The sequence below is a fragment of the Gigantopelta aegis genome, chromosome 6 (genome assembly GCF_016097555.1).
Source record: "Gigantopelta aegis isolate Gae_Host chromosome 6, Gae_host_genome, whole genome shotgun sequence".
Lineage (NCBI taxonomy): Eukaryota > Metazoa > Mollusca > Gastropoda > Neomphalida > Peltospiridae > Gigantopelta > Gigantopelta aegis.
Genome location: NC_054704.1, coordinates 77,966,502 through 78,110,680, shown reverse-complemented (window position 1 = coordinate 78,110,680; position 144,179 = coordinate 77,966,502). Strand labels below are relative to the sequence as shown.

General features: G+C 37.4%; 5 protein-coding genes and 1 long non-coding RNA gene across 8 annotated transcripts in view; 3 read left to right on the top strand and 3 right to left on the bottom strand.

Moving 5' to 3' along the window:
• Positions 1-17,022, top strand: part of LOC121374910 (hillarin-like) — a 76,823-nt gene extending 59,801 nt beyond the window's left edge. For both annotated transcript variants that reach the window (XM_041502043.1, XM_041502042.1), the window contains 6 exons: positions 2,562-2,792; positions 3,546-3,758; positions 8,676-8,758; positions 10,205-10,348; positions 12,983-13,138; positions 14,012-17,022. In XM_041502043.1, coding sequence (XP_041357977.1) covers positions 2,562-2,792; positions 3,546-3,758; positions 8,676-8,758; positions 10,205-10,348; positions 12,983-13,138; positions 14,012-15,539 — 2,355 coding nt within the window. In that variant the 3' untranslated portion in view covers positions 15,540-17,022. The remainder of the gene's footprint in view (positions 1-2,561; positions 2,793-3,545; positions 3,759-8,675; positions 8,759-10,204; positions 10,349-12,982; positions 13,139-14,011) is intronic.
• Positions 17,023-26,073: 9,051 nt separating this feature from the next.
• Positions 26,074-35,931, bottom strand: LOC121375026 (U6 snRNA-associated Sm-like protein LSm4). Its single transcript, XM_041502232.1, has 5 exons — positions 35,850-35,931; positions 31,344-31,385; positions 30,799-30,897; positions 29,286-29,460; positions 26,074-26,353 (listed from the first exon to the last, which is right to left on the bottom strand). The coding sequence occupies exons 1-5, from the start codon at positions 35,850-35,852 to the stop codon at positions 26,265-26,267; spliced, it is 408 nt and encodes a 135-aa protein (XP_041358166.1). The 5' UTR covers positions 35,853-35,931; the 3' UTR covers positions 26,074-26,264.
• Positions 35,932-36,128: 197 nt separating this feature from the next.
• LOC121376212 (prolyl 3-hydroxylase OGFOD1-like) lies at positions 36,129-60,631 on the top strand. The gene is made up of 13 exons (XM_041504028.1): positions 36,129-36,369; positions 39,600-39,751; positions 40,904-40,950; positions 42,220-42,320; positions 43,872-43,991; positions 45,923-46,014; positions 46,988-47,116; positions 48,458-48,571; positions 49,327-49,406; positions 50,173-50,375; positions 55,534-55,659; positions 56,780-56,838; positions 59,359-60,631. Exons 1-13 carry the CDS (start codon positions 36,207-36,209, stop codon positions 59,503-59,505), a joined length of 1,533 nt encoding a protein of 510 aa, XP_041359962.1. The 5' UTR covers positions 36,129-36,206; the 3' UTR covers positions 59,506-60,631.
• Positions 60,632-61,414: 783 nt separating this feature from the next.
• On the bottom strand, positions 61,415-83,650 carry LOC121376221 (transmembrane prolyl 4-hydroxylase-like). The gene is made up of 10 exons (XM_041504036.1): positions 83,477-83,650; positions 81,508-81,589; positions 78,230-78,387; positions 77,190-77,251; positions 75,423-75,457; positions 73,602-73,767; positions 65,771-65,825; positions 65,162-65,274; positions 64,198-64,288; positions 61,415-61,692 (listed from the first exon to the last, which is right to left on the bottom strand). Exons 1-10 carry the CDS (start codon positions 83,636-83,638, stop codon positions 61,435-61,437), a joined length of 1,182 nt encoding a protein of 393 aa, XP_041359970.1. The 5' UTR covers positions 83,639-83,650; the 3' UTR covers positions 61,415-61,434.
• A 5,007-nt stretch (positions 83,651-88,657) lies between these two features.
• On the bottom strand, positions 88,658-91,087 carry LOC121375423. The gene has a single exon (XM_041502867.1). The coding sequence runs from the start codon at positions 90,526-90,528 to the stop codon at positions 89,908-89,910; it is 621 nt and encodes a 206-aa protein (XP_041358801.1). The 5' UTR covers positions 90,529-91,087; the 3' UTR covers positions 88,658-89,907.
• A 6,844-nt stretch (positions 91,088-97,931) lies between these two features.
• On the top strand, positions 97,932-109,186 carry LOC121373936. Of its 2 annotated transcripts, XR_005958159.1 has the most exons (5): positions 97,932-98,076; positions 104,604-104,823; positions 106,543-106,703; positions 107,107-107,310; positions 107,709-109,186. It is a non-coding gene; the product is annotated as an uncharacterized LOC121373936 (long non-coding RNA). The 2 variants fall into 2 exon arrangements; XR_005958158.1 differs by lacking the exon at positions 106,543-106,703.
• The last annotated feature ends 34,993 nt before the right edge of the window (positions 109,187-144,179 follow it).

The window sequence follows — 144,179 nt, the reverse complement described above, 5'->3', positions numbered from 1 at the left end:
CTCAGTGGGTAGGTGTAAACCACTTGCACCGACCAGTGATCCATAACTGGTTCAACAAAGGCCATGGTTTGTGCTATCCTGCCTGTGGGAAGCGCAAATAAAAGATCCCTTGCTGCCTGTCGTAAAAAGAGTAGCCTATGTGGCGACAGCGGTTTTCCTCTAAAAACAGTGTCAGAATGACCATATGTTTGACGTCCAATAGCCGATGATAAGATAAAAAATCAATGTGCTCTAGCGGCGTCGTTAAATAAAATAAACTTTACTTTCATCGACCAACTGAAAATTACATTGTCAGTTGGTTAAACGTCGGTTACTATGTTGTATACATCAATTTAGCTCAATTATATTAGAACGATCAGAACTGGTTTAAAAATTAAAATTTAGAAATTAAAACACTGGATTATTATAAAGTATACTATATAATTTTATTATTTAGGTTATAGTTATTGAAAAATAGTCCAGTGTAGTGTCATTCTTGAAATTTATTATATATTTTAACCACAAACAGAACACCAATCATGCTATCTGTATATATGTTGTGGATTGCTCGTTCGGTTCTTTTGGCAAGGACATTCTTGGATGAACGTAGTCGATACATTCTCCCCTACATTTAGACGCATTTGGAGCCATGGAATCTAAGCTTGCAATGTAATGTACTTTTGAACATAACTTTATCTAAAATTCTTTGCCCCGTCCACGAGGTAAAGCCATGTAGCTGCCATCCCATCAAAGGGCAGGCAACTTGTAATAAACCCTTATTGTCCTGAAGATCTGTGAACGTGTATGAACTCAGAACCGACATGACAGAAGAGTTCGAGAAAAGGATTTCTTTATTCAACTGGTCGTAATTCATTATACTGCCACCATGCCAACATTACAACTTTTAAATGGTCTGTAGTTAATCCATTTGGTTGTGTCGGTGATAACTCCCAGTAGGTTTGGTTTTACAAATTTAATTATCATTTATTTAACCCTTTTTAGGGACAAATTAATTTTGTGTATTAGTTCAGAACCGACATGACAGAAGAGTTCGAAAAAAGGTGTTTTTTTTATTCAACTGGTCGTAATTCATTATACTGCCACCATGCCAACATTACAACTTTTAAATGGTCTGTAGTTAATCCATTTGGTTGTGTCTGTGATAACTCCCAGTAGATTTTAGGTTTTTTTTTACATATTTAATTGTCATGTTAGGGACAAATTAATCTTGTTATCAGGACATAACATGTTCCGTTATGCTGTTCAGTCGTTTGGTTTTATGGCTGCCAGAATACGTCAACATTTGGTCGAATGAATGAATGAATGTTTAACGACACCCCAGCACGAAAAATATATCGGCTATTGGGTGTCAAACTATGGTAATGCAAATAAATAAAGTGATGATCAACATCAATATAAAAATTCAAGATTTAAATAAAAACAGTGTAAAGAACTGTACAAAAATACAAATATCACAGATAGATACTGACTTTTACTCAAAATTTTTATTGTGCTGTATTGGCCATTCTCAAAGAGAATGTTACACCCCTGCACCACGGTGAGGTTACAGCACGCAAGGGACATTTGGTTGAAGTTAATAAGTATACAATCAAATTTCCAAATGATGTTCTGTCCCTATGATGATGTTCTGTCCCTATGTTTCATAAATGTATCGACGTTCTGCTATGCATTGATAATAATTTGTGATGAGTTTGGATTCAATACGGGACGAATCAGACTCCATGGTAAGGTCACGGTTATTTTAAAATGTGTTGACGATTCTGCTTCGTTTGAAACCTCTCGCGTAGGTTCTAGTTTTCATATTTGATATAAAATATTCACTATTTCTTTCAACTGTATACCCAAATACCTATACATGCAATACCAGGTACAGACAGAAATTTGGTAAGAAATGAAAATCCATATTACCTCAAAAATGTCTTATGGAATACAATACAGTTTGCTATTTTGAGTTTGGTGTACCCACATTTACTCTCTAAACTTAAAAAAAGCAGAAACCCACAATTATTTTCCAAAAAATATCAAACATTACATGAAATTATTTTGCCAAATTAAAATAAAATTCGCAATTGGAGAACTTTGAGAGTGTCAAAGCTAGCCCCAATTTAAGCAGATAGTTTTATTTCGCTTTATAAATGTAGGCAACATATTAAACCATTATTGCCCTGATGCATAATGACTTAGCTATTCTAGACGTTCCAGTATTTGGTAAATATTTGTCTCACAACTACATCTCACCAGCTAATATTGCAGGCAACCTCTAGTCGTTTAAGATTTCTTTAAGTTGGTCGTTGCCCGACATGAATATTCAAATGTGAAGTGAGTCTCTCTCTCTCTCTCTCTCTCTCTCTCTCTCTCTCTCTCTCTCTCTCTCTCTCTCTCTCTCTCTCTCTCTCTCTCACTGTGTGAGAGAGAAAAAAAAGAAAGAGAGAGATAAAACCACACGCAAGCACACCCACCCACAGTGATAGACAGATAGACAGATAGATAGATAGAGAGGTAGATAGATAGAGAGGTAATTCATACACACACATTTTGTTTTATCTTCTCTTTTTTCGCAGATGATGACCGTTCAGTTTGAAAATGAAAAGAAAGATCTCGAGCAGACGATGACTCTGAAACGAGAACGGAAAAAGAAGTCGATGACTGTTCGTCTGCGACAGAAGGAGCAGTCCGCCACGTCTGAATTGGTGACGAAGCAGAGTCGAGAGATGCTGAGACTTCTGGCCATCAAACAGCAAGAGCTGAAGCGAGAACTCGAGCGAGAACTCGAGAAGGAGCTCCAGATACAGGTGGGATGAACACAAGAATCGTTTACATTTAATTTAATTTCAACTTATTTCCGTGCTTATAATCCAGTTAAGGTTCAAGCACGCTGTCCTGGGCACACACGGTCTGTCCAGGACAGTGGGGTTAGTGTTAGTGGTTACAGAGCTCCCCGTGAAAAAAAAACATTGAGAGGAGTAATTAATTGCTTGCATCCCTAACTTAGTTTCTGTGCTAGTCTTGGGAGTGGCAGTCCTCCTAGATCGATGCAACAGGGATGCAACATCCTGTCACACATCTCCTATGGGAGTGGTGGTCCTAGGGACAAGCGGTCCTCCTAAGGACGATCACTTGGTGGTGGGGATCATGGAGGGAATCACGACTTTGCCTTTCGACTCTACCTTGTGCATAGATACGATTTCGATATTGGAATACGGTTTTGTCGTTCAGATTTGATTATGGGGAGCCATTTAAGATAATGCCGTATTGAGAATTGATATTTAATCCTTGTGTAGTACTATTTAAAACAAATTCACATTATATACTAAGAGGAGCTACAAATTACTCTCCTTGAACTAGTCTGGAGAATGATGGGTAATCAAATAATCTGATTTGCCACCCTCCCAAAGTATTAACTTCAAAATCACAATCGGATGTTATACCTTTACTACAGAAAGTATTAAACCGTTATTTGATATTTAATAGAAATGTTAGCGCTTGCTTCATACGATGGACTTATTTTTCTTCAGTTAATCAATAAACTTATTATTTTATCACAGAAAAATAAAGACAAAAGCAATGGTCAGCATGTTATCGAACCGAAGGAAAACGGAACAAATGAGCCCGAGACAGTTAAAATGGTAGAACTACTGGAAGTTCTGCAGGCCCCCGCTGTTGTTCAGCCACCGTCCCCGCATCCGCCATCTTGTCGCAAGAAAGATCTCTACCGAGATGCCAGCATCTTCAGTGACATAGACGACCAAGTTATCAAAGTACGTGTTAGTTTAGGTTCTAAAATATTTGCATTATCAGAGTACCATATGTGTTTGGTCTGTTGAATATGTGCATTAATTATTACTATGTGTTTATTTACAGTCTGTTAAATATTTGCATTAATTATTAGTATATATCTACAGTCTGTTGAATATTTGCATCAAGTATCAGTATAAATCTACAGTGTTGAATATATTGCATTAATTAGCAGTATATATGTATCTACAGTATGTTGAATGTGTGCATAAGTTATCAGTGTATAGTTATCTACAGTCTGTTGAATATTTGCTTTTATTAACAACGTATACATGTATTTAGAGTGTGTTGAATGATTGCATTAATTATGTATCGGTATGTGTGTCTGTGGAATAGTTATATTTATTATCAGAGTATAAAAAAGCATTAAGTCTTAAACCAATACCAAATCAATTATGAGTATGTATTTATCCTACAATCTGTGGGGTAGTCACATTTATTATCAGAATTTGAAGTCATATCAAAACACAACATTTTGTTTCTAAAAATCTCAGTATAAACGAAAACGTTTCTTAACATATTGTCATCAAATTCTAAAGAATAATCTTCCAATCTTGTCACAAAAAGAAAGACAACTAATGGAACAGCCAAGGTTAAGCAAATGCACACTCAGTTCTAACTTTAGTGTATGTACTGCATTGCCAGTAATAATTCAGGTAAAAATACTATACTCAACAACGAAAGTTTAGCAAATATTTTTATGACGTCTAAATTTGCCATGGTTGAATAAACTTAAAAGAAAACCAGGTCCTCATGTTGTGTTAAGGCAAAGGTTGATGAGTTTATATTTGTAAATGGTAAACATTTCAGATGTGAATACTAATTAATAAAAATAGGTTAATTTATAAATGTTATACCATTTCTTTTAACATTAGCTAAACTTTCGTTGTTAAGTATACATACCCCCCTGAAGTGAAGCTACGTAAATAACCTGTGGGCCATAGCCAGTTTACCTCGGTTATAATTGTATTTTGGTATTAAGAACAAACCGTATCCTTACGTTTTCTCCAAATGTTACGGAAAATCAACCTTCATTGATGGGAAATCCAGGTAAAACTGCCCACCTTGGCTGTTCAAGCAGTTTATCTTCACCCCTGTATTAAAATGAGTTTTAAAATATACAAATGGGATAGCAATTTGCTATAAAAAAAAAAAAAAAAAACCCAACCCCCCCCCCCAAAAAAAAAAAAAAAAAACACCCAAAAACCCCCCAACAACAACCAACCTTTTTTATTTACATGTTTTTGTTTTAAAATGCGTTAAAGGGACAGATCCTAGTTTTAACCTGTGAAAATTAACATTAAGTTTAGTTAATCTACAAACCTGTAACACATTTGGATAAATTTACAACTGAGTGAAACATGAGTCTTGTGACTTTGAAATGGTGATATACCCTCTAAAATAGACTACAACTTGACTCCATAACTGTTACCACTGACGCACGTGCGTTTTTTAAAATATGCGAAATGCATTTTGAGATATTAAAAATACCAGGATGACCAAAAACACTTCACTTGTATGGAAATATGTAGCCTAATCTAAACAATAAAATCTAAATAAAGTATGATTTCAGTTGTCAAAAAACGGCTCTAATAGTAAAAAATATGCCTTAGTGTTTAAAAAGTAGGGTATGTCCCTTTAAGGGAGTTGGTATGTGATGAAAACCTAATGATATTTTTACACCAGTTTTAACATTATTCATTATAAATACATGTCAATTCATCAGTTCCCTTCTGACGCAGACGGACTATAAATAAAGTTTGATGTTGTCAAACAAATCTCTTTTTTATCGACGGAACCCGTTAGTTCGTGATGTTACCATAGGACCAATGGACGGTGTAATCTCGGATGTATTTCATTTTAAATAAGGCCATAACGACTATAGTATTTTAACGGTGTTTGTTCGTACTAAATGTGCAAACTCCGAACACGTAAACTAGCGGCAGTTCATTTAAGGCGAGACGGCAACAAACGGCAGCTGTTTGTTCGCAGATACTCGAGTTAATAATTCACAAAGGAAAACGAAGCTCGTCTCTTTCTGTTTTAAAATTTAAACTCTTGTATAAATTAGCATGTATTCTTAGTCACATGTGCACACGTTTTGTAGAATCCCGGTTTAGCAATCTGGACAAATATTGTCCCTTTCTCCTTGCCAGTTCGGTGTTTTTTCCTTTCGCTTTGCAGCGTTAAACTGCATGACATTACATGTGGGTTTTTTTTTAATATGTATGCAGTTATGTAGGTATCAACGGTAGTGGGTGTTCGAGGCGATAGAGCAACTAACAATCTAATTAAAATTAGCTCCACGATTACATGTGCATCTAACAGCAGCCCGTTGGAGCTCATGTCCAGTTGACCTTTTATTCGACCAATCAAAACCTTACTTGAAAAATCATGCCAGTGATTTGAAAAGAATTTGAAAACATTCAGGATTATGCCGAGGGTATACGAAATGATTCGGGTGAATTACGAAGTATGCCGGAAACTAATTTCAATATAAAATTTTATATAAAATTCGTTTTAAGACGAAAAAAAACAACCCCGTGATGATACAGCCATAAACTCTGTATATACTAGTATACAATCCAGAGTTTATTACTACACTTTTCCACCTGTTTTTTTCAATGTTGATATAGACCAACAAGTTCGCCTATTGCATAAATAGTCTCGCCCGATATTTTTAGATTTTGTATACTTCCGAATAACGCTATAAAAGGCGAAGTGCAATTGGTTGATATTTAAATTGTTATTTATAGATGAAATGTCACCTGGACATGGGAGTCCACGCAATGCTGTTAGATCTACCAGTAGATCTCATTTTAATCAGATTGAGCAACTAACAAATCAGTCATTTTCTGAAACTTTTAATCATTTAAAGTTAGTTGGAAGTTTTCTTGCGGGTCGAGAGAAATTGCTGCCACACATTTCATTATTAAACATTTCTTGTGCGATGGTTGTTAAGTTCTTTTTCTTGACTTTCTCGCTATTCGTTGCTGCCCTACTGTCAATTTTCACATTAAGGGAACAAAATATATACCCTAGTAATATATGTATAATTTTGTTACAATTGCATCATGTAAACAGTCGGGTTTGGGGGGGGTTGGGTCGAATCCTCCTGCACAAGCAAAGTTTCTCCTTTTTCTCAATATATTTTCCGAGGGAGCATGACTCGGCCACAGTCTAACCCCCTACCCCCCCCCCACCCACCCCCCTCCCCCCACCCCCCCCCTCCACACACACACATATACACCGCTAAAATTCCTGCACACGTGCCTAGTCAGTATCAATACTAATAAATGGGTTGATGTAATATCATAAACGATTCCTGTGTATATATCGACAGTGCAAATACATAATGATTGATGTACAATTGCACTACTTGACTTTAAACAAATACATTAGCACGATAACAAATTGCACAATTGTCTTTTGATATATTAGCACTTTATGAATGACAGTAACTGACACTGGCTTTGGGAAATTAATTACTCGCGTAGTGTACAACCCAGATCAACATGTTTAATAACTTGCAATATTTAGAGAATACAGAGAGCGGATTTTATGTTATTAATATTGTTGATTATTGCAAATTGTGAAGCAAATGTCTTTTAATGAAAAAATGTAATAGGTTCTGTACGGGATGCCTGAAGCCTTTTGTCAATGATGTTTTTCATTTCACGAATATGTTTTTTTAACTATCCAGTATTGAATATGTGATATTTCTCGCTCCAGCCAGTGCACCACGACTGGTATATCAAAGGCCGTGGTATATGTTATCCTGTCTGTGGGATGGTGCATATAAAAGATCCCTTGCTGCTAATCGAAAAGAGTAACCAATGAACTGGCGACATCGGGTTTCCTATCTCTATATCTGTGTGGTCCCTAACCATATGTCCGACACCATATAACCGTAAATAAAATGAGTTGAGTGCGTCGTTAAATAAACATTTCCTTCTTGTGATGTTGTGGCATATTACAGAAGCACATGACTGCTGTTAGACTAGTTTATTTTTTTCATCAAAACGTATGTCTCAATAACTCTGTTATTGATTAATCAACGGTTGTTCAATGTCAATGTAATGGTTTAAAGTACGGTCATTTGATGTCTTAACATAAGGTTTAAACTACGGCCATTTAGCATCTTGACATAACGTTTAAACTACGGCCATTTGGCATCTTGACATAAGTTTTAAACTACAGCCATTTGGGGTCTTGACATAAGGTTTAAAGTACGGTCATTTGGAATCTTGACAAAAGGTTTAAAGTACGGTCATTTGGCATCTTGACATAAGGTTTAAACTACGGCCATTTAGCATCTTGACATAACGTTTAAACTACGGTCATTTGGAATCTTGATAAAAGGTTTAAAGTACGATCATTTGGCGTCTTGACATAAGGTTTAAAGGACGGTCATTTGGCGTCTTGACATAAGGTTTAAACTACGGTCATTTGGAGTTTTGACATAAGGTTTAAACTACGGCTATGTTGACGTCTTCGCGTAAAGTTCACGTAAAGTTTACTTTACGGCTGTTTGGGGTATAAAATAAGGTTTTAACTACGGCTATTGGCATATTGACATAAGGTTTAAACTACGGCTGTTATTCCGATAGGCTACTTGGTCTAGAAAGCCAGAAAAAGCCCATGTCGCTACCTACACTACTATCAAATAGCATCGCTTGATCTTTTATATGCACATTTCAACTGACAGAAATGCAGTTCAAAGCACATACCATGGGTTGTTGTTATATCAGTTTTGGAACACTAATTGGGACGGGAAAATCCATTGGGTCCAGCAAATGGGATGGCTCCCACCACCCATCGCACATCAGGTGAGAGTTGGTGTAATTATGATATTGTATTGGCGTTTTTTTTATTAACAGGTGGCAGAAAACGAACAGCTGACTTACACGGATCTAGTGAGACAGCTGACGGAAAACCTGGTGACCGACCTGGAAAAAGCCAGGTACATCATTAATACAGCATTGTAACATCCTACAGTCTGCTATAATATATATACCATTTTTATGTCGGAATATATTCTGATAAAAATGTAACACTATCTAGAGGGTCATGTGACTTGCTAGGTTTTAGGGAGTAGTCTCCCTTGACAAGTACCGTGTTTAAAAAATAATAATAATCATAGGTGGACCACGAACATTTCCATTTAGCCACCCACATGCATGAACACCGCCTAGTGTTGCTGTTATACAAGTGGCAATATACCATTTGCACAGTTGGTATCAGTACTACATGCAACAAGTAACTTCAAAACATGGGTTATTTAAATATTACAGATATCAACCTACTTGTAATCATCAAAGAAAGATTTCAAAATGCATAGGAGAATTCCAAAGTATTACTTTATGAGGAACTATTTTCTATGCCGGACTATATTAAGCCAAGACAACAAGTAACGGTGACAAATGGGCACTTTACAACTGGCCATCTTGGACACTATTGTTACTTAATATAGTACTAAACAGTCAAACAAGTACGATGTAGCTCTGTGTGGCTGGTAGTGTTCAGTTGTTACAGAGCGATATACCAGTGGTGCTTTTGTTTTGTTTTATTTTGAGGTGGGTTTTTTTTTTACGTGGTTTCTTTTTTTTTTTTTTTTTTTTGTGGTGGTGAGGGGGTCTTTTACAGTACAATATATACAGAATACTAAACGGTCATGCCTGTCATACCAATTTTATGAAATGAGTGAACAGGTTTGGTATTTGCATTAGCTCGTCAGATACTAACACTGTTCACGAGTTTCATAAAAATGGTATGACAGGCAAGCTAGTTTAGTATTTTATTTATTACTAACCAACTGCAAACAAGCCGCAACGCAGAAATAATCAGACGTCGAGACCTACTACATGCTATTTTTCTAGGAATTGGGTCAGCAAGTGATTTACGTCACGCTCACGTCACGCCAATATTAGACTAGTTAGATATCAAGTGATTGTTATGACATGAGCAATATGTTACACTGGTTTGTAATAAAGATAGATTATTGCACGAGCGGGAGTGCTATGCGGAATTTATGAAACGAGTTTGGGAATTTTTTTATTCCAAGAACAAGAACGATGGGTATAAAACAATTTCCAAACGAGTTTAATTAATTTCGTATGGTACTCCCACGAATGCTATAATTTATTTATCAACAAAGTGTGCTTTATAACACACACGTTAAATATGATTGTAATCGCTTCACAATCAATGTAAATAACATTCAGCGATGTCAATTACAGTAACGCGGAATGATGGCAGAAGTATGCTATAACAGTTTTCAGTGTATTATTATAGTCCATGCCATAAAGATAGAGTGGAAAAATTCATTTATGTAACCGTTTATTGTAGACTATATGGGTAATGAATCGATGTATGCCTGTTTTTATCCACCTGTTTTCTAATCGTACAGGGCGATATATCGGTGGATCACCGTGAAGGACCTGAACGTGATCGAGTTCGATGACGACATTGACGAGGACACGCCCATGGGTCTGCTGAGAGGCATCAAGTACGGCACGGAAACCTACCACGTGCTCTTCATGCGGCTGTGCAGGTAAACAAATAGAAAATTATGTCTTATGTTTTAGTCGTTTACGGGTCCAACTGTCTATCTGTCTGTCTGCCTGTCTGCCAGTGTCACATACGGGTTTCCGGACCTTTTGTTTTGGTAATGATTCAAGATATTGAGCTGAACGTTTTAGTATAGCTTTATCACATACTGTAGTTACAAATTAACAATTCTGTTTTATTTTACTCCACTACCTATCCAACAGGAGGGGACTATAGGTTTCGTCTCCGTCTGTCTGTCTGTCTGTCTGTCTGTCCGCCTGTTCCAAAATAGTTGTCTTTCTTCAAGATATTGACTGAACCTTTTTGTATAGCTTTTCCATATACAGTAGTTACAGATAACGTTTGACGTTTATTAGAATAGGCTCATTTTTGACGAGAGTTATGGCCCTAGACCTTAGGAGATACAAAATGTGTTGAGCCAAATAGGAGACATGTATTGCTTTAGCAGTGCTCGAAGAACACGGGCTGAATTTACAAAGCCGCTTTATGTCTTATACGCGTGTAACTACATACATTTACAATGCTTAAACACCGCTTTATGTCTTATACGCGTGTAACTACATACATTTACAATTCTTGAACACCTGCTTATGTCTTACACGCGTGTAACTGCATGCATTTACAATACTTAAACACCTGCTTATGTCTTACACGCGTGTAACTGCATGCATTTACAATACTTAAACACCTGCTTATGTCTTACACGCGTGTAACTACATATATTTACATGTATTTATAATACTTAAACACCTGTTTATGTCTTATACGCGTGTAACTACATGTATTTATAATATATACTACTCAAAAGAATTTAAGGGTCAAAAATTTATAACCAAATAAGTTTCAGAGTGTATTAGATTGATGATGTAAACAACACAATTTTTTTTATTTATTGTTCCATATTTACAAAAAACCACAAATAAACGTCACTGTATACAAGAAAGTCACATGACATGCTGTCAAAGTTGAAGGTTGTCAAACATGGATTTTACACATTAGAACATTCGTTTAATAGTGTGTGAATCCACCCCTGGCGCGAATACACTCGACACATCGTTGCCTCATGCTGTTGATCAGACGTCTGAAGAACTCTTGGGGAATGGCCTGCCACTCTGCCATAAGAAGTTGACCCAGATCATGAAGGTTGGCCGGAGGGGCACGGTTATCCCGAACTCTCCTGCCTAATTCGTCATAGGCGTTCTCTATTGGGGCCAAGTCAGGCGAATATGCTGGCCAATCCATCCTGGCGATACCTTGTTGTCTGAGAAAGTCCGTTACCACCCTGGCGCGGTGGGGTCTGGCATTGTCATCCTGCAGAACTGCCCCGCCGCCAATCTGCTGAAGGACCAACGGCTGGATAATCTCATTCAGACAGCGGATTCCATTCAGATTACCATCCACCACATAGAGGGGGGTCCTGTGGTGGATAGAGATGCCGCCCCACACCATGACGCTGCCACCACCGAACCGGTGACGTCGTCTAACGTTAACGTCAGCGAAGGCTCCCCAGGACGTCTGTAGACACGAACCCGACCGTCGTTGAACTGGAGACTAAACCTGGACTCATCAGTGAACATCACTCGACCCCACTGAACACGTTGCCACCGCAGATGAAGCGTGCACCAGTGACGTCTGGCCGTTCTGTGACGTGGTAGGAGTGGTGGTCGAACAGCCTGGCGACGGCAGCGTAGATTATTGGCTCTCAGACGATTGCGTATGGTTTGATCAGACACTCGAGTTCCAGTCGCAGTCCGCAGATTGTCACGTAATCGGCGTGCAGTGGTTGTGCGTTGACGTAGAGCCATATTGGTGATGTAGCGGTCCTCTCTATTTGTAGTGCTTCGGGGTCTTCCCGAACGTGGACGATTTCGAACAGAATTCGTTGCTTGGTACCGTTGCCACAGTCGGCCAACGACACTCTGACTGACACCAAGTCTCAGAGCAACATTTCTTTGCGTATTGCCATCCTGAAGCCAAGCAATAGCCCTTCCTCGATCTTCGATAGTCAGTTGAAGTCGTACCATTGTCGAATTTGGAGTGTGCACCGTACACGAACGCAAGCTCCAATTATACGGAAATTCAGCATTGGGAACATGGAATACACGTGCAAAGTGTGCAAATGAAGCGCTTTGTGAAAAAGCAAGTTATGGGCACTTAGCAGACCTTTCGCTTTCGCCCTAATTTACGTGCAAATGTAAGCATGTTTTCGCCATTAGAACTAGTCGACAGTGTCAATGACAGTGGATTTTAATTCATTTATGGGTTGCTTAGACCCACTTTCGTCAAAATGGAACAATACCATGCGTGACATTATGGTCTAGCTAATATAATTGACATTCAGAAAATAATGTCGAAAATATCGTCTGACCCTTAAATTCTTTTGAGTAGTATATACTTAAACACCTGTTTATGTCTTATACGCGTGTAACTACATGTATTTATAATACTTAAACAGCTGCGTTTAAGAAAAAGTGGCTTCGTAAATTCAGCCCTACATTTTCAGCTGTTATTATTGTGCAATATTCAATACTCATATTATTTAATTTATGAAGATAATTAATTTGTAAATCGGCATTGTTGTTATTCTATATTGTTATTCCCCATTGTTAATCCACAGTTACTGCGGTCTGCACTGTCTGGAGATCAAGGGACACTCTAAGAGTGTGGGGTACGAGCCGGGCATGAAGATAACGGACGACACCTTCCAGAACACGTGGAACTCGGTGCTCATCGACGGCGACTGGAGACTGATTCAGTGTAACTGGGGCGCCAGGTGTGTTTAGAATAACCATTCATTGACAGGTGTTATTGGGGTTGGATCTAGCTCAGTCAGTAGAGTACTTGTCCGAGTATTTAGGTCAAAAGGATCGAAACCCCTTGTTGGACCCATTATTTTATTGTTTTGTTTTTTTCCCCATGTCCAAACTAGTATGCCCCACGACTGGTATATCAAAGGCCATGGTATGTCTGTGGAAGAGTTCATATAAAAGATTCCTTGCTGCTAATGGAGCAATGTAGTGAGTTTCTTCTGAAGACTTGTGTATCACAGTATTTAAATGTTTGACATCCAGTAACTGATGATTAATAATCAATGTGCTCTAGTAATGTCGTTAAACAAAACAAACTTTAAATTTAACTTGATTGATTTTATATATGTTATGTATATAAAAACAAGAACTCGCGAATGTGTAAACCATGGAGGTGGGGTTTTTTGGGGGGGAGGGGTTTAGTGGGGGGGGGGGGGGGGGGGACTGCCATGGCTATTACAAATTTTAACACCAAAACCATAATACGTGATCAGGGCCGTATCTCTGCATAATGCAGTGTCAAATGGGCATTTGGCAAAATTGTGGTTGATACCATGAAGCTATCTAGTGCCTCTTCTATATGAGGACAGCTACATGAGGAGATCCTTTGCTGAAGACTCTATCACTCATGCACCGCCAAAAAGAGGACTGCTACTATGTCGAAATCACTTGGTATTATACATGTTTGTGTTAAATAATTCAGCATGGAATATAAACCACATTAATATTTGGATTACATTTTTAAAAATTGTTCAAAAGAATTGCTTAATTAGTAAAGGTAACAGCATGTCACAAAAATCAAATGCTTTTATGTTGAAAACATCTTCTTATCATTCCAGACACCTTGTTCTGAATAAGGATAAGGAAAAGGACAAACCTAAGAAGCGCGACCAGATCCGCTACCAGTACGACGAGCACTACTTCCTCACGGACCCTGACGAGTTCATTCAGGAGTTCTGGCCGCTGGAGAAGAGCTGGCAGCTGCTTGAAATCCCCATCACTCGGGACGAGTTCGAGGCTCTTCCGTTCGTGCGTTCCGTATTTTTCCACTACGGGATGCACTTCGACCAGAGCCGTCTGTCCGTGTTGCAGACTGACGACAAAGGAGGGGTGAAGATCAGCATCAAAATACCAGAACGTCTGGAAAACGACCTGGTCTTCTTCTACCAGCTCCGTTTTGCCGACAAGGACAGGAAACACGAAATGTCTTACAAAGGCGCTAGTCTGGAGAGATTTGTCTTCCAAACGATGGTAGAGAATATGGTGACGTTCAGCATCCACGTTCCTATGGCATCAGACTATTTCTTCGAGATATTCGCAAATAAGATCGACGAGTCAAATCGATGTCTCGAAGAGTCTAACGCTAACTTTGCTCCTTTTCGGTTGAAATGTGCCTGTAAGTTTAAGATAACATGCTCCAGCTTGATTGGAAAGATGCATCCTCTTCCCAATTGTGCAGCGGGAGAATGGGGCCCCAAAAAGGCTTTCAGACATTTCGGCCTCTCTGCAATTCCTCAGGAAGTAGTGCCTGGAGAAACGAACGATAACGTGGATACTGCCAAGGCGGGTATTCTTACTGTAGATGAGAAGTTTGAACTGAAGTTCAACATCCCTCGTCCACTGCAGTTTGTAGCCAAGCTGCGAATGACTCAGGTGGAAGATCATGTTCTGGATCCATTCGTGCATTTATCGGCCGATTCGAGAGTTTTGAAAATAGCTGTGAATTTACCGCAGCCGGGACAGTACGGCCTTGACCTCTTTGCCCGACCGAAGGGAGGATCTGATACCAATACCCTGTCGCATGCCTGCAAGTACTTAATCAACTGTGGCAAAGTTAGCGAGCCCGTAGACATTCCAAAAATCAACGTGTCAAGAAACAAATGGGGTCCGACAGCTTCCTTCGAAGAGTTTGGCCTGCGAATGGTGTCACACAAGGACCCGGTGATAAAGATCAACGATTCCAATCAGTGCACGGTGGAACTGAACGTACCTGAAAACGTAATCCTATCTTTCCAGTTCCTTCGTGAACCAAACGAGGACAATAAGGATTACGTGACTATGGTACGCGACGCCCACAGTTATAAGACGGTCAAATTCTTGGTGAATCTCACAAAACATGGCAACTACATGTTATCGCTTTACGCCAGAAAGGACAAGAGCGAAGATAAGGCTTCCCCTAATGTTTACAACTACATAATTCAGTATGCCCCAATGGAGACCAATGGAAACATTTCCAGTGGGAAGTCTGATAAACATTCTATTTTCAGAAAAGGGCTGTTTTCGAGGAAAGACAAGGATAAGCAAGTGGATAAAAATTGGGATAAATATTCTGATAAATCGTCAGATAAGTCTTCTGACAGTCGGTAACAATTCGTTATGGAAGCATTATATTTCTGTCTTTTGTCAGAATTAAAGTGTAAAGCATGGCTGCCCACTTTAAGGGTTGTTCTAGACATTTGAGATCTGTGAGAATCCATTGTTTTCAAATCGATCCATTTTTGTGGTATGTGGTGTTCTGACTGGAATACTGGTATCAAATATGACAAGCTGATATACTGATGTCACTAAAAGAGTACTGGTGCCTGTTTTCACCACTTCCATCGTTAATCTACTCCCGTTTTTAAATTTCAATCATAAACAAATTAATTTCTGTTGAATTTTGATCCATTTTCAACGCCGCCTTGTGAGTGCAACTAGAACAGCCCTTATTGAATTGCTTCTAATACAATTCGATTAACTTGTATATAATATTTATACAAATGGGCAAATAATCAAAATAATAATATTTTCACGCAATTGTAAGAGTTATTGGCATCAAACACACGGTGTAGGCCCTGTCCAAATCCGGTTGATGACTTTTGCCTTTGTGCCAATATCAGTGACTGCTTTGATTTGTATTATTGATTGTTTTTGTACACCTGAGCAATATATACATATCACATATTACACATATTTACTATACTAAGACAAAACAGTTAAGCAATTTGGTAAAGTGCTTAAGTAAAATAAAACTCGTGAGTCACGAGTCGTGACTTACAAAGAGATATCAGATAGTGGGTTTAATTGATGCATCATTTGTCAGTATAAATAACAGGATATTTATTATCAATACAAAATGTAATGCGTAACGGTCGCGTCATTTAATGTGGGTAAGTACAATGCAGAAGTACCAAATTGCTAAACGTTTTTCACTTAGTATATCTTTACACCTGAAAGTGATAATCGGGAATCGCCAAAATTATCTGGTAACACGGGTTTGTATTCTGTTAAATGTAGTCCGCTATGACGGACATCTTGTTTTGCGTTTTATTTGAAGGTTATTCCAGAAATGAATACATCAACGGGGCATGGCTGTAGATAGCTCTGGTGGTAATTGTGGATCCTAAATTTATATCCATTTGTGTCTGGTTTTGATACTTTTTTCTTTTGCATAGTCGTTGAGATTGGGGGGAGTTAAAGATATGTTACGCATATTTGTTACTGTATTAAAATGTGTTTGTGTGGTTTGCAAAATAGTTTAAATTATTTTTGGATATTGGGTACTAAATTGTTTTTACTTAAACACCCAATCCAACCTACCCCATCTCGTAATCATTTCTAGTACCGCCATAACAAAAACATACATATATAGTTTGTGATTGTTTATCAAAATTTGGAAATCTAAGTTTCGAACAAAGTATCTCATATTTCTATGTATTTTCCAACAAAGTATGTAATCTATTTATGTATTTAATTTGTTTATACTTCCTTCAAACTCTAGACTATCAAACTTTTACGCTTACCCCTATCGGTTTTTGTTTTCTTATGTTGTGTTTGGCCTATTCACGTGAGGGGGGGGGGGGGGGGGGGGGGGGGGGGGGGGGGGGGGGGGGGGGGGGGGGGGGGGGGGGGGGGGGGGGGGGGTCATGGGGGGGCATAAACCGTAAATATGCAGGACAATGTATGGTAATTAACTACGGAGCTGAAATCACACTGTTGTACTTCTACCAAGTGATTAGTCATGTCACCTCGGTAACTACCCAGTAGATACAGACTATGTAAAAGCTCTCGAGATCGGTTAATGCGGGAAGATAGTTAATGTGGTATGTGGTAAATGTAATTTATATCACTTTATTTGTCCATGATTATATTTAAACCACACCCAGCATTGTTTTGCACGTGTGAATTTTGTATAACTATGTTGTATTATTTGTGTTATGTATTCAGCTGATGAGTTATAAAACGCCATGCAAATGAAGAACTTGAACTTTAAACAAAAATTAATTTCCAGGTGTATAGTTAATGTGATTCCCGTATTGTTCCATCCATATAACCAATGTTAAATATCACATTCGTGCTGTACAGATATTTGTTCAGAAGGAAGTCATAGTTTGAAATAAGCAGGACCGCATATTTATGGCCTAAAATAAATCTAAGGCATTAAACATTATATTTGTTTCATACTTTCTGAAGGGGAAAACTGTCCCTAGACCTCTTCCTTTGCTAGACTCCGAGGAGCACAAGTTTTCTTTTTTAGGGAAAGGGAGGCGTTAGGGAACTATATCACATGAAAACGGGCCAAAACCAGAATGAATTTGAATTTGATAAACTTTAGTTTCACTATTACAGACGTTGGAAGCGAGAGCGATTGAGTGCTCGCTTGAGGTGCTTACGTTGCAGGATCGAACTACCTCGGTGGATCCATTAAGCTGATTGGTTTTTTTTTTCTCGTGTATGTGATTTCCTGGCTGTGGGAAAGTGCATATAAAAGATCTCTGGCTGCATTAGAAAAAAATGTAACGGGTTTTCTCTGATGACTGTGAGTCAGAATGTCCAAATGTTTGGCATCCAATAGCCGATGATTAATTAATCAATGTGCTCCAGTGGTGTCGTTAAACAAAACAAAACTTTGGAAGCGTGAGTTGATAGGTAGCACTGCCACCCACCCCCAAGCCTGAATATTAGGAATCTCCAGTGAACGTTTCTGTCCCAAGTCAGACCACTGACCATGCCAGAGATTGGACTTGAGATCGACGTACCCCAACCTCTTGTGAGATATGGGCACGTTAAAGAGAGTTCCCTGTCTAAGTCCAGTTGAAAGGAAAAGTAATATAACTAATTTACCCCCACTACTAGTTAGTGGTATCTTCCGACGCCTTTGACTATTAATTTTGTTGTAATTTCATTATGAAATTTGGTTTTAATATTTGTCTATCTTTGTTCCTATATTGGTCGGTTCATTGAGCTGCAGGAGTATAATAATGGTGGGATGTGCTGACTGGAACACGTACAAGGGACAATGTTAATAGGGTGAAGTTTACTACCAAAGGGACCCCTTCCCCACCACCCTACCCCCCCCCCCCCCCACCTATATTACGTTGTTTCCATTACTTGAAATATATTTCGTATATTAATATATTATTTATTTCAATACGACATTAATTATATTCAGTTTGAACTTATTTACTATTATAACATTCCATTATTTGTAATAATCGGTTTCATCCTACACTGAAATAAATTATATAATTGTATCATCGTAGTGTGTTCTAATTATTAATTATTATTATTATTATTTAGTTTTTTAATATTCTCATTGGCCCAGTTAAGTAGTTCGCAGCTGATTTATCAAATACCTAAAAATCGGAGTATTCGCCTACTGTGCAGAGGGCTGTTGAATCGACCGGTTGATCAGGGGCGAGGTGTAGCCCATTGGTAAAGAGCTCGCTTGATGCGCGGTTGGTTTAGGATCGATCCCCGTCGGTGGACCCATTGGGCTATTTCTCGTTCCGGCCAGTGCTCCACAACTGGTGTAACAAAGGCCGTGGTATGTAGGATTCTGTATGTGGGATGGTGCATATAAAAGATCCCTTGCTGCTAATCTAAAAGTGTAGCCCATGAAGTGGCGACAGCGGGTTTTCTGTCTAATATATATCTGTGTGGTCCTTAACCAGATGTCTGACGCCATATAACCGTAAATAAAATGTGATGTGTGCGTCGTTAAATAACACATTTCCTTCCTTCGATCGGTTGATCCGACAGTTTATAATCTAACCGGCGTACCATTACCGATATATCAAAGACCAGTCTATGGAAAAGTAAACACAAAACGTGCCTTGCTGGTAAAAGTAAAGTGGTCTATACATACTATACATCTAGAAAGTTAAAAGTTTAACGACACCACTAGAGCACATTGATTTATTAATCAACGGCTATTGGGTGTCAAACAGTTGGTAATTTTGACAAATAGTCTTAGAGAGAAAACATGCTACATTTTTTCCAATTTTATGTGCACCATTCACAGACAGGATAGTATATACCACGGCCTTTGATATACCAGTCGTGGTGCAATGACTGGAACGAGAAATAGCCAAATGGACACACAAAACATGCCTTGATGATAAAATGTAATGTAAGATGGCTTATATAACGGCAACAAATGTATTCTCGGATTTTCTAGACCAAATGTGGTCGGGACGTAGCCCAGAGGTAAAGTGCTCGCTTGATGCGCGATCGGTCTCGAATCGATCCCCGTCAGTGGGCCCATTTAGCTATTTCTCGATTCAGCCAGTGCACCACGACTGTTATATCAAAGGCCGCGTGGTATGTGCTATCCTGTCTGTGGGATGGTGTATATAAAAGACCCCTTGCTACTAGCGGAAAAGTGTAGCGTATTTCCTCTCCAAGACTCAATTATTTTAGCCGGTGATTAATAAATTAATGTGCTCTAGTGATGTTGTTAAACAAAACGACTTTTAACTTTTCTAGATCAAATGTCATAACTACTTTGTCCTGAATACTACAAGAAGCGAGACAACTTCCAGGGGCATAATGAACATTAACCGGCCTCCGTGGTGTCATGGTTAAGCCATCGGACATAAGGCTGGTACCTATTGGGTTCGCGCCCGGTACCGGCTCCGACCCAGAGCGAGTTTTAACGACTCGGTGGGTAGGTGTAAGACCACTACTCACTCTTCTCTCTCACTAACCACTGACTCGCTGTCCTGGACAGACATCGCAGACAGCTGAGGTGTGTGTGCCCAGGACAGCGTGCTTGAACCTTAACTGAATATAAGCACGAAAATAAGTTGAAATGAACATTCAACACATAGTGTACCATCAGCGCCAATAGATGAAGAAGTAGGAATGCTTTCATTTAACGACACATTTTGATTAGATATGACGTCTTACATATTTTTCTAGGACCACACAGATAACTAGAGATCAAAACCCACTGTCGCAATGGAATACCCTTTCCGATTAGCAGCATTAACACGCAGCATCCCACAGACAGGATAGTACATACCACGTTTGCAATCCTTCGTTGGAAGTTCTGTTATTTCTTCTTCTTTTTTTATTATGTGTGCCTGTCTTCTCATAACACGACTCGTTGACAGTGTGGGTGCCTCCCCCAATATATAACCCTGGCTACGCCAAAGCCTACGCACCCCACCTCCAACTTTTATCGGTTCCAATAAATAAACAAATAAACGAACAAATAATCAAACACTTACCTCAATTGGTATATCCATAATCCACTCAACATTAGAATAAAATAGAACAGCAGAGTAGTTGGATGTCGTTAGGTAGTGTCAGATACATGTACAGATATTTTATATTTATATATACACTTAAAATAAATATGCTTATAACTGTCAAAGCGATTCTGTTCGCACATTTCTGAAGCTAAACTATATTGAGTGGAATATACGTACGTAGTATCGCTTTGACATCAATAAGCATATTAATGAAAACGTCAAAGCATTGTGGCGTTTGTATGGTACCGTTCTCGGCAATTTTCGGAAAATATCGAAATAGCATTGGAATGCATACCTTACCCTGGATCCGTGCCTGACAGGGAATAACAATAACGTAGAACTGTGAACAGTAATAATACATTGTTTGTCACCGGCAGGAATGATGATCAAGGCTAAGTGTTAAAAATACATGTAGCCCAAACATTAGCCAAATTAGAGGGAGTGATAAAATATTATTTTTGTAATTCAATACGAAACCATTCCTATCATGTTATGCTTTCGAATACCTTCCCAAAAGCGCTATAAAACATGCGTTTAGCATCATTTTTTGACCCCTCCCAAGGTCAAATGTAAGTTTATTACAAATCGTAATTAGAAAATAGGTCATAAATGTATTAACATTTTGGCTTGGGGTTACAAAATAAAGCTATTATCAAATGTCATACCTCAATGGAAAGGTATTTTCAATCTGAACATAGTGACATTGGTTTCGTTTTGATATTTCATTATTTATCACGCCCTGTAGCCAAATGGGATTTTTATTAGCCATTATAAAAATGGGTTTAGACAAATTGTTTTACGCAGTACTGTTTAGAGTATTTATACATGGATATGAAAATGCATCTTTCTCTAACAAAATCGTATTCCCTGTTCAATATCAAAGACAGCAATGAGGATAAGGACAGTTAATATATTACTTATATTTTTCAGCTGTTGGAGCATGCACTCCAAAGTTGGAGGCCAGTGCCCCCTGCAACAACCCACCCCGCTTCTAAGGCCTATGACATTAAATCAACAAGTGTACAGAAATATAGGGGTGGATGGATGTTTATTGAGGGTGCTGGTTAGGGTTTTTTCCCACTTTCTTCTTGCCCAGAGACCTTGCAAATATGCATATACATGTACCTTTAAATTTGCATACCATTATTAACCAAGTTAATACACTAAATTAACACGTGTTTATGACATGGATATCATGGATAAGTTATAGGGTAAACGTGTATTATGACGTCAATTGGTGTTGCTATAGTACGTGTATAAGTCTACATGTTCATAATAATGTCAATTAGCTTAAATATCCAAAGGGTCCGAGGGTATTTTTGACATTTTAAAATATGCTCCCTCCATGCACTAATTAGGGGTAGGAAAAACTAAATGTCTGTAGTTCACTCAATATTCAAGATGGTATATATATATATATATATATATATATATATATATATATATATATATATATATATACACACACACACATATACACACACACACCCTCCACCTGCTCAGACATTCTGGGGTCGAATTCCCCCATCCACCTGCTCTGACATTTTCTTGTTTTCCAATATACAATTGTTATTGAATATACTTCACTGGGGAACATGACTCTATAATAATAAAACTTCGCCCGCTAGTCTAGACCCTCCCATGCTAAAATTCCTGGACACGCACCTGTATTGGTCAAACCATCTATGAATACACCTTCCAAAAAAAAAAAAATAATAATAATATAAAAAAATGTCAAATGGTCACTATATTCTAGCTACATTTTGGTCACATTTCACTAGAGCACATTGATTAATGTTTAACATTCAGTAACTTTATCTTCAGAAGAAATCCGCTATATTTTTCGATTAGCAGCGAGGGATCTTTTATATGCACTATAGTCGTGGGGCACTGGTTTATGACAAGAAAATGCAGAGTATGGTTCCATCAAGGAGATTCGATCCTTCTATCCATGCTCCTCAAGCGAGTGCTCTACTAACGTAGATAAATCCCCCCCCCCCCCAAAAGTGTGTGTTGTTTAACGACACCACTAGAACACATTGATTTATTAATCATAGGCTATTGGATGTCAAACATATGGTAATTCTGACTCATAGTCATCAGAGGAAACCCACTACATTTTTCCTAATGCAGTAAGGGATTTTTTATATGCACTTTCCTAGACAAAAAAGCACATACCATGGCCTTTGGCCAGTCGTGGTGCACTGGTTGCAATGAGAAAAAACCTAATCAGTTGAATGGATCCATTGAGGTGATTCGATCCTGCGACGCAAACACCTCAGGCAAGAACTCAACCGACTAAGCTAAATCCTATTATTGTTATTCCTTTTCGATGTGTAAAAGACACAACATTATCATGGTTTCAGTATAGAATAGTACACAGAAACTTAACTACTAATACATTTTTGTATATGATACATTACGTGGATTCTAATGCTTGCAACTTCTGCAAAGCTTCATGTGAAATGTTACATCTTTTCTTTGACTGTAACAAGGTTAACCACATTTGGGAATCAGTACAAGAATGGATATTGACTGAAACAGGAATTGACATTATTTTTAGTCAAGATATTATGTTTGGTGTGATCAATAACGAAAATAGTAACTTTGTAAATTGGTTGATTATCAACATTAAATATTATATCTACTGTATGAAAGTACAGAAAAAAATATTAAATATCAATGGAGTTAAAAACATTTTGCGAAACAAGTTTGAAATAGAAAGATTTATTTTATATAAGAATTGCAATTACGAAATTTTTAATCAACAATGGACACCATGGCTTAATCTCTTTGACTGAAACGTATTTCCTAACAATAGCTTGTTTCGAATTCTAGGTCTTTTTCGTTTCACGCTAGTATAGATTTACACCCCCCCCCCCCACCCATTTATTTATTTTGTTTTGTTTTGTTTTTTTCTTTATTTATTTATTTATTTATCAATTTATTGTTATGTGTTTTAACCATTATATCTTCTTTCTTCTTCTCCTATATTTCCCAGTCCTTTCCATTATATGCGTCATAGCAATTTGTTTTGTTTTTTACCAATCTTTAATTTATACAGAAACATTACAAATGCATTTATGTATCAAATTGTTATATATGACTATATAACATTATAATACAACAAATTAGATATATGTACTTGTATATAAATTATATTACTTTGATGTAAGACCATGAATTCAAGGCTCCCCAACCTTGACATGGTTAGAATGGACTGGGGAAAATAAATATTTAAAAAAAAGAAAAAAAAAAAAGAATCCTGCCCCCTAGCTAAACCATACCCATTGTGAGAGAAAGTTGATGTAGTGGCCCAACATTACCTCCTTAATGGGAAACATTAAAGGGACAGACCCTAGTTTTTAAACACTGCAGCATATTTTTCACCTAGACCCTAGTTTCAACACGTCAAAAATGGACACTAAGTTCAGTTACTTTACAATCCTGTAAAAAATATGGATAGAAAAAGAGTGAAACGAGTCTCTGACGTTGAAATACTCTTAACAATAGACTAAAGCGCGACTCCATAATCGTTACTTCTCAGACGCACGTGCGTTTTAAAAAATATGAAAAATGCATTTTGGGCATTAGAAACACCAGGATGACCAGAAACACCTCGGTTGTGTGGAAATGGATAATCTAAACAATACAATGTAAGTAATGTTTGATTTCAGTGATCATAAACGGCTCTAATAGTGAAAAATATGCCTTAGTGTTTAAAAACTAGGGTATGTCCCTTTAAATGTTAAAATTAATTTAAATATTAATTTCAGTATTAACATTTGCATACCAAATACACGTATTATAAACTATTATTTAAGCTATAGAACAGTACCAAATGTTTAGTAGAAAGCTATGTAAAATAAATAATGTGTAAACACATTTTTCATTTGCTGAGACTTTTTATTTTATTTTAATGTGTTAACAATACACATTACTCAAACAAATATTTATTTTATTTTAATGTGTTAACAATACACATTACTCAAACAAATATTTGATGTGCATATTATATGAAAAGAATTCATCTGACAAATGAAATCAGAACGTCGTAAATGCTCCCCCATCCCTACTCAGAAATGAGAATAGTTTTTACATGTAACACACGTAATAAAATGGTAAAATGGGTTTAACAAACCCAATATTTTAACAACTTGAACCATCTGTGTTAAAATAAGTGGAAAACAAAGAAGATGAGTAAATGAAAATGTATGATAAAATACACAATATAAACAATTTTAATGACAATGAAAACAAAAATTAATATGTTCAGTATTATAACCAGATATTTTCAAATGAAGCATAAAAAGAAATATATTTCAACATTTGTATCTAACCAAATGTTTTGAAATGTAATTCGAACAAATATTATATTTCAAATTTAATATTTTTAAAAAAAGGGTATTAATTAATAACATATAATATGAAAAAACAGAAGAAGTTAATTTCAATATTTGTATCTAACCAAATGTTTTGAAATATGGCATGAAAAATGAGACATTTCAACATTTGTATCTAACCAAATGTTTTGAAATATGGCATGAAAAATGAGACATTTCAACATTTGTATCTAACCAAATGTTTTGAAATGAAACATGAAAAATAATTAATTTCAATATTTGTATCTAACCAAATGATTTGAAATACAAGTTAAAAAGTAGAGAAAACCTTAGTGCACTTGCATACTTATCAAAACATGTCCATCATAATGTTTTGAACACATTCACAAATATTTTCAACATTTGTATCTAACCAAATGTTTTGAAATATGGCATGAAAAATGAGACATTTCAACATTTGTATCTAACCAAATGTTTTGAAATGAAACATGAAAAATAATTAATTTCAATATTTGTATCTAACCAAATGATTTGAAATACAAGTTAAAAAGTAGAGAAAACCTTAGTGCACTTGCATACTTATCAAAACATGTCCATCATAATGTTTTGAACACATTCACAAATATTTTCCACAAATGACACTGTCGTTTAGCCTTCCATATTTTACTAACAACCTGACTCACAGTCTCTAATAATATCACCATCTCTGCTAGTACCACAATCATGCTGACATAGCATTTCTAACAAGACCTATGCTTATAATATTTTATAAAAGTGCAATCTCTACACTTTGTCTGCATACTTTTTGTATCTATGTTATTGTAATGTTAGGGTAATTTTCACGATTTGTTTGGAAAAAATGTGGGGGAAATGTAATGGTAATTAAAGATAGGATAGTAATTTATTGTAGTTGTTAACAATGTGGTTCCGACTATCAACTACCAAAACCCATCCAAAATAGTATAAATAATTTTTAAAGTGGTCAGGACTGTGAGAGAGGTTTTTCTTTACAGCAGCAAGAAAATAGTTAAAGCCTGAAGAGCACTTTAAAATTTTATAAGCAGAAAACAAGGACTCCAGTCATTTTGCTTTTGAAGTCAATCAGTATGCAATCGGTCCGTCTTTCATATGTAGTTGTGCACCGACTTTCATGTTCAGCATATTTCCCTGACCACAGTTTCCAATGGCACATGGTGGCTTTAATCTGTGTTTTCAAACAGCGTTGTGTTGACTTAGTTGCCCCGTCCTTTTCCTGGCTTCTGTCCTCCCCTACCACCACCAGGTCCGCCACGACCTCCGCGACCTCCACCTTGAAACGCTCCTGAAATGTACAACACCATTAGTCAACCTTTCTCAAATTTTCACAATAGTTAGTTGACATCATTTTCCAGGACTAGCTTTGCCACTCGCCAATTGCGAATTAATTTTTTTTTAAAGCTAATTTTATCTTAATTTGGTGAAAAAATGTGTATAATAATTGATATTTTGTTGGAAAATAGCTATAGGTTTTACATTTTTGCAATTTCACGAAATTTTCTTATCCCCCAAAGCTAACCCTGTTTTCATATATAGTCTAATTTGACATCCATTTACAATTTTTACTAACCATTTAGAGTAAAAAATTAAATTGTTCAGTGCACTGGAAAACATGAAAGTTTGATCTACACGCTGACAATCTTTCTGTATCAGATCAGCACTCTAAATCAAGTAATTATTGTGGACATAAATATATGTAAAATGAATTCACAAAATTAGCTGACCAGTATGTTTTCACTTTAGTATTTCCTAATATCATATATTCCACCCTTTATTTAATACTTTACTGGAGTATAATACGATCCTCTCAGACTGTCAACTGTCACGACGAAGTTGGCCAACACAATGGTTGCACTGCAATTTCACCAACTCCTGACTTACGACGGGTGCACTCAGATTAACAACTAATGGATCATACGACTTTGTACTGGCATTTGGTAGTCTGAGCCATTACAAGTCCAAAAAAAGCACAATTGCCACAATGGTATGTGATGTTGTGTTTTACCAACAAACACAACATCACATACCACAAACGGAAAGATATCCACCAGTTACCCCTTATTAAATTGATATAAAGAGGGAACCTTACCCTAACTGATAATTAGATATTTTGCCCCACAGCATTTCGTATACCAGTCATGGCAGGCCTTTTAGAATTTTAATAAAAACCCACTAGCCATGGGATCAGTGATTTTAAAACTTTACTAGTCACGATTAAAAATTCACTAGCCATAGTTTAAGTGAATACAATTTTACTAATAGTAATAATCAGATATGTCACCTAAAGAGGGAGATAGAGCTTAAAAACCCTTAGATTTTGGGGGTGAGGAGGCAGGATATTCATATTTACAAAATAAGACTTAAATGCAGCATTTGACAATTTGGGTTTTTTCACTAGCCATTGGGCATGGATTTCTCACTCCAGCCAGTACACCACGACTGGTATATCAAAGGCTGTGGTATGTGCTATCCTGTCTATGGGATGGTGCATATAAAAGATCCCCTGCTGCTAATCGAAAAGAGTAGCCCATGAAGTGGCAGAGTATGACAAATATTTTGAAAAGTCACTAGCCACAGGGCTAGTGGGTTTGTGAAAACCACTAGCCCACCAAGATAAAGCACTAGCCCAAATTCCTGATCAATTATAACTGGATTTTTATACAATTTTTTGTAACATTACACATTTACAAGTATAACAGTAAAATAAAACAAACACTTAAATCATGTTGTAACTTTAAGTTTTTTGTCGTGTTGTACGTTTGGTTTGTTGTCAAGTGTGATCCATCGTCATTGTTCCGTTTTCGCTTTTGCCCTCCCCCGTGGAAAAATAATTGAGCAAACTCATGGTTGATATCTAAACCCACTATCAAAATAATTAAATTTAAATGAGGGTACGAAAGTGTGACACACGGTAATAGATGGTTCAGTGTATTTGGTAGTGGGTTATACATTTAGGGCCCTACTATTTATGTCGCCAGTAATGGTGATGCCAATTGCTCAAATACAGGGCATTATCCCGTGTCAGACCGATATCAAAAGAATATAACAGCGACATCTAATCTGTTGTTAACTGATGAACAAAAAAGGTATCATTTTGCATTGGCAGCTGTGACGCATTATCCAGACCGCTACACGTAATAGGCCAAGCAGAGTCATTGCATGTGCGGTTACCATTAAATTAAATTGTTTTCCTGATTGCCGATAACCACATGTCAGCGAAGTGTTAAATTAGAAAACAATAGGTAAATAAAACAAACACTGAAATTCAAAGCATGACCGGGGTTTACTTGATTGAGATTAACCTGTCGTCGTGATTGGTGATTTCCAAGTTCTTAGACTAAAACATATGTGCGAGATTAACTACAACGTGATGTGTCCAACCAATCAAAACATGCATGTCATTAGACTTATTTCCTGTGCCAGAAACTTGAAAGGGAAAAGTAAACAATGCATGCTGTAACTGTGGCGATGTAGAGATAGCATGTTACTGCAGTTTGCAGACCTAGTTCAAGTGGATTATTATATACTTGATTGCGTTGTTGATATTATTCGCTGACAAACGTCACAATCAAATTTATTAAACAAAGTTTTAGCCGAGAGAAAAACAAAAAAAACACAATCGAGTAATAAGGAGGGGGGAGGAAACCACTAGCCTGCAGGGCTATTGGTTTTTGCGTTTCTCACTAACCCGAACTTAAAAACCACTAGCCACGGGCGTCGGGCTAGCGGATTTGTTGAACTCTGGAAGTGGCGACAGCGGGTTTCCTCCCTCAATATCTTTGTGGTCCTTAACCATATGTCCTACCGTCAATAAAATGTGTTGAGTGAGTCGTTAAATAAACCACTTCCTTCCTTCCATCGGGCATGGCTAAAGTAGTTATTTACTAGCCCAACATTGAATACCACTAACCATGGGGGTGGGGCTACCATAATCTAGAAGCCCTGCATGGGTATACCAGTAAAGGAGAAAAATCCACACGGTCCACCAAGGAGAACTATTGCTATGATCGGACAACCAATCTCTCACTGATCTATATGTACCTCCTGCTCCCCTCCACCACCCTGCAAGAGAATTCTGACTGTACTTAAATATCTGTACAGAAGAGAACCTCTCTAAATCGGATACCTCCAAAAACCAGACTTTTTACTTGGTCCCAAGGGTATCCGGTTTAGAGGAGTTTCACTGTATAACACTAACAGTAAAATGGAGAACTGACCTCTTCCCCTGCCTCTCTGTCCTCCCCCACCACGCCCACGTGTGTCGCCTCGACCCTTGTTCTTCTGAATAGCCTCTTCTTTAACCATGTCGATCACCTCATCAGGAATTCGTAAATATTTAATGGTGCTGCCGCGAATATAACACTCTGGCATCCTCCAAAACCGATCACCATCCTACAGAAGAATAACATAAAAGCTCAAAGGTCATTTAGAAATAATAACATTTAAGGATCATCCTAGAAACACACTTTTGAATATGCCAATTTAAAGAAAATCTGGAATTTATTACGGTGAACCATTATAAGCCAAGTATTAATCAGCCAAAAAAAACCTAAACAAAAAACCTAACTTTTTTAATTATATACACATTCTGACAAATACACCAACATTGTAGGTCTCACTACTTAGAAGTCAGTATCTAATTCAAACTTAATAAATTATTAATAGGACAGCTATGAAAAACAAATAATTTGCTATATCAAAAAACTATTAAAGTGACAGACCCTAGTTTCTAAAAACATATGTTCGTCTAAGAAGAAACGGTTAACATATATGCCAATTTAACCTTCTTAATGCAGGCAAGATATCTCACCCGATGTCACGCCAGTCGACATACTGTACACTGTATACAGTGCATTCCCCAATTCATATTTCCCACGGTTTTGTACACAACATTCATCGGAAACGATTTAGTAACAGGAAATGGAAGACAAGTTAGCTTCCTGTTTATTTACATTTTGTTTTTTTCAATGGATTATACCTTGGAATTTTGAGTTGAAAAAGTGTTTTTTGGCAAGTATTTATGCTTGACAACAATGGCGACACGTCATGGTAATTTTCAGGGATTGATAGCTGATCATGACAACGGAAATCACCAAATATTGGGATATGAATCGTAGTTCGGGTTTTTTTAAAAATTCTGGTCAGAAAACCACTGTTATTGGAAATAATGGATATAAATACTGGATAGCTGGCCACAAATGCCCATAAGTAAACGTGACTTTTGGGGTTTTTTGCCAAATTTTAATCAACATCAACCGATCTAAAATATAAAAATAAGAAAAAAACACGAAAATAATACTTACCGATTCAAATATGAACTTTATTTTATGTATTTACAAAACATTTAAGTCAATATATGTGAGTAAAAATTATAACCATGGTTGTTGTCAAAAATTAACCCAGTAGTCTAAAGGTTAAAGAAGCTCTAGTTATAATTAGACAGTATATTTCTGTTTAAACATCATAGACTTTAGCGTCACTCTGTTATAACGGTATCCACATGTGAGTTGCAGGTTTGTAGATTAACTAAGTTAGTGTCCATTTTCACAGGCTGAAACTAGGATTAGCACCTTTAACACCTATTTTAGTTTTAGGTCAATCTTAAATAAAGTGTCTACAATAACCGTACTGAAAAAAATCATACCAACTCATTTTGATTCATAATATTTGTTCAGTTAATTGTAATGAAAACAGAAGCAGAAGTGTCAAAGGGACACAACTCAGTCTCACCCTCGAGGTACAGATGACTTCTCTCAAGTTGATATTCATCCAGTTGTCACAGTTGACAAGATGACCATTGTAGGTTTCACCATTTTTCAATTCAACAAGCTGCAAAAATATTGTGAAAATACAAATATCGGAGGGGGGAGAGGGATGTTAAGGGGAAATGCACACAATACATCTAATAAAGGAAGTACTTGAAATAACAAACCTCATTTTCTAACTACAGAAAACATTTTTTATTATGATACAATGTTAGCAATTTACATGCAGGTTGTGAAATTTTATTCAGAAATTAAAATATAACCATTCAAATTCATACTGAGAATTTATGTCATTTTCACAGCAATATTTCAAAAATTACTACAAATGTTTACTCATTTGTCAAAAAATTACATCTAAAGTATTTGAATCAATAATTTTATTCAACCAAGAGTTACAACATACACTAGTGTGTAATGAAAAATAGACTATACTTAGCAACTAAAAGTTGAATTGTCCTTATAGAATGCACATAATTGAAACAACCCATTTCATGAACAAAGACCTCTTACCATTGGATGGTTAACTGCTGTCCTCAACAATGATAAAGGAAGCTGAAAAAACAAACAATACAAGAACACATTATCAACTAAACATTTAAACATTAGTGGTACAAAATTTCTTTTCTTCCTTTTACTTTTTTGATTTTAGTAAAAAGTAAAGTTTGTTTTGTTTTTAAACAACACCATTAGAGGACATTTATTATATAATTGTCAGCTATTAGATATCAAATGTTTGATAATTCTGACAAGTAGTGATCACTTGAAAATTGAATACACTATTATTTTAGAAATAGAGTTGCGATCTCTAAAATTTGCATTGCGAAATTGAGACACAATTCTGAACAAAATGTCCCCGGATGTACAGCAATTTTGAACTTACCCATAGCAATTCTGAACTTACCCACAGCAATTTTGAATTTGCCCATAGCAATTTTAAGGCAGTAATTTTTGTAATGAACAAACACAAAATTAAAAACCAAAAATGATCCCTTCAACCGACTGCATAGCAGCAAAAAACTATTATCAGTAAAGCTCCTGATCGACCCGACCTTAGACAAGTCATACTGTAGCTATGGTAAACAACAACATTACATTACAATTACTAAATGTCCACATTTTGTTACAATACTACCACTACCATAGCCAGAGTATTCTGATAAGAGAGCTAGGCGGACATTTGGACAATTATCAATGCTCTTTAACCGTCAAGAGACCAATCTATATAAATTGAATGCAATTGCTGCCTACCAAACGGTAGTCAAAGATTCCCACTCTAATACAACAACAATCCTATATTTGACATCAAAAACCTTTACACTGATAATTTTTGAGTTCCTTGATTAAACAAATTTCACATATTAATCACTAACACACACACTACTGGGAAAAAACCGACAAGATCCCCTTCAATAATGTTCTAGTTAAATACATAGTTGCTGATGTGTTTCTTTATGTCATGTATGTATTTTTAAATCAAGGTAATGTACAGGAAAGAAATACAGAATATAGATTAAAGAGATATAGTACAGGAAAGAAATACAGAATATAGATTAAAGAGATATAGTACAGGAAAGAAATACAGAATATAGATTAAAGAGATATAGTACAGGAAAGAAATACAGATTTGAGTAGAGAGGTAATGTACAGGAAAGAGTAGTCACTTCTACTTTTTCAATTCTAGATTAGAGCCCGATATAGTACAGGAAAGAGAGAAATAATACAGAAAAAAACAAAAGATTACAAATATTGGGGAAAGAGTTTATAAGTTATAGTGGACACCACGTGACACAAAATCAAACAACACCACATATTTCACCACAGTTGCATAACAACGACAGTTGGTATTTTGTCACAGTATCAAAACTCAATTCAGGAACAACTCTTGTCTTTTCTACAAAAATACATTATTATTGGAACTGGCGCCAATGAGATCACATGCTTCTCTTGGTATTGTGACATTTTCACAGAAACTGAAGTGAAATGGCTTTCGAGACATTTCGGCCCCACTACACATTCGGCCCGTTTCGGCCCTAGACGTTTCAGCCCATAACCCTAGTTGTTTCGGCCACGGTTATTGTTGTTTTATTAAATCAAATTATTCAGTCACTTGTGTTTTGTTATTAAATTTTATCGTAAGTACTGTAATTTCTTTCTCTCGTTCTTTTTCTTTCTCTCTTTTTGTTATTATTATTTTTAACTGAACATAATATCTGAGTGTTAAAGAATAAATAAGAGCCAACCAACCAAAACTGTATTTAGCTATGATAATCCCGCTATTAGCATAACATTCATAAGAAGAGGCCACATCATCAGTGGTGTTCAAAGCACTGTTAGGAGTTGCATGTGTAAGAAATTAGGTACGATCACAAAGAATGTTTTCCCTTCGGAGCACTCACTCAGGATTTGAAGTCGGTATCGGGATTAAAAATCCCATGCCTCGACTGGGATCTGAACCCTGTACCTACCAGTATGGAGACCGATGGCTTAACCACTGCACCACCAAGGCCAGTAGGTAAATTGAAAGTAGCATCATTAAGACATGAATGTTATTCAACAAATTAATGTTACAAATTTGTATTTTATTTATATTAAAGGGACACACCCTAGTTATGGCTATTTATTAACCATTACGGCGTTGTTTTTCGCTATTAAACCCCATTTTTCACAAATAAAACTGCACTTTACTTACATTTTATTATTTAGAATACACATTTCCATTCACCTGAAGTGCTTTTTGGTAATCCTGATGTTTGTAAAACCACGAAATGCATTTTTTCACAAGACGTGCTGTCGAGAAAAAAACGTTAAGCAAGCGAGGTCCAATCTATTTTTAAGAGGAAATCTTCCTGTGTAAACGTCACAGATGTTGGTATACCACGTGACCGTTATCATTTTGGTTCGGTTTGTTTTCTCGTGCACGGTTCGCGCAATCAACATCCGATTTGTTGTTGTTCATTTGTGAGATTTTTCTTCACAGTTCGTGAACATATTCAGTAACAATAAAGTTCAGACAAGTAAGTGTCTCAATACAAAATGTTACAAACCCTTAAAACCAATAATTTTGCTAAGTCTTACGATATCTGGAGAGGGGATACAGCCAGGACAGAACAACTGGAACATGTCCAGGAGAGGTGAAAAGAACGCACCCCAAGTCTGTGCGCACTCTGTGAAATTTGTCGTGACGTAGGCATTGTTGTGCTTCGAGTGACATCTACCGGTGACATCAGAATACTAACTTTCAAAATTATTTCAAGCAACTGGGACATGCCACATGGGGATTCCCATGGTATTTATTGATATAAAACCTGCTTTTTCACTCAATTTGATAAAAAAGTGATCTAAGTGTGTTACAGGTTTGTAGATTAACCAAATTATAATTTATTTTTGCTGGATGGAATTAGGGTGTGCGGCTTTAATATTATTACCGGTGTATCACTGTATGTGACCATCTAAAGTGTTACTATACCAATTACAGCATGTATCTGTATACACGAACACTAGATCGCCGTATATTGCATTAGGGGCCGAAACGTCTGAGGCCCAACATGTACTGGGGCCGAAACGTCCTGACACCAGTGAAATGCATGCAAAACCTGCCAAAAAATATCATTAATGGTGACCGTGGACCGTGGTGTGCAACCACCAGTGACTTTCCAGACAGTTCGTCCACTGGACAATTCGTCCACTCACCTCGGACAGTTCGTCCACTCGACTGCATTTTTTTCAAACATATTAATAGTTATTTCTTTGACATTGTAATCGTTTCTTAACATTATTTTGTGGTATACTATAACCAAAAAAGTAAAATAGAGTTAGAATTCAACATTACTATCCAGTTTTTATTAACCGTTTGTATTCATTATCATGCGGATGATTCGTCCACTCGCTCGTACACGATGTGGTAAATAGGTAATGCAAGCCTCCGCGTCGCAAGACTTTATTACCCCTCCGTCCATACACCCCTGAACGTGCTGTAACCTCACCGTGGTGCAGGGGTGTAAAATTCTCTTTGAGAATGGCCAATACAGCACACATTAAAATTTTGAGTAAGTCAGTATCTATCTGTGATATTTGTATTTTTGCACAATTCTTTACAGTGTTTTTATTTAAATCTTAAATTTTTATATTGATGTTGATCATCACCTTATTTGTTTGCATTGTCATAGTTTGACACCCAATAGCCGATGTATGTTTCGTGCTGGGGTGTCGTTAAACATTCATTCATTCCGTCCATACAGGTAGTTAGCGGTGCCGCTTTGAAATAAGGCGTGTTGTTTTAGACGCTACTGGATCCAACTTGGTGAAACAAGCTTAAGCAGTAATGAGCCTGCATTGCTAATTACTTCACGATATCACAATAGAGTACACCTGTACACTTAATTGGTAAAGCAAACAGAAACCAAACAAGTTGAAAGGGAAGGGCTAAAGATTATCTTTACTGGGCATATTGTACTAAAAACATCCTACGACATGTAGCGTGAAAGGCGTACATTACAGAAACAAATAATAACCGAATAAATAGAAACACCAAATAATTATGTCTGCAGAGCATTGTTACAAAAACATCTACCAAGCGTAATCTAATGCAATATAATTTATTTTCACCTTTGTAAATTTATGACACAGCAAAAAAAAATACGGGGTAAAATATATCTAATAATTTATTTAGGCCCTACGTACATGTAGTACACATTATTTAGGCCGTGGACGAAATGTACTGGGGAAATAAAAACCCAGTGGACGAATCGTCCGGAACTGATTTTGTGTAGTGGACGAATCGTCTCGAGTTCCTCAGTGGACGAATTTTGGAAAGTGTACCGCCCGTTCCCCCCATTAGTTATCGATCTAAAGAGGGATTTTTTGATGGGGTATATATAGAAAAGTGGGGAATGGGGCCCTAACCCTAACTCTAACCCTAACCCTAAACTATTATAAATGATGGGGGGAACGGGTGGAGCTCTTGCCTATATAACCTCCACACTATACTACAAAATATCAATGTACGCTAGTTCATACCATCTTGTGTTTTTGTATTTTCAAAACGCGTTTGTAAATCGAAAGAACGAATCAGACCGGAAGTCCCAAAAATCTAAATGCCGAAGTCGTTATATATTAAAGTAAAAGCATTATAACTATTTTATACACATTTAAATGTTTAGAACTTTTACATTAGATCAGTTAATCAATTTAACTTGCAAATGTAATATATTACATACTGTTAGCAAACTAAATATTACGTCATCGTTATTCCCGTAAACACGATTGTCAATTTCCGTCAACAAAACAACGTGTTTGATTAAAATAAGGAGATAATCCGCCTAATGTTTTAAAACGGACGAAACTGCTACACGGATACTGTACAACGTTAATACAATGAGTGCTAAACGAGAACACCCTCCTGATAAAGTTAATTCTAAAATCAAACTTAAAAAGAATGATAATAATAATATAATTGTACAAATGGCAGACGTATTGCATACAAATGTGAAAGAAAAACTTAAAAAGGCATTTGTGCAAAAAAATACATATTTGGAAGGTATGATTAAATCATTAATTCATAATGAACATACTAACTAATTCATACCACTGGGTAGCAAGATTCAAGCTGTAATATAACAATAATCCTATCATATGTTTCATGCTAAATGCCATTACAATTTACATTGAATGTAGCCCGAGTACTCTGACTGTAAGAGAGCTAGACGGACATTTGGACATAAACACGCTCTCATTACAGTCAGAGACCAACCTATGTCTTTTTTTGGCAATTCCTGACTACCAAACGGTAGGCAACGAGTCCCGCTCTAATACCACAACAATCCTATGTTTGACGTCAAATACCTTTACATCAATCATTTTCGAGTTAAGTGATACAAAAAAATCCACATATTAATCACTAATACACTTACTACAGAAAGAAACCCGGCAGCACCCACATTCAGCTACGCTTCGTGACACTCCGTCGCAACAATTGCAAAGCTCGGCGATCTATTTCGAGACGTAGACCACGTGATCGCGCACTGGGCGATTCCGCCTTGTGCAGCAGTTACAGGGGCCGTCTCATATCAAGCGAAGTTACAACATGGAAGAGTTGGCTAATGCCGTTTTGGATGAATTTGGATTTCATTACGTCATTAAACCAAAACAATTACACATTATTGATTCCATTTTGAATTTGAAGGATACATTTGGGGTGTTATCGACAGGATACGGCAAAAGTATGTGCTACGTACTGCCTCCTCTTATGAGATGACTCCTGTAACTGCTGCACAAGGCGGAATCGCCAGTCTCGAAATAGATCGCCGAGCTTTGCAATTGTTGCGACGGAGTGTCACGAAGCGTAGCTGAATGTGGGTGCTGTCGGGTTTCTTTCTGTAGTAAGTGTATTAGTGATTAATATGTGGATTTTTTTGTATCACTTAACTCGAAAATGATTGATGTAAAGGTATTTGACGTCAAACATAGGATTGTTGTGGTATTAGAGCGGGACTCGTTGCCTACCGTTTGGTAGTCAGGAATTGCCAAAAAAAAGACATAGGTTGGTCTCTGACTGTAATGAGAGCGTGTTTATGTCCAAATGTCCGTCTAGCTCTCTTACAGTCAGAGTACTCGGGCTACATTCAATGATTATCATTCAGTAACAAATATTTCACATACTAAGCACTGATACACACACTAAAGGAAGAAACTGTAGTAAATTGAATTAGTTACTATTAGTATATACATGTATAGAAAGTAAAAAGTAAAGTTTGTTTTATTTAACAACGCCACTAGAGCACATTGATTAAAATTTAACTTATCATCGGTTATTGGACGTCAAACATATGGTCATTCTGACACTGTTTTATAGAGGAAACCCGCTGTCGCCACATAGGCTACATAGGTTTTATTTAACAATGCACTTGATACATTTTATTTATGGTTATATATGGCGTCAGACATATGGTTAAGGGCCACACAGATTTTGAGAGGAAACCCACTGTCGCCACTACATGGGCCACTCTTTCCAATTAGCAGCAAGGGATGTTTTATTTGCGCTTCCCATAGGCAGGATAGCACAAACCATGGCCTTTGTTGAACCAGTTATGGATCACTGGTTGGTGCAAGTGGTTTACACCTACCCATTGAGTCTTGTGGAGCACTCACTCAGGGTTTGGAGTCGGTATCTGGATTAAAAATCCCATGCCTCGACTGGGATCCAAACCCAGTACCTACCAGCCTGTAGACCGATGGCCTAACCACGACGCCACCAAGGCCGGTATACATGTCTAGAGTCTCGTTAATATGAATTGTTAACTTAGTGCAGAGTTTGTTACAAGTGATCTTCCTTGAGTAATGACAGAATTGTGATGCAGCCAGACGAGATTGATGGTGATAAAGATAATTGTTCAGATGTTACTTTTGGTAATGTGGTTATTTGTCATAACTGATGTTCCCAATTACAAAAGAAACCGTCAGCACCTCTTTCAATAATGTTTCGGTGATATACGTAGGTACTGACAAGTTTCTTCCTGTAGTACCATGAAACATCAAACATACGATTATTGTTGCATTAGAGCTGGAATCTTTACCTATCCTGTAGACAGTAATTCTGTGTTTTCGCTAGATAGAGTTATCTCTGGCTGAGAGAATGATCTTAACCATCCAAATGTCTTTCTAACTTTCGAATGGCGGAGTATGGTACTCGGGCTAGTGTATTTCTTACTGCTGTCAATGGGTTGTTTGTTTGAAAGCCAGTATGGCAATAAGACCTATAGGAAGTATACCTGAACATTATATTTATATTTTAGTTAAAGTCTGTGACATCAAACAACATTTGAACCAATCATGATGACATTATATTACTAATGAAGGCAACTTTTGGACTCTTATTTACTAAACACTGAATTAAAATTTTATTTTAGAAGTGTTACAGAATAAATATATTTTGCTGCATGTCTTAATTATATATGTAAAATCAGTAAACAAAAATAAAACATGCACTTCAATTCTTTGATCAAAGACCATCGATTCCAAAGTAGTTGGAGACTATTTTTATCCTTTTTTATGCCATTTCAATTGGGTAAATGACCTAATTTATAAAATATAAAAATTTCAAACTTTTGATTTGAACAATAAAATAGTAAAATATTATAAATTTTAAGTGATGGTGTAGCAGAATTATTTTAAAGTTTTATTATTATTATTTAAAGATGAAGGAGGGGACTATAGGTGTCATCTCTGTCCTTCTGTCTATCTTTGCCAAATCCGAGGCCTGACTACCTCTGTCCCTACATCTTTCAAATATATATATTCTATTTCAACACATTTGTAGATTGATTCTCAAATTTTTACCCATCAGTGTGTGATTTTGATTTAAAAAATGTAAGCGTCATAAGGTCTCCCTGTTTGCAAACCTTTAGAGCCTGCCACCAACCCAGCAAGCCATGCCATGCATGTCCAGTAGAACAAAAGATATGCTAAATGTTTTGCATGAAAAATCAATGTAATTTGTACAAATAATTTCTATTAGCCATGTGGACTCGTATGCTAGCCAATCTAGAGAGTCCTATATGATTTTTGCGAGCCTCAGGCTCCCAGACTCTCCTCAAAATTGCACACTGCCCATGTTATTAAATTGAAAATATTGTTATAACTTGCATGCAATTGTTGCAGTTCATATCATTCTAAAAATATCTTGTAGTTAAAGAAAACAAAATTGTCAGCAATAATTTAATTTTGGAGGAAATATATATTAATTTGTTTACTTTAAATTTATACTTTCAGATAAATGTGGTCCAGTCCTTTCACAAGAACCATTCTGTCACATTACTATACCACAGTTTATACAAGATGTCCACTTCTTGAAGCAGTTAGAAGGAGAACTGTCCAGTCTTTCATATGTAGAGAAAAATAACGATCTGTATAAATTTCATCAGGTGTGATTTTGCTGTGTCTGGATTTTTTTGTTTTTTAATTTTCTATTATGTATTATTTTAGAAATTGATTGGTTATCCAAATGTCTTTTAGTATTTAATATTTGACTCATTGTTTGAGGAACATAGGCATATGGGCTCCCATTATTGTAGGGGGGCAGGCTGGCTTTCACCGAATTGAAAAATTATTTCCGAAAAGGGTGGATAACTACATTTATTCATATTAGCATTACTACCAAATAGTTATATAGGGTTGCAAATGAATGACAACATATTTTTACATGGATTACAATTAATTTTGAGGCTAGAATGATGGGAATACACGATAAAAAGGTCGCGAGTTAGCACATTTTGCCCGAATATCTGTTTAATTTTTGCCTGAATTTGAGGTTTTGCTCGTACGCTTATGTTAAGGAAAAGGTTTCTTTGCCAACATCTAAACCATAGCTATGCGGTGTCTTACTTAGTACAATACTTGATCTAGAATGTGAGAGAATAGTCCCAAGGAATTGTTTATATACATGCATAGTAATAGTAGTTATTTACTAGCCTAACATTGAATATCACTAGCCACGGGAATGGACCTGCCAAAGATTACTGCGACAAGTAGCAGTAAGGGATCTTTTAAGTGTACACTTTTTCATAAATATGATAACACATATATCATGTTAGTGATATACATATCAATGTGGCACTAATACTTCACAAATATCTGATGCAGTGCTATTCTTCCTATGTTTTCACAGGGCTAGTTCTGGGTCAGCAGAAAATTTTGCTCTATTATCTACTAAATTTTAAAAATTGCAGAAACAGAGTTATTTTCTCACAAAATATCAATTCTTTTACCGGTATGAAATTATTTTGCCAAAGTAGAATAAAATTTTCCATTTGTTTTTGAAATTCGCAATTGGCGAATTTGGCGAGTGACAGAGCTAGGCCTGTTCCAGGGATGGTGAATGATGGTATCTGTGTATTATCCTATGGTAGTTGTACTGTTTAATATTTGCTAGTAAAATAAAATTGGTATATTATTGCATGGATACGCTACCCTGACCATACATTTACAGCATTTTTCCATTTTGTTATAATTATTATAATAATTAGTATTATTAGTAAGATCTTTAAACTTTATGCATTCTCTTTCTTTTTTGACAGAGCTGTGATTTGAAAAATATTAACTTACCACACATAAAAGCACTGAAGTGAGTATTTTTTATTAATTTTTATGAATGTTTTACTAAACATCATGGTATTTTTGTTGTTGCTGTGATATACGTGACATACAATAACAAATGATCATTCTATCTTTATTTCTCACCTGAGGTGCTTGTGTCACTGGATCGAACCACAGTGCATCACAACTGGTCAAAGGTGGTTTTATGTGCTTTCCTGTCTGTGGGAAAGTGCATATGAAAGATCCCTTGCTGCTAATGGCAAAATGTAGCGGGTTTTCACTGATGACTACAAGTCAGAATTACCAAATCTTTGACATCCAGTAGCTGATGATTAATTAATTCATGTGCTCTAGTGGTGTTCTTAAACAAAACAAACATTAAACGTTCTATCTTTATTTCTTTTTCTGAGCTTATAGTATTTATGTAAAATGTGTTTTTATCTTATTATACAGCTTTTAATTATGGGTGATGTGTAAGATACTGAATGTAAACTAATAAAAACCATAAACAAAGACAGGCAGTGTCAAATATTTAATTTTTTTTACAGCTTTTGTTTACACTTAAATTACATACATGTACTCATTACTCTACAGCGTCTTGGTTAAATAATCAATAGCACATCCATTGTACTTTTCATTTCATCCTGACATTTGTAATCTCATGGTCCATTCCTTGACGTGGGGAGGTAGCTTGCATGTCTCAATGACTCTATGCCAGCTGGAGCATCAGCTCCTGGTAGGGTCATCCAAGCTGGACTGGTCAAAGGGTAGATACTAGACTAACATGGACTGGACAGACAGGACGTGAGTCAAGAAAGACAACTGTCTAGGAGAAGCAAACTCCAAAATCAAAACTGGCCTGGAGAGACTCAGAATCCTAGTAAGGAAACTCCAAACTCAAACCAAGTCCACTGAAGTCAGAGTAAAGAAGCTATGTGGAAAGTGAAAGAAAATGTCTGTCCATACACCAAGCTCTATGATGATGATCATGATGTTTGTAATAGCTCAAAATCATGAAAATGCATTTTATATCAACCAGAAAATGTATGTACCTAAAGACCAAGAGACATTATAGGGCTAGCTTTGTGAATTTTAAGAATTTTATTTTAATTTGGCGAAAACATTTCATGTTATAATTGTTGCAATAATTTGTTGCAAAATAACTGGATTTTAATTTTTTTTAAAGATATATAATTTGCCTAAATTGTTTGCTCGCCCCGAGAAACAGCCCTGCATTACTTTACTTTTATGAAAATGCCCAGTTTCTAATAATGATAACCATGTTTCCTGATTTCAGTGAATTGCTCCAGGGTGAGTTTCACAGCTGGCTATCGGACGTCACCGGGATTCCTCTCTCAGAGAATGTTAATATCTTCTGTTCCAAGTACAAGTATACAGGTATCGTACTGCTTGTCACTCATTTAGAAATCTCCTTTCAAGGGACTGGCCTGGGTTTTCCGCCATCGTTAAGAAGTTTTCAAGTAACATAAACAGAGCTTTTTTAACTACAAAGATGACATATTAAACACATTTTCTTGTTGAAATACGAAGTGTATATTGCATGAATGAATATCTAATGACACTCCAGCACAAAAATATTCATCGGCTGTGTGTCAGACGAAGGTAAGTGTACGAATAGGATTGGTGTATATTTGGTGTGTTTCTGATTATCCTAGTTTTTATGGTAGCTCAATCTTCATTGTATTTCGTAACAAACATCTTTCCATATGTATGAAAGAACGTACATCAATGTTATTCTGTTCATTACACCGTAATTCACACCTTATGACACCGACGGAGCAAATTAGGAACAAACATGCATCCGATGTTTGAAAACACCTCTTCACAACATCATTACACAATCACAGATACCGCAACAAGTTGGCAGTACACACACAGCCAACAGTGTCACATGAGGTCTGAGTTACCTTTATCGGCTAAATTTGTAGATCATCTGATGTGTATTGCTTTTGAAAATAAGCCTTTAGTCATTCAATTAAAGGATTAACTTCAGTATTTTGTATACGAAGTAGGTACCAATTATAGATATCTTGAACCAAGGAATGAGTAGACTGACAGTGAATGCATCTTGATTAATATACAGTCAAACCTGTCTTAAGCGGTCACACAAGGGAATAAATAAAAATGGCTGCTTGAGACAGGTGGCCACTGAGTACAGGTTGCCACATATATGGTCTTTAAAACATTTGTTGACTATAAATCAACTTTTCACATATCGTCTCCTTCAGAAATAATGTAAATGGAATGTATTAAATTAATCATTCTCAACAAGTTTGTTTTCTTTTTCCATTTAATTATTTAATTCCTACTTCATGCGGTGTATTGTCATAGTACGTGAATCTACAAATGTTAAGCGTAGCTTGCCTAGAGGCAGTTAGATGCCTTCCAGAGTCATACTTTTTTAATTGATACACAGTATAGATGTTGAGACTGAATGGGTACTAGTATTCCTGAAGGTGTAAAGATTGGTTATTTGCTGCACCTTATCGCTGTTGTTAAAATATCCCTTTTATATATCAGTAAACATTTACTGTGGCCGCTTAATACAGGTATTTTAGCGATTTGGGATCCGATTTAGGTGGCCGCTGGCTGCATAGAAAGGTGACTGCTTATTACAGGTTCATTTACATTATAAATCGTTTGGGGGGGGGGGGGGGAGTGGCCACTCAAGGCAGGTGACCGCTGGTTTCAGGTGGCTGCTAGGACAGGTTTGACTGTAGTTAATAATTTATTTTTAAAACATATTTATATGTACATGTATTTGTTATTTTTCATAATACTTACAAAATATTAATTATTTAAATGCTATTAAGTCTTCAGTTAGCTGTGAGCACCGGAAAGTGCATTTGAATATTTATTGGATAGAAGCATGAAACTAAATGGAACAAATGAAATGCATTGTTTGGTATAATTTGTGTTGTTTTATAGATGTGTTGCTATGTCATGATGATGAGCTAGAAAGCAGGAGGATAGCCTACATTCTGTACCTCGTCCCTGATAGCTGGAGTTCGGCTGATGGGGGAACTCTAGATCTCTTTGACACGGATGGTCAGAATATATCTTTTTATATACTACAGGGCATATCTCTGAACCATTGTGCATTTCTTTCTTTAATAATGGACTGCAAGAGCTGGACAAAAAATAGAGATTATAACAAGATAGAAAACTGAATAGCCAGGATACAATAGAAGAAGATTCTAGCCAATGTGTTGGTTTTTGGGACATTTGGTTCAGTCCATTGTTAAAGGAGGAATTGCACAAAAGTTAAAGGATAACATTTAAGTTATCTTACATTTTTTAGACAGCATTTCCTCGGTTTCTATCCAATTTAATCAATCGGATATCAGCATTTCGATTGTCTTAATCATGAAAACACATCAAAAAGCCATCTTAATAACAAGTCACGTAACCAAAATTACTTCGACACAACTGGCTAGAAATCATCGCCAAGAGCTGTATGAATGACATCAAAATAACTGGCACAAACATGCAATGACGCCTGCCCTAACCCGTATCAAGTAATGAACCTATGAAATGCTGTCTAAATCGGTTATTTCTGAAGAAACGTCTTTATGCCTTCTAACCTATACATATTGGTTCTTGGTTTGTCAAATATTTGAGAAAGTCACTAGTCCTTTCAAGACATTTTGGCTAGATAAAACAATCCACTAATCAAGTCCATGGAATAGTACAAAGTTCAATGAAAATGGAAATCCAGGGCCCATGGTTTTAAAGCTATCTTAGCGCTACGGAATCGTAAAACCATTGTAAGCTATGGCATCACTATGGCATGTGCGATAGTGATGTCATAGCTTACAATAGTTTTACGATTTCATAGCACTAAACCGGCCTCGTTGGCGTCGTGGTAGGCCATCGGTCTACAGGCTGGTAGGTACTGGGTTCGGATCCCAGTCGAGGCATGGGATTTTAATCCAGATACCAACTCCAAACCCTGAGTGAGTGCTCCGCAAGGCTCAATGGGTAGGTGTAAACCACTTGCACCACCAGTGATCCATAACTGGTTCAACAAAGGCCATGGTTTGTGCTATCCTGCCTGTGGGAAGTGCAAATAAAAGATCCCTTGCTGCTAATCGGAAGAGTAGCCCATGTAGTGGCGACAGCGGGTTTCCTCTCAAAATCTATGTGGTCCTTAACCATATGTCTGACGCCATATAACCGTAAAATAATGTGTTGAGTGCTAGTTAAATAAAACATGTCTTTCTTTCTTTCATAGCACTAAGATCACTTCGAAAATATGGGCCCTGGAATATGCAAATGTTACTTTCTAAGCCTGGAATAGGATTGAATTTTTAGTTAGATCAGTGATAGTTATGGAAAATGAAAGTTATTGATAATTAATTTTTTCCATATAAATTTTTTTTTGGAAAGATTGCTGCTTTATGTCAATGCACTGTAATATAATTTGATGATAATGATAATGACAGAATAATCCTTGAAAGTCTTTATTAAAAAGGTAATGAAAAATGCCATTAAAAAGTCATGGAAGGTCATGGAATTTTGTTGATGACGCAGTGTATGAACCCTTTCGTAGATTTGGTAAAACAAAGTTTACAAATACATGTAAGTGGATCAGCCAACAGAAAGAGTTACATACTGCTTTCACATCTATCAACAAATTTAAGAACAAAGTGAAAATATAATAAATCTATGCATAAAATATGAATTTATGATTCTACCTGTTTAATCCTTGAATTTTAGAATTTGATAGTACATGTATAAGTAATAATATATAATTGTCATAGTATTACAGATAAAAAGACTGTATACTATTAAATTGTTGGAGGCTTTTGTTGTTGTTGGGGTTGGGTTTTTTTTTGGAGGGGGGGTTTATTGACAACCTGGTATCATTAATGGTTTTGTTTGGCATTATCATTCATCTTTTGAATAAGTAAAAAATATCTCTTATTTGTTTGAATTAATTGAAGAATTAATTTCTTGTTTTGTGTGAAATGTTTCAGAGAATGGCCAGCCTCGTAACATAGTGAAGTCTATTTGTCCACAAAGAAACTGTCTAGCTTTGTTTGAGGTGACGGAAAAATCCTTCCATCAGGTAGATAACTAACTGAAAATACATGTATGTTCAAGTTTCCTAATAACTACTCAAAGTTATAAACCAGGTTTGTAGAGCTTTCGACATAGCGTGAATTACACAGCTACGGCACAATGGTTTCAGTATTTCTTAATTTATATCGGTGTGTACTACTATGATATTAAAGGGACATTCCTGAGTTTGCTGCACTACTATGGTTTCATATTTCTTAAAGGGGTGTGTACATTCATTCCTGAGTTTGCTGCACTTTTTAAGTTGTTATCGACTAACAGAGACTTTTTAACGATTGTAATTATATATCTAATATATTTTTCTGTATAAAATATTAGTGGCTGCAGAATTAAACATGTTTCTGATTGTTTTAATATTTGTACTAGGTTAAATTTCATTTTATTTCCTAAAATATTTTTTTTTCGTACATACGAAATTATTTGAAGACAAAATCCAGTTTGGGCTTCTTTCAAATATTAAGATGACCAGAAACACATTGAATATACAGACACTGATATTCTAAACAAGAAAATATATTTAATATGTAAGTTTAATCATAGAAATATTTTACTAGTCGAAAACATCTTACAATGCAGCAAACTCAGGAATGTCCCTTTAATATAACAATGTTTGAAACCTTATTGTAAATATATATAATTGTATAATATTCATTTGAGAAAATTAATGTCACAACATGTTTGAGATTTTAGATTAACTTGAATCACCTTTTAATTGAAACATTTGTATGATCTGTTAATAACATGTATTAGAATCATTAAGAGAATGGTTTTAGATCCAGAATAGGTTGAACATAAAGAGAGAAGTTTAAATTAAATGAAGAAATTGGTGTACGTCTTTTCAATTATTACAAGAAATGAATTTTTATTACAAAAAATTAAAAATATAACATTTTTGGTGTTTGTTTTTTAATAAATATTTTATGGACGTAAATAATCAGAATTTTAAATCATACCTCTTGCAGGTAGCAGAAGTTTTATCGAGATACAAGACTCGACTTTCCATCACAGGGTGGTACCATGGTCCTCCAATATCCCGACCTCCACCGTTCATTGAGCCAGCTGCCTCCCTGACTCCATGTGTATCGTTAGAGGTAGAATTCATACAATAATTGAACCTGATAGTGCTGTATGTTGGTGGGAGTATTAACTACTAAACTGCTTTACATACTGTATGAAGCTACATTGTGAACCCATACATACATACATATATACATACATGCATGCATACATGTTAGTGATTTCCCTAGAAATTTGGCAAGGCATGGTAGACCAAACACTTTTGGGGCATTTTCACCATTTTCGGGGCACTTGTTTTTCATTAAAAATACACCAAAATTAATTGAAATAAACATTAATGTAATTTATGTGCTTGCTTTAATAAATGAATGGCAAAAGATATAAAAGGCATATTTTATTAATTAATAATACCTTTTTGGGTGTTTTATAAAGGCAATTTTAGAATTAATTTGTGAAAAAGGCTTGTTTAATCTCAGGGCAGCATGGTGCTGATTACGGCAAGATGGTGCTAGACTATTGAGGCATGGTGCTGCACCATGCTAAAACAAACTAGGGAAAACACTACATGTGATGTAAGAGTGTAAATCAGTTCTGTGGTTTAATACCTTCATGAACATCAAAAATGATCCTTTTCAATTCTTGTAATTCAAAGTGTATAACTATACTATTTCATCAATATAACAAACTCTTTCTGCAATTGTTTTTTTCTTTATTTGTAGAAAAAATACAACACAGAATAAAGGGAATCCCCATTCTGCAGTCCAGCTTTTTCCATTAGAGGCTAAATAAGGGAATACTCATTTTCTTGCATACATTATTCCAAATATCTTCTTTTTTTTAAATGTCAGCATGTTATTTCAGTAAACAATTAATAGTATTAATAACAGCATTAACAAATAAACAGTTATTTTAAATAATAAAGAAAACAGCTGGTGTTTTCATGTTACATGATACACATTTTTTCATTTCCCTCTACCGGCCCAACCCAGAGTGGTGGCACAGCTCAGTGGAACATTTACAATGTCTACAGTTTTCCTCTCAGTCATCTACCAGTGAGGGGCGGGATTTAGCTCAGTCGGTTGAGTGCTTGCCGGAGGTGCTTGCATCACAGGATCGAACCACTTCAGTGGATCCGTTCAACTGAATGGGGTTTTTCTCATTTCAACTAGTGCACCACAACTGGTCAAAGGCCGTGGTATGTGCTTTCCTGTCTGTGTCAAAGTGCATATAAAAGATCCCTTGCTGTATTAAGAAAATGTAGTGGGTTTCCTCTGTTGACTATGAGTCAGAATTACCAAATGTTTGACATCCAATAGCCAATGATTAATTAATCAATGTGCTCCAGTGGTGTCGTTAAACAAAACAAACTTTAACTTTCTACCAGTGAACCAAGAATATGTGGGGTTGTTTTTTAGGAAAGTGAACTTTATGCATGGATAAATCCTGTGTATCTAAATCCTGAAACCCAGGTGGAAATCCGGGAAACATTTGAATCAGATTCTGAAATACAGCTTCAAGACTTTTTACAGGTATTTCTTACTGGTTGAATAATTCATACGGTACTAGTTTGTTGAAAGATTCATAGTCATATTGGTTGAGAAAATTCAGTCATACTGGTTTATAATTTTCATAGTGATATTGTTTAAAAGATTCCTAATCATTGATTGAAAGATTCAAAGTTATATTGGTTGAAAAAGATTCAAAGATTCTGTTATTGCTTAACAGGATTTGCTGTATACATTTACTGTTGTAATAAGAAGTTGAATTTAGAAATGATTTTTTTGTAGCAATACAGATTGAATTTAAATTAATATTTTTTTTAGGATTATATACTTTACAAATATTTAAAGAATATATCATGTAGTATAAAATTATATACTGTCTCTAAGATAATCATATTAATGGTATGAAGCAATTATTAGCAAACGGAGCAGGATGTAGCCCAGTGGTAAAGCGCTCACTTAATGCGTGGTCAGTTTGGGATCAATCCCCGTCGGGGCCCATTGGGCTCTTTTTCGTTCCGGCCAGTGAGACACGATTGGTATATCAAAGGTCGTGGTATGTACTACCCTGTCTGTGGGATGGTGCATATAAAAGATCCCTTGCTGCTAATCGAAAAGAGTAGCCCATGAAGTGGCGACAGCGGGTTTTCTCTCTCAATATCTGTGTGGTCCTTAACCATATGTCTGATGCCATATAACCGTAAATAAAATGTGTTGAGTGTGTCGTTAAATAAAATATTTCCTTCCTTCATTAGCAAAAAATTAATGTTTGTCTTTTGCAGTCAAAGAAATATTCTGAATTGTTGCTGGCTTTACGTTCACAAAATGTTGAATGGAACTCAAGAGGACCAGCTCATAAAAGGTAACATTACATTCAATGAACTCAGGGTTTCTGCCAGAGGGTAAAACAGGTATGGCACCATACCCACATTTATTTGTAGATTTTTTTTAAAAGTTAACCTTTTGACAAAACTAATTTACTCTTATCATTACTGTATGATTTTCTTAACCCTAACCCTAAATGTAACCCATTTTCGTTTTGGTGGAGCTCCCCCACCCCCCACCCCCGATACCCCCTTACCCAAACATATCTTTCTGGCAGAAAAACTAAAACTATATAAATGTGTTTGTATTTTTGTGGGCTCAGTTTAATCATTCAAATCAAAATTCATCTTAGGTCTAGGCTAGTAGATTCTGAACTGTTTTCAAAGTATTTAATGTTGTGTAATTGTCATTAAATCTTACCTATTTTTACAATTTATGGTTTAGTTACATCTAGTTGATAGCATTACAATTACCTGGTATCTGAGAAACGTTGGGTTTTTTTTTACACATAAATGTATCAAATTTATTTTTAAAAATTGATAACTTACCTAATTATATTCACTAGTCAGTATTTGACTGATTAAAATGTGGTCTACGTGTAAAAACTATGTGCCAAATTTACGAAGCCTGTTTTTCTTAAACACAGGTGTTTAAGCATTGTAAAAGTATGTAGTTATATGTGTGTTAACTTAATAATGGCTTTGTAAATTCAGGCCCTTCTTTTCATCTTTATCATCATGATTTTATCCATAAATAACTTTTGTTGCTAAATTGTTTCCAATCAGTGCTTGTGTTGCTTACAGAAACTACTGTACATGTGACACGACCAACCAGCCAACCATAGTGCAGGACTGTGTGAGATTCTTCCAATCAGATGCCATGTTTCTGATCCTGTCCAATCTCACTGGACTCAAGTTGCATGAACTGGCATCTGTTTCAGATTCTGACTCAGACCAGGATGGTGAAAGCTCCAGTGCTAGAGGCGAGGACTGTTCCACAAATAAATGTATGTACACTGAGGTGACCTTTTTCTTAATAGAATCTATCACCGTTGTGAGGTATAGATACGGCAATTCCAACCCGAGGGACAAATGGTTTTTTGTTTTACAAAAACATTTTGTCCTGAGGGTTGGAATTGCCTTATCTATACCTCATAAGGATGATTGATTCTTTTTCTTGCCCATTTAATTACAGTAACAAAACATTAATTTTGTAAACTATGTACGGTTTGTTTATTGTTGAACGATTCGTAAACATTTCACCTAAATTCCGAACCAAATTGTTAACAACTACAAAACATTACTCTCCTACCTTTAATTACCGTTACATTTAACCCAAATTTTGTCCACACACAAGTTGTGAAAAAACCATTACAGTGACACAGCTTTCACATATGAGACTGTAACGATGTCGCCAGTATCGACTTTGCTGAGATAGCATAGGGCAAAATACATTCAGTTTTCAGCCGTCTGCCATTTTGCTTTTTTTATGGAATATTCTTCAAGAGGGGTGAAAGTCTCCAAAGTATGTGACATAATTAATATAAAATCAATGATCTTTAGTGGTATATTTAAACAAACAAAAAATAATTTAAAAAATGAAATATGGCGTCATCACGTTTGCTTTTATATCATAACATGTTATGATGTTGCTAGATTAAATCATATCCTTTCACCCCTCTTGGAGAATATTCCATAAAAAGTCAAAATGGCAGCCGGCACAAAATTACATGCTTTTTGCCCTATGCGATCTCAGCGAAGTCGATATTGGTGACATGGTCATCATCTAGTATGTGGAATCTGTGTCATTGCAATGGTTTTTCCTAGATTTCTGTCTGGACAAAATGTGAGTAAAATCTAACGAAAAAGAAAGGTAGAAGAGCAATTTTTGGTAGTTGTTAACATTTTGGTTCAGACTTTACAAACAATGAAACTCATTTAAGCTGAATAACCCTGTCCAGTGGGCAAGAATAACCTTTGTAATACCTTTGAAATTATTATCTACATGTACAGTATATTAAAGGAGACCGGACACCAAAAGACATGTAGTGTGTAATGGATTAAGTTAGCGTCAAAGACCACATTACTCTAACGCCTGGCTCGCTGCGAGGCACCGGTCAGCTGCGCGTCTTAGGTTTGGGGTAAAAACAGAAGTGGGCGGGATTATGCATAGATCTGAACGAAAGCGAGGCAATACGTCATCGGTGAGAGTTAGCAAGCAATACCGGTACACGTGTTGATTCTTTGGTTGTGCCTTTTAGTCGTTTTTTTCTTTTTTTTGTCTCCAGGTTTATCGGAAATTTAATTTACAACATAATTAGTGTTATTATATACTGTCGACGTAATTATATATTGTTAACTGCGCAGTGTTTAACTGCAACAGTAACAGCAATGCATCCCAAGAAACGGCCAACATCATGGTTTCGATTTCCAAAAAAACACGAAAGTTGTTTTAAAACATGGACGCATTATTGTCATCGAATGGGCTTTACACCAACTAAATACAGCAGGTTATGGTACATTTACCATGTGAAAATTAAAACAAGTATGTACTTAAAATATACATTAAATAAAGGTATTGCAATTTGTTCACATACGAATATTTAAACTTCACATTTATTTACCTATAATTTACAAATTAATTTTCACCGACAGCCCATAACGACTCCATACTAACGTCTCTTGATCTAGTTGGTTTGTTAACCTCATAATAAAACACCTTCAAAACGTGAATTATTACGTTAGTTAACAATGTTTATCGTCAGTTCAGTATATTGTCATTAAAATTAAAATGCTAACACTTTGGCAGGAACAATATATGTACTCTGGCCAGAAGGAATGATAGTTAAATAATTTTAAAGCTAGTGTCGATTATTAAAGCATAATAAAATTGTACTTTTTAATGCTTTCTGTATGTCATATTAAAAATACTCTACACCAAATAATTATTTTAATACCTACCCTGGGTTTCTGCCAGAGGGTGCGGAGGGTAAACTTATATGTATGTACTAAAAAATATCAGAAATTAATGTGTATATATATATATATATATATATATAATGTTTGATTTTTTCGATAGATTATAGTAACATAATTGCTGTTTAAAATTAATAAAAGTGCATGAAATAAAATGTTCAATAAAAAACAACATTTCAAACCTATAACCACCCAATGTACTCCTTTGAATATATTTAGTTTTTACAGGCCCGTAGGAACAACTTGGGGGGGGGGCACTGACAGACTGGGTATAAACTCTACATCAGATTTTGGTTACAATGGCAAAAATTAATGATAAAGAAAAGCTCACAAGTGGGGGGCACCCCTCCACCCCCAGTTCCTACGGGCCTGTTTTATTACGTACCCTCAAATTATTTTCTGGCAGAAAACCTGGTACCTTTTTGAAACAATTGGTCGTCTAATTTTCGACTGTTACCATAAAATAATATAATTAATCACTTTTGGCATCTAGGAATTTAAAGCAAAATTAACAATAGTTAACACATGGAATAAGCATCATATATTATTTTGTTTTACCTGTAATATATTTGACCTGTAATATATTTTCATCAGGATTTCCTTCTTCCTCCATGAATGATTAAAGAAAATAACACTGGATATATTGTAATTATTTTTATTTTATTCCAATATATAACAAATGTGTTTTATGTCAGTATGTGGAGCAAACTACCTGAAACAGTTGGTTTGAAATCATGATTACAAAATCCTAAAGATAAAAGGAAGTGTGTGTGGGGGGGGGGGGGGGGGGGGGGGGGGGGGGGGGGGGGGGGAAATACAGTCTCTAGTGAGGGATACAAACTAGATTTTTTATCTTTATATCATCTTTATTTATGCAAAGTAGTGAAAATTTAAAACATACATTTTCTTCCTAGAGTGTGATGGAGAACAAGCCCCTAGGCCCACCCCTCCCCAGTTCCTACGGGCCTGTTGTATTTTATATTAATAAATGCCAAAACTACATAATAATATTGTCGATAAGACATATTAGTTGTAAAGTGATTGTCAGTATGTGGCAACAGTATATTTTCCAACATTTCTGTGTTTCTGTACCCGGCTGTGGACAGTTTCGGCAGACTGGTAACACATTTTCTTAATAATTAAAAATACACGGTTTAACCAAACACATTAAAACTTGGAGGGTAACTAGTTAAGAGAACAAAGTTTTATGTTAATTTTATTATATCTTGCTTTGGTGAGGAGGGGACGCTTTTTGCAAATTTGCGAAATCGGCCTCTGGAATATCCACTGACGTGTCATATTTACATCTATGCTGAACAAGATTTATGATGAAATATTATTACATTTTGTGTGCTTTTCTTCTAATTAGGTCCATTTGCTTCAGTTTACATTAAAAATGTCATAAAAAATCATGTTTTAAAAAATGCTTGTATGCTAGTCTATGACCGTGTGGCGTCTTCGTCGGCAGTTGATTCATCCAAATTTTCATCTAAGACAACATTTCCAGGATTAGGGACAAAGTCTCTGATAAGTGGTTCAAACTGATATGGTTTGATGCCATTAGCACAAGCTGGACACAATTCTTCGTCACTCGAATCGCTAAGTTTGTCCATGCTGCTTGGTAGTTTCTTCAGTTTTCCTCTCATCGATGACGTCATGGGTCTAGCTCATCAATTGTCGACAGTTTCCGGCAAACATCGGAGATCGGCGAAAAAAAACAACCCAACCAAGACTGGCACGCTCAACTTAGTCAATAAGGGGAGCGCGGTAGTTGCGTGTTGTGGTTTATGACGGCAAACAATTCATTACACCGTATATATGATTTGGTGTCCGGTCTCCTTTAACACAACCAATTCAGATGATAATTTAACATCCGTCCCATCATTGTATAAAAATGTTTAGTTTTTTTGTAAATAATTCCAGTTTGGTTTGAGGTAAGAAGAAAAGTAAAAGTGTTTTGGAAATAACAAAAAAATACTATTTTTGTGTGTAGTTTACAAATCAATCGGCTCTGAAATAAATAACTTGTAGTAAATTATTTCATAGTATGAAAAAAAGGCGTTCCTGTGGGATGGACTATAGTCACATATTACAGTGACAGACTCCAGTTTTTAAACACTGTAGCATATTTTTTACTATTAGAGCCATTTTGGACAACTAAAATTAAACATGATGTAGATTTTATTATTTAGATTATCCATTTCCAAAATTCCAAAGTACAGTTTTTGGGACATTCTGGTATTTCAAATACAACAAAATGCATTTTTCATTTTTTTTGTAGATGCACATACCCGGTACCTCTAGTCTATTTTTTAATGGCATTTCTGTGTTTCACTGTCACAGAATCTTGTTTCACTCTTTTATTACTTTATCCAATGATCCCCGCTGGTGGGCCCATTAAAATATATCTCGTTCTAGCTAGTGCACCATGACTGGTATTAATCAAAGGCCATGGTATGTGCTATCCTGTCAATGGGATGGTGCATATGTGTTTCTGGTCATCAAGATATTTCTAGTCACTAAAACTGCATTTTATAGGAAACAGGGTCCATGATTTTAACATCCAGTCAGGGTTTAAACATTTTATCCTGGAACCGAATTCACTAAACATCATTACTTCAAGTTTAGAAGTTCACGGGCGTAGGAAGATGCCAAAAGGTGTGTGTGGGAGCACACACACATATATATATACATGTATATATATATAAATACATGTATAAATATATAAAAACCATCGCTACTGCCCACCACCACACCCTTACTTCCTACACCAGTGAAGTTGTATGTTTACCAGAAAAAAAAATTGAGTTCGGTCTTGTTATTCATAAAGAAAACAACAATAATAATATGGATAATAAAGAAATTATTACACTCGGGTGTGAGTTGTACTGATTTTTACGAAACTCGTGTCAGGATTCATACAAAAATCCTGACACTTGTTTCGTAAAATCACACAAGCTCATATAATAATCTCTATGTATGCCAGTATCCAACATCTGGATTTGGGTATGACAAATTCATAAGGGATATGCATATATACTCTAATTCACTTGGGTTTTTTTTTGCTGTTGTTATCATCCAAAATGCACCCACTTTTGTATCAGGATGTATTTAGTCCTAGCTGACTGTGTAATATCAAATTAGGCTGATTCACCTTTCAACAATAACAAACTTAATGTATATTTTCAGCTGACACCCCAAGGTGCGGTAGTGAGGTTAGACAGTGGTCCCATGGAAACTACACATTGGTTCACGACACAGACCGAGACATCTCACAGGTGGCGCTAGATACTGTACTCAGTATCGGGTGTAAAGGTGAGAAGAATACACTAGAGACCATAGTACATTGTTATAGTTTTAATTTCTTCAGATTTATATATACCAGCCTCAGTGGTACAGTGATCAAGTCATCAGATTTGAAACTGGTAGGCACTGGGTTCATATCTCAGTACCAGCTACCACCCAGAGTGAGGTTAACAACTGAATGGATAAGGTGTAAGGCTACCAGAGCCAGTTTAAGGATCCGCGGGGCCTGTAGCACAAATAACAGTAGGTCCCCCTTCCTAGGATATATATTTTGCCACCCCCTCGGGGAGAGGGGGAAAAATTACCTGGGGAAAATAAATGTACACATCACCGCGAGGCCCCCTGAAGCGTGGGGCCCATAGCATGTGCTACATGTGCTATTAGGATCAGCCGGTGTAACAGCCCAAAATATACCCCCCCCCCCCCCCAAACTATACCCAGGGTTAAAGTGGGCTAGCCTGTTTTATACCCCTAACCCTAATCCTAACCCTCATTTTTTTTATTACTAACCTGTATACAAACTACATAAATAAATAAATAAATAAATAATAATAATAATAATAAAGGCTTTAAAACAAAAGCAACTATTGCTTTCATAAAACAGGTATATTCTGGGCTAGCCTGTTTTATACCCCAGGGTATATTCTGGGCTAGTCCAGTTTATACCCCAGGTATAGTTTGGTGGGGGGTATATTTTGGGCTATTACACCGGCTCTGAAGGTCACTACACTGACTCTGTAACTAACGACTGACAACAAACCAGTAGCCTACCAACAAACCAGTAGCCTACCAACAAACCAGTAGCCTACCAACTGTACTGGACAGACAGCCAAGATAGTTGTGGTGTGTACCCAAGACAGTATGCTTGAACCTTAATAGGATATAAGCACAAAAGTAAGCATAAATGAATGAATTCACATTTATGATATTGTTCTTTTCAGTATTGTTGACTGATTATTTATAGTTTGCATTTACTGTTTTTAATATTTTGTATATATATTTAACCTTATTTATTCTTGTTGACTCCTAATTTTGAATTCCAAGAGTCAAAGTAATTCACAAATCAGTTCTCTGACAATTGCAAACTGTGTATGATTTTATTAGCAACCATTTTTTGTGATACTTTCAGACTGGCAGCCCAATTACGGTGGATTTACGTCTTACATTGCCAAAGAAGAAGATGAAGAGGTACACCCATAATAACTAACCTACCTCACAGACAGAATAATAAAAATGTTAAATGTTTGAAAATATTTACATTTAATTTGTCACAAAAAATACTTCAATTAACTAGAGCCATAGTCATCATATCCCAGGTGCATTGGAACAATATCAGGAGGTGGGGGGCAAACTATAGTGGTGGGTACAAGCAATATTTTTATCTTTCATTTCTACAGAGTACCATACTCTATCAAGCAATATTTTTATCTTTCATTTATATAGAGTTCGGTACTCCATCAAGCAATATTTTTGTCTTTCATTTCTATAAAGTACAGTACTCTATCAAGCAATATTTTTATCTTTCATTTCTATAAAGTACCGTACTCTGTCAAGCAATATTTTTATCTTTCATTTCTATAGAGTACGGTACTCTGTCAAGCAATATTTTTATCTTTCATTTCTATAGAGTATGGTACTCTGTCAAGCAATATTTTTCTTTCATTTCTATAGAGTATGGTACTCTGTCAAGCAATATTTTTCTATATAAAAATGAATGATAAAAATATTGCTTGTGCCCTCCACTATAGGTTGTTTCTCCCCAAACCCCAACTCCAGATATTGTTCCAATGGTAGGACAAAAAAATACATTCCTTTTTTTTCCCTCAAGTGGGTGAGGAGGACACAGGCTATGCCCCCGGTTCCTACAGGCTTGTATCCAACTTGTCAATATTTCGGTGTATAAACTGAATTTATAATTACATAGCCATAAATTGAAAGACAATAACTACATTACAAAATACAAATATCTAGCTCATGTTACATGGGCTGTGCAATGAATGAATGAATGAATGTTTAACAACACCCCAGAATGATGTTACATGGGCAGATGGAGGATTTTCTATGGAGGAGGTGCAACATTTCAGAAAGGGTGCCTACAATGTTCAGGGAGGTGTTGCCACTTTTAAAAATAGTTAAAGTTTGTTTTATTAATGACACAACTAGAGCACTTTGATTTATTAATCATCGGCTATTGGATGTTGTACAATTGATAATTTTGACATATAGTCTTAGAAAGGAAACTCACTACATTTTTTCCATTAGTAGCAAGGGATCTTTTATATGCACTATCTCACAGACAGGATAATACATACCACAGCCTTTGATATACCAATTGTGGTGTACTGGCTGGAATGAGAAATAACCCAGTGGGCTCACCAACAGGGATCGATTCCAGACCGACCAAGCAATCATTAGTAGAAAGCACTATTTTATATGCACCATCCCACAGACAGGATAACACATACCACAGCTTTTGATATACCAGTTGTGGTGCACTTGTTGGAATGAGAAATAATCCAATAGGCCCACATTTTAAAAGGGCACTCACCATATTCAAAAGTACATTAACAGGCGTTATAATAACTTTTGAAGTGTTCCCCAGAAAGAGGAAGCACACTTAGATTCTTTGACCCAAGTAACATCTCAGATGAGCATTCCACCAACTGAGCAAGACTATAAGACTCCATCATATGCGGTCATGTGAGATAGAAAAAGTACACCCCAGGTGGTAAAATGTTTAACCCATGGTTGAAATTTTCACCACTGAGGGTGTACTTTTTCTATCCCACACGGCCGCATATGATGGAGTCTTTTTCTCTCATTCATTTGGTAAATAAACCATTATTTTACATGAACAGAAAAAGATGGCTGAACAAGTAACTTTTTTATTGAACCATTTTATTATAAATAAACTACACTATCGTATTTTCTGTGTTTGTTTCATGTGTTAAATAAAATTTAACACTACAAATTAACTAGATATCTTTTATAATGAAGGTTTTAATAACCAAATATTAATTTAAAACTGTGTCTAATGACCTTATGTCACCATCTCACATTAATATGACGTCATACATGTATATTACCAACGACGTCATGTTAAACGTAAGAGCGTGATATCCCATGTAAGATAGAAATGTCTTACATAGCTTTCTTTCATGGGGTAGCTCTGTTCCGTATACCTGAGCCTCAGGCTGAGGATGAGAGAACTGCCTTTCTATATATATATAGTCTTATACACCTGTAATGAAACATTTTTGTGTGTAATTTATGATTCTGGGATTAGACGAGTTGTGGGGGGATCATTTGTTCCTGGTCAGTTTGTCAGGAACTGTACTGGGGGAGGCCGAGATAGGGGTTTTATTTGGTGATAGGTTTTGGGGTTTTTCTTGTTAGGGATATTTTTGGCGGTAGAAGGCCCCATGGCCACCACCAACCCCACCCTCCAGCCCACCGTTTTATCTTTCCATTCAGGACACCTGAAAGTCGATCCCCTATCCCCTATGTAAAAAGGTAATCTATGTCTGTATGTAATGTCAATGTTACACATGTATTTGACCGACAGAGCCTTTTTAACAACTAAAATAAATAAATAAAATAACTAAATTAAATACATGTTCTTGTTTAAAATATCACCCTCACACCACTGTCTGTATGTACAATGTGTTTCTTATGGTAATGTTTGCCTAATATCTGTTGTACTTTCAGCTCTTGACCGTGTATCCGGTGGAGAACTCTCTGGCTCTCGTCTACAGAGACGTCAGTACACTGCGCTTTGTGAAACACATCAACCACTCTTCCGTGGATGCAGATTGCAAAAACATTTATGATATCGCTACAGTGTATTACGAGTGAATGCCTGAGACACATAGTTCCTGTCAGGCATCTACAGAGACGTCTGTACACTGCGCTTTGTGAAACACATCAACCACTCTTCCGTGGATGCAGATTGCAAAAACTTTTATGATATCGCTACAGTGTATTACGAGTGAATGCCTGAGACACATAGTTCCTGTCAGGCATCTACAGAGACGTCTGTACACTGCGCTTTGTGAAACACATCAACCACTCTTCCATGGACGCAGATTGCAAAAACTTTTATGATATCGCTACAGTGTATTACGAGTGAATGCCTGAGACACATAGTTCCTGTCAGGCATCTACAGAGACGTCAGTACACTGCGCTTTGTGAAACACATCAACCACTCTTCCGTGGACGCAGATTGCAAAAACTTTTATGATATCGCTACAGTGTAGTACGAGTGAATGCCTGAGACACATAGTTCCTGTCAGGCATCTACAGAGACGTCTGTACACTGCGCTTTGTGAAACACAGCAACCACTCTTCTATGAACGCAGATTGCAAAAGCTTTTATATCGCTACAGTGTATTACGAGTGAATGCCTGTGACACATAGCTCCTATGATGGGTGTCGGTTGTGTGTGCAGGAATTGATGCAGGGTGGGTCTAGACTTGAGTGTGTGAAGTTTCTAGTGGGAGGTCGAGCGCTGCTGCCCCCCCCCCCCCCCCCATAAAAAAAAATATACATTGAAAAAAAGAAGAGAAAATTTGCTTCAAGTTGGCAGGTATCAACCCTCAGAACTAACCTCCCAGCCAACATGTTTGCCTGTTGAGAGTAGAGGACGTCTTGAAAGGAAGGGAATGGGAAAACATGTTTGTTTATCTCTTGCATAGTGAGATATCCCTTGGCATGTTGTTAATTTAATTACATTATGGACATGATGGTACACTGAGCCTTATTCTTAGTATGTCTGTCCATTACATTATTCCAGCATAGACATGAAAATATTAATGATACTACAGCAGCAGAGAGGTGGACACACAGCAAAATGGTACGTTTGAAAAAAAGTTGTTTTGTTTAACAACAACACTAGAGCACATTGATTTATTAATCATCGACTATTGGATATCAATCATTTGGTAGTTTTTACATATAGTCTTAGAGAGGAAACCTGCTACATTTTTCCATTAGTAGCAAGGGATCTTTTCTATGCACTATCCCACAGATAAAATAACACATATCATGGCTTTTGATATACCAGTCATGGTGCACTGGATTGAACGAAAAAAAATAGCCCAATGGGCCCTCCGATAGGGATCGATCCTAGACTGACCGTGCATCAAGCGAGCACTTTACCACTGGTCCTGAACTACATCCTGGCCTGTGTGACTTTTGAAATGACTGTAAAGTGTCCAGGGACCATGTTCACAAAACATCACAATCCTAGTTTTGCATGTAACAGTAAATCTACGACTAAACCACAATTCATATATAATTACTACCAACAGTGGAACTAATATAGCTTGAAATATACATATGTCGTTTTCTTAAAATAGACGACAGCCACATGTAAATGTTTGACAGGTTTAACTGCTGGTCTGAAACGTGTACTTATGTTTTGTGAAGTTGACTCCAGACCCCAATTTCACAATACATCGTAAGCCTAGTTTTATATAAATGTATGGCAAAACCACAATTCTTATTACTTTTATAGTACAACAAATATAGTTAGAAATACACATAATTGATTTCTTTTCGTCCTTAATATGCTCCATCTTCCATAATGATGTAATTTTCTGCATGAAATAGATGTCAAACACATGCTTGGTAAAACTGCTAGTCTTAGACATAAACTTACAATGTTTTGTATAATTGGCCCCAGACTTTTAGTAACTAGGTGGGGGGTGGGAAGGGATGCTGACATTGTTCAAGAAACTATGATTTAAAACAACAGCAAAGTAATATTGTCATTAAAATGTATTTCAAATGAACTTTTCCATTCGTTTTATATCTTCATCTTTATTATCGGTGACTTTTATCCAGAAATTCCCAATCCACTTTTTGCCTTTCTTGACGGGGCAGCCGCCATGAATACTGTATTGGTCTAGCTGACCGAGCCATTGTGTGGTGTTGTCTATGAAGTGGTTGTACCAAATAACAGCCTTTCCCTTCGCTGGCAACACTTTCAGTTTGGCCTCGTCACATTTTTGGAACAGATTTCTCTTGTCCAGTTTCACCTCCTGCAAAGCATAATTTTTAAATGTAACAAATAAAATCAAACCTATTTTAAGCAGCAACCAAAAATAAAAGTATTTTTGAAACAGATTTTTCTTATCCACTTTTACATCCTGTAACATATAATTTTTTAAAGTATCATAAAATCAAATCTGTTTTAAGCAGCATTCTAGTGGATGTATTCTCAGAATAGATCGGTGTGGGATCGGTTCCCATTTTCTATGGTAGATGTCTCCAGTGTAACAACGGTATTCTCATTAGGCGATTAGTTGCACTACCCTGTCTGCATGCGATTTGTGGGCCCTACTAAAAAAATAGCCCATGAAGTGGTAACAGCGGGTTTCCTCTCTTGAGTATCTGTGTGGTCCTTAACCATAATTATGTCTGATGCCATATAACAGTAAATAAAATGTGTTGAATGTGTCATTAAATAAATCATTTCTTTCTTTAGGTAATTTTTAAGCAGCATTTTAAGGGTGTATTAAAAATGTGATTTCTTAAAACCGATGGCTCAATTTAACTCTGTTCATTTAATAGTAGTGACTCTGTAAAGCAGTGTTCTTATTAAATTAGTCCACTGACTTTATCGCATGCGATTTGGAAGTATACTAAAAACAGAATGTTACACTAAAGTCGTTCTGATTTAGGCGTTCTCAGGTACGGTTTGATCGCATGAGACAAGTTGTGACTAATCGATAATGAGAACATTAATATAGGTAATTTATTAACAGATTTGTGCGTATAGCTATGTGATCTCTTAACGCAGGTGGCTGTTTAATACAGAAAGGTAAGATAGTCCTGTAAGACACTGTCTTCTTAATAAATATCCATTTATACATTATATACTCTTCAAAAAAGTAGGGGAACTCTAATAAGAATTTACAATTGCCAAAATTGTAAGGTATATTAGCTGTGGGGAATGGTTATATGATTAATTAAGCAAACATTACAACCGATAATTCAGTATTACAGTAGGTTTTATGACCACCAAAGATCTTGAAGTTGACAGGTTTTTAATCAGTAAATCGCAAATTCAAAAATAAAAATGACTAAAAACAAAGCAATAACAACTGTATGATCAACAGAATGAAAATGATTGACAGAAATAATGTTCCACGGTGATTAATTGACCTTCCTGGAAATTGTCAAAATCGAGAATGACATCCCACGCACGTGTACGGGCAACTGCATGATGCACGTGCAAACTATAGAATGTGTTTCGGTGTGTTCATAAACAGACCTGAACATTCTTTACTAGGATGTCTGTTATCAAAACGTATGTTCGGACTAATAGTTGATATTAACATTAATATTTGAGTTTCCCCTACTTTTTTGAAGAGTATATTAGGGAGTATATTAATGTGGCCACTTATACCAGGTGGCTGTTAATCACAGGTCAGTTTGTATAATATTTGACTTTGGGAACATTATAAGGTAGTCTCTTAAGACAGGTGGCTGCTTAATATAAGTTGGTTTATATACTAGATTTGGGGGAATATTTAGGTGGTCATGTAAGACAGGTGGCTGCTTAATACAGGTCAGTTTGAATAATACATGTACTGGTATATTACTATGGAGAATGGTAAATTGATATTTTAAAGCAGGGGATTACTTAATGCAGTGCAGTTTGGATAATACACATAGAGGTAAATGATTTGTGACGAGTAATTTGCATTTTATGACAAGTGACTGCTTGACAGAGGTGGATGCTTGAGCAGGTTTGACTTAAACTCATTTTGCATTTTAGTCTCATTTTAAATATGGTACACTTGAATCCGTATTTCCAGTTTAAGGTATTACCAGCACAGAGGTCAACATTGATATTAAATATGTGACTGTGCATACTCAGCTGAAATATCTAGAATTTGTAATAGGGGGAGAGCCTTAACATAATTGTAATGCAGTGCAGTAATGTAATGTAGGTTGATGGCATTGACAAACAAAACTTATTTGGTTGCAGTTTTTTTAAAGGTATGTAAGGTGTAATCTTGGTATTTCAAAGAAAAGCCAGGCATGTATTTGGGGGCAAAAAAAACCCTTCTCCATGAATTTTCTTCTTTTTCAAAAAATATTTTTTCTAGACTTGACCTCCACCCCAACCTCAAATCTTTGCACACCACACAGTCTGCATAAATTCCAGCACGTGCCTAAAAACATACAGGTAATAAATATTTTTGGTGGGAACCGACATTAATGCAGTTGTAACATAATACCTTTAATCACCAAATACAAGCATAAATTTAATTATGGTAATTGGTCAAAAAGAGGTCAGTGGACCCATTGGGCTATATCTCATTCCAGCCAGTGCACCACGACTGGTATATCAAAAGCTGTGGTATGTGCTATTCTGTCTGTGGGATGGTGCATATAAAAGATCTCTTGCTACTAATAGGGGAAAATGTAGCAGGTAACTTAAAAAAAGATGGGGTGTGATGGGGCAGCCACCTGGGCCCCACACTAAATGCAATCAGGCCTGCTCAGCATATTGCCAAGACAATCATTCAACTTACAGTGGCATTAAACATTTCATCATCTGCGACTGGAAACGCTGTTTCTCCCCCTTCCTGTACATCATTAAGATAAAACAGAATGGTCATGTACCTAGAAACAGAAAAACAAACTGGAATAAATATATACAAGAAATCTTGAATCCTAAAGGAAGTACATCCTTTTAAAACATTGTGCTGAAAATTCTAAATAAGAGGGACATTACAAAGGCTACGAGTCTGAACATTTGAAATAATAGTGAATTTACAAAGGCCCTTGAGCCAAACATTAAAAGAGTTATTAAATTTGTATTTACCTTTTTCAAACTGGGTTATAAGCCTTATCAGTGTCTTATATCTTAATATCTAAATGCTTCTTACTGAGCATGGTGAATGATATATAATATCACAGTTTCATAACTGTGTTACTATATCATAGAATTTTAGTTGCATTTGTTTCAAATTTTGGTATTTTTTCAGTACCATACGTTCATAAAATACAGGTACTTAGGGTGGGGATAAAACATTATTTTTTGAGTGCAATGTTAGACTGTCCAGGAAAAATGTAGACAAAAGTTTCTGTCCGATTCATATTTGAACTCCTCAGTGGCAGATCCAGAAAATCCATTTAGTGGGGGGCCCCAATGACATGCCAAGGGAACTTTGGGGGAGGTTTGGAGGGGGTGGGGGATGAAAATTAATATATAATAAAATTATAACTGTCGCAAAATTTAGGGGGGGGGGGGGGGGGGGTATGTATTGCCAAACTAGATTGGTCATTGCACATACAATGTATTTTGTATTTAAAATATTCAATTCTGTACTCTAAAACAAAATCTCTTATGGGGGTTTTGGGTGGAAGTGTTTGTTTTGTTTTTTGTTTAATATTCAGAATTTCAGTTTTAACATATAATCAAATGAAACTGATAAAATTAACACCAAGCTGAATTTACAAGTTAGTTTTGACTATGAAAATGAATAGCCTGACCTGCATATTCGACAGTTCCTTTTGTCAAACCGTACACAGCATGGGTATTTTGAATCCACAGGAGTCGAGTCGTAGTGCGCATTGTAATGACCATCAATGCCATACTGTACAACCTACAATAATAAAAATTGCACTCATAATGAACAAATTGGTTTTATGCAAATTCAGGATTTGAAAACCTTTTGATTTGGGTAATCATTATATTTCAAACAAGGATTAAAAATATATATTGTACAATATAATAAATGTGATGTTATCATGTTATTATTTGGCATGTGTGTGTGTGTGTGTTTAATGTTTTAATGAGTGGCACTGATATTTTTTATTTATTGTTGTTTTGTTTTTTGGGGTGGGTGGGTGCGTACTTTCTGGAACAATCCAATGACTAGAAACTCTTACATAATCACAACAAAAGCTATATGTCTGAATATATTTGTGGTACTGTTTATTTCAACCATATACATATACTTATACAAAAATGTCATTTAACAGGAGAAACTGTCTCCTGCACAGGTGAAAGGAGATTTGATCAAATACCGGGAGACTCCCACGGAATCCGGGAGGGTTGACAGGTCTGTCATATAGATGCAAACTGTTTGGAAAACTTGCCTGAAAATCACTCAATTTAACTAGTTCTATTGGTAGAGCAACAATTTCGGACACTCTGAAATGGAAACAAGAATATGTGCGAGTTTTAACTTTATAAATATGAATTGTACACTTATAATACACATGCAATATGTTGCAATATTTAAAACATATTTTACCAATGTTTGGCCATCTCAGTTTTAGAATGATATAAAAGCTGAATTAATGACCGATTATCAAAAAGCCTAACAAAGATCTCCCAAATAATCTGCAACCTACTTTCAGTATCAATAATTTTAAAAATATATTTACTACCACTACCATCCTCCATCCCCCTACCCTGTCCAGTATTCTTTCTACATTTTAAAGAGAGAAAGAATGTATGGCGGTATAGATTCAGAGGTGGATCCAGAAAATTCATTGGGGGTGGGGGGTGGGGGTGGCAATGACATGAGGCGGAATGCCAAGGGAACTTTGGGGGAGGTTTGAAAGGGGATCATTAAAAATGAAAATTAATATATAATAAAATTATAATACATCCCCCCCCCCCCCCCCCCCAATCCGCCTCTGAGATTCCACCATATTATATGAACAATGTATTCTAAACTGTTAACAAAATAAACCTTTTGAACACAAACCAATAGTTTGGAATATGACAAGATCTGAATAAATCACAATTAAATTTGGCCTCAAGAGTATTTGGCCACTTCTGATAACGCTAAATAAACAATCATTAGGTAACACAAAAGCAGGACTGGAATTAGAAAGCATTGTTGCAGCCAGCCATGATCAATAATTTGGATTATGCAATATTTAGAAGACCTATAGGCAGACCTGTCAACCTTTAGTCAAGAGAAAGCAGGAGATGTGTGTTGAAAAAGCAGGAGATTTTGTCAAAAAGCAGGAGATTTTTTAAATTCACACAATTTAACCCAAAATCGCAAGATTTAAAAAAAACATTATTACAATAAGTTATATGAATACTATATAATGTCATATATACTTCTTAACCTTAGATCTTGGCATTAAAAGAAAAAAAATTAAAAACATTTTTTTTTTTTTTTTTAAAGTTTAAATATTATTATGATTTAATACATATTTAAAAAAATAATAATATTTTATCCAAAAATGTTAAGAACATGAACAAGAAATAAAAAATTTAATTAGTACATTTACGGTATTACACTTACAGCCTTACAGGTTGCGTTACATTATCATTTGTGGTTAGTGTACCTAAGTACATGTACCAAAGACAAATTTATATAAATTAAAATTCAGTTTTACTATAATGAGGAACGGTGGCGTGGTACTTATTTAAAATCATTATAATGATGCAATAAATATTGTATTTTCATTAATCGTAAGTAAATCCTCATTACGGACATCGTGTGAAATATACCGGAATTATACCCATTTCCGTGAGTAACTTTATGTCATGTCAAACACAACATTTTTACAAAAATTATTTCTTGAAGAGTACCCTTATAACCAACTGCACAAAAACATACAAAATTAACTGACACAAGCATGTTGGTCTTTTCGTTGTCTTGCTGTGACATGTGATTTTAACATGCCAGCGTGTGTATCGCTGTCAACTCGGGACGGCAAAATATATGTATTCCAGTGGGAAGACATTTTACAATTCAGAGGTGTCACAGAACTAAATGGTTTGTTTTTATGCAACACTGAATTAGCGGCAACACGCTTCGTAGCCATTACGATGACAACAAACATTATAATAACACGTCATTTTATAAACTCCATGTGCTTTTTTAACAATATAAATAGGCTATCCCACAATTCTCACTTCGGCAAAGGTTAAACAGTCGGGACAATTCGGCCTGTTACATTCTCAGAAAACGAAAGTAGTCGACATTTTCCGAATGAGAAAAAAAAGGTAGAGTTACTTCCCTTATGTTATTTTGACAAAAGAGGATCGATATTTTTTTTATGCTTACAAAAATGTTATTTAAAAGGAGAAACTGTCTCCCGCACAGGTGAAAGGAGATTTGATCAAATACCGGGAGACTCCCGCGGAATCCAGGAGGGTTGACAGGTCTGGCCTTATAGGAGGTGCACACCAGCAATGCCACTAAATAGACCTGTTTAACATTCCACTGCGCATGTGCCCGTTGCGGGGTAACTCGAGGACGCAAACCGCGAACTCACGCGAGATCTCGCAAAAATAGACCTTTGGACAAGTTGGGGGGGGGGGGGGGATAGACAATGGGAAACCACGCAATAAGATTAATTATTCTATCAGTAGGGAACCCGAAAATTCTGTCGACATCCAACAAGACTTATTGGAGACATTTGTGAATTTATTGCTTATCACGAAATAAAAAATATTTTGTTGTTAACGCCCGACAAACGATCGGTTCGAATTCGTACACAATAAATATCGGATATGGGCTGAAATAATATTAATGTGTGCGCGCGTGTATGTATGCAGATATTTATTGTATTTAACATAATTTAAATATTTATATTTTGTACCTGCTTTAGCATTATACAGATAAATACATTCAGGATTCTTGTCGGGATTTCTTTTCACCAAGTTATTTAAAATTTTGTTCGGTATTTGGAATAAAATTATATGATACATATGAAAGTTGAGCTATGGTATATAAAACATTAGAATCAGGCCCGTAGGGACGATATCTGGATTTGGAGGAGGGGAGGGGGCACGATCTGTAGTGGAGGGACACAGTCTAGTTGGGGGGGGGGGGGCAAAAGCCATATTTTAAACCGGGTTTATAAAAGTGGGGCTATAGTCCCCCCTCCGACTTCTTGGTTGCTACCGACCAGAAAATGGTCAGAAATGTAACTGTATTGTATATACAGCTATTTAAATTCGAAGCAAGATTATTTAACCTAAGAAAGATTAAGTTTTATTTATTACAGATTAAACTAGCCGACAGCTTGATAATATAGCTACAAACTCAGAATGGTCTCTTTATTATAAACTCATGAGGGTTTATTATGAGCAGTCATAAGGTACTTCGTTTGAATGTTTGAAGCAAACATATTAAGTACCATGTCAGGCCCGTAGCCAGGAGAGATCGGGGGATCGGACGATCCCCCCCCCCCCCCCCCCCCCAAGTAGGATTGAGAGTTCCGCTCCAATGGAAAAAAAATTGGATTTTACATATAAAAAGTCCTTGTCGCCAAATCACCGGGATAACTAACAAGAAGGACTGTCTGAGGTTCCATTTACTGAAAGTTCCATCCTCCTCAATGGGCCCGTTTGATTATTTCTCGTCCCAACTAATGATCCATCAAAGGACGTCGTGTATGCTATCCTGTCTGTGGGGTGTGAGAAGTATGCCATGTATCATTTATTATAAATACATTAGTACGACTGAAAACAAAGGGAGGCGGTCATCGGAGAATACTCAGACACCACTCACCTGACGGGACCTTGGTCGGACCAACATTGGCGCACAATTCCCAATGGTCAAGGGAAATACCAGATCCAACTTGGATCTGACGAAACCATCGACCACTTATTTGTGACTGCGTATCAGGACGGTCTCTACAGGCAAGGCTACCTGACCCGAGAGATGCCCAACGCCACGATACAACGCATACTAATGATCGTACTCCGGGGTATCTGCAAGGGAGCCGTCAGAAGAAACCATAAGCTGTTTGTTGCGGCCCTTCTCCACTTTAAGCCTGGAGAGATCATCAACTCGCCATGAGTCCTGCTGCGCCAGCCTTAACTAGGACAGGTAACAATCTCCTTTTTGGGCTAGTTGGACTTTAAATGTTTTCGATCGAGTTTAAAATTCTTATGTTTATTTTTTTTATAAATAGTCTGACGCATTTTACTTTGGCGCCCGATCAATTGCTCAAAATCACCCTAAAAACTTTTCGGCCGAGCAGTCTTAACCATTTTGGGGTTTAATTTTAGAGTCCAGACATGTTTTTGGATGCAGTTACTCTTTGTAGACTTAGGTTTTTGACAGGCTTCACCGAGGAATTGAAACTTAGCCAATCAGAGCACGGCTCCCACTCGGTGTTACTTGAGGTCTGCTAAGTGTTTGCTAGTCGGTCCGCGCTAGCGTTTGACCTTACTAAATGGCTTTTTTCCAAATTCTGCCCACTTCAAACTCAATTCCCCCCCCCCCCCCCCCCCCCCTCCGGAGTTGGTCACTGGCGAAGTCAGAGGCTAAATCCGAAGTGGGTGTGCCGTAACCCTTGTGGATAGGGGCACGTTAATAGAGTTGCCCGTTGCCCGTTTCTTGTCGTGGCTCCGTGACCAGGCTCCGTGACCATTTTACATGCATACCACAACTTAATGCAACTTATTAAACGTATATTTCGCAACAAAAGTTTGTGTATTATTCTCGAGTGTTACACGGCGTCATCTCATTCTTTGGCAAGGGTTTATATATATATATATATATATATATATATATATATCTATATATATATATATATATATATATACCCCCTCCCCCCCCCCCCCCCCCCCCTCCCGTCTACGGCTCCGCGCTATCGGCGCTCGCGTTTGATGAGTTCCGTTTACATGAAATCCCCCCCTCCCCCACCGCTAATCATACTGGCTACGGGCATGAAGTTGTATACACTATTCATAAGTTAGACCAAACGTCAAATTAGGATCGTATCGGGTTGCATAGATCTACTACTCTGTAAAAGTTGCTGCACTTTATGTTATGTATAATCATGTACGTTATAAAAACGTGTGATACTTGCATACAATATCGATATATAGGACTTCTCCCTATACTTGTAAATGTGTATCAAAGTGCTGATGGTATCGCTAACGATCTCGACCAATGTTCTCAGGTACAAAATACAAAATAGTAACCAAACACTATTGTACATACAGATATATGTTTACTTCAAAATTATCTTCATGTAAAGAAGAAGATGTCATCTTCTAAATTCTTCAAAACAAACAACGCAAACAGCATGTCAACTTTTACTTCCGCGTTTACATGTGATGTGAAACTTTGAGCCGCGTTTAAAGCCGGCGCACACGAGCAATAAAAAACGCAGCGACGTGCGTTAAAAATCGCAGTCCGGCAAAGATCGGATGAACGCAGTAAAAACGCACCGTGTGCGACTACCCTGCGTTGCGTTTTTTAACGCTGCGATGCATTTTCAGAAATCAAACATGTTTGGTATTGAACGGATGAACGCAGACAGATCCGATTGAAAACGCACCGTGTGCGCCAATCTGCGTCTGCGTTGCTTTGAGATTTTTTTAGATGAACCAATCGTCTGTCGAAACCTTTCAAAATGGCGTCATCCACCGACACAATGGACTCCAGAAAACGAACACATGTTGATAGAGCTCTACCAGGAGAGAACGTGCCTGTACCAGGTTAATTCAGAGTATAGTGGCAGAGTTTTAAAGTTGCTGCGGCAATGGGGCAAATTGCCGAAAAATTACAAATGACTGGTATATGTAATGTTCGTACAGTAAGCCTTATTTGACGTAAATAAAGTCAACGACATGTGTAGCACCATTTTTTTTTTTGGCATCGCAGTTTATTTTCAATGTAATGTTTGCTGCCATTCTGTGCATGCCACATGATTACACACGTCACATGATGTTAAATATATATATATATATATATATATATATAATATATATATATATATATAGAAATCCCTGACCCATCGCTGGTAAACGCCAACGCGACGTATGTAGGCGCACACGAGCGGCATGCGTTTTTAGACGGACTGCGATTTTTAACGCATGTCGCTGCGTTTTTTAACGCTCGTCTGCGCCGGCCTTTACTCGGTTTCTGACGTCATGCTAAGTTGTAGGTTTTCGCATGTGACGGTTCATATATGTTTTAAAGTCGCACGCCCTAGTTTCAGCCCGCGAAAATTAATTCTAATTTTGTTTAATCTACAAAACTGTAACACACTTAGATCACGTTTTTATAAATAGAGTGAAAAAGCAGGTTTTATATCGATAAATACCATGGGAATCCCCGTCACCCAATTACTTGAAATAATTTAGAAAGTTAGTATTCTGATGTCACCGGTAGATGTCGCTCGAAGCACAGAAATGCCTATGTCACGACAAATTTCCCAGAGTGCACACAGAATTGGGGTGCGTTCCTTTCACCTCTCCTGGGCATGTTCCAACTGTTCTGTCCTCTCCAGATATCGTAAGACTTATTGGTTTTAAGGGTTTGTAACGTTTTGTATTGATATACTTACTTGTCTTTACTTTATTGTTAATGAAAATGTTCACGAACTGTGAAAAAACCTCACAAATGAACTACCAGCAAACGACAACAAATCGGATGTTGATTGCGCGAACCGTGCACGGGAAAACAAACCGTACCAAAATGATAACGGTAACGGGAAGATCCCCTCTAAAAATAGATTAGACCTTGTCTGCTCAACGGTTTTTTCTCCGACGCGCGTGCGTTTTTAAGAAATACGAAAAATGCATTTTGTGGTATTACAAACACCAGGATTACCAGGATTATTAAAAACCACTTCAGGTGAATGGAAATGTATATTCTAAATAATAAAATGTAAGTAAAGTGCAAGTTTATTTGTGAGAAAATGGGTTTAATAGCGAAAAACAACGGCGTAATTGTTAACAACTAGGGCGTGTCCCTTTAAAACTTCGTAAATATCAGATATTATTTCAAGTGAAGTTGTATGTATCTGATATAAATGATAGTGAAAATAAAATAAAATAAAATAATAAATAAAATAAGATAAATAAATAAGTAAATAAATAAATACATAAATAAATAATTTGTGGATACACATGATTAGTAGTTGTACGACTCTTTTTTTTTTTTTTAATGAAGCGACAAGGGGAAAATAGAGCTGTGATAAAGGTCTGTGTGAGTTTAGGGGTTTTGTTGGTTTTTTAGGGGGAAGGGGAGACATATTTTATTAAATTTTAAATACTGATACATGTGGAGAATTAAACATCACTGGAAATCCGCGTGAGTATTTAACTATAATTCTAATTGTTAAAAGTAAAAAAACACATTCCACTAAAGTTAATTTTATTGTATGAATCTTTTAATTTTACATTGTTAAAATACCCTTGACAGGTGGCTCCAGAGACTTCGTCTAATTTAATGTTTCACTGCTTTTGGTCTTAAACCATTCCGATGTAAACTTTAGTAGACCGTTTTTCGCTGCCATTTTAACATCTTGTACGAAATATATACGTTAGTCGCTAGAGATTCACAGCTCCTACGAAGCTACTCACGACGCTCGTGACAACTGTCGATCATGCCCCCAATTTGTATATAGCCTTGATACCGTCCAATTCGGCAAGGGACGGTACTCTTCGCGCACATGCGCAATGGGAATGTGAAAGAGGTCTATTGCAGAGATGGTTTTCAATAGGATTTCCGAGTATGAATGATTGTTTAACGACAAAAAAAACACAAAACAAGGCTTTTGGGTGTCCGACAAAGGTATATGAACATAAACTGTTAAACATACCACTACGGGCCGAATTTACGAAGCCTTTTTTTCTTAAATACAGGTGTTTTAGCACCTAACTGTAGGCCTAACTGTATGTAATATGCGGGTAAGACATAAACAGGTTTGTAAATTCGGCCCTACATGTATATTAAATATTAAACAACACCTATATAAAATGGGGAAATGTATGTATAAATATCACCGATACCGATTAAATTGCGACAGTTCTTTTTTTATTTATTTATTTAATTTTTTTACGTTGGAGAATCACGAGTAATCCCTTCAGGAAAGTTTGTGGCCTTGGGCCACATGTCATTAAGGGCTCCCTAAATGGATTTTCTGGATCCGCCACTGCTATATACACACACCATATGGAACCACAGAAATGAAACGTTTTGTATTGTACCTTTTCTGGATACGTTCGAAGACCGAATCCGTTGAATTGTCTGGGTAAAGCCAAACTTGGTTGCTGAGTCGTGCATGTTTCTCTGGTTGGTTCTGCACGAATGATCGCACGTAGCGTTGTAGATCTGACGGTTTTAGTTTATTCAACTCGTTTGGTGTGATAAAACCTATATTTGAAATAGTACGTGAAAATTGTTAGATAAATTCAAACTCATTTTAAACATTGTCAAATATGTGATAAAAATTTGTTTTCAAATATTTAAGACCTAAAACTATAACATCAGCTTAAAATCTACACATGCCTTGATGATTAGTTTCCATTACATGATTGTTGGACACAATCAAAATGTGTCAAAGTTTGGTTTCTAGAATATCTGACAAACTAAAATATTTTGCTACAGTGAATCTTTCATATGTAGAATCCCCTCATTCACCCATTGACTTAAATATTGCCCTCGTATTTCTACTTTTATATTACAGTTTATATCTTCGAAGTTACAATTTATTTTAAATCATATTAAAAGTTGCTCTTGGAACGTGATAATTAAAGGCATACTGTCACGGATTTAAGAACCTTATTTCTCTAAAAAAAAATGGATAATAAATAAAAATTACATTAATTTTTGAAAACCAAATCTAGCTATCACATTGCTTTATAGCCCGGTCTCACCGGGCTTAAGTCGTGTTCACGATGGGTTTTCGTTAAAAATACGCTGCGTTCAAGTTGAGATTTCGACAAAACCTTACCCTATCGCAGACTATTCTGCGTTAGGAAGCAATCACTCTGCGAACAGTCTGCGACCTGCAACCGATCGGGGAAAAAATATAAAAATTGGGGGAAAATGAATTTTCTAGTCTGCGTCTTATCTGCTAACAGTCTGCAAATAGTCTGCTATAAGCTTAGAATCATTTGCGTTCTCTCTGCAAACAGACGCAGATTTTTACCACAATTTTGTATATAAGGGTCTTCCTCATAATTTTTCCTATCAGTTGTTCATAAAATTTCTAGGAGAAGCATCAAATGTTGGTTACTATAGTAGTATACAAACATTCATAGAACTGTGATTTGTCTGACTGGCCATGATTGGATTTATGTAGAATATATGTGGACTTGGAGTAACTAGTAGTACTTTATACTAGGAATGGATTTATAGTGAACTATGTTTTTAAAGTGGTGCATATAGTTTATTCGCCGATCAAACGCAGACTGTTCTGAGACTTTCCGCAGACTAGTCTGCGAATGGCAATTTAACGCAGACTAGTCTGCGAGTGGTAGGGGGTCGGTCGGTAGGCGGTGTATCTCAGATTAATCTGCGTCCTATCTACGTGGTCGATCCGATATTTTTGTCGCAAAGAGGAAATGCTGCATACAGCAAATCCTGCTTGCGTTAAAAAAATCGTAGAATGGATTGTACACCGATCTATTCCTACTTAATCCTCGTTGCGTCCAAGTTGCGAACAGCCAAAAAAGACATCGGCAACCCATCGTGAACACGACTTAAGCCCGGTGAGACCGGGCTATTAATTGAACGATGATGGAGTGAAATCCATGTCAATATCTCTTGGCAATTTTAGTTTTTGAATTATGGACCATTGCCATAATTCAATTATTTTTACAAAATATCATTAATAAGTGAAGTATGGTGGTTACGTAGATGTTTGAATAAAGTACATTTAGGGGAAAATCAAATATATCTTTGTTTAGGTAATACTTTGTTACGCCATTTAATAGGTCAGTGGTCTGTGACAATATGCCTTTAATGTCAAAGCATACACAAGTCAAACTAGATGGAAATTTAAATAGGGGTTTTTTTTTTTTTACCATCGTTATTGGCATCCAGTCCAGTTTCTGCATACCTGCAAGTATAGAGTTTCAGGTTCAGTTTTAAGAATTAAAAACATGCCGGATAAGGAACTGGATTAGTGGAATACACCAAATTAACAACAGTACATTTTTAAACTGTTCCCAAAACACTGTCATCAACATATTTTGTTGTTAGGCATTATTCAGTATTTCACTGGATACACTACACATCACTACATATCAGTCAAACCATAGTGCTATAGAGATTTCATACGATATGTTATTTCATCTCCAAGTAAAATGACCTTGTAAAACCTTTCCAAACGTATTGAACTTAAGGCAGGTTTCTGTTAGTGATATTATGATTGGTCGAATACACGAAAGGTTATTTCGACAAGGAAAACGTGTACTTTGTTGAGATTTATTAAATGTCACAAAGTTATCTTGACAGGGAGAACAGTTTAGGCTACATACGTTGCTGAGATATATTAATTGTGGGAAAAAAATGTTGGTTTTTTTCATTTAACGACGCACTCAACACATTTTATTTACGGTTATATGGTGTCGGACATATGGTTAAGGACCACACATATATTGAGGGAGGAAACCCGCTGTCCCCACTTCATGGGCTACTCTTTTCGATTAGCAGCAAGGGTCTTTTATATGCACCATCCCACAGACAGGATAACACATACCACGGCCTTTGATGTACCAGTTTTGGTGCACTGGCTGGATCGATAAATAGCGTAATGGGCCCACTGACGGGGGTCGATCCCAAACCGACCACGCATCAAGCGAACGCTTTACCACTGGGCTATGTCTCGCCCCCTATTAATAAAGGCGTGGACAGTCAATTTTAATTTCAGTCAGACTACACCATGTATCTATATTTGGTCTTGTAGCATCACTGTTTTACATTCCACTGTCTATTCAGCTGTAAGATCGGCCTCCGTGGTGTCGTGGTTAAGCCATCGGCTGGTAGGTACTAGGTTCGCAGCCCGGTACCAGCTCCTACACCAGAGCGAGTTTTAACTACTCAGTGGGTAGGTGTAAGACCAATACACCCTCATCTTTCTCACTAACCACTAACCCACTGTTCTGGACAGACAGCCCAGATAGCTGAGGTGTGTGCCCAGGACAGCGTGCTTGAACCTTAATTGGATATAAGCACGAAAATAAGTTGAAATGAACTGAATCAGCTGTAAGTGACAAAGTAGCAGTATGGGGATAGCCTAATTATCAAACCGTACTCCATAACCTTGTGACACCCATAGTAACACATCTGCAGCATGGCTGGAGCATGTGATTCGGTGGCGCAGTGATTAAGCCATCGGACTACAGGCTGGTAGGTGCAGGATTCGCAGCCCGGAACCAGCTCCAACCCAGAGCGAGTTCTTAAGGGCTCAGTGGGTAGGTGTAAGGCCACTACACCCTCTTCTCCCTCACTAACAACTAACCCACTGTCCTGAACAGACAGCCTGAATAGCTGAGTTGTGTGTCCAGGACAGCGTGCTTGAACTTCAATTGGATATAAGCACGAAAATAAGTTGAAATGAAATGTGATTCAGAAGATGCCAGCAGCTGGAGGCGCCAGTTATAAATTACGTGGACAATTTTCCAAAACTCGCCTCAGGCGTTACCTCTACCTCGATCTCTAACAGTTCAGTTTTTATCTGGAGTGTCTAGTCAAGCAGAGGCTCGCGGTATTTAGATATTGGTAAACAGTACATGAACAAACTGATAAGTTGTTTCCGCACTTTAAAAAAAAAAAGTACATTAACTTACATCTCTAAAATATCTTCGTCGTGTGGGTAAACGTCAAATGCTTCTTCTATGGTAACCCGCATCTATAATTCCAGTAAAGAAGTATACTTATAAGAGCATCAGATTATCGTAATATAAACTAGGAAAAAGAAATAGCTAGCAAGGTGTGTACGAGATAAAAAAATATATATGACAGTGTTTAAAACTGCCCCTGAGACTCCTTAACCCAGTGACACGCACAGTAGCACATTAGCAGCATATTTTCAACGAACTGGAGGCGCCAAATAAGTATTATTTGCCTGTCAACGGGTAGAGTGGAAGGATGCATTATCTTCACACACACACACACACACACACACACGCACGCACGCACGCACGCGCGCACACGCACACACACACACACACACCACGCCTGCTTCCGAGGTATATATGGAGGGGAGAGCTAGAGTCGGCCGCTGGGAACTCCCATCAAATAAATAATATATCAGCTCCGATTTACAACCACTGACGCTCGGCCTAATGTTTCATATATACAGGCAACATGCATTGGTACCGTGAACCATTTGATAATCGTGCGTGAACAGACATCTTTTTTGCCACTTAATTAGCAATCCTCTAACTCATAATAAGCCCTTTGTGCTCCACACGCACGTGCACAAGGAGAGAGACGCGCGCACATGCACACACACACACACACACATACACATACACGCACATGCATGTGCAGTTACAACGCTTACGTCCAATTCAAAATTGTTTCAGAATTATTAGTGTCTTCCTAATAACACGACAACAGATCTTCGAAGTAGGCCACACATTTAGACATATACTTTTATTTCATGGCGGGGGAGGGAGAGAGGGTAATTAATCAAAAGCCATGATAATAATGTGTTGTTTTTTGACTAGAAAAATTAATATAAAATATAATTTGCTGGTATCAGGAGAGAGTAGCGGTAGACTTTTAGTTCTTGTGCTGATTAAATAATCTGACAGGGTAGGCCTATCACTAAACAAACATTCCTTTCTTTTTTAATAACCGTAAATAAATAAAAGGAATATACTTCAGGCACGGAGAGTTTTCGATCTCCATCCAGATCTAGAATGTTGAAGTTTGTGTTTTCTGTCTTTTCTTTTAGCGTTTGGCTGGGCTCCAGTCCTATGTCGTGGGCCAAAGAACGGAAATGGTTGCATTCCTCTTCTGACAAGAAGTTGGGCAATTCTGTCAAAATGTATTGTAAATGTATATCAATGTAATATATAGGGTCACACCCATCCCATTTTGTCATTTAAATAAAAAAAAATTCGCCTGTTCAGGCTTCATCGGGAAATCTGTCAACAAGAATATTTTTTTATAAAAATTAAAAATAAAAAAAATTAAAAATACGCACATAAAACCATTAAAGTTAAAGTTGTAACTAAAATAATAAATAATCTACTTAAGTATATATAAGAAACGGACCTACAAATAAAGTTCAGATTAAATAATGAAGTTGGCTCAACAAATAATGATATTTATAGATTTAAATTTGATAAAATTACCACTCTAAAAAACAGCCATCAAGCCATCGAGGAGTGAGTAAAGCTCAACTAAAAACTGCAGAACAAACATTAAACATTAATACATATGCATATACATATACACATACATTAAATTAAATTTTAAAAAAATTCTTTCTTTTTTGGACCAAATGCCCACTCTAAAACACGTCAATAATTAACTAATGTGCAATAGCCTCCTATCTTTTGTTTTGGATAGACACAAACATATTGAATCTCCCTTCCCCCATTTAAAATGTACTGCAATCTAAATCTAAGCACTTGCAACCAGTGGAGAGCGCACCTGCCTAATTACGTGTTTCAAGACCTCACCAAGACGCCGTAGATACTGAACTCTCCTGCCAACCCTCCTACCCTCCTGTAAGTATGGACTCAATCAGACTTTAAACTTTTTGGCCGTCATTTCGAAAACGTTTGTTGTTTTGTTTTGCTTTGTTTTTGTTTTTTTGTTGGGTTTTGTTTCTTTTGTAAATAGTCTGATACCCTTTATTTTTGGCAGTCCGTCTAAATTGCTCAAATCACCTTCAAACTTTGAATGAGCAGTCTAATTTTTTGTTTGGCCTTAATTTTGACCGGTCATTGTTATTCTCAACTTATCTAAAAAAAATCCAAATTCCGCCTACCTCAAACTGACCTCTACCACACCACCTTCTGCCCCGGAATTGGACACTGTCGATGTCAGAGGCTAAGTCCGGGATGGGCGTGCGTGAACCTATTTTTGGACATGGGGCACGTAAAAAGAGTTCCCATACCATACAAACTTCACCATGTTACCAGAAGAGAGAGAGAGAGAGAGAGAGAGAGAGAGAGAGAGAGAGAGAGAGAGAGAGAGAGAGAGAGAGAGAGAGAGAGAGAGAGAAGCGGTTTTCAAAGAGAATCGAAACTCTTTGCCATGTATGACGAGTGTAAGACGTATCTGATACCCAAGGCAGAGTACTACAAGATGATGAGCGACTTGAAGATGACGTCAGAGGATACACATACAAAGTTAAGACACACTTATTACTCACTCTAAAAATTTGAAATATTGGTGTGTGGAGATGTTGAGAATTATATATATATATATATATATATAGTCGGTAACGTGTGATATTATAGGGAAAGTGCAAGCTAGTCACACCAAGTTTGTTTGAAACATATTTTATTGCATATAATATACAAAAGGATTGGGCACAAGTTATCCAACTTATGAGGCCCTCTCCTAATCACAAATATTATAACATTATAGGCGACTACTATTACTACAAATATTTGAAACGAAGCAAATACACAACACATCAAGCAAGACAAATTAACAGTGCAGATGAAGTGAAACTGGAAGAAAGACTACAATAAATATTCAGAACAAAGTTAATACATAGAATATCAAGCAAAATAGGTTTGTAGTGTGGATAAAGTGCTAAAGAAAAGAAAAATGGGTAAACTAAAGTAGTTTATCTTTCTAATCAGACGGCGCGGCTTTGACGTGGGATAGTCGATAAGTTCAGCACATTTTGATATACTTTTATCGAGCCATAATTTATTTATCTAATCATTTATTAAACCATATTTTATATATTGAAGCTTTCTGTTAAATAATACTAATTAATTCTTGATTATAATAATTGTTCTACTGATAGGATATAACAAAAATTGATATAACATTTCTTACATAAAGGCGTGTGGGAATATTTAACGGGGGTAGAGGCGGGACATAAATATTTAAATAAACAGGGCTGTAAATCTTAACCCCCCTTAATTTTATTTCTGTCCCGATCGATACAACAGACATTTTCATGGCTAGCTACCCCCTCCCCAATTTCTCTTTTGCTTTTGCCCGAAATTTATTGCAGTACCACCACCCCCCCCCCCCCCCCCCCCCCCCCTCCCCCCCGTGTGAAGTATGTATGGCAAACAGAGAGTAATAGGTTAAAAATGTATATAGTCTATATTGATTTTATCCCGTGACGGTATAAGCATAGGGAAATCCGAGAGACTTGTTTAACCAAACATATCAATGTTTCCAAATATAATGTTTGTTATATAAGTATTAGGTAATAGTAATGGAGAATTATTGACCATGTATTATTATATCTAAAATGTATGATTTAGATTTTATATTTTGTTTCCCACTCTTAAAGGCATATAGCCACAACAACCCCCCCCCCGTGACGTGACTATAGAAATAACCCACCTTTTCTTCCATCTCAGAAATAATCAAGGTAACTTTTATTTATAACCCTTGGTAGACCTGGAGTTGCGAACAGATTTGTAAACTTGCCCGTGGGAATATGTCTTTAAGATTTGGAATCATGGAATTTACCACTGGTCTGTCATCTTGTGTAAACCTGAATTACATCCCCAACCAGCATTATAATTGGGAATAATTATTGTTTAAACCACTTGTTCAGCGGAATCCGCCATTCCGTGATTTGTCCTGAACAGGATAAAGTCAATAATATATCTGTAATAATTGTTTTTATCCTGCAGGTCAACATAAAAAGTGATGGAATACGTTCGAGCTAAACAAGCAAGCGTTTTGCAGTATGACATACAAAAAGCCAGAGTCGAATAGATGATGGTGCTTATAATTATGTCGGCACAAAAGTAACTTGTTTTAAGCCAATTTCAAAAGGAATCATACGCGCGCGCACACACGTACACAAACACACACACACACATACACACTGACACGAACAGAAAGACCCACAGAAACAACAAAAGCAAAAAAAAAAAAAAAAAAAAAAAAAATCCAATTCATTTGTGCGCCCGTGTGTAGGCTGTTCAGAATTAAAATGCTTACCAAATATCAAAGGCTTTAAGCTGAGAGTTTTCAGCTCTAACTCGGTTCCATCAGTTAAGACTACTTCCTTTATACTTCCTACCTAAAGATAATTTTAGCCTTCCTAATTATTAGGGAAATAAAATTCTATAAACCAACATAAATACATTTACGCTAAACCGATGTATAAAAAACGAAGAAAAAAAAGAAGACAAGTATTTGTTTCTTTACTAACGTACAAGAGTCAATACCAGCTACTTCGTAACCTAAATACATGTAGTAAATATTCTTCATAGAATCGCTCCTTACAGCTACGACGTGTTCGAGGTGTGGGCGGCATGTGGCTGCTACACTGTATGTCGATGGCATATTGTATGTGGATGGCATATTGTATGTGAACCGGCCTCGGTGGCGTCGTGGTTAGGCCATCGGTCTACAGGCTGGTAGGTACTGGGTTCGGATCCCAGTCGAGGCATAGGATTTTTAATCCAGATACCGACTCCAAACCCTGAGTGAGTGTTCCGCAAGGCTCAATGGGTAGGTGTAAACCACTTGCACCGACCAGTGATCCATAACTGGTTCAACAAAAGCCATGGTTTGTGCTATCCTGCCTGTGGGAAGCGCAAATAAAAGATCCTTTGCTGCCTGTCGTAAAAGAGTAGCCTATGTGGCGACAGCGGGTTTCCTCAACAACAAAAAAACAGTGTCAGAATGACCATACGTTTGACGTCCAATAGCCGATGATAAGATAAAAAATCAATGTGTTCTAGTGGCGTCGTTAAATAAAACAAACTGTACAATATATATATGTATATGTATGTATGTTGTATCTGGATGATATATTGCATGTGGTTGTTGATTGTACCTACTATTTGGATGGGGAATTAATATACTACATATGTATTTGAAGGACAAATAAACTTGTCTTTAAGAGATGTTTGCAGGTGGTCGTTATGAGCAGATGTCCTTTACACACAGGTTGGAATACATGCAATTATGTACAGATCAACGTCCTTTTTACTGGATGGCCTTATTTATAAAAGGATATTTGTGTAGCCTGCTTGCTCCTCCTGTCCCAGATCCAGCAACTGGCGAAGTCAGATATTACATTCTGGGTTGGCATGCCCGATCCTTCACTGGATATGAGTTCACTGACCTGACCAGCATATTAGACTGAATAGAACAGGGCCGTATATAGATTAAAATGACTGGGTTTGGGGAGGGTGTGTATAGTAAAAAGGAATCAGGTCATATTAACATCGTTCTTCTTCAGCTAGACACAAATAGCACTTTTAAATTAAAACGGACACTTTTTCGTATTTTTCCTGGGAGCAATTGCCCCTGCTTTACCCTGCAGAACATGTAACAAATTGTGACCATGATATGATCAGAATATGTAACAAAAGTTCACCATGGTGTTATCAAAACATAACAGAAGTTGTTTTGTCTGTTGTTTTTGTTTTGTGTTGTTTGTTTTCCCTCACTGCAGTTTAACTAAAGATGCCATGGTGAATCAATACTTAATAATTCAGAAGCATATCTCATTAACAACTGCAGTGACATTGGAAGTTGAGCTTGAATACATACTTATGATCCCATGAATATTTTATTCAACAAAAATCGATTTAGTTGTGTGGCCAAGGTGATTGTGGGATCCATATGTAACGGCACCGCCGAGAGCATATGGCCTTGTCCCTCCCCAGTTTTCATACATATTGACCACCCACCCCAGGCGCGGATGCAGGATTTCTGAAGGTGGGTGGGGGAGGCGTCAAAATGTGATGACTGATCTCTCCTCTTACACCGAACAGTTCATATAATCACGGTTCCCCTTAAAGGTTATGGTCGGGTGGGGGGGGGGGGGCGGACGCCTGGATCCCCCCCCCCCGGATCCGCTACTGCATCCTACTTCCACCTCTGAATATACTATTGATGTTTATTTAACATAGTCTGAGGTATACGAAAGCAAACCCAAGAAGAAACAACTTACAAATGAAGATTCCAAACGTGTGAGTTTGTAGGTTGTTTTGTGACAGGAAATTCCATTCTCGTCTTTATAACAAGCGTTGTCCTGGATGTCGTCTGCTATAGAATAGTGAATTGTATAACAACATACGCACAACAGTACGCCGATACTTATCCGGCCTGTCATATTCCGACTGCTCCGTTATCGTTAAGCAGGGTCAATATCACGTGGTTTCTGATAGTGATAATGGGAATCGTCGATATATAGTGATTAAACTATTTGAGCTAGGATTGGTAGGTACCGGGTTCGCATACCAGTGTTAATTTTAACGCTATACTACAGTGGGGAGGTGGAAAAAATATATAATACTACACTCGTTTTTGCTAGATATCATTTTTACGAAACTAGTGATCATCCCATGTTAGTATCTAACCAAACGAAAGTGAGGTCAGATACCATTGGAAGTTCACGAGTTTCGTAAAAATGTTATCTACTAGACAAATGTGGTATTTTATTTATTACCCAACATCAAATGTTAAATTTGACAATTACTTCCAACAAAATATGCGAATGAACACATCTAACAACCAGTCACTTGCCGAAATGACGTCATTTTACAACTAATACGCACTTGGTGGTGCTTACGAAATTTGTACGACACACCCAGGTTTTCACCATGTGGGTTATAATAAAATAAATACTACACTTGTGTTCACTAGATACCATTTTTACGAAAGTCGTTCGGTCATATACTAACATGGGAAGTTCAAGTATAGTATTCTGTATATACCGACTTCACTCTTCGTGGGCATACAGAAGCGGGGAAAGAAAAATGATCTTTCCCTAAAGGCCACCGCAGACCTTTGCAAAAAGGTGCAATTTTTGTTGCATGCAACACAAATCGTACGTCGTTGCATCGTGTGCGCTGGCCTGCGATGCAATTTTTGTTGCATGCAACTGAAATTGCTCCGATCAAACATGTTTGATTTTATTGCATGTAATTGCATCTAATTGCTCGCTGTCGCAAACGTGTGCGCCTTCAATGCAACAAAACGTTGACGCAATAATTTAAACTGCCAATGAACGGATAGATAGTGATCACATGACTCAAAATGGCAGCCTCCAGCAGCATGTGATCTACAGAAACAGAGGATGAATTAGTTGTGATGTGGCAGACAATGCCATGTCTTTTTCACACAGTATCCCCTGAATATAGCAACAATGCTGAACAATGCAGAAATTGAATCTGCGCTTGGAATACTGGTCACCGACCAGTGATCCATAACTGGTTCAACAAAGGCCATGGTTTGTGCTATCCTGCCTGTGGGAAGCGCAAATAAAAGATCCCTTGCTGCCTGTCGTAAAAAGAGTAGCCTATGTGGCGACAGCGGGTTTCCTCTAAAAACAGTGTCAGAATGACCATATGTTTGACGTCCAATAGCCGATGATAAGATAACAAATCAATGTGCTCTAGCGGCGTCGTTAAATAAAACAAACTTTACATTTAATATAATAGCCTCTGCCGCTAAAATGAACCACCGGCATCGGTAGCGTCGTGGTTAGGCCATCGGTCTACAGGCTGGTAGGTACTGGGTTCGGATCCCAGTCGAGGCATGGAATTTTTAATCCAGATACCGACTCCAAACCCTGAGTGAGCGCTCCGCAAGTCTTAATGGGTAGGTGTAAACCACTTGCACCGACCAGTGATCCATAACTGGTTCAACAAAGGCCATGGTTTGTGCTATCCTGCCTGTGGGAAGCGCAAATAAAAGATCCCTTGCTGCTAATCGGAAAGAGTAGCCCATGTAGTGGCGACAGCGGGTTTCCTCTCCAAATCTGTGTGGTCCTTAACCACATGTCTGACGCCATATAACTGTAAATAAAATGTGTTGAGTGCGTCGTTAAATAAAACATTTCTTTCTTTCTTTTTTCTAAAATGAACCGGCTTACGTAATTAAAACGAAATAGAAAAACCTTTGTTTTCTTTTTTCTTTTTATTTGGCCAATATGATTATTGTAGGCCCAAATATACTAACTTAATAAATAGGCAACTGTTCGAGTCGAAATTCCAGTCTCCAATATTCTGCTGGTCTGATCGTCATAATTGTAATTTTTCTAGGCATTTTTCAAAGAGACTGTCTAAGTAGGCGCGGATGCAGGATTTCTGAAAGGAGGGGGGGGGGAGGGGTTCAAATGTAATGACTTATCTCTCCTTTAACACAGAACAGTTAATATAATCACGTTTCCCCTTAACGTTTATGGCTGGTTTTCAAAGGGGGGGGGGTCCGGACCCCTGCCCCCCCCCCCCCCCATTGGATCCGCTGATTACCATTTGTGTTATACCATTTAGTGGCGCGTAATTATCGGGTTTTACTAATAAGTAAGCAAACATCACAAAGATAACAGAACACAGTAGATATATGTAAATAGCATTAATACCATTTTATTCAACAACTGATGTTTATCATCATATTACATTCCATCAAGTTAACACTGTTTACTCATACTGGATGACCCCCTATGTGTATTGGCGGTTCAGTCCCGTATTTTCTTTCTGGTCAGTACCGTTTTGCCATCCAATTGAAGTACAGTATACTACCGTGACCATTTGGCCATGTAAATTAGCAGTCTATGTTGGTTTCCTGTAATGGCCAGTGGTAAATATGAGTAAATCATAGGTGGGTTTTTTTTTATATATCCCAGTCGTTAAGCACTGGAAATATAGATCTACATCATTCGAGTTCCCAGACTATGGGGGCGTGGCGTAGCCCAGTGGTATAGCGTTCGCCTGAGGCGCAGTCGGTATGAGATCGATCCCCGTCGGTGGGCCCACTGGGCTATTTCTCGTTCCAGTCAATGCACCATGATCGGCTGTTTAACATGTAACGACCGTAGCTGTTAAATACAAAATAAATATTTAAGAATATAAAAAAATATATATTAAAAAAAAATTCAGTCAGACAGTGGTCAGTAGTTCACGTAATAAAAAAAAAAAAAATCGAAAATGCAGTCCTCGGAATTCACAATGCCAATCATTCGTTGAAAATTTAATTTAAAACGGCATATGTATGATATTCGGTATTTATTAATTTTGTAGCTGTAGCAAAATGCTGAACATGTTCCCTGCTAAGATGTATTGATATAGATGAATTGTAACAACTTCAGACTGTATATAAATAACATACATGTAGCCGGTTATTGCCTTAAAATGCAGTCTTTACCATTCTTATCTTCGCTTGCCAAAGCGGCTAAACCATGTAGTTATTATTTATGCATTACATGCACTTACAAAAATACATCAAATGTTAGCTTAATTACTAAAATAGCACATTATATAACATTGCAATATTCATAATGTATTTATATAAGCAGAATAAGCTACCGTATAATTCGGGTATGTAATGATACAAATGAGTAGAATAAATATTATAATGTCATATTATAATCAAAACATGTTTCATGGAACGTTCAACATTTATATTGCACTTTAACACATGTTATGAAATGACAAACGAAATGTTTTTAATGTGCACAGACATAGGCCTATATTATAATAGCAATCCTGAGAGGAAAAAAACAATTAAAGTCGCAGTCACTAGTTTCTGTGAAAATGGACATGTTTGGTTAGGTAATCTAACAACCTGCAACACATTTGGATGAAGTTACAACAGAGTGAAACAAGAGTCTGTGACGTTGAAACGGGGAAAATATCCTTTAAAATTTACTAGAGCTCGTCTCCGTAGCCGTTACTTCTCAGACGTAAAAATATGAAAAATGGATTTCGTGGTATGAAAAACACCAGGATGACAAAACAAAAAACAAAAAAGCCACGAAAATGTATAATCACAACTATAAAATTTAAGTAATGTCTGATTTTAGTTATAAAAAACTGCACTAATAGTGAAAATACACAGTGGTGTTTAAAAATGGGTTATAGCTAAAACGGAACCGTGCCAAAACGGCACCAAGCCAAAACGGAACCAAATTGGACAAAACGGAACCTGCGTTGGCTAAAACGGCACCAAAATTTATGGCTAAAACGGAACCTACTATGGCTAAAACGGCACCATAATTGAATTTTATTTTGAAGAATAGTAAATAAGACAAAAAACCCCAACAAAACAACTTAACTCAAATGAAAAGTTATTTATTAAAAGAAAAAATAAATGTTTTTGTGTCACTTCTAATAGTTGCACAAACAATCTTCAGGTCAGGTAAATTTATTTACGTGCTTCAATCAGATAACTGGCACGCTCCCACCCATTGGGAGCCGCCTCTGACAAGAGCCAGACGCCAATCTTGCTGAGGAGAGCTCTTGTGAACTTTTATTCAAAGTCAAAGTATGTACAAAGAGTGAAGTGTACCAATGTAAAAAAAAAATCAAAAGGAATTCAGACATAGAGGGAGGAGGGGAAATTGGGTGCACTTGACGCTCTTAATTTACGTATTTACATCACGTTATAATCTATATAATACATAATATTAGTAGTAACATTACATAAACAGTGTGGCCAGGCTACGTCATCAAAATGGAAAGACTTCCGAATTCACCCCCCCCCCCCCCCCCCCCCCCCCCCCCCCCCCCCCCCCCCCCCCCCCCAACCCCTATTCATCGCTCTGAACCCTAACCCTAATCCTGAAATGAAAAATAAGATAAGTTATATATATTTATATATGGTCACGTTTTAGCCATGATAGGTTCCGTTTTCGCCAACAAAAATGGTTCCGTTTTCGCCAAAGAAAATGGTTCCGTTTTGGCACGGTTCCGTTTTAGCCTGTACCCTTTAAAAATTAGGGTATGTCACTTTAAGTACTACGCCAAGGTCTTTCCACCTGCAAACTAAGTGAAATCTCTTAATAAATTGGCAAAGCTCTCGACGTAATACTAATAAACAAATGTACAGTAGTGCAGTAATATATTATATCGCCTCTCTCGTCACACGACCTTGGCGGCTGACGTACGCATGTCCATGTGACTGCTGGTGTTACTTTATTAAAGGCATACTGTCACGGATTTAAGGACCTGATTTCTCTAAAAATGGATAATAAATAAAAATTACATTAATTGTTAGAAACCAAATCTAGCTATCGCATCACCTTAACTGAACCATGATGGAACGAAATCCATGTCAACCCTCTCGGCAATTTTAGTTTTTGAATTATGGACCATTGCCATAATTCAATTATTTTTACAAAATATCATTAATAAATGGAGTATGGTGGTTATGAAGATGGTTGAATAAAGTACATTTAGGTACAAATCAAATTATTTTTGTTCAGGTAATACTTTGTTAGACCATTAAATAGGTCCCTGGTCTGTGACAATATGTCTTTAATGGTGAATTTCTGTATGTGGTCTAGCTGAGCGAGCACATTGCTTCTAAAAATACTACAGTGATAAATTAGATTTTTTAAAACTTAATGTAGAAGTCTATACCAGTGCACGTTTTTGTCTTCAAAAACATAGACATATCTTATTACAGGGTTGTGGGTTTTGATGCCAATTGACCCATTGTGTACATAGAGATTATTATACAAGCTTACAAGTGTGTCGTACTGATTTTTCGAAATTAGTGTGCAGGTAATTTTGGGGAGTTTAAAAAGCACCGTACAAACAAATATGCACTGTAAGTGGCCGAGGGGTGGGGGAAGGCATCAAACGTATTTGACAATGTATTATAAACATAAATATAGTTAGCTGGCTCTTAAACGTAAACTAATATGTATGTAATGTTAACTAGATAGCCTTTAAGGCTTACACGCCATCTCGATGTTCCATTCATAAAGGAATGTGTTCCAACCCAATTCACAACAGTCAGTTCAGTATAAAATTCACAGACCATATCGGGAATTATTACTGTTTTACACATGATTAAATTGTTTGTTGCTCGATTTTTTTTTCTTTTAAAAAAGACATACCCACTCTCCCCATCCTCACCCCCCCCCCCCCAAAAAAAAAAAAACCAACAAAAAACCCAACAAACAAACAAACAAAAAACAGTCACACTTTCTTCCTTCAGGCTTGTACGCCTGTTAATCTGCTGATACAAAATGTCGCAGTCAGCATACTAAAGTACACGAATTATTGTTTATATTTACCACTTTTCCAACATGTTCACTAACAACAATTACATGCACACGCCATGTTGCCTATGTGGGTGGGGATTATAAGCAAGTCATTTTGGAACACATTTAGCTGGAATTTAAATATCACATCAAATTGTTCACTCCATGAATCATCTGTTTTCGTATATCTCTGTCGTGCTCTCTGTTTCTTTCATTCTCTGTTTCTCTGTCTGCCAGTCTCCTCTTTTCCCTCTCTCTTCCCATCCATCCATCTCTCTCTCTCTCTCTCTCTCTCTCTCTCTCTCTCTCTCTCTCTCTCTCTCTCTCTCTCTCTCTCTCTCTCTCTCTCTCTCTCTCTCTCTCTCTCTCTCTCTCTCTCTCCCCCCATATTAATTCACTTGTAAAAACACTTGACTGTCAGTGAGGCTCAGTAATCCCATATCTGTCGTCTGCTGTTGTTGCTCCACCTGTTGTTCGCTGTTATCGAGTTCAGCTGAGAAAATAATATTTTCCAAAAGATCATTACGTTTATCTACAGCACCATCGGACAGTTCTCGCTGACTGAGCCGATCTTGTTCTCTCCGTAACTGGCGTTGTTTCTTATGCCACAGGTTCTTCTTCAGTTCGAACAGAAACGAGCCGTGACCGGTGGTATTTCCAAATGCAATCACCACAACGACTTGATCCTCCGGTTTGTGGGCGACGAAAACGCGGTCCCTCATCGGACTGACGCCCACGACGGTGTTGTCGTTCCCCTGAAACAGCGTGTAGAAATTGTTATCAATATGCAGTCTAGTGATGCTGCCAGCGGGGTCCAAAAGACTCTTGATGACCGCCGTTCCCTCCAACTCGGACAAACTCAACCCTTCGGTTATAGCTAGAGGCTTACCGTCGCAGTTCAAAACGGCGACTTTTTCAATCTTGTGGGTTGTCGCCAGCATATGCGATACAAAATCTGTCCAAGACATGTCTGGTATTCGTCTAAATACAGGACTTTCTGGAACAGGCATCAAAGGAATGGCAAGACGTACGAACACTAATTTTCCTGGGCGAAACAAAACACGTCCACAGTTTACTCCTTGTATGATCAGTCACAGTGCACACAGACACAAATGCACCTTTAAATCTGAATAGCTTCAACGTTCGTGTTTACCAGTGGGACAACAATTTCCTTCGAGTATTACTTGCCGTAATGCATACATGTAGGCTACACAACGCTGTTGACACCCTCTCTGACAGTGTATCTAACGAACACCAAACAACAAACGCTCCGGGCGTAACTTCAGCACAATTGTTAAAAAAGCCATTCTCGAAAGAGTGTACTTAACAGTACGAAGCTGAAACAAATTATGTAGACTGCGACGTTGGCATCTTTATTCTACTCCGCTTTGTTACGTATTATTACGTACATACATTCATAGCTGTACCATCAACCCCTGTGGCATGTAACATGGAGTAGGCAACAACGAGAACACGTAATTTAAGAGTTCAGCTGCCAGCGTACACGCTCTGCGTCAAAAAATAAATCGCGCCAGTAAATTCCTTTTGTCGCTTTGTAAACAAGTAGGTAAACGCGTACCCTAGGTCAACCATGCAGTGTGTGTAGTCACCCGTACCAGGGGCGGGGTTTAGCTCAGTCTGTTGAGTGCTCGCTTGAGGTGCTTGCGTCGCAGGACCGAACCATCTCGGTGGATCTATTCAGCTGACTGGGTTTCTCCTCGTTCCAACCAGTGCACCACAACTGGACAAAGGCCGTGGTATGTGCTTTCCTGTATGTGGGAAAGTGCATATAAAAGATCCCTTGCTGCATTAGCAAAAATAAATGTAGCTAGTTTTCTCTGTTGACTACGAGTCATAATTACCACGTGTTTGACATCCAATAGCCTATGATTAATTAATCAATGTGCTCTAGTGGTATCGTTAAACAAAACAAACTTCACCCGTACCACACCGTCTAAACTACGCCGGTAAAACAAAGAACTGAAGAAAACCTCAAAAGGTATCGTAGCAAGTCTGCAAAATTGCAGGCGATTCGGTCCCATAGGTTCGAGTCCCAGCAACGGCATGGGCAATTTGTTAGGCCAGAAAGGATTTAATTATCCCCTGCGCCAATGCGTTAATATCTATGTATGTAACAGTCAACCTCGACATACATACAATATATAGATATTTACACACCAATACATACATACAGTGTGCGTGTGTGTGTGTGTGTGTGTGTGTGTGTGTGTGTGTGTGTGTGTGTGTGTGTGTGTGTGTGTTGGGAACGCAAACTGGTGCCAAAGGTTCTAGTCCCAGCAACGGCATGAGAGACAATTTATATATACTATATATACTAGTATACATATTTTGTGGAGAAAAACAACAACAATAAAACCACTGCGTAAAATGAAAAACAAATGGGATTTCAAACTCAACAAATACATTGGATGCATCAAGTTTACGTGGGTTTTTTTGTTTTGTTTTTTATTAAAAACACCCTGAAAAATCAAGTTAATAATAATTATTTCTGCAGACCTTTCCCGTGTAGGTGAGCGGGGCAGTTTTCAACGTTATTTTAGACAATTATTTTGAATGTATGGCAAGCAATTGGGAAGCAATTATCTGACTGTATTACAAATAGTTTTAATGAACTTATTGACACAATACATTTTTGGAAAAGGGGCCGCCATCTTGCTCACATCAACTTAAGCAAATGTTATCTTATATTTTCATGAAGTTTGCACTCCAGAGGTTAATTTCAGCCATAGTGACAAATGTTATAAATCCGGCACCGGTACACTTCACTTTTGGGGGCCTCTGCTGCAGAATTAATAGCCCAAAAGGAAACAATACATAGGGGACTGCTAAATACATATACACTTACACTATACACAAAGATAATTTTACATCATTAATTAAAGCCTAGATGTAAATTATATATATGGCGTTTAGAATTTCCGATCTCAAAAGCGATGAAAGATTAATTATTTATGCCAACTTACTTAACCACTTTTCTTGTTTCATGGTTTTACTAAGTAATGTTGTCATGCCAGCGTACTTGATCTTGCTACTTTTGCTTTGTTAACATTAATCTGGGTATTTGTTCATATAGTGTATATATATATATACTGATGGTAAAAAATAAAATAAAGGAACACCATAGGCGTCGAACGATGTCGAAAACTGGGGGAGGGGCAAACAAACACCCATATACATATACATGTATATACATATTTTATTTTACACTATATACAATGTATGCCGTCGAGGGTCTTAACAAAATATAAATGTCATATACATATTCTATATTTGCAGGTTAGTTATTAATTAATTATTTCATAACATTATTTGGCTAAATCCTACATTTTTTCCCCGGGATTATTGGAATATTTTTATTATTTTATAAATTAAAAGATGGGTAATCTTAAAAACACGTGGACGTCTATTGTACCAGGTACCAACTGTTGAATGCATTTTGTTCTTAGGTCATTGTATTGTAAACACTAAAGGACATACATATGACATACAAATTCGTTGTAAACAAAATAAAACAACATTTTATACAACAATAATCATATTAACAATATAACAATACTTGAAACTAAAAAAGCCACTCCTATCGAGAGTTACGTATTATTAAATTATTGAATAAATAAATATAATTAGAACTCATCTCCTAATTCAGTGCTGTTGCAGTGTAAATATTTCATGTGATATTTCAGTATTTCTATATTTACCATAATCTATTAATAATTTATAGGCACAGATGATGAATGTACAGCGGAGGGGTTTTTTTTTTGGTGATAAACCAGTCACTTAAAATTCGTTTAACAAGTGTTTATAAACATACATACCATTTTTATTCTAATGTAATGCATCACATACAACCTTTAAACATACCACATATTATTGTTGTCACCAACATATCTCGTGACAGTATTAGTAATGCAGTTAGCAGTTAATGGAAATCGCTATGGTTATATTACAGTCTCTGGATTAATTCCAAGTTTAAAAAAAGAACACCGAAATCAAGATGCCGGCCATTTTGAACTTGTCGGGTTGAAGATGACAATTTATTAATTGCACAACTGTATGTATGTATGTATGCCCACAAAAAACTGTCACGTCAAATGTCGGAAATTAACGTGCTTATATCAAATGAATGTTCAAGCACGCTTGTTGTGGACACAATGTCCGACTTATGCCAGGCATTGTACCCAAAACAAGAAGGGGGCACAACTGATTCCATAAAGATGTTTTATGGTTTCCGTTCTGTTGTATCCACATTTACTGGAATGAGATTCCTCTTCGATGTCTGCAAAGAAGACGGAAATGGAGGCTATTCGGGTGATGTCCGGTGCACGCTGAAACACGAATGCCATTTCCACAACTGTTTTGTTCATCTCCAGATACTATTCCAGAAGAACCAGATGGCTCTGCCAAGTGTCAGTAGTTGTCCAAGTTGATGCTGAATGGCTGTAACAAGTGGTCGGACATATTCATGTTTCACGTCTTCGACTTCGTTGTTATGTACAACAGTTTTCCCTTCGTTATCCGTGTATGTAATGTCCACATTGTCGGACTCGGGGTCTGAACAATCACTTTATTTGCATGACCCGTTAGGTTGATATGTAACTTGGCATTTTGTTCTAGTTTTGGAACAGTTATAATAACCGTCTTGCCGGAACCAGAAATGTAGTGTATGTAATTGTTAACACAGACATGTTCTCCAACACAAATATTGCTGTTTTGTATGTTACCCCCAGCTATTACGGCATCGCAACAATTTGCTACACTCATAGAAGTTGGCATTTTGGTGAATCTTACGTTGGAATGATCGTATTGCTCTTTTCAAACCTTGGTCTGTATAATGCATTCGATGACAAAATGGCTGTCGGGAAAATCCAAATAATGTAAAAATAAGTTAGTATTTATAGCTGAAGGTAATACTGTATACTAACTTCTAAACGTATTTTCACTGTAAAGTGGTAAGGTCTTATTTTGTTATAATTCTGTTGGTTAAAATCACAGGCATTCGGGTGAGGTGTAGGACCGTGTGAGTGGGATTTTGTTTTTCAATTGAGGGTGGGCGTGGGGCAATGTATGTGTAATACAATATACATGTATATTGAATATACTATGAAGAAGTTCGTGGGTGAGGGCATTTTGCTTGTTGCTATGGAACGAAATACAAAAAGTCATTTGCCATAATACAAATCAGATACTCATCAAAACACGGCGTTTTATTTGGAATGATGGGTGCTCGGTTTAGAGGGGTTTGTAGTAATAATATGACCCTGCTGAAAAACCAGTAGCACTAAAACCCTCCACAGAGAGAGAGAGAGAGAGAGAGAGAGAGAGAGAGAGAGAGAGAGAGAGAGAGAGAGAGAGAGAGAGAGAGAGAGAGAGAGAGAGAGAGAGAGAGACAGAGAGAGAGAGAGAGGATATATATATACTTAACTCCAAAAGAAACGCGAATACGTAGATTGGAGGTTTTGAGTGCACTCATTGAAATACGTCCCAAAGTTCTTAAAATAATCGTTTCTATGAAAAACTTAAACAATTCGTAAAGATGAGATTTCATGTTATTGACATGTTAAAAATCGAGGTCGCATTGTCATTTGAAATGTCAAGGCCATGGCGCTTCTTCAATGGCGTCACATGCCACTCAAACATGTCCACTAATAGCGGGTGTGTCCGCCATTGCTGGCCATGACCGCCGCACACCTCCTACCCATGGAGAGGAAGAGGTTCCTGATGAAGGCCCTGGGCACGTTGTTGTAGGTGTCCACGACGGCCTGGCGGAGCTGCTGCTGTGTCACCACGGGAGCAGGGCGTTGGTTCATCATGCGCTGAACCTCGTCTCACAAGTGCTCGATGGGGTTCAGATCCGGGCTTAAAGCTGGCCAGTCCATTGTGATGATGTTGTGCTGTGCCAGGAATGCCTGGGTGGCCCGTGCCGTGTGTGGCCTGGCGTTGTCGTGCTGGTAAACCATCTGACGGTGACCCGCGAAAAAAGGCACCACCACAGGCGTGAGCACTTCGTCGATGTAGCGCTGTGCTGTGACGCCCCTGCCGCGTCCTCGGCCGTTGTTGTCGAAGATGACAGGTTGTACACGACGTCCCCAGGATATGGCACCCCACAGCATGACGGAAGGCCCTCCCCAACGGTCCCTCTCCATAACACACACGCATCTGTGAAGCGCTCACCTCGACGCCTCCACACCCTCATACGACCGTCGGCCCTATCTAAGCAGTAGCGGCTTTCGTCGGAGAACGACGATGTTCTGCCACTGTCGGTTCCGCCACTGTCGATGCAGAACAGCCCAGTTGTGTCGTGCAAGGCGGTGTCGCTGTGTGAGACGTTGTCCAATGTACGGTCGACGACAGTTCAGATGGATGGCGATCAGACGACGTCGTACCGTGGTGTAGGAAACGGGGCGGTTGTGGGTTCCCACTGTCTGCCGGGCTGTTGTGGTGGCTGGTACGAACCGATCACGCATGTGAGTTCGGACGATGTAACGGTCCTGGCGCTGTGACGTCACTCTGGGACGGCCGCTACGTGGACGGTCGACGACGTTGTTGTTCTGTAGAAATCGGTCTATGAGACGGTAGATTGTCGAGACATGGACACCGAAAGCACGTGCAACCTGCCTGGCATCCATTCCGGCCTCCAAATTCCCCAAAGCTCTATGTCTGGAATCAGCGTTAAGTCGTGGCATCGTTGTATCGCTACTCGTAAAATGAGTTGAACATTGCTGTCTGGCGTTTCTTTTATACCCAGGCCTGGTAGTGTTTCACGTGCAATTCGCATCTTTCATGATCCACCCGTTTTGCATTCCAGATCGATTTTGGTCGTCAATTTCAGCACGTGCGTGACGTCACACTGTACTCGTTTTTTTCATGCGTTATGTGGAATTGGATACGCTGACAAGATGGCTATTGGTCAACCTAATCGATTTGTACATAGTTTATTCAAATGTGGGTTTTTTAATATTTTAAAATTTTCGCGTTTCTTTTGGAGTTAAGTATATATATATATATATATTTTTTTTTTTTTTTTTTTTTTTTTTAAGCAAAAAATATGTAAATAGTCCTACTTATAATGATACTTATCTCATATTGTTTTGGCTTTGATTTTAAATGTGATAGTCGACTGGTCAGTCGGGTCGTTTATAAAGTACATAGCACCAAATCAATATCCATAGTCGACAATATTAACATATGTAGCTAAAGCTGCTAGACATTTATATGCAACGTTTCGATCAGCATACAACCCCTCATACTTAAAATAAATCAGAAAAAGTGGTTCAGCCACATGTGCATGCATTTTAGCAGGGTGTCTAGACTATGGCGTGTGAAATATATAGAGAGGTCGAGTCAAGCTTCCTCAGAAAATATATTGAACAAAATATTGCTCGAGCAGGGAGGGGTTTCGATCCCCGAAACCCTCCCCGTGCATACGCGCCTGGTGTTAAGTTGTTAGTTTAGAACTAACCGAAAACCCTTTTTGACTATCCTCATTTCGCATAAAAATTAGCATCCACTTTTTAGTTAAAATGGACAGCGCACATTCAAACACACTAGTTAATGGTAGATTAGGGCCAACTTTGATTACTTAGTAGTTAGTTCAAATTAAATTATAGGAATTTAGACCTACAGTCAAGATGAAACAACAGTTTGTGACAAGTCATGTCATGTATCTCACCAATGGGGCAGGTCGTCACCCCGAATTGTGTAACCATTTGTGTGATGAGCGATTGATCCACGTCGGTGGACTCATTGGTCTCCAGCCACGGTGCTCCACAACTGGAACAAGTGACGATTATATAATTTATAATTAAACGAAAATAAATAATTATCTTTAAACCCACAGAAGGTGTTCTCATTGGGATTTAGATAGTTTTTACTCAAGATAAATTCTGAATTAATTTGACGATAATGTCTTTGCGTTAAGTCCAACCTGTCTATAACGGCCACTCATGGGTCATCAATTGACTTTATAAGTCAGTTCAAAATGTATGCAGACCTGGCCCCAAGATTATAATTACACAATTAAATTATTGTTCTCTGAAGCTACAAAAATGTGTTTCAACCCACTTTGTTTTTGCTAATACGGCAATAATCACAAACAGTAACAGCGGATTCAAGGGGTGGGGACCACGATTCAAGTTGACTTTTAATTCACTTAATTGCTTCATATCAAGAATGTTTTGACATAGTAAAACGATTATTCGAGCTCACCCCCGCCAATCTTATTTGCGACTTGGAAGAATTAATTACATGAACATAATTCACATGTATCTAAGTAGAGGAACCTATTTAAGATCAGAAGAAATAAATGCACAATTCGTTATTGTATATTTTACGGTACAGCATACGCCACTCACAAAGGGAGATAACTATCATTGACTCTATCGCGTAACCTCGGTATATCACGTGTACTTTTAGCGCGCATTTGATATTGACAGTATCCACGAGAAAGTCGTTTGCTTGTTCTGAATGTGCACGTAAAACCCTATGACCTGACCTGAGAAAGTCGTGCTCACATTTGCAATGCGTCTTTGAAGTGTTCGGTAAGTGGCCAGTGTTCAACACACAATTGTTAATGTTAATATTGTTTTATCTGAATAGATTATTTTTGTGTGCCAATATCAGGGTTGAAAATTAACGATAACCATGGTCGCCAGCATGGCAAGTTCAAGTTGTCTTGAAGAAAAATCTTACTGGCCCTTCTCAAATTCAACTAGCCCTCCAGTAGGTATGTGCCGATTTTTTTTTAACGTTCACAGATGGAGATAAACCATTTAATCATGATTTATAATTTGAGGTATTGAAATAGCGATATTAAGTGCTAGGGTCTGGACCATCGGGACTGTAGCCGAGCACTGTATCCACTCGGCCAAGCAGTGGATCAACAAGTGAGACGAAGTATTGCGAGATCTCCGTAAATTCCATATACTGCTGGGCGAAATCGCCGTACTATATATATCTAACTAAAAAGGAATTTTATTATTTAAAATGTTACTAACATTAATTACCTTATAAACTCATTGTGTGGATGTTTATATATGTACTCTTCAAAAGAAGAAACGCAAAACCACATTGTCGTAACATTTGGAGAATTGATTTAATTATTGAATGGTGAGTCCGATAATTACCAAATGTTGCAGGATTGTTCACAATTCACTCTAGTCCATTGTGAGTAAGTGATAGGACACACCACCAAGGTCAAGGTCATCTGGAGTCAATACCGGGTGTGGCCTCCGCGTGTGTTGACAACTGCCTGGCACCGCCTGCCCATTGAAGCAACCAGAGTACGGATGACGTCCCGGGGGATGGTGGCCCACTCGGCCTGCAAGGCTGCTGCCAGCTCGGGCAGGGTCTGGGGCTGTGGTTGTCGCTGTCGGAGGCGTCGGTCCAACTCGTCCCAATTGGGTTCAAATCCGTCCAACTCGTCCCAATTGGGTTCAAATCCGGTGATATCGATGGCCAAGGAAGGACATTAATGTTGTTGTTCTGTAGGAAAGCCGTTGTGAGACGTGCTGTGTGAGGCCTGGCGTTGTCATGTTGGAACACTGCGTTGGCGTTGGCCATATCTGGAACGATGTGTGGCCGGAGGATCTGGTCAATGTAGCCCTGTGCATTCGGGTTGCCCTGCACGTGGACCAGGTCAGTTCTGCCAGTGTGTGAGATGGCTGCCCACACCATGACACTACCCCCGCCGAATCTGTCCACTTCCTGCACGCAGTTTGCCGCATAACGTTCACCACGACGCCTATACACGCGACATCTTCCATCATGACGTCGGAGCAGAAATCGGAGTCGACGGTGTTGTGGTGTTAAGATGACACCTCGAACTGGACATCTGGCACTTGGTGCTTGGGGACACATGGAATGCCCTGGCAACGGCCGTTCTGGATTCGCCTGCGTCTAGTAGGCCGATGGCATTGTTTCTCTGCGGTTCACTGAGACGTGGCATGTCCTGGATTGTCAACTGTCGGCCAGATACAGAGGCCAGGCAAGCGAACACCCTGCACTTTTATACTGTCGGTGTTCATGTTGCACGTGCAGACAACGCACGTGCAGTGGTGACATGGTTTGCACGTGGCTGCGTTTTTGCGAATATTCACATTTTGGAACTTTATTGTACAGTAGATGCATTTTATCGAATGTAACCGTGGGAATGTGTTTGGGACATGCAATCACCGTATATTCACAAAGCATGAACCGGTAGGAAACATAAAATCGGAGTTATAACCCATTTGTACCCTTTTGCGTTTCTTTTTTTGAAGAGTATATATAGATATAATTTTTTTTCTTCTGTTTACTCCACCATTGTTGGTCAAGATTGCCGACACGTTTTCCTTCCGTGTTCCATTGTTTGCATTTAAATCTTATCATTTACTGCATGAAATGATACGAACAATGTTCAAATCAAATGTGATGTGTCCTTTTTTCTGTCTTTGCCTGTTAACCTTCTGACTACTGCAGGCGAGATATCTCGCCCGACGTCACGTCAGTCGATATACTGTACACTGTATACAGTGCATTCCCCAATTCATATTTCCCGCCGTTTTGCACACGACACTCACCGGAAACGGAAATATAATTAAAGAAAAAAGATTTTTTTTCAAAATGGTGGTTTTTGTTTTGATTTTTTCAATTGAAAATACCTTGAAATTTTGAGTTCAAAAAGTGGTTTTCGGCAAGTATTTTCGCTTGACAACAATGGCGGCACGTCGCGGTAATTTTCAGGGATCGATAGCTGATTGTAACAGCTACTTTGATAATAAATTTGATCGTTTTACCAACAACGAAAATTACCAAATATTGCAATATGAATCGTAGTTCGGGTTTAAAAAAAAATTCTGGTCAGAAAACCACTGTTATCGGGAATAATGGACATAAATACTGGACAGCTGGCCACAAATGCCCGTAAGTAAGCGCAACTTTTTCGATTTTTTGCCTAATTTTAATCACCATTAGCCGATCTAAAATAATAAAAATCACAAAAAAAGACACGAAAATAATACTTACCGATTCATATATGAACTTTATTTCATGTATTTATGAAACATTTAAGTGAATATAGGCGAGTAAAAATTATAAACTTGTACCCACTCAACGTGGTTTTTGTTAAAAATTAATCCAGTAGTCTAAAGGTTAAAGTGTTAGCTAGTGTTTGTATTCTGCCGATCGAAGCTGGGCGAAATCGCGGAAAAATATACGCTTCGCAGCCAATTTGTTTGCACCTAAAGTTAAGCTAAATGTTATATGGCGGGAATATGCTAAATAATTTTTTTTAAAACGTTCGAGAAAGTTGTTGGTAACGATAGCATATCGTGAAAAATACGTCCTAGTTTCGGTAACTATAGCCGTCGGTATACTTGTCGGAATCGCGTAACCCAATTAAAAAACGGTTTACAAAGGAAAGTAAAACAAAATAGGGCCTAATTGATGATTTGTTTCTGGATTCTTGGAAATGGATTTTTTTTAGGAGTTATGTTGCCTGGCGAGTAACAATCTCTAGTTGGCTAGTATTTTTTTCATTCACTAGCCAGTTGGCGAGTAAATATAAAGTGCTGCTTTGCGCCCTGACGTTCATACTCCTCCCAGTACTTAAATGTCTTTGCCTGCATGTCTCGATATTTCTTCTGCAGTCTCTTCAGTTTTCCTTCCGACACAATTCGCACCTGGTTGCTGACGTGGCTAGCTTCCTGGTGTAGGAGTGAAACGAGCAGGTAGAGCTGTACTTGGGGACGACCTCTGCTGTTCAGTCGATAATGCCATCCTTCAACGTCGTCGTTGGTTCGGATACTCTGGAAGTACACGCTCCAGCTCTCTGGTGTCCACATATCGCTGGTGATCCAAGTTGTTTGAATATACTCAACTAGTCTGATCTGTTGGTCTGATGATGCTTCCTCTCTAAGTCCCTCGAAGATAGCTGGTATGTGTTGGTGTGGCAGAAATGGCAAGGACATCAGTCTCTTCAGATACCGGTGGGTGTCGTTGTTTGTCAGGTATGCCTGCCGCAGACCAAGATCTTGAATCTGTAACATTCAAAATATATTTAGAAATACATATCTAGAGTTATCACATTAATACATAATAATAGTCTTCCTATTTTCACTTTTTCTTCGTTTACCACAAATAATACAATCTACCCTCAATTAAAGATAGTAAATACTGACTGCAAATTTATACCATTTTTAATAAATAAATAATTTGTAATGTAAAATTGAAGATTGATAACCCATCCCGTACGTATTGGTATCGTTGGCTGTACTGCAGCCACTAAAATAGACGTGTAGAACTAATTTTAATCAGATTGATTTAAACACTATGACAATAAAGATGGTATTAATTACCTTCCTCCATATAGCCTGTGTCCAGTGAAATGAGCAACCCTTTATCTGTACCTCTGGGATGATGGCTGCTGCAGCTCGCCACAAGGCCGACTCAAAGTCTATCACCAGTCGCTGAACTCTTGGTTGTTGCGGCAACATCTCTAGGATTGCCTGCAATACTGCCTTGTAATCTCTTTTTCGGCGACCTGACATCAAACAAAACACTAACGGAATCTGTTCGGCACAGTCTTCCTGGCGAATGAACAAATGAATACTAAACAGCTGTGTAAACGGTTCTTTCACCAACTTGAACGTACCATCAGCATACCAGCTCTTGGACTGAGAAAGCAGAATTAGCTGTTCATCTGTTGAAAAGATTAGATGTCTCTTCCTCCCAGCGGTGACGTCAGCTTTCAAAAAGTTGCCGGGAATGTAGTCCATCTGCAGGTCGAATTGCAGGTCCACTGGATTTTTGGGTCTACTGGTTTGCTGACAGTAGTTGGCGTTGTGGGTCAGACTCAGTCTGTCCATGGTTGGTAATGCCGGACATGGTTCAGGTCCAAGATTATCCTCCACTAGTTTACTAATGATTGCTCCTGCGGATCGAAAAGGATTCTTCTTTGCCTCCGACTTCATTGCTACAGCAATGGTTGCAGCGACTTTTGCTCCGACCTTGGCTTCGTGACTGTGCATCCCAGGGCCACGATAGAACTTATCGTCTGTCTGACTGTCGCAGGGCAGTATTTAACTCGGGAGTTTCTTACCGAGCATCGCCATACACGGGTTCCATCTGAAATAGAAAGTATACATATATTACTTTAGTACCTACTGGATTCAAACTAAGAATCCCAAACTAATACCAAGGGGAAATAATAGTAACTCTTACATTATATACAAATATATACAAATTTAACTTGTAACTGAGTGGAAAAGCAAAAATTAATTTATCGTTTCTTAATACATTTTTATACATTTCTTAATAATATCCGTATAGTAATATTTATAAAATTTTATATACAATTTATATTCGAGTCATACCTGAAAGCTGGCTTCTCATGTAGCCGTCACTATCAAATAGCTTATTGTTTCCTCTTATACTCGCTGAACTGACAATCGAATAGGTGACATCCTGGTGGCTGATATCACCTGGTGCTGGTGGTGGTTCAACAAGTGAGTCTTCTATGACATCTGCAGGACGGGGTGGTCGTGGAAATACGTCAACCGAATCTTCCACTACGTATGTCGCATGGGAATACGTTAATTATATAATTAGTTTTAACAATGAACACTCATAATTAACGAGATGGGATTAATCAATTAACTAACACAATAATCTGATTATTTATCAGTATTAGTACAATGAATATATCAAATAAGGTGTATGTATTGTTAATTGTAATTTTAATTTATCCACAATTCCAATATTTTATGTATAAATGTATTTTGATGTATAGACAAATTATTGGCCAGTGACGTCAAAGTACTGTGCGCGCCATGTTTAGAATCACGTGATCGGTCTGCCATTAAGGGAGTGAAACTCGCACAATAATAACATGTGAAGGCATTGCATCTGGGTGCATTTTCAGTATTTATTCAGTATTGTAGATTGATATCAAAGTTGGTGGAAGTGTGTTAATCATTAAAAACGTAAATAATAAAGCATGTATATATTTACATGCGAATATAAAAGCATAACGAATAATATAAACTTATGCAAGCAAATATAATTTCCCTGGAAACTTGTATAGCCTAATTCATGTTTCCACAATTACTCCGTAAGCCACGCCCCCTTAGTTACTGTTACTACGTCCCACAAGCTAACATCCAAAATGGCGGAATCCGTAGGAGACTGCGTAGCTGATCTAAAAAGTATTCCAGATGATGTGTCTGTTTTATATCTTCCTGAGAGTTCGGGCCTTTCCAGAAAAGCACAAGAGAAAGGTTTAAATTATTTTACGCAAGGCTACATCCACGATATAAAAATTTCCGACGAAAATCAACCGAAAGTAAATGTGACATGCTGGCGTTCCATGAAGAAAAACGACTCGGCACACAACACTCCATATTCATATTTGCTTGGAGACGAAACAGCTATCAGAGGCTAACTGCTCCTCTAAAGCTGGGTTGAGTATATTTTGATATTAAACTAATATTGCAGCATGGTTTATTTTAGTGCAGAGCAAAAAGAAAAGTAACAAACCGGAATATAACAAATGACACACGTGTCTTAAAGCTGCATTGTCAAGACTTTGTAATAATATTTGAAAATTTACAATAGATCGCCCAACTGTTTAGTTTGAATTCACCTCACAACCAATTTCGGTCATATGCATCACACACACACACTGTCTTTTTTTTTTTTTTTTGACACTGTTCATGGGCCCAGTCTGTTCATTGGGCCATTTCTCGTTCCAGCCAGTGCACCATGACTGGTATGTACTACCCTGTCTGTGGGATGGTGCTGCTAATAAAAAATAGTAGCCCATGAAGTGGCAACAGTGGGTTTTCTCTCTCAATACAGTGTAGTCCTTAACCATGTCTGACACCATATAACCGTAAATAAAATGTGTTGAGTGCGTCATTAAATAAAATATTTCTTTCTTCTTTTTTTCTGTTCATGGGATGTGTGTTGGCATGTATATTATTCATATTTATAATAGGTAATGTGTATATAGCTAAATATCAACTGTGTATTATTATTTGAAAACAACAGGTGTTCACGAATATAAACGAATTTCGTTTTGTACTTCCAGGCTAAGTGGCCACTGCTCACACATTATTGTGCTCTTAAAAACCTTACAAGGATTCAAGCTGCACAATTTAACATAAGTCCCAGAACAGCAGAGTTGTACGAGCATTCCAAGACAGGATGAAAATAAAGCCAATACCAATGAGCCATGTTGTGGTGGAAAGACCCACAGCAGAAGTCAGAAAACGAAAGCCTGTATTGTGTCAGTTGGACACACAGAAGAAGTAAGACTTATAATGTTGATTTGTTCTTTGATACTAATTATATCGATTCATTTTGAAATTAGCATCACCTCATTGAGATTTTTTTATTGTATTTCTGGAATATTTCAGTATGTTCTGCAACTTCTTTGCAGAGAAATAAATAATAAACAATAAACTGAATATAAAATGTACATCTATATTTTAATCAATATAATAAAACACAGAATTGATTATATTTTGCATAAACTAATTTCATGTTGTTGTGAAATTAATATTTAATAATTAACTGGAATGTAGTATGATACTTTAAAAGTATTGTGCCGCTAACAATACGAAATTATTATGTACATAAATACCTCTGCAATATGAATACATCGTAATGACAACAATGTTACAATTCCTTTTTAACCAGTAAATACTACACCTTATAAGTTGGAAAACTGGCAAGATAGACTTGATTGATTGATTGATTGATAGATTGATTGGTAATCAATTAGCAAGATAATCTGTTTAAATCTACAATGCTGAATTAATTGGAACAACAAACGATGTCGGTGTTTCTTGTGAGTATAGTTTTCTCGCAGTGACCACTGTGCATACCGTTTTAAAGACGATTAACACTAATAATAGTGAAGTCTAATCAACATATAGACATAAACTGTTATAATGAATTATAATCATCTGTATTACAGTATTAACTATTAAAATACAGAAACAATTTCCCTGTAATGAAACTGAAATCGTGAAATGCTAATAAGCAATATATCTGTCCTTGTATCTTATCTCGTTAGTTTTCTGTTACTGTAATTTAATGTGATCAGTTCTATAAAACCGTAGATGTAAAGAACATATCGAAAAAAGAAAACCTACACAAGCTTTTAGTTTGACATTTTATTAATTTGTAACATTAACATGTTCTCAAATATATAAGTGTACTATAAAATGGAACACACAAACATGTCAGCGACCATGCCCAACTTTTGAGAAACCAATATCAAACCCAAAACATGCACTGAATAATAATAAGCTTAAAGTACTGTCAGTCGGGCCAACTTTGTTGTAAACAGTATGGAAGACAGAAAACAGACAGATGGAGTTTCAGTTTGAATTTTATTAATTTGTTACATTAATATGTTCTCAAACAATAAGTAAGTGTACAATGAAATGGTACACAAAACGTCGGCGATCTCGCCCAACCTTGCTGATATGGAGTAAACTGAACAAAAGCAATGACAGAAAAAACAAAAGCTTACAACATTAATTAAATATTATTATAATAACCAATTTATTGTAACAAACAGTGACATTCCCGTCTGCTTATATGTATATAGAGTACGGCGATTTCAACCAGCCGTATATGGAATTTACGGCTATCTCGCCTCGCCCGTGGCGAGATCACCCGGGCAAGATCGACTGGTGGCGAAATCGCCGGACTCCAGTGAGACTGCATTTTAATATTTTTAAATCTCATAGCGTGTATTTTGACTTAATGAACTGAGTGTTTACGGAATAAAACAAACCTTTAGTCCCATAATGCCTCACTGTGTCTTCTGTGCTATATTTCTACCAAAAGCACCAATAGCGATGTTCGCTGTGACGTCACGAAAAATCACGTGACTGGACTGGTTGGCAAGACGGTACTTCCGCATGGCCGACTGATTCCTTTGTTATTATTTTATCTGGTAATCTCGTTGAAAGCAAAATGGTTGTATCTTGTTGTGTGATCGATTGCACAAGCAGATTCGACAAGGATAACCCAAGGAGCTTTTTTCGCATCCCAAAGAAACCAGAACCCCGAAGAAAGCTTTGGATTACAGCCATAAAGCGCGTGTCTATCGTCGGATGTCAACAATGGGAACCTACAGACTACGATCGCGTTTGTTATCGTCACTAAATAACAGGTAAATTAATTGCCTACTTGCTTGCTTTGGATAAATGTAGCAATCTTTCAATTTATAACATGAACAATGAGCACGTTAAGGAGATATAGGTGCAAGTTAATATCACCGCCAGTACCCTCCCAACCCTTCTTGAATTGTTTTATTTTTATTTTATTTTTTATAAATAAACCCCCCCCCCCCCCCCCCCCCCCCACAACTTCGGGCACAACTTTTCCCAACTTAACACATTAATTAAAAATATGATCTGAGATTAGTTTTCAAGAAACATCTCATTAGTTTTCGTTTTATTATTATTATTATTTATTAGTCCCCAAGATGGTGTTGCTATCTCCCACAACTAATATTTTTTTACTTCCCAAACTTAGAGTAAAAACAGATCATTTAAAAATAATTATCATTCCAGGAAAGAAGAGCAATGACAAGAATAACCCTGACTACATTCCCTCTGTGAACTTGGGCTACAAGGACACTAAACCAAGTGGGGATCTGTGACATGCTAGACACTGTTGATTAGAGGGCAGAGAATCCGAAAAAGGCAAGAAACAAGCAGCTTATGCATTACTGGATTTGTCAAACACAGAAAATATATTTGAGACACAAGCTGAAGGTACACAATCATTTATTTGCATATGTACATGTTTTATATTTTGGACATAATCTTTGCGAAATATTAATGTATCGTACAAATACATACAAATCAGGTATAATGTGAATCAGAAATCTTAATTATACACATGTATGTACATCGTGATAATATGTAAAAGTTGGAATAACTAACCCTCAGAGGCTTTTGTATTAGTCTGGTAAATTATTATGGACACTTCAAATTAACACTTAGTAAAATGATAATACATTTGTGAGTAAGTAACATGTATATAGTTCATTTATTAACAAAATGGTGAAAATGTAGAATAATATACAAGGTATTTTGAGGTGTATTTTAGGATTTGCATAATACTGAAGTATTACTTTTATCAATCCCTTAACGTACATTTCTTTTTTCAGAATTGCAGCCACATGTCGACATACACAGTGGCTGTATTAAAAAAATTGCTGCCCTGCGAATAGAAAACCAGCAGCTATATGAAGAGAATGCGATTTTAAAACAGAATGAAAGTTGAGGAGCAGGTGACATCCAGTGATCAAAGAATTGTTTTATACAGGTCTACAGTCAAAAGCTCTATTTGTATGGCTGCTGTCATTTTGCTTATTTTGCTTCCCGGCACTTCCAGCGTGCAAAGTTCTAAGCCCAACATGTGTAATGATGTGTATAATAATGAAACTTAGGTTGAATCTCCAGCACCAGGACTTGGCGTATAGGTTCAGTGTGTCTGTGACCACAATATCCGACATTCTTAACCAGGGATTGCCAAAATTAGCAGAAAAACTTTCATTTCTGATTCAGTGGCCTGATAAAGACAGTCTTGATAAGAAACATGCCTAATGTTATTAAAATAACCTACCCAAAATGTGTGAGCATCATTGATTGTTTTGAAGTTTTTATTCAGAGACCCGGTCAACTTACAGCTAGGGCTCAAACATGGTCAAATTATAAACATAACAACACCATTAAATTTCTTGTGTCTATAACGGGGGCAATTTCTTATGTATCACAGGCTTTTGTGGGTAGGACATCGGATAAAGTTATTACTCAGAGAAGTGGTTATTTGGATAAATTGTAATATGGGGATCAAGTTTTAGCAGACAGAGGATTTCTGATAGCAGAAGATTTAGCAAACCGTAATGCAACACTAGTAATACCAGCCTTCACTAGGGGAAAGTCACAACTTAGTGCCAGAGAGGTTGAGCAGACCAGAAAAATAGCAAATGTGCGGATACATGTGGAACGAGCCATTGAAAGACTGAAAAACTAATATTTTGAGTAGCAGCATTAGTTTACACATGGTTCCACATGCAGACAGCATAGTCACAATCTGTTCAGCATTATGTAATTTACAACCATAACCTTTTCTTAGGTTTTTACCTGTATTATGCTTTCAAATGGTACACATTGTAATTCTTCTTTTTAGTTGCATGAAATGGGACTAAATAAATGTAACTTAAACAGAAAAAGAATATATTGCATTTTTTAAAATATAAATTAAATAAATAGTTTGGCATATTTCATTTGCTATTGTTATGATTTAGTCACAGCTGGCACAAAACCATTTTCCCCTGGGCTTTCTGTGAATGTTCACACACTTGTAGTGGAACCACTGGTAGGGACAGTCGTCATTGTCACATTTAATCATCCTACCATATTCCAGTTCGGAACAGATACACCATGTCTGATCACCATTGTCAACTTGCTTAATGCTTGATGTAGATACAGTCTGGTTTTCAAGTTCGCAAGTAACCAATTCATTTATTATGAAATTCTTTACAAATTGCTCACATTTTGTAATCATGCTTTGACAGAAGTCTACATCAATGGATAATCTTACGATGACCATACTTGGAGCCGGTTTACACTTAAGGAAAACTAAGTCATAATACTGGCATTCAGCAATATACATCTGAAGCTGCACTTGACTGTAAAACCTATGGTTTCTTTTAAGGTGCAGCGAGGTGTCTAGACAAAAGTCCTTATCGGTTGTTGCTGCATCCTGCACAGTCTTGTCCCTGTTTTTGAAAGGACATTTAATTTCCAACGTACCTTTACCGCAACACTGACAATTGATCATGCCGTCGGGACTAGCTCCAAGAAATGGGTGATCAGTGTTAATAATAAAGCCTGATGCATTACAATGAAAATTGACATGTGACCCAGTCTGGTGTTTAATATAGTCTATTCTACATTCTTCCTCGTGGTCAATTCCCCACTTCACCGCCTCTTTTTTTTGATAAATCATAGGTTGAATAACCGACAATACGTTTTACGAGATTATCTGGGGATGTTCTCTCTCTACGGGTCAAAATATCATGCGCTTTAGATGCAGTAACCCTGCCTTTTCTATGCTGAAACTAAAGGGGTCTGATAGCTTGATTTTTGGTTGCCATTTCCAGATTGATAGCTTGCTGCTTAGTAATCATATAGGAATCAAAGGTATTGTTTTCTGAAGTTGGTTCACTGAAACTTGTTAGCAATTTAGGGTATTTTGCAGTTTGGGGATTCTGATCAATAGGGGGATTTTTATCTGTTAGACCGGGTATGGAGACTGATGTGAAAAAAGAAACATTTGGGACTAGGGAAAACAACTTGTGTAGATCTTCGGAAGGTGGTAAAGCTGCAGATCCACTTGCTTGAACTGTCTGGATCTCCTTTGTCCTCTTGCCTTTAATGTCGTGAAATATGTCGGCGATTGTTGTCGGAATTACCTGAAAATAAATGACCCACAAAGACATGAGGAATACATTGTAAATCCAATATCAAAGAAAACAAACAATACTATATTTTAACCAAATACTACAATATACCGTAACAACATAGTTTGTAAAATGCCTGGGGCCTACCAGATATATGACCCAGCAAACACTAATGTAAAGGTTGTAAGCCCAATGGGCTATCATATGCTATAGTTCATGGTAAAAGAGTGCTCTATGAATTTGAATATCTTTAAAATTTAGTTTAGCATAACATGTTGCTAGGCTATAACATTTCAGATACATTGCAGCCCTCGGGCAATCAGTCAAATATAAAATATCCAACCCTGAAAGTTTCTGCTCAAATTACCTCTTTTCAGAAAGTACTATTCCACTGACAGGCCTGACTAGTTGAGCTGGTTTGAGTCATGCCCATCTTGACACCCATCTCAGTCTTAAACAAGAGTGCTCCAACATGGCTGCACACTTCACCTAAGCTAAAATACAATAAGAAAATATATGTAAAACCTTGTTTGTTCGCATACTAATAACACTTTCGATATATGTATATGCTACATAAAAATGTATACCTATTATTATATCGGTTTATATGGAACAAAATTTTCAACGAGGAAAGTTACAAATCATATTTATTTTTAAAAAAGCAAGACACTCATTTTATCTATATATATAGAATACTAGTGGTTATCGTTAAAGGCTTGAAAGGTGCTCAATACTTTAAAAGAGAGTAGAGCATGTAATAAATATATATATTTTGCACTTTGGTCCTACGCTATTACTCAGTTTCACGATCTTCAGATAGCCGACACTGGTGAATAGATTGCAGGGTTTTTATGTACTGCGGTTGCGTGGTTTAAGCTTGCTGGTGTGACAGCATTTTGAGATGAGCTCAGTCCTTTTGTTGTGATTATTTTTGTCTTTTGTTTGTAGGATGGCGAGCTTTTCCTCAATGCACAGATTGCATTGGCCTGAGTTTCGTTTGTACGTGTTCGATTGTTTGATAATTTGCCAGCTTATTTCATAATTTATTCGCTGTTTTTTTAGTTCCCAGACATGTTTTGATAGCTCGGTTTCTTTCGAGTATTTTTCATGTTTGAACGATTTCGTGTGATTGTTATATCACCGTTTGAAATTACTGCCAGATAGACTGATGTATGTTTTTGATGTTGCGCCAGTTGTTACGCTTGATTTGTATACTATCGAACTTGCTAGGGCATTGTCTGTCGAGTGGGCAGTTTTCTTTATTTCTGCAGTTGCAGTTTTCTTTTGTTGTTACGCTGACTGGAATAATAAATAAAAAATAATAAATATATATATATATATATATATATAAATAAATAAATAAGTGTGTGTATATATATATATATATATATATATAAATTATATATATATGTATTCTATTTGAGTATTAGATACATGTTTATATCACTATTTTGTACAATGTACAACAAATGTAGTTAATAAAATAAAATAAAATAAACCATCCAAAAGTTATATCCAGAGTGGGGTGTGACTACTGTAGACTGTGTGTAACAAGTATTGTATGTTGGAGACATAGCAGCCACTGACTAAACAATCTGCTAGGGTGTCATTAAACAAAAACTTCTTTCCAAGTCATATATTCAGACCCCTGGAAAAAGGGAAAATAGCCCTTAAAAGTCCTGGAAAATGAAACCATTTGAAGTGTATGAACCCTGAACCTGTGCCACTGTTTTTCTCCAAGTAAACCCATGGCTCATGGGGCTTGTCTCTCGCTCTCTGTGAAGGAGTCACCTTTGCTTTCATTGCCATGAATGGGCATTTATCGTCCACTGGATTCGACAGCACAACCTGCACATGCCCAAATGAAAACATAAAATTAAATACAATATTTGCAAACCAAGAACTTTTCAAGATCAGAGCCATTTTTGATACTTCAACTTATAGTTTGTTTAGAATATTCAGTTTCACGCCCCCCCCCCCCCCCCCCCCCAAAAAGAGCATGTTTTAATAATTCTCAAAACGCACACGCCGTTGGTATTTGAAATTAGCTGCTAGATTTAGTCATGTTAGTACAATGTGTGGGGGGTGGGGGAGGTTATGTATCTTTAACAAAGTGTGTTACACATGTAAATACATCCGTTTCCTGCAATGATGCATAAAATCTACTATAATTTGTGTAACCAAGTACTTAAAAATAGACATTATGGAAATGAAATTATAAAAATCATTAAAATCAAATTAATAAACGGACATATTAAATATTTTGTAGGCTTTCATGGAATTTTTGTTGTAAATGGACGGCGTGTCGATTAAATACAGGTAAATATCACCAAAAGTCAAATCTGACCAGTTGCTGGGATTCGTGCTCCATTTTTCAGTTAAAATGTATGGATCTGGCAACGTTTTCGTTTTGCCATTATAAAGCAGCAGCTTGTAATACCGTTGTTTTGCTTCGTTGCCCAAGGAACTCGCATACGGTGATAACTAATTCCTTTGTGAACCGACTACTATTTGCTGTAATGAAAGAAATGGTTCTTGCCAACCAGTTTTACGCGCATGCGCCGTACTGCGAACATCCCTATACTGCGGTGCAAACATACCTGACAAAGCGATCCTCTAAAAACTCCCACAAAAACAAAACGAGTCGAACGCCGTTGAATTCTTACACTTACACTTGATGACACTACATTGTGTCATCATTATTTAGCTTCGTATTCAATTTGTTTTATATATTTTGTTGTAATTGCACTTCGTATCCCGTTTTTATAGGTACTGTTGTTTAAATTATGACTTTTCACCGGATATGACTTTTATGGTTTCCGTAGATCTATATATTTCATTGCTATGTATATAATAAACGGGTATCTTCGTGATATGGGTTTTCACCGTTCAATATTAAAACAATTATTGTACCAACCTTCTAGTTTTGTGTTTTTTTCTGTCTTTGTAATGATAACGATTAACAATGTCAATCCATAAGGCTATGAGAATGAAAGTTACAGATTTGCGTCCACTGCATGAATGATATTGATTGTTTGCTATACTGAAGAAATACTTTTTAAAAGAATTTTTAAAAAATCAATTAGCCCTAACCCCCACAAAAACATCCTCCGATTACAGTTATCTTCCCATTTGGTTGTCCAAAATCCGGAAGTTGCACCGAGCAAGTAGTCTGCTGTTTGACTGTGATTATTTCATGGCAGAGAGCTATGAAGTGGCAACTGTTTGACTGAAGTGACAGGGGATAGCATGTAGTTTGTAAACATGTGTAACTTGCTGACATTGAAGACTTGTTTGTCTCTAATAACAATGAGTCAGAATTACCAAATGTTTGATATCCAATAGCCGATGATTCATTAATCGATGTGGTGTCGTTAAACAAAACAAAGCAAACAGTTCTCATTGTAAAATAATAAACACTATAACACCTTTGTCATAAAACAAAAGAAACAAAAGTACCAATATTGAATTCTAATGTTTAATTACAACAGCTAAAAGGCTTAAAACTTCCGCACTGTACAACTGTTTCTGGTAGTGTTATAAACTGCCCACACATTTCCTCTCTGGGATACAGGGCAGTGACGCAGGGTGTGTGCCTCGTCACCGGTCGCGTGACAGTTTGGGCAAATGTACTGCCGTAACACTGGGCAGACAACCGTTCCTCGGTTGTCCCTCAACGCGTGTTGAGAGTAAAACTCCTGCATCTCCCCGTTCTTTCTGCAGAACGCGCAATGGCTGGAAAAAAAAAAGTACATATAATACAGAGAGAAAAAATACAATGTGCCACAAAGTCTATTCACTTTTATCACAGCTGTTACAGTATGAGGAGACATGATGTTCATTTTTTGTTATGTCCTTTTTTTGGTAACACGAGTATGAAAATTAATCATCATATTTCCTTTTTCTCCTTTTTTTTATAATATACATTGATTATTTAACTAATAAAATGTAAGAAAGTAAGCAGGGCCGTAGCTAGCGGGGGTGGGGAGGGATGGCAACCCCACACTAACTACTTACGAGCTGTCGTTTCTTATTAAATATACTACATACCCAGCACAGTATGGTATGTAAACAGCTGATAAGGCATAAATATCCAAAGACAGAAAATTACCTATATTTGCAGACCTTCGTTTTTGAAAAACCCAGGAGTGCTAAAAATCAACTTATAATAAATATATTTATTTAGGGGGACATTACTGAGTTGAGTTGCAGGGTGAGATGGGGCGTTATCGACAAACAGTAACACTTTTATTCCTTGTCTCATCTTGCGGTTAAATCTCTGCAGCCACCACTCGAACAATCCGGTGTTCATCCATGCTTTCTTGTTGTTGGTGTATGTTACTGGTAGATATTCTGGTGTTTTTAAAACAGTGTGGTTTCTTGCACTTTCCTATGACTAGAGGAACACATTTTTCTCCGGTCATACTTGCACATAGTGCCACAGTCATACTTGCACATAGTGCTAGGGTCATACTTGCACATAGTGCCACGGTCATACTTGCACATAGTGCCACGGTCATACTTGCACATAGTGCCACTGTCAGTCTTGCACATAGTGCCACTGTCAGTCTTGCACATAGTGCCACGGTCATACTTGCACATAGTGCCACTGTCAGTCTTGCACATAGTGCCACGGTCAGTCTCTCCTTAGAGCGCTTACCGCCAGCACATTCATCAGCTTTCACTTTAAGGGTTGCCTTTGTTGTATCCCTGTAATGTCACCTACATCACCTCGCTCCCCACTTAGTGTACCTGCGACGATGTTGTGCCTATGCCTGAATGAATCCAGCCACCCATTTGACGCTTTGAAACTCGCTATTCCCAAATCTTCAGCAAATTTTAACGCCTTCTCTTTAATCAGTGGGCCGCTGACATTTATTCTACGATCTTGGAACCATTTCCAAACCAATATGTTAATATCCTCATTGCCTTAAGTTTTCTCTGCCTTTTTCTGTCAGAGGGCTGGTTGTTATCATAATCTGCCAACACCTCCGCTTTTCTCTATAAAATGCCATCAATCGGAGTTCTACCTACCCTGAAATGTTCAGCAATTTTTCTAGCACTCAATTTGTCTTTCTCTGATTTTTTTATGACCTCTACACTCTGTTCCAACGTTAACGCGATCGGCTTACTGGGTTTAGGTGGTGTTTTGAAAATAAATATCAGAAATAAACTGCAGCAGTATTTAATTCCTTCTAGAGTTGACACGTTTAACTCCAGTTGTTTTAGGCTAGATACCCTCTTATCAACTGCGTTTAATGACCACCGCCGATGACTAGTACATCGCACCGTTAATCCAGATTAAAAACACTTGTTAATTAACGAACACAGCTAAGTGATCGACGACCTTTAAAGGACCGCTGTTTATCAAGCCAATTGGTTATATCAGCAAAAACATCTTACGGTCATTTTTGCTTTTTTATGACAAAAGTGTGGCCGCTGGCCGCGTTGAGCAGGTGGTTGCCATATAGAGGTAAAATATATAGTAAAATTCATTGGGGGGACCTCAGGGTGGCCGCCATATGGAGGTGGCAGCGAAGGCAGGTTTGAGTGTGTGTGTGTGTGTGTGTGTGTGTGTATATACACACTAAAATAGTGAGTGAGTGAATGAATGAATGAAATAATTTTAAAATGTATGCAAACTTTGAACTTGTGGATGGAGTACCAACAGGTACCAGCTCCATCGTTGCTGGGTCAAAATCGACCCTGGTGTCTCGGGCTTCAGTACTCCTATCAGTGTTCCGACACTTGGAAATGCAACATTTTGACCACTCCAAAGGTTGTACTCTGCCATTTTAATATGATTACAGCTGTGTCTCGTTAATAAATTCCGATTGCGATTAAATGGGTATGTTCTTTGGGTATATCTTATTTTGGTTCAGTTCATGACAGATGAAGTGTGTGTGTGTGGTAAAAAAAATTAACATTTTGCTTGATAACTTTCATTAAATGTAATTATAATTTGATCATTTATTATTTGGTTATAATTATTTATTAATATAAAAAGAGTTGCACATATAGTTATTAATATAAAAAGAGTTGAACATATATTTGCTAGAGGTGAAATGGTACAAATGCCCTTCCGTCAATTCAGAAAGGAATCGCCCATTTGTGCCTGGACTCCAGAAGACTGTATCCCCTGCGTGTGCTGTAACCTCACCGTGGTGCAGGGGTGTAACATTCTCTTTGAGAATGGCCAATACAGCACAAATTGAAGTAAAATTCGGTGTCCGTAAAATTCTGTGATATTTGTATTTGTATTTTTGCACAGTTCTTTACACTGTTTTTGTTTAAACTTTGAATTTTTATGTTGATGTTGATCATCACTTTATTTATTTGCATTACCATAGTTTGACACCCAATAGCCGATGTATTTTTCGTGCTGGGGTGTCGTTAAACATTCATTCATTCCATTCCAGAAGACTGTATATTGAGGAACCACAGTCCTAGACAAGCAGGCGCTCGATACCCGCCTAATACACAAGATCAGTCTCCTGAACGCGTCTTTACTATGGCGGTTGTTCTTTGCCCTCATTTTGGTCAGCGCAGGAGGGTCTTTCATCTCCCCTCCCCCCCCCCCCCCCCCTTTCCCCGGAGTCGCCACCTGCTTATAGGGGCTGTCTCAAAGTTACATTATTCTTTTTCATCTTTTAAAACAAATTAATTGGTGTAGTATATATTTTTCCAACTTATTTTCCTGCTTATATGCAATTAAAAGTTCCAGCACGCTGCCCTGGGCACACAACTCAGCTATCTGGGCTGTATTTCCAGGGCCCCATTCCACAAAGCGATCTTAGCGCTAAGATCACCTTAAGAGCATATGTTAGCTGTAAGAAGATGGTGTAAGTGGGCGAGGGGATTGTAGGAAAAAACATGAAAGGAAAAAACTGTATTTTTTAAAGATATGAAACAGTTCTATCAAAACATTTGCCTGCTCGACAATGTATATAGAGATTATTATACGAGCTTGTGTGTCGTACTGAATTTACGAAACGAGTACCAGTTTCGTAAAATCAGTACGATTCACATGCCAGTGTAATAATTTCTTTATTATCCACATTATGTTATTTTTACGAATAACAAGCTTCATTAGTTATTTTTGATTACTAGGGGAAAGAAAATCTTTATGACTTTTTTCCCCATTGACTTTTTTTCCCATTGACTTTTTTTCCCCGTTGACTTTGTTTCCTATGACGTGCAGCAAATTCAGGAATGTCCCTTTAAGGTCCAATTAAAACCACATATAACTAGAAATTCAAATAAAAACAACACAAGTTGGAGAATATGTAACAAAACACAAATAAAGCAAATTATTCACATTGAGTTGATTGAGCGCGTTATTTTTGCGACGCATGTTATTGTCCAATTATTGTGTCTTGGGGTGGGAATCAGTCTTCAACCTCCAGTCCCTGTACGAATGCACTCATTCCCAAATCCTGGAAACGTTTTTCATCTCAGGTGATGAACATTCTTAATCGCTTCTGAAATAAATAGTAGGGATTATAATTAAGTACATATTTATACTCAAGTAAAATTATGTGCTGTACTGGCCACCTTTTTTTAAATTGAAAAATACAAGTATTCAATAGTAAAAAAAGCTGTTACACGCCTGCACCATGGTGAGGTTCAGCACTTGCAGGGGAAGGGCTTCTTTAGGAATGTTTTTAGAAAAATAATTTCAAACAAAAATGACATTATACATGCATGTATGTCTCAGCTGGTTTATCTATAAAACAATTAATAGTAAAATGTCTATGTAATTAATTACTCGAAAATGATCACAGCACAATTAAACATATTCAAGTATGCATGAACTCGTTTGCATTTTCCGATTGCGCGGTTCCAAAAGCAACTGAATAAAAAAATAAAAAATAAAGTAATTTATATAACCGTTATTTTTGTAATTAAACAGTGACAGGCCGAAACAATGAGTATTACAAAGTAAAAAGTCATAATAAATTATATAACCGTTACGTTTGTAATTTTGAAGTAACATTATTAATGATATTCCACACATTGTGAAATTTACATGATTATTGTTTTAACCTATTTTGGACCCCCCCCCCCCCCCCAATATATGGTAATGGTAATTTATTGAGACATACAGATAGGTATTATATATATATGTGTGTGTGTGTGTATGTTCGTGTAAACATACACACACACAATGTAATTTGATCTGTACCAGTGATACATGGCACGGCACACAACATGAAATGAATACATCAAATATTAAATATGTGGATTAAATTTATATTTGCTGTTTGTTGTGTCACCGGGTACAACAGTTAATCATCTAAAGAAGCCCCATTCCTATATTATAGGACACATAAAATACAAAGTAAAACAATCATTAATTGTAAAATACATGGTATAAAAATACATTCATCATTTTAAACAATTATTGTACCACGCTTTGGTGTCGGTCCTTTCAATTTGGCTCGTGGTGTATCTATTTAAGAACACGAGCCTGTCTAACATAAATTTCACCGATTGCTGGAAAAGTTACATCCACAAGTCAAAGAGTTTAGCTGAAAGTAAATTAGAACATGGTTTTAAACAGTAATACTTTCACTAAAACATTTTTTCCATCAAAATGTTTATTGCACTGATTCTATATTTACAGGAAAAATAAAGAACATAAATTTATATCTATAAATATATACATTTGTCGGTTATAATATCGTGCTTTTACCCCTCGGGCATACTCGAGATCTTTCAAGAACCACCACTCCCCCACTCTCTTTGAATGTAATACAAGGATGGGGGGAGATTATACTAGCCTAGCTATCTAATTTGAAGGGGGTTTGCCCTTGTAGTGTGAGTATGGTTTAAAAAGCAGAGTGCTCTAGCATGTTTTAATTTGTTTACCAATAAGTTGTCATTATAGGTAGTGAGTTGGTTGGGACTGACAGACTATTAACAATTGCATACATGTACACACTAATAATATGGCTATATGTAATAATTTTGATTCCCGCCCCCGTCGGATATAATTAACAAAAAATAATAATCTAATAATGTACCTTTCTATCTGGTTGTTGCGGAGCTGGTTCTTAGGGTCTGGTTTCTCGTCTGTTTTCCGTCTGTGAACCTAAATGACTCACTTTGTTGCTATAAAAGAATTCATTGGTAGTACATGGTGCAAGTGCATAATTGTGCTGAATAATGTACATGTGATGTTCCTTGACTGTGATGATGATTCGCTAATGGAAGTGATATATATCAGTTGCCAATCACAAGTTTCAGAACACGGATATCTGTATAATTATGTTTTTGCTTTTGTCGTTTCACTGTTCTCTCCCCGGGTTGGAATACGTGGTCTGTTCGAGTGCAAAGGGTGGATGTTCCACCAAGGGAGTCACAGGTGTCACGAGTCCAGCATTGTCATATCTAACGGTTATTGATCATTCGCTACCGTTCCACCGTTAATCCCCTGGTTGGAGTGTTTGTTTGGTCGAATGCTTAAGGTCGCTCTTCCATCCAAGGGATGTACAGGCGGGTGGTTTTGAGTGGTTGTTGATTTATATTGCTAAATTTATATTGGTTAGGTATGCTTTGCTTTTCATTCCACTGTTCTCTCCCCGGGTTGGAATACTTGGTCTGGTCGAGTGCGAAGGGTGGATATTCCATCCAGGGAGTCACAGGTTTTATGATGCAAGCATTGTCCTATCTTAAGGATTATAATAATTCGCTACCGTCCCGCCATTGATCCCCGGGTTGGAGTGCTTGTTTGGTCGAGTGCTTAAGGTCGCTCTTCCATCCAAGGGATGTACAGGCGGGTGGTTTTGAGTAATTATTGATTTATCTTATTACGTTTATGTTAGCTAATTTGGCTATGTGTATGCTTTTACTTTTTTCATTTCACCGTTCTCTCCCCGGGTTGGAATATGTGGTCTGATCGAGTGCGAAATGGTGGATGTTCCACCAAGGGAGTCACAGGTGTAACGAGTTAAAGGTAGGGTCAACTCCAACAAGAGCCTTATGTGTTGGAAAGATGCATACCCGGACCACCAACACATACTGACACTTTAGCAAATGAAAAACGCGTAATTTTAGAGTTAATAAAAAAACCCATGATTATTCCTGCTAACTGGGGGCAGCCATTTTGTTTCGTTTTTGTGACGTCCGGTGGGATAGCTTGGGGCGAAGTGACGTCAGCTCCTGACCATCTGTATGTACAGTGTAAACAAAAGCAGTAATTTTCGACAAGGCGCTTCTCTTTGATCAACCTGACTTGTAAAACAGCATAAATGACGTAATAATATAATAAACTATTTATCTAAATATATTTCAAGTTGCATTAACGGAAAAAAATGGGGTTATAGTGTTTTTCTCTGTTTGATAATCCAAAGGAAAAATTTACACTATTATGCCTATTGATTGGAGCAAAAACGACAACCCATGATGCCCAAGTGATAATTTTCTTTTCTTTGGGACTACGTAATTGGTCAGTTCTGTGTTTTTAGATGGAAAAATCTACTTAATCAATAGTTTTACAATAGTTTTACAGAACTATTTACAGTAATAAACCATGTCCATTACAATTTTAGGGGCGACAGGTAATATTCCACAATACCGGTATGTATTTTTGTGTCTAGGCAGCGTCAATTAATTGGCTCGTCTGGTTACCAATCAAATACACACCTGCCAATCAGGAATCAAAGGTAGAAGCAACTAACAGCATAGACCGATTAACTAAGAAAACACTCCGTGTATCATTTCAGTACGTAGGTTAATGCATGGGCAAAACATTGTTAATTGTTTCGACTTGTTGTGTAGACACTTTGACAATCGTATTTTATTTTGTATTGAAAAATAATATATATAGTGCTGGATATACTTCCTGTTGGCTTACTGGAATGTGTATTAATACAGAACACTGCAATGTATGACTATTTATCATCCTGCAAAAACCAGGTTGTGTTTCTCTAGTTCTAAGGCTCATTCCTGGCGTGACGCGTTAAGTATTAAGTAACCACCAGCTCCCCAGAGGGCGTACTCACTGAGATGGTACAAAATGGCTGCGCCTGTTATATATAATAGTCGTCACATTTAACCGTTTTATTAATTAACTATACGATTATACGTGTTGATATTAAGCAATAATGTGCATTAAATATAGTTGAATATGCATACCAGGCCAAATGCCTTAATTGTCCTCTCCTTTAAGCAGCATATTGTTTACTTACTTTAGTTATAGATCACCACCTTCCCACCGGTGGTCCCCCGGATTGGAGTGCATGTCGGTCGAGTTGCTTACGGTCGCTCTTCCCTCCAAGAGATGTACAGGTGGGTGGGTTGTGATCATTTTCTAGTTTAGGCTTTTACGTCTATTCCCGGCAAAAACCACAGCGTACCCGCTATATAATTTTAGTTGGTTAGTGTTTTATTACTATCATATTATGGCTGAGTTCCAGTTTGATCCAATTTATTTTGCTATTTATTTATTCATTTAGTGAATGTTTTCGCAGCTTTTATTCGTTTAGTCTGGTAGGGTTTGCGTGCAACTTTCTTTACAAGCTGAACTGTCAACTTGCCGTCTGTTGATTGCACCTGGTCAGTTTTTTGGGGGAGAACGAAATCCATTTAATTTTTTTAAGGCTTTCTGTTTTCCTTCCTCTGTTTTTGAAGACCAGATTATGTTTTTGACGGTGAATTTGGTGGCACATTCTGCTAATTGATACCTGCCTTGACCGTGGATAGCACGTCTCACCTCTTTTGTCTTAAGTAGTACTATCTTGTAGAATGTCGACAAGATCTGGAATTTTCTTAATTTTCCAGTCTGTTTTTAGCTTAACAACGTGATTCATTGACTGTTATTATTCTTCCAGTTCAGTGGAATACAATCACTCTGAATTTGCGGCAAAAATATTAGTTTTTTTACATTCATTAACACCCGGTCGAGGTATTCTTTACACTTAGGGACAAGTGTTTCTATCTTTCTCTTGAGATCGGTCATTTTAATGTCGAATACTTGTTCATTTAACGAATTAGTGAGCCCACATTCGCCAAGATATTGGAGCAGATTTCATTCTGAACTGACATAGAAATTCCATGGCCACTAAAATGTTGCCGAACATTTTCAGCAACATGCCTCTGACAAAGTATGTGTTTGCTAAAAGGAAAGTTTGCTTCAATAGCATTTATTAAAGCCTTTTCTTCATCGGTTCCTATAGCAACATACTTGCCAGTTATTTCAAACAGCGTGTTGTTGACATTCCCTTTTTCGCGCAACACGGTTCTTATGTGGCTCATAAAATAGTTATATGTAGTTTCGGAGCCATCGTAGTGAAGGAATACTGGACCTAACATTATCAGCGATGTCGATCTATCGCTGCTGACAAGTTTTTTTATTTTGGCACACCATTATAGTCGCGAAACATTTCGCAAGATTAAATGTACGGTCTATTCCAATAACACTTCTTAACGGGGAGTCTACCATGCAACATGATTTTAAGTCAGCAAGCTGTAACTTGGTGGCTTCTTATTTTCTGATCCTATCACTAACCAGACATACTCGTCATTTGCATAAAGTCGATTTAATATAATCTGCATTACATCGGCCAGATTGTTTCTGTGTGATCCCAGTGGACGACTTTCTCTCAAGATTCTATCACGCGCATTTTTTATTTGTTTTAAGTCACGTGGTACATCAATTGACATTCAATAGTCCCATGACATCCAAAACCTCGCTGGGTTTCATGTGTTTAACGTTTTTCGGCCACTTGTTCTCTAATGGCGGCGGTAGATCGCACATACTCGCGAGCGGATAGTCGGGCATTGCCATGTAATGGATTATAATCTGAAAACATTCCAATGTACTCCCATAAAGCTACATGTTTTTGAGCAACGTCCATTACCGTGGGATATGATTGTATCCAAGATATTCTTCGTTGGTATTTTGGATCCCACTTTAACTTAACCCATACTCCACAATCATCAGTCCAATCTTTCATTTTCTTACCCACATTGTGTGTATTATCGGTGAAGAAATACACGTTTTCTTTTCGACCCCGTGGCGAAGACGAAACATCTGTTTGTTCAGTGGTAAGACGTCCTATTACAATATCATTGCATAAATATTCTCCGCGGTTTGGCATTCCTATTGTATTTTTGGAATCTGATGAAATGTCATCGAGTTTGTTTTCAAATACTGAATCCTTTGAAAGTAATTTCGGTGACGACAAAGGTGTACTTGCCAGGTTACATTTCTCTTCAAAACTAATGATACTCATGCGTCGTTTTTCCAATTTCGGCGACGACAAAGGTGTACTTGTCAGGTGATATTTCTCGTGAGTGTCTTTGAGACTACTGACACTCATACATTGTATTTTTGATGGCATTTCTGGGGATGACGCAAGTGGTTCATCAAGAATATCGTCAATACATATCGAATTATTCGTTGGCGATAGCGTTTGAAAGACATTGTCATTTGTTTCAGTCATTTTCATTAATGGAACAAAATGATTAGGGGTCCATATTTGGTTTGGAACAAATTTTTCGACGGGTGTCCACATTGTGTATATGGTTGGCAACCTTTCATTTCTTAAACGCGGTGTGTGCACTGTATTCATGAGGGAAAAGCACAAATCATGCAAACCGTTGACAGGCGAATAACACGACTGTATGTTACGTTTAACCACATTGCAAGCTGCCATTTTAGCCCAGCTATCCTGAAAGACGCCGCGTTGAGCTGCACAACGACATGCTTCCTCATATTCGTATGAAAAAACTGCCACATTTTTTTTCGTAATGAACTTCATTAGCAACTAGCTCGATACAGGTTTTAACTCTAATTTCATTAGACGCGGATTCATTTTGAAATAGTGCCATTGAAATGGAATTAAAGAGGCAGTTCCCGTCTCCTTTTACTGATACTGGCTTTCTTTGTCCATGTCGCAAGACTAAAATGTTAGAAAAAACTATCCAGACGCATTTTTGTTGGTTCGGCGGTTCCTGACGTAATATCATTTTTTACTATTCTAATCAAAATTATTTCTAATTTCACAGCTTGTTCTAATTCACCGGTTAGTCTTACAAGCCACTGCCTGCAATCGGTCCAAAGAAGATTTAAAGTTGAATGTGCCATCCGCATTCAAATTGCATTTGTCGCATTGATATTCGATTGTTTCTGGAAGATTGACAATAGTCTTAAACTGAGACGGAGTTAGCCCTTCACAACTCTTATGAACCCAAAATTTTCATTTGACACACTGAATTACTTGACTTGTACATTCGGAAGAACAAACACTACACGGATATTTGGCCATCTCTGTCTACAGGCAATAACAGATGTAACAAATGTGTTATAAATATTAAAATACTATACTTTTTTAAAAATCAAACAAAATAATTATTCTACGTTTATGAAAATGATAATTACTGAATTCAATATAGTAATTGAAACTGAACTGTCATATAAAAATAAAACCACAAAATACATGTACAGATAAATATATTCACCACTTGTGTCGCACGATATACTGTTCAGTCACCTTTATGAGCAACTCTGCTAAGTGCTGCAGTCTTTTATTCTGCGGCGACCACATTGTGTATACAAATAATGAAAGTAATCCCGGATGTGGTACAACCAACTCTCCAGAAAGTGTGAAATAAAGACAAACACTTCTACTAGTAATCTTGTTTTAATGTTTAAACACCGGTTGTTAAAAACATGTCACCTCTTGTTTTTTTACAAAACTATTTGTGTCTCTTATTTTGATTGGCAATACAAAATGGCTCATTATACTAGTGTTTTGTACAGCCCGAACATGAAAAATGCAATTTTGTGAAAAAATATTTCTCCTATATTTATTTATTTTATTTTTTAACATATAGATGCACCATTCCGAGGTGTGTCTGTGTGCCAAATATGAACAATGTACACCGCAGCATTAACATCCGGGCTCTGGTTTTGTCTCCGGGCGACGAATACAGATTTCGTATCACGTTTATGTACAGCCCGAAACATGAAAAATGTGATTTTGTCAAAAAATATTTTTCCTACATTTATTTTTTAACATATGTAGATGCATCATCCCGAGGTGTATCTGTGTGCCAAATATGAACAATGTACACTGCAGCATTAACACCCGGGCTCTGGTTTTGTCTCCGGACGATACCCGGGCTACCGGGCAGTAAGTAGGCTTACCGCAAAATTGTAGGAATGTATTCATTATTTTCAAATAAAATACCTTCAGTACCATTAATATAATCAGTATAATCGACTAATTGTTCATTATAATACCCATCCACCCCCCAAAAAGGGTTCATCATAAGAAAATGGCCATTTTTGTTGCATAAGCATATCTCATACAACATGTGGAATGTAATAGAACTCATTTGTGCATTACAAATGAACATTACCATCATCGTCATGTGCTACATGTAAATCCTCATTCGTTGCCAGCATTATCACAGCATTCAGTTATACAGAGTAAAGAGCATCAGTCGGCCATTGAAAAAGTGATATACAGGTCAATGGTCAATATGTAAGAGGACAAAATGTGTACCATTAATGTTGTATCTCTGTCAAAATGTTATATATGAGAGATAGAGAGAAGTGAGACAGTGAAAGACGTGGAGAGAGGAAAAGAAAGACGGAGCACAAGAGATGACAGATGTATGTGTTAGGTTTTGGGAAATTGAGTTTCTTCATAATTACAAAATTTGGAATAATTAGAGAATGCTTCATTGTTGTTTTGTATGGCTTATTAGCCAGCCTGTCTTTGATTTTTTTTTAAATAAGTTAGTGGCATTAAAAAACAAAATTGCATCACCCATGCTGTGTTATTGAGACAATGATATACACATTTAGTGCTGTCAAAGGTGTGCAAACTGGTTTAATTGGTGAAACGAAAAGTCGTAGAATACATGGTTAGGATTTTTAAAAGGTTTTCTTTACACATTAAGTATAATGTCAAAGTTGACATTTTTACCTGGGTACCACTTTAATTGATTACAGCCAGTGCTCCACAGCTGGTGTAACAAAGGCTGTGGTGTGTACTATCCTGTCGGTGGGATGGTGCATATAAAAGAACCCTTGATGCTAATCGAAAAAGAATAGCCCATGAAGTGGCGACAGCAGGTTTCCTCTCACAATATCTGTGTGGTTCTTAACCATATGTCTGACGCCATATAACCGTAAATAAAATGTGTTGAGTGTGTCATTAAATAAAACATTTCCTTCCTTCCTTCCACTTTAATAGTTGATATTTTGACTTGACATTTTTTCCGGTGACATTTTGTCCTACATCCATTAATTATAAAGATGTGGTTATAGGGATTATTTTTATGTGATTCCCTAACAGATGTGTCGGACCACAATAAATGTATTCATAATAAATCATTGAAAATGTAAACAAATATCCGCCATCTTGGATTGTAGTAAACAGACAAACGGGAAGATGTTGTTAACGGGCGATCAGAGTTATACAATAAATCAAAACATCTAAATTTTGTCATGTACTGCAAGAGTAATAAATTAAATATAATTACCTCACAAAAATAAATACTTGCAATAACGACAACAACACTATTTTTCAATACTGTATAATACTTTATTTTAGCGTGGAATTTATTTTTGCATTTTTCGCGTGTGAATGAAATTCGTGAAAATATATTCCACGCGAAAATAAACTTTTTATAAAGGGCGACCAACTATGCCACATTAGTTTCCGATGTACGAGGCTAATAGTAACAAAGCGGTGCTCACGGAACAAACCACAAAAGCTGTTTAAAACTTTAAATCAAGAACACGATTGTAAGTACATACATGATAACAATACAATACTAACACTAAAAAGCTTGATGCCGTTTTCCTTCGCACGTGCTAGCGATCAGTTCATCGGACAGAGTATACACGTGTTCAATGACGGAAGTGCACATGCATTATCACAGTATATTAAAAATGTGGAAGTGAAACAATCCGGACTGGGCTATGTTCAGATATTTCACAATTTTATTTTTGTTTTTGGCCTGTTAGCCAATCACAAACTGTTTTGAACTAGTATTTTGACGGCAATAAATATTGTTTCAATCAAACTTAAGTTACTGAGTACTAGTAGCTTGTGCCTTCAAATTTTGTTTCGTTTGTTTTCGGTTTTTGTTTTTATAACAATTATAAGGACAATAAAGTCTTGATTGGTTAAAGCAGGAAAACTATTGTTTTATGTGTATAGCACTCGTGTGTACATGTAGGATTAGTTCTACAGATTAGCATAATAACCGGCAAAACTAAGTTCCGTTTTTAAAACAAAATTATTGACTTCTGTACTTCGTTTTTTATTGATGGGGGTTGGGAGACTTGTGAATGTTCGTGAATTGACCCATTTTCATTAAATCGCGAAAATAAAGTATTCTACAGTAATTAAATGCGATATCGCTACTTTTTCACTTTGCCACTGAATAAAACGTAAAGAGGCAAGTAACACGAGTTCTATATTTGTTATAAAGTTTTATCAATGTATTTTATATCTGTTACAAGTACTGGTATTCTTCCAATATTAAACAACAAATGTTTTATAGACGTTGACTAACATGTGCTTTTCAAACCTTGCATTCGGCAATGGTGTAACGGATGTGAGTGGCGCTACCAGTCTTCCGGTGCGGTCTCTAATCACACAAATTCAAATTTCAAATCGTCAATAGTGGTAATGTCCACGAGAATTGCTGAACTCTTGATGTGTGGAACGATGTGATTGGTCCTTCTGTTTCAGCACATCGAATAGACCAATGGAAAACTTCGGCTCGCGCACGTCCACCTTCAAATATGTCAAAGACCTCATTTGGACTTGAATCTACTATGGAAATAATAGATCAATAAAAATAATGAATAATGAAAAATAGCCTCATGTGTTTTTAAAATTGTTCGGACGCAAATCTATAACTTTCATTCTTTTGGCCTAAGATATTTTTTTTGGCAGTTTGAATGTTTTAGCTAATATTTATATTATAACATTAAGATATTACATCAGAAAGACATTTTTTTTTTAATATTTCAGGATTATGCAAATTAGGTGATCATTATTCAAGATGGCCGCCCCCAATAAATTTTGCTTGTACCAGATGCACCATATCATTAAAACTATTGTAGATAATTTCACCAAACTTGGAAACTGTTACAGGAACTATATACCACTGGTTTTGAGTTATTTCATTAGGGTATTTAAGTGAAATTTAAGTTATACAAATATTATTGTTTATATGCAAATATTTTGCTTATCAGAGTGCTAATGAACACGCATCATAAACAGATATTTCACTACACTCAAAACACTCCACAGTGGATTATGAGAGAGCATGCAAAGTTTGGTATCAATATCTATCATAGTTTTTAAAATATGTTGCATCATATTGTTAAAAATATGTAAAATGTACAAAGTAAGAAAAACACATTTGAAGTTGCAAGTTGAGTTGTCTATACAATGAAACTGTATTGCCAAGACTAATTTATTTGAGATACACATGTACTATGTAGCAAATATATACCTTAGAACCCCCCTGGGATATAGTCTGCATCAAGTGCAAATGCATTCAAGTTCTGTTGATGTTGTCGTTGCCATTTGACCTTGTCCGAAGCTGCAACAATTGATGATATTTTGCGTATTTCCATCAAAGTATAGTGACCTGCACTCAAACCTAACAGTCATATACCCTAGATGAGAATTTCTCTCCATCATTGTACACATAAACAGACTGATTGACAGCAATCTCCAATTGTTTACGTCCAACAAATGTCGTCTTTGGACAACGCTGCCAGGGCTCACCCTGGATAAAAAAAAATACCTGTAGCCAAAATATTAGCCAAATGGAATTTTTATTAGCCATATTGAAAATGCTTTAGCCAAAATTGTTTTACTGTATAGAGTATTTATATATAAATATGAAAATGCATCTTTTTCAGCTAATTGTGTAGAAACTGGAATAAATCTGAATAACAAAACAGTTTTACCTGATGAAAATCAAAGACAGCAATGGGGTAAGGGCAGTTAATATATTACTTCAGATTTGGAAGCCAGTACCCTGTACACCTGCCCCCACTTCTAGGGCCTATGACATTAAATTAACAAACATACAGAAATATGGGGGTGGGTTAATGTTTATGAAGGGTGTTTCTTCTTTCTTTCTTTTTTTCCCAAATAAAAAAACTTTTTTTTTTTTTTTTTTTTTTTAAATATAGAGCTCATTATTTCTTGAAATAGATATCTTTATGTTTGAATTGATTTTTTTTTTTTTTTTTTTTAAGTGACCCATCAATTCCCCACCCTCAACAATTTCATAATTTGGGCCATGTTGTTGCTGTTGATGTCAACGTCGTGTTAAATGCTTGTGATTTCTGTTTGTAAAATACCTTAGCCTGTGATTTCTGTTTGTAAAATACCTAGGCTAAGAACAGCTAAGAACAGTACATCATGAATATTCCATTTATTAAAAAAAAAAATATATATATATATTTTTTTAAAATAATTTACGGTCTTTTTAAAATCCAGCTAATTTATTAAATTTCACCTCAGTCTTACAAATCTATATCTAACAAATATGATTATTGTAAACTAATTTTATTCAGTGTACGTTTTAACTGCAATTTGTATAAATACCGCATGTTCATTTCCCGCGATCACGATCTGCATGCGTGCTCTCGACGATGGGTACAAAATAAAGAAATAACCAAAACTGCAGTTAGGTATTCATTGATGCGAACAACTATTGTTTTTCTACAAATTAACATCAAGATTTACTCCTGTGTAATCGTATTGTTTAATGTCCGCAACAATGTCTCTTGACACGTGTGTGTCGGCCGACTCTGAAGCGTGACGTATTTGTGCCGAGAGCTGTCCTCAGTTCAGCCAACGAACGTTCTTCCTAACGTTCGCGAACTATTTGATTGGTGTCCGTCGTGTCCATTTGGTTTAACGTGAAGCGCACAAACTCAGCCCTTTGGATAGCCTACATGTCTTTCAGCCCTGAACTGGCATATGTATTCAAATTGACACACATTGTCGGTCTGTTTTTATTACTTTGTTTCAAAGACTTTACAAAGTTAAAATAACAAGTTACAGACTTTGATTTTATACATGTTGAATGCATGCCGTTAAAATTAATAACCGTGATTATTAAAATAAGTAAACTTCATTAGGCCCACGCTGTATTCTGGATGACATCGTTTCGCGTTACTGGTCGCGAGATCGCTATTACGCTAATTGAATATTTGGTAACTGTTTGTTCACATCAGAAGACAGAAAATGGCTTAGCCAAAATTTTAGCCACTTGCAAATTTTATTAGCCATTTTTTGTAAAAATTAGCCAATGGCTAATTTGGCTACAGACAGCACGAACCCTGCGCTGCCATATCAGGTGATGGAATGCTTCATTTGCATTTTGGGTGCTGCCATGGAGACATTTGTTCAATAATCCTGGAGACTATAAATATCGGCTTTATAGTGTTCATGACAAATGGAGGCAATACATTTTTGTCTGCGGCAGCAGTGTCACCTTTTGTGAATGGACACCAGTTATCACATTTGCTGAGATCTCCACTCCGATGGTGCCATATAGCCCATATGGCCTTCGTCATCGACGCCAAGTTTCCAGCATTGTTTCTAATGGCAGCACCATAATGTCCTTGTATTCGTTTAATCATCTTTTCAGTTAGTAAGTGCAAACCACCTATACCTTTATATTTCTTCCCTTGATATTCATTATTGGAACCTTTGTTATCAGCAACACATTTTTTAAGATGGTTGTACATTCGTTTTTGAATATGGCCACAACATTCTAATTTCTCTATCGCTTTTCCATTGTAGATGTCACTCTCGCATACTTTTTTGAAACTCTTTGCTGTCGCCATCACCCAAATAGCCCACATAATGCATGTTGTACTTGCTTTCTGATCGATGAAAAATTCTTATTATTCTTTCTGGTTCCATCCCACCTGCAGATCCAGAAGAATTCTTCTGACAATCGCCAGCATGTTCATTCACTCAGTCATCCTTTTCTTCACCTGTCAGTTTCTTATTCACTGAATAAGAATGGCAAAATGTCATTAGTTCAGTGTCCAACACTTTTGACTTTTTATTATTGACAGTTGCTATTCCATTTTTACTGAAAAATCCACGGCGCTGCCACGTCCGTCACAACTAACAATTGAATTTACTGCACAATCTTGTGCAGTTGAACTCGTGTCCAACTGTGTGACTGCTGTCCTGTATTCTATAGCCGCGACATCCTTACTTTCTTTGGCTGCTACATCAGTTGCACTGTGAATACGTGATGCTAAACGTGACCAGGCCTTTTTATCTGGTGGTGGGGGAATGTCCTCCCATTTTGCCTACAAACCCACTTTGCCTATAACCCAGTTTGCCTACACTCAGTATGAAAAGATGATATCCCCAGTTAAAAGTGGAACATTCCCATAAAATAACATGACAAAATAATATGACAAACACATATTTTATTATAAAAACGATTAACATTACACAACAAAAATGATTAAACTATTAAAATTACCCAGAAATGTTCAACAAATATTATGACTAATGGGGCGATCACACTGGCCCGAATGAGCTTCCGTTTGTTTTCCGTATACGAAAGTGATGTGATTTTTTAAACTGGCCGAATGTCCCTCCGAAGGTGTTTTCCCCAATGTATCACCGAATACTTTCCGTTTGTTTTCAGTATGGTTTCAGAATAGACCGAATACTTCCCGCATGTTGACTTCGAAAGGTTTCCTTTCCGAACGCTTTCCGTATGCTTTCAGAACACGGTGAATCGACCTAGAATGGACCAAACTCTTTCCGCATGCTTTCCCCGCAAGGGTTCGGAAAGAGTTCGTTATTTTCTATGTCCATTCGGGGTGTTCGGAAAGCATACGGAACATACTGTGCATTCTGGAAGTGTATGAGCAGTTTGGAAAATGTTCTGAAAGAATACTGGAAGGGTTCTGACTATTCGTTATACATTCGGCGGCATAAATGAAAAAAAATCCGGAAAGATACTGAAAACGTTTGGAAAGCATTAGTCATGTTCTAGGTCCATTCGGGGTGTTCGGAAAGCATACGGAACCCAGCACCTCCAAATTTTCATTCCGAATGCACCAAGAACTAGACGCATGCTTCCCGAACGTTTTCCGTACATGCCGTATGCTCCTAAAATGCTTCCCGAATACTTCGGATGGTCGATGAAAATTAATTTGAACATGCACAATAAATTTTTGGAGCTACCGAATGCCATTCTGTATGCATCCGTACGGAGTCGGAACAGCCAGTCTGCTCCTAGAACACACCAAATGCTTCCCGAATATGATCCGTTCGCTTCCCGAACACCCAAATTCCTATTCGGAAAACAAACGGAATGGCATTCGGGCCAGTGTGATCGGGCCATAAGGTTGAAAGGGCCATTTGCTCTAGAACTTGTTTGAAATTGATCTATGTCACGGGGATTCTATAATACCCGTAACTGAATAAAACACGAGTATCCAAATATCTCTCCTAACTGTATATCTATTAGATCTCTCTGTATCGGGCAGGCTACTACCCGAGTGGCCCGGCTCTAGGAGTAATCCGAGATAAGATCTTATATAAATATATATCTATGTAGCACGTTTAGTTCACTAGAAAACACAACAAAACACAATACACTTTAGAATCTGTATTAACACTAACGCTGACAAATGCACTTGCCGCAGTTAAGTTAATTAACAACAACGATGTATTAACAACCCAGAACTAATCACTTGATTAGTTAATCATTAGGTGTCTAGTTTACACAATATTTTAATCACTTCACCGTGATACAACACACACCCGTGTGATAATGGAGAACGTTGCTAGGGGAACTTGATTAATCAAGGAAATACAACTCTATTCCTCACTGGTTAATTTTTACTTAACCCTTAAATACTCATTCAGTAACCTTGTAATACAGAATTAATACTGGTACATACACAATAAGGACAATAACCTACAATTTACCTAGGTCCTCTAGGATTACCAGCTAAGCTTTATCTTACCAAATACTTGTTATAAATATATTAGAACAGTGAAGCCTACAATTTACTTTGCAAGATTACCGGAGGTGCTGTCTAAAGAATATTGGTATAATACAGTATTAAAATAATTAAAGTGACATCAATCACATCAAGGGTATACAACAGAGCAGAAATATATATTTACCAAGTCCGGTCTGAACTGATATAGTTCATTCAGTGGACAGCGTCCGTTCCCCTGCAGCGTTCCCAATGTTTCTCCCCAAGCTATTTAAAATCCTAGCTATTTATTCAAAAACCCCAGACTGGCCCGGAGACGGTGAACAATGCCTGGAGGTAACAGACGGGCCCAACGCGGGACCTAGCGTTATGATGTGCTATTTCCACCACTTGATGCAATGCCGATTTCACATAAATCTGAAATGCTTCAGAGCTTGTACCATGGCCAAAGCTTCCTTCTCTATAGTGGAATAGTTCACCTGGTGTTTGTCAAACTTTTTGGAGAAGAAACTTACAGGATGGTCCAGTCCATTTTCGTCTTCTTGAAACAGCACAGCTCCCACGTCACTGGCATCCACAGCCAGCTTGAAAGGCATTCGGTAGTCTGGTGCTGCCATCACGGGAGACGAGAGCATCTGCTTGAGATGGTTGAATGACTTCTCGCATTCATCTGACCACTGGAACTTCGATTCCTCCTTTAGCAGCGATGTGATGGGTGCAGCTACCGTGGCGAAGTTAGCACAGAAACGTCGGTAATAACAGGCCATACCAAGAAACCGGCTAACTTCACGACGGTTGGTCGGTGCAGGATACTGGCTGATGCTTAGTGTCTTGGCCTGCAGTGGGGCGATGCAACCATGTCCGACATTATGACCTAAGTAGATCACTGAAGCTTTAACGAATTCACATTTGCCCAGGTTCACAGTCAAGTTGGCTTTCTGTAGGCGACTGAATATCTGTTGCAAACCGGTTAAATGTTCATCCCAAGTGTTGGTGACTAACACCACATCATCCAGATACACACTGACGTTTTCTAAGTCTGATAACACATGATTCATCATCCTTTGAAAGGCAGCAGGGGCAGTCTTCAAACCAAACGGCATCACTCGAAATTGGAAGAGGCCATCAGGTGTGATGATCGCCAGAATGTCCTTAGCTTTCTTCGTTAACGGAATGGCATAAAACCCTATGATAGGTCCAATTTGGTAATGTATTGAGCATGTCCAACTCGGTCCAAGGCGGGGTAGAGGGTAGGCATCTGCCTTGATGAGTTGATTCACACGACGTAGGTCAGCACACACCCGAAAACTTATCTCCCTTTTGAATTAGTATAACAGGTGATGCCCACTGACTGTTTGATGGTTCCAGAATGTCGTGTTCCAACATGTAATCTCTCCTTTTTCAGTGCCGCACGTTTTACAGGGTTTATCCGATAGGCATGCTGTCGAATGGGTGTAGCTTTGGGTTCCAAGCACACATCCTGAATTAAGGTATCGGTAACCGTTGGAAAGTCCTGAGAAATGGAAACATTGTCTTGTATCAACGTAGTCAGCTCTGCTAGCTGGGGGCTGTCAAGGTGCTGTACATAAGAACTCGAGTCTGCTAGAATCTGGCTGTTGGTTAATTTGATCTCTGCAGTCCTGGCGTCATCACAGGAAATTGAGTGACTCTCAATCTGGACAGGTAACACTGGAACTATCGGCAGTCTGTCAACATAACCTTTTAGCAAATTGATGTGACAATACCTACTTTTCCTAACCCTATCAGGAGTGTTTATCACATACCCTGTCTCATTAACCCGTTTGTGCACAACATAGGGCCCGAAATACCTGTTCTGCATTGAACCCTGTTTAATGGGAAGGTACAGCAGCACCTTATCCCCTGGTTTAAATTCCCGGCTCCTAGTCTTCCTATCAAACACTGATTTTATTTTGCTCTGAGCATAACTCAGATGCTTCCTAGCTAGTTCGGTCGCCTGCCACAACCTATCTCTAACTCTCCCTATATAAATCAGCAGGTTTTTGGCATTATCCTTGTCTAACCAACTATCTTTTACCAATTTGAGAGGGCCACGGGCTGAATGCCCATAGACCAAGTGAATCCTAAAGATTCTTGCTTCGCATCCCATGCTGCGAACAATACGAAAGGGATTGACTGGTCCCAGTCAGTACCATTGTCGAAACAATGGCAGCGGAGCATACTTTTCATGCTCTGGTGGAAACGTTCTATTGCGCCCTGGCTCTCAGGGTGGAATGCAGAAGAATGAATCTGTCGTATATCTAACATAGACAGTACTTGCTGGATCAACTTGCTCATGAAGTTCGTACCCCGGTCGCTTTGAATTTCACCTGGTAAACCCGTATACGTGAAGTATTTAAGCAGCGCACTAGCTACAACAGACGCAGTAACCTTCCTTAAGGGAATCGCCTCTGGAAAACGCATAGTTAAGTACATAATTGTTAATAAGAATTGGTTGCCTGAACGCGTTTTCGGTAATGGCCCCACGACATCTATCAATACTTTTGAAAAGGCTTCCCCAACTATGGGAACCTTCTGCAGGGGATAGGGAGGGATTACCTGATTTGGTTTTCCCACAACCTGACACACGTGACGTTTTCAAAAGGCAAGTCCTTCACAACACCCATAACGACTGGTCCCGTCACAAACTTCAACACAAGAAAACGTTATGTAACCGGACAACCATATTTTCCCCAGTAACTGAGGTTAAGGCCAAACTACGTCCTGTATCTGAATTCTCAATACCAGCTAAACAATCTGACGTTATAAGAGACTGGCTACACCCTGTATCTCAATAGATTGATATTGCCTTAGGACTCAATTCTTGTTTTACATCACAAACCATACCAGTGGACACGTACGGGTTTACTTTCTCTGCCATGGGACTAACCAATAACTCTCTCGCTAACGGAGCTGACCTCACTAAACCGACCACTTGCGCATTATAGCGTTTTCTTTTAAAACGTTTCCCGACAAGATGGTTGTCCCTTTTACAGTAACTGCAATTTGGACGAAAAGGTTGTGCATTGGCTGATAATGCAGGTTTATCCTTACTTTGCCCACCAGGTGTATTCCTTGCCTGACTAGCTGACCAACTAGATGACTCTCTCCGATAGTTACTTTCCTGGGAAAAACCTATTTATTTATTTATAAAAAATAATTGAGATTATTTGTGCACGTTTAAAAAAAAAAAGAACCCTGCACTTTACACACCAATTTGACCAAAGCCAGTCTAGTACTGTTAGCTTCATAAATAGGTCATCTCTACAGTGAAATAAAGTTGCTATGCGTGAACGAAACTTACTGTCGCCCAAAAATAACAACACGGGTATATAAACAATTTCATTTATTTAATTCACATAAAAATGAACACTGAGCAATCATTTTATAATAGCACATACTCACTCTCTCTCTCTCTCTCTCTCTCTCTCTCTCTCTCTCTCTCTCTCTCTCTCTCTCTCTCTCTCTCTCTCTCTCTCTCTCTCTCTCTCTCTCTCTCCTCTCCCCCCCCCCCCCCCCCCCCCCCCCCCCCCCCCCCCCCCCCCCCCCCCCCCCCCATATAACAAATATGGATGTTTAGTCTACATGAACTGGGCCATGGCTGTAGGGGCATCAGGAAAGCAGCTGAGTAACTGAAATGTCTCCATCTTTAAAAGCCTGCCATGCCTCGAAGATCTCCTCCTGGCGCTGCGTCGCTCTCTCTTGGATGTAATTACAGAGTCTGCCTGCCTGTACCAGCCGCATTTGTACTGGCAGCATCGATGCTTCAGTGTACAGCTCTGGTATCGATCGGTAGATGCCCAGTGGCTGGTCCCCGAGTTTTGTATTTATTCTTCGATGCCAACCTGCAATAAAATAAAAAAATTAAAAAAAATCTTTTTCACTGTATGGTAAAATACCTAATATGTTATTTATATGTTATGTAAAATCAATCTTTGAAATAATGTATTTAGTGAAATAGCTATTTTTCCAATGTGTAACATTCCTGACACATTGTATGTGATGGACATGTCTCACCTTCAACGTAGTTATTGGTTCTGACAGTAACATTGTAGACTGACTAACTGAATACTGAATGTTCCATCCACTGTCGACTGAAATAATCCATTAGTTCCCTGATCTGTCCATGTTGAGGCACCAGAGAGTTGATTTTCGCAAACATCACCTGAATGTGTTGGGTTGGAAGGGACAGTGCCATTATTTTATGCACAAACTTGTGAATGGCATCATCCTGTCTGTATGCAACCTGAAAAATATATTTAAGAAATAGAAATAAAATATTTTAAAAATAATACATAGAATATTTTTCTTGTACCTCTTCCTCATTTGCCGGAATCGACGCATTTGACATGTTGATATTCGAAATGTCGGGAACTGACCGATCTGCGTCTTCTATCATTGAATTGAAGGTCGACTGCATGTCAACATGGAAATTTATTGCAGCTATATCTGGACCTATCTTGTCCTCCATAGCCTCATCCTGTCGACGTTTTCCCATGTCAACATTGTTGGTATCTTCGCGATATGAGTTTTCACTCTTTTGACGCAGATAAGCAACGATCTCGCGTAGTCACGGTAGTGTTAAAATAATGATGTTTTGGCATAAGTTCGATCCGAACCCCCCCTTCAATATTAAAACAATTATTGTACCAACCTTCTAGGGTTTTTATTTTTTTCTGTCTTTGTTAATTGTTACCATTAATTAGTAACAATGTCAGTCCATAAGATAAATTACTTAAGTTATTGGTCAGCCTATTTACCGCCCGGAAGAGAAAAAAAAGAGGGTACAAAACGAAAATAATTTTTAATAACATTTTTCATCTTCGGGTACAGCCCGAACGTCGCCCGGTGACGAAACCAGAGACCGAATGTTAATGCTGAGGTGTGTACATTGTAAATATTTGGCACAAATATACACCTCGGGGTGGTGCATCTATATATACTACTCAAAAGAATTTAAGGGTCAAAAATTTATAACCAAATAAGTTTCAGAGTGTATTAGATTGATGATGTAAACTACACCAAATTTTTTATTTATTGTTCCATATTTACAAAAACCCACAAATAAACGTCACTGTATACAAGAAAGTCACATGACATGCTGTCAAAGTTGAAGGTTGTCAAACATGGATTTTACACATTAGAACATTCGTTTAATAATGTGTGAATCCACCCCTGGCGCGAATACAGTCGACACATCGTTGCCTCATGCTGTTGATCAGACATCTGAAGAACTCTTGGAGAATGGCCTGCCACTCTGCCATAAGAAGTTGACCCAGATCATGAAGGTTGGCCGGAGGGGCATGGTTATCCCGAACTCTCCTGCCTAATTCGTCCTAGGCGTTCTCTATTGGGGCCAAGTCCGGGTTAGTGAGATATATGCCGATTATTTTACAACCAAATCATCCGAAAGCAGATCAACAGCAAGAACATATTTTGATATATCAAAGTCCTCTGCATCATCGTATGATCCATTTACTTCCCAATACGCAACCCGATATTTGATGGCACCTTCTTAACCTTTTCAATCCTTCCATTGTACACAGATTTGGTCTTTGAGTCCGTCATACTATACATAGCAAATGTCCCTACCAACAACCTTTCCTTCCAATAAGCCTTTCAAATTATTAAGTTTTTCTGGTCCAAGGTCAGGGAACTGTTTTTCAATTTCAGAAATGTCCATGTTCTTCAGCTGTTTTTCTAATTTATTTAACTGGCTCGTGTTTTTTCTCTCTTTTCAGTGCAGTTCGTTTTGACAATTCAACAGTGATTTTCTTTCTCTTTGCTTCCTGGCAAATGTAATGACAAATTTTATTACTTCCTTGTTTTCCTCGCTCAGATATTGGAGCACATTTCATTCTAAACTGACACAGAAATTTCATACTCACTAAAATGTCGCCGAACATTTTCAGCAACATGCCTCTGACAAAGTATGTGTTTGCTAAAAGGAAAGTTTGCTTCAATAGCATTTATTAAAGCCTTTACTTCATCGGTTCCCATAGCAACATACTTGCCAGTTATTTCAAACAGCGTGTTGTTGACATTCCCTTTTTCGAGCAACACGGTTCTTATGTGGCTCATAAAATAGTTATATGTAGTTTCGGAGCCATTGTAATGAAGGAATATGGGACCTAACATTATCCACGATGTTGATCTGTCGCTGCTAACAAGTTTTTTTATTTTGGTACACCATCATGGTCACAAAACATTTCGACAGATTAAATGTATGGTCTATTTCAATAACACGGGGAGTCTACCCTGCAACATGATTTTAAGTCAGCAAGCTGTTCATCGGTGTATAAAATTACACTTGGTGGCTTCTTATTGTCTGATCCTATCACTAACCGGACATACTCGTCATTTGTATAAAGTTGATTTAACACAATCTGCATTTCATCGCCAGATTGTTTCTGTGTGATCCTAGTGGACAACTTTCTCTCAAGATTCTATCGCACACATTTTTTATTTTTAAGTCACAGTACATCAACTGACTTTTCTAGTCCCATGACATCCAAAACCTCGCTGGGTTTCATGTGTTTAACTTTTTCGGCCACTTGTTCTCCAACGGCGGCATTGCCATGTAATGGATTGTAATCTGGAAACGTTTCAGTGTACTCTCATAAAGCTACATGTTTTTGAGCAACGTCCATTTCTGTGGGATATGATTATATATCCAAGATATTCTTCGTTGGTATTTTGGATCCCACTTTAACTTACAATAGTAGGCTATTTTTATCAAAAGCTCGCCAGATTCAGGCTGCAGGTCTAACAACAGAACGCGTATTCCTCTAATCGTCTGGCCAAGAAACATTTTCTTTCGCATTGAAATAGATATATTGAAATAAATCGCCATTGAATATGTAGTGGTGTTTCTTCACACTTCCCTTAACCCATACTCCACAATCATCAGTCCAATCCTTACATTTCTTACCCACATTGTGGGTATTATCGGTGAAGAAATGCACGTTTTCTTTTAGACTGCGTGAGTGTCTTGGAGACTACTGACACGCATACATTTTTTCGAAGGCATTTCTGGACTACATGGCAGGTAATCGGAGCTATTTTGAATTGAACCTTTTCTTTTGCCAAGGGGTGATGTGAGTGGATCATCGAGAATATCGTCAATACATATCGAATTATTCGTTGGCGATAGCGTTTGAAAGACATTGACATTTGTTTGTCATTTTCATTAATGGAACAATGATTAGGGGTCCATATTTGGTTTGGAACGAATTTTTTGACGGATGTCCACATTATGTATATGGTTGGCAACCTTTCATTTGTTAAACGTGGCGTGTGCACTGTATTCATGAGGAAAAAGCACAAATCATGCAAACCGTTGACAGGCGGATAACATGACTGTATGTTACGTTTAACCACACTGCAAGCTGCCATCATAGCCCAGCAATCCTGAAAGACGCCGTATTCGGCTGCATAACGACATGCTTCTTCATATTCGTATGCAAAAACCCCTGCCAAATTTGTTTTCTGCATAGCCAGTTCGTAATGAACTTTATTAGCAACTAGCTTGATACAGGTTTTAACTTGAATTTCATTAGATGCAGATTCATTTTGAAATAGTGCCATTGAAATGGAATTAAAGAGGCAGTTCCCATCTCCTGTTACTGATACTGGCTTTCTTTGTCCATGTCACAAGACTAAAATGTTAGAAACTCTATCCAGACGCATTTTTGTTGGTTCGGCGGTTCCTTGGTTCAGCCATCCGCATTCAAATTGCATTTGTCGCATTGATATTCGATTGTTTCCGGAAGATTGACAATAGTCTTAAACTCGGACGTAGTTAGCCCTTCACAACAATGTTTGCATTTGACACACTGAATTACTTGACTTGTACATTCTGAAGAACAAACACTACACGGATATTCGGCCATCTCTGTCTACAGGCAATAACAGATGTAACAAATGTGTTATAAATATTAAAATACTTTAAATAAAAAATAAAAAATAAATAAAAATTATTCGTTTATGAAAATGATAATTACTGAATTCAATACAGTAATTGAAAATGAACTGTCATATAACAATATAACTTCACCACAAAATACAGATAAATATATTCACCACTTGTGTCGCACAATATACTGAAACATTCAGTCACTCTGTGCCGCCTTTCTGAGCAACTCCGCTAAGTGCTGCAGTCTTTTATCCAGCCGCAACCACATTGCGTATACAATTAATTAATTAACATTCAAGTATGTAATAAATGTTCCATGACGATATAAATAATCCAGTATTTGTTTGTAACATACACGAAATACTTGTAAACAAAGTGACAACATGGGGTCACCGAAGTGAAGAAGTAATAACAAATACTACTATCTAAGCACTCACCTTGTATTTTATTTAAGCTTGGTATAGGTGCGAACAGTCATCCAAGAAGGTCTCAAACAAGTTTTCGCTTCTTCGAACTCGAAGGCAACGATACATGTATTCCACTAGGTTTAGATCGAAGTTGTCTCTTCGGGTGTGGGTTATTGGTAACTGCCTTTTTATACACCACCTCCTTAACCATATGTCTGACGCCATATAACCATAAATAAAATGTGTTGAGTGCGTCATTAAATAAAACTTTTTTTTTTTAATACACCACCATGTATTTTCTATCAAATTTGTGCATGCGCTGGTGTTGGGATCTGTCAATTAAATAGAAAAATTTAATTTTCTGGACCAGTTTTTACGTTATGGTTACGGTATAGTGCGTAAAATATCCGACCGTTGCTCACCCATCCTTCTTATAAATTTAGGGTTAGGGTCAGGTTCAGCCTTTCGTTTAGGGTTAGGGTTTAGAGTAAGAGTTTACGGTAGGGTTACCTTTACACATATTGTTACAATTCATGTTAGTTCTGGAATAATGTTTGTTGCTTATCCTTACCCACAGTTTGTCAAATGATTGACAGTGGAGTGGGTGTATCCTTTGAGGCTGTCCGGGAGGGTGTTTTAAGCTCTCCAGCAGTCCGTAATGATGTGATTGCACGTACGTCTCGATGAGACAGATTAGTGTTGGGCAGTCGACGGGGATGAGGAAAACGAGTCGTTTCTCGACAAATTCCGCCATGGACCCATTGACCTTTGACGACCTGGCCGTGGTGGTATTTGCGTTTGCCGAACTTGGCCTCGTTTACCTCGACTGTCAGGCTGGGCCCACCAATCTGTTTGGCACCCTCGCTCTTGACGATGCTGGAGCAGACCTCATGACAGTAGTTGAAGTAATCGGCTACGGTCTAGGTCGAGGTATCGAGGATCTTCTTATTGTCGCTTTCACTGTCTGTGGAGGTTAAAGATGTTTCCAAAATGGCAGTCTTGTATTCGTACTTTCGGATGAAGCTGTATATTAGCAGGATGCTACAACAATAAGAAAGGTTGGATCCCTCGAACCAGGTCCCCTTTCGTAACTACCTGGCTGGAACGATCGCGACATGTAGCGCGATTACATTGAAACCTGAAGTCGCTTCTTTTTTTATTTTTCCGTTTTATTTCGTATAGTTTAGTCAACTTTTTGACACTGGTTGGAATTAATTTATGTTGTTGACAAAAATCCAAGCAACTTTCGATGTCTTGCAACTTCTGTCCCAACCGGATTAAATTCAATGGAATGTTTTTGCCATGGTTTTTTTTAACATCATGAACTTCTGTGGTGTCACTATCGCTTCTCTTTGCTTCCTCCCATAGGCTATAGCTTTCTTCAAGACCCTATCCTTTTTTTTCCTCCTCAAGACGTCTAAATATTCAACAGTTCTGTTCTTAATGGCCCTCATGCGACAGGAAAGAAAACAGTGGCATTAGGAGCAGCATGCTTGTGGGCTGCCAAAAACATGCCCATGATCTCTTCGACATCGATATTGTTTGCCCTGGCAGATTCAGTTTCCTTGATCAATGTTTCATTTACGTCAGTCGAAAAGTACCTAGTGTACTGGCGAACAAGACATCATCTATTGATGACAAGCACATTCTCATCATGACAGCAAACTGAGCTTTATCCTTTATAACCCTGCTAATTATAACATGATACAGGACCTGGTGTCCTTTTTAAATGTTGCAGCTGATAAAGTAATGTAATATTGACGGATATTGCATCATAGATATAAAATTAGAGCGCCACTTCTTTCACCAGCGCCCCCTCCCCCTAAATTTTGCGACAGTTATAATTTTATAATTTTGTAACAATCCCCTCCCCCAAAGTAGCCTTGGCATTCCGCCTCAAGTCACTTCCCCCACCCAATGGATTTTCTGGATCCGCCACCACTGTATGTGTTTTCCCAATCTAATTAAAATTAGCTCCACTATTACATATGCTATTACATGTGGATCTAACCCGTTGGAGCTCATGTCCATGTCCATGTCCACCAATCAAAACCTTTTGAAACATTTTTTGAAAAGATTCCGAATTATCCTGAGAGTATACGAAACGTTTCGTGTGAATTACGAATGCCTTAAAACATGTTTTATTTTTTTGTAATGTAAAATTGAAGACTGATAACCCATACCGTACGTATTGGTATTGTTCGCTGTACTGCGGCCACTAAAATAGACTCGCCCAATATTTTTAGAATTTGTATGCTCCCAAATAACATTATAAAAGGCAAAGTGTGATTGGTCGATATTTAAAATATTATTTACACCTTGACATGGTAGTCTACGCAATGCTGTTAGATCTACTGGTAGACCAGTAGAACTAATTTTAATCAGATTGGTGTTTTCCTGTCTGTGGGATAGTGCATGTAAAGGTTGCAGGTTTCCTCTAATAACAATGAGTCAGAATTACCAAATGTTTGATATCCAATAACCGATGATTCATTAATCGATGTGTTGTCGTTAAACAAAACAAAGCAAACAGTTCTCATTGTAAAATAATAAACACTGTAACACTTTTGTCGTAAAACAAAAGAAACAAAAGTACCAATATTGAATTCTAATGTTTAATTATAACAGCTAAGAGGTGAGCTTTGGTTTAATACGAAGACTTCCGCACTGTGCAACTGTTTCTGGGAGTGTTATATACTACTCAAAAGAATTTAAGGGTCCAAAATTTATAACCAAATAAGTTTCAGAGTGTATTAGATTGATGATGTAAACTACACCAATTTTTTTATTTATTGTTCCATATTTACAAAAAAACACAAATAAACGTCACTGTATACAAGAAA

Bases quoted from the DNA above. Each gene is read 5' to 3' on its own strand.
- LOC121375026 (XM_041502232.1), bottom strand. The intron at 30,898-31,343 runs GTAAGAGGTCTT...ATATTTTTGCAG, and splicing joins CAGCAGTTAACCATCCAATG to CTTGTTGAATTGAAAAATGG. The intron at 29,461-30,798 runs GTGAGACTGAGT...ATTCTTCTGTAG, and splicing joins AAGTCATCTGTACCTCGAGG to GATGGTGATCGGTTTTGGAG.
- LOC121376212 (XM_041504028.1), top strand. From the start codon at position 36,207: ATGAGTGCTAAACGAGAACACCCTCCTGATAAAGTTAATTCTAAAATC. The intron at 40,951-42,219 runs GTGAGTATTTTT...TCCTGATTTCAG, and splicing joins CCACACATAAAAGCACTGAA to TGAATTGCTCCAGGGTGAGT. The intron at 56,839-59,358 runs GTACACCCATAA...TTGTACTTTCAG, and splicing joins CCAAAGAAGAAGATGAAGAG to CTCTTGACCGTGTATCCGGT.
- LOC121376221 (XM_041504036.1), bottom strand. From the start codon at position 83,638: ATGACAGGCCGGATAAGTATCGGCGTACTGTTGTGCGTATGTTGTTAT. The intron at 75,458-77,189 runs GTAAGTTAATGT...CTATACTTGCAG, and splicing joins GACGAAGATATTTTAGAGAT to GTATGCAGAAACTGGACTGG. The intron at 65,826-73,601 runs GTACAATACAAA...TTTCCATTTCAG, and splicing joins TTCGAACGTATCCAGAAAAG to AGTGTCCGAAATTGTTGCTC.
- LOC121375423 (XM_041502867.1), bottom strand. From the start codon at position 90,528: ATGCCTGTTCCAGAAAGTCCTGTATTTAGACGAATACCAGACATGTCT.